Here is a 144,179-nt window from a genome sequence, read left to right on the forward strand (position 1 = left end):
TCTCTTAGAGTGTTTTGAGAACTAATTAACTATATTTTTGGGAGGATATCATACATATCTCATTCACACTTCATTGTGAAATGATTTCTACTTCCGTTGATTTAGAAATCAGTCATTTTTTTAATTACATTAACACTCACCTCCCTTAAATAAATAACGACAATCAGTTCTCAAACTTTAGAATTTAAGGATTAGATTACTTGCTATAACTGATTTTAGAATATAATCTCCATGATTTTAGCATTTGACATATTATTAATTTTTGGAAAACTAAAAGAGCAATATACTATTCCAAACAGTGAATATTCCATTTTGAATATGGAATATCCTAATCCAATTCAATATACCAGATTTTTTTTTTTATGGTTTACTGTGGGTTTTTTTTTCAATTATTTTAATACTCTAATATAGCGACACATCATCCTAAAATGAAAATTTGTGATGCTATGTCAGTTTTTTGGTAACTGCATTAAATAAGTATATGATATGATGATATGATGATTACTGAAAATGGATTCTCCTCAACTCTAAAGGTAGGTTTGTATTGAAGTCGTTCGCTTGTTCACCGACTAGTACCCCTACTCGTGTTAGGGAAAACTAAACATAAGGAAATACATAAGTCGCTAAATGATTCATTAACCAACGTCGCTAGGTCAATAGAGCGACTTGGTTTTAATTTTTTTTAATATATTTTTCTATTTATTTGCAAGTCATTACGTCGTTGAACTACCCAGCGACTTAAACCCTAAATTTGCAAGTTGCTAAATGGCGTACTCAGTTGCGCAATTTACATCTCTATCCTACGTGAACCCATTATTAATATTTTTTTGCTTTAAACACCATTTCTAAACTATCTAATACTCCATATGAAATACATGTGTTTCTTATCTTAGGACTTGACAAGCTTAAAAATGCCAACAAAAATTAGGTGGTGTTGTCTAAGATATACGTATTTCTCAAAACATTATAATTTCAAGATGACTTCGTTTTCGTAAATACCCTCTCAATTTTGTCATTTTTTACTCGATTTGCGACAAAGTAAGTGTACATCTAATACATCATATAACTACGCTGTTTACAAAGAAATTTTCAAATATTTGAAGTTTTATGTGATAATTGATATAATGTAATTTTAATTATATTAGATGATATTGATTGGGGTTATATTTTGAATTATAATCATACTGATTTTTTTTTCAATATTTATGTATTTAGCGAATTGCTTCTTTTTTCATTAGTGCACTATTTTATACTGGTGTAAAACTAGTAAGAACTACAATAAAGAGTAAAGTGTTGTTTTGGAGCCTCTTGTAAAACAAGAAAATTGAAAAATCTTGTGGATTACAAAATGAAGAGTTGTTTGATTGTCATTTTTTGGTAAAATGTTGACATTCAACATTCGTAGATATTTACAATGCCTACATAATCGGAAAATTGGATTACATACAAACCTTATGTAATTGACAATTCACATGGAATTCAGCACCTATGTTCGCAACCAAAATGTTTTGACCGGTTTCACGTGAATTTTCTATAGAAAGATAATTTACATAAATTGATTTCTTTTTGTGGCATTTCAATTTATTGATCAACCAAATAAACTTTATTTTGGATCGCAATGAATAATAAAATAAACGAAACAAACGGGATAGAACATATTGACTCTAACAAAATGAAAATACCCTTTCTCCTAGATGTTTTAAGCGTACTAGCAAGAGTTTCAAATGTCGTTTAATATTGGATCTAATACGAGTTTATTTCTTACGCAAATACTTGTTTAATACGAAGGTACCCGTCTTAATTTTTGATGGTTATACTTTTCGATTTAATCTAGATTCGAACGGTCAGACTATTGAAGCTGCAAAACTCTACCTCACAAATTTAAACAGTGCTGCATTTATTAGTAGAGGTGGAAAGTGGACCGGCGGACTTGGTTGGTGGGGAGTGACTAGTAAGCCCGAGCCCACGCCACGTGCTAGGAGTGTGCGGACAAGGTTGGTAGGGAGTGACTAGTGAGCCCGAGGCCAGACCACGAGCTAGGAGTGTGCGGGTTGGGGGCGTGATAACACTAAATCGACCAAGCCATACGTGAGGGGATGGTGGGACAAGCAGGCATGCAGGTTCAGTGTGTGGGTTGGAGTTTTTACGGATTGGGCTACCATTCACAACCCGAGCCCAGGGCGAGGGAAAACACGGGTTGAGCGGTATTAGGGGTACATGCTGCCGGGTTGAAGTTGAGTGAGGCTGGATGGGCGGACCGAGCTGGCCCGCGCATTTGTCCACTTTCTATTAATAATAGAGCATAAATGACCAATATCTTTTAAGATGTGCAATAAAATAATTTTAAAAGTATTTTCAATTCGACTTTAATATTGTAAATGTCTCTTGTATTTTGGTATACTTTACTAGTATGATGATGATATGCAGATGCAATCTACATAATATAAAAGCTAAGATTTTTTTTAACTTTTGATTGATGGTTGAGTTTTTACATGCAGGCCCCCATGTTTTGTTATTCTATTTAATTACCTCCCTATTCAACACAATTCTTATTCCTATCTCTTATTCTTATTTTAATTATTTATGTTAAAATATAAGTTAGAATGTCATAATTTACATACATCAAACGAGTCTAACATGTGAAATAGCTTTAATATAATTCGAATAAAATACGGTTGTATATTATCTAATATTCAAATCTAATATTTATCAAATATTTGAATCTTCAAATATGAACTATTTATATTGTCACAGTATTGAATATTTAATCACGCTTAATTATATGTTCATGTATATAATAATAGCGTCTGCTATTATGACCCGTGCATTTTTTGCACGGGTATAAAACTAGTCGAAATTACGAAAGAGACCGTGACGGCACAAGTTATTATAATCATAAATAATACTCCCTCCGTCCCGGTCAATTGTTGTCCTTTGGTTTTGACACAAAGACCAAGGAAAGATGAGAGGGCCAATAACTAATGACAAGTGGAATAAATTGAATGAGAATGATCAAATTACTCATCAAATTCATTCTTAAAATAGAAAGGACAACAAATGACTGAGAGACCCTAATATAAAAAAAGACAACAAATGACCGGAATAGAGGGAGTAGACAAATAAAGGAAATGAAATATTTTTGTAAATTTACCGAAAATGTGGAAGATGTAATAGAATAAGTACGAACATTATTTTTTTATTTTATAATATAAAAATAACCAAATTGTCCGCATAAAAAACCGACAATAGGATTAAAATAATAAAAAAAAACAAGGAAGATTGATTAATTAGTGGGAAGATCGGTTGTTGATGAGTAAAGATTGGAAGCTTATAAAAGAAGAAAGATATTCGAGCCACGTGGAGATATGTTTAATGCCACGATGGGGTACCACTCCCCACTCACAATACTCTATCCAACGCCTTAGATCTGTCCAACTCAGCAACCACCAATCTCCACCGTCCGATCAATCTCACAACCAACGGCCACGATTAAAAACGTACGGGAGCAGATAGATCCAGGCCCTCTATGACTGTCTAGGGGTGGGTTAGGCAGTAGCAGCAGAGTTAAAAAGTTGAAAGAGAAATAAGAAAAGGGTACTACTACTCTCTCCCTCTCTCTCTTCCTCCTTCCTCACATAATCATATCATTCTCAGAGATAGTTTAGAGAGAGAAAGAAAGTCAGATCTTTTAAGTTTACTGATTTTCTGAAAAATCTTAATATTTTTATTATTATTTTAAAAGGATTTAATTTAATTATTAGGGTTAATCTGTAGAGATGAGAGTAGATGAATGAATGATGGATAGGAATAGAGAAGCTAGAAGAGCGGTTGCTATGGCTAATGGTTTACATCGTCGTCGTCCTCTTCATCAACATCGGAGTTCTACTACTAATCCCGCCAGTTTACGTGATTCTCCAGGTATAGATCTATCTACCCTAAACGACGCCGTTTTTGTGTGTTGTTGTATATGTAACTGATGTGTGTTTTGTTGATGATGTACAGAGGATGATGGAGGAATAGGATTGCAGGAGGCGGCGAGGTTAAGAGATCGGACGGTGAAGGATAGAGATCGTGAGATTCGTGATAGAGAGAGAGATAGAGATAGGATGATTCGGAGTAATAATAAAAGGAGAAAAAGTGATGAGAGTTCTGATGATAGTGTTAATGATGATGAAGATTACGATGATGGCGGCGCCGGTGTGTCGACGTCGAATCACGTTCATGTGTCGTCACCTCCGGCGGCGGTTACTTTGAGTAGTCAACGGAAGAGTTATCCGCCACCGTCTAAGGTTTACCGGGTGGCTCCCACGTGGAAGGCGCCTGATGAAATGATCGGTGTTTCTATCCCTAGAAAAGCTCGTTCTGGTTAGTTCATCGGAAAATTAATTACTTTCTCAATTAGTTATTTTATTATTATTATTTTCGATTTTAATGACCGGTTTTTTTATTGGATGAACAGCATCGGCGAAGCGGTCGCAGGAGTATTGGAATTCGGGCGGATTATTAGAGTCTTCGTCATCACCGATGAGGTCAGACATGGTGGCGGCTTCAACAACAGCGAGAGTACCATCACCGTCGTCAGCTCCGATGTCGCCGTCGTCTTCAAATGTTTCAATGAAGAAGAAAATCGTCAGTCTCTATAACAAATTTAACAATTTCATCAACTATAGTACACTATATTTGATGTTCTGATTATTAACCAAGTTTTCTTTTGCTGTAGAAACCAAACGGACAGAAACACAGACCGCCAAAACCAACATTAAAATCATCACCGTCGATACAAGACGAGATTGAAATCGAAGTCGCCGAGGTTTTATACGGTCTAATGAGACAAACCCAAGCACCAGCGTCATCTTCAAAGCCAGAATCCGTGTCTAATGATTCACCTGCTGCAGCTTCTCTTTTTACAGCACCAAAGCGAAAGCGGCCACGGCAACATCCAGATGAAGTCCAACGAAGCACCACCATTTTGAAGCCGGACCCAAATCAGGCTCCAAAGCTCGAAACAGAGAAAATATTAGAGAATGGCGGGTTATCAAAACCAAACGACGTCGTAAAATCATCACCAGAACCAGCACCGGTGCCGAAAAACGGTATCGTATCAGAGAAGATGACTGAAGATACAGTTAGGAGAAGAGAAAATGAAATGGTGTGGTCAGCAGCAAAAGTAGAAGAAGTTTCATCGTCATCACCAAAGTTGGAATCTTCACTTAATCTTGATCGTGTCAATTCTTCCTCCACATCTACTAAACCGTATGTCACCCTACTTTTTCTTTTTTTCACTTTTTTATTAATTTATATTTTTCAAAAAATTTAATCTTTTTTTTTTTTTTGGTTGTTATCATGCAGAAATTCAACCCCTGTTGAGCAAGAAAATCGAAGGGGAGATAAATTCGAGATAGATCTCATGGTAGGATTTACTCTTTTTTTTTTTAATTAATTTTGGTGATGTGACAATAATTAATTATTTTTAAATTAATAAATTTAATAATAAAAACAGGCACCAGCTTCGCCGGAGAAAGAGGAGGAAGTGGGAAAGTACGGCGGAAGAGAAGTAAGAGATGAGAAGTCTATGGTCACAGATAGGGATAGGGAAACGGTGAGGGTCCCACCTCTTTCATCTTCTTTTTATTATTCTCATATTTTAATATTTTAATTTATTTTAATAAAGAAAAGAATATCAATTCTTTATAAAGTTTTGGATTTGTTGAATTGTGGTGGTTTGTCCAAATTTTAGTATTATAAATAGTATTGTTGGATGTGGTTGTGGAGTTGTAATGCACATTACTAGAAGTAAAGTTTAATTTTTTGACCCGGTCAATTAATTCCGGGTACTATTTAACAAATTGACAGGATACTAAATCCAAGCAAAATGAGGTGGAAGAAGATCACAAGTCAGTGAAAATCGACAGTGGTAGCGGTGGTGGTCGCGCGGAATTGAATAGAGGACCACAAGGTGGTGATGAATCCAAGGTGGTCCACCATAAGACGAAAATGTTGTCGTCGTCGTCACCGCCACCTCAGCAAGAGATAAAGCCAAATGGGAATGGGAAAGAAAGGAACTTGAGTCTCCAGCTTGATTTGGAGAAAACGGGTGTGAACAATGACAGGCAAAAGCAACAGCAACAGCAACAGCTTCCGAAAAACTCGATTAAAGATGATTGTAATTTAAACATTAAGGCTGCTGGTAAGATATTTGTTTAATCACGACTTTAATTGATTATTTTTTTTTCTTTTTATGGTTCCGAGGTTATTTCCAGGAATTAAGCAAGGTCATTTAATGGAGTGTTGTTTTATTTTGAAATTTTCAAGGAGGGCAGCAAAGTTCGGTGCCGTTTCCAATGTCAGTGCCTGCTGGATGGCATGGAGGGCTTTCTCCGATGGGGTACGACATCTTATCGTATTTATTCTCTTCCTTTTTTTTCGTTTGACCTTGTGTACGATCGTTGCATTCATGCAGTGTATTTACCAATTACCTTAATTATGATTGGATCCATTAAGGAAGTGCGTAACATAAAATGGAGGCCTTATATGAGCACTTAATCGAGTTTTTGTACTAATTTCATAGTATATTCATCCCCTCTTCTTTAGTCAAGTTGAAGTTTTCCATGATTCAATCACCAATGAGTAAAATAATGGAGTATATAGAAAAGGCGCAATTGTATAATTAAAAAATTAGCGGAAAAAATAACGCAATTATTGTATTGATGAACAGATATGTGGGACCATTGCAAGGAGTTGTATCAATGGATGGCACCACCACAATGGCACCTCCACCCATTCAGGTTTGTTTGCTTACTTTATTAATTAGTTAATATAGTATTAATAATGACTCGTTACTTTATTAATTAACTACTCTGTTATTGTCGTCATCATTAGTTTAATCTTTCCTTAATTGGAGGATTACTTAAACTTTGGACTTTGAATTTTGAATTGGTGTCATTAATAATTGCAGCCTACACCTCCGCATTTTCTATTATCTCAGCCAAAACCCAAGAGATGCGCCACTCACTGCCACGTTGCAAGAAGCATTTTGGTGCACCAGCAGATGATGAAGATGAGCCCTTTCTGGCCTCCAGTAGCTGCAGCTCCTCTATTTGGTGCGAAGTCATCAGCTGAGCTGCATTCTGGGAAAGGCGGTGTGACGAGCTCAGCTCAAGAGAGCAAAGCTCAGCCTTTGGCTTTCTTCCCTGGTCAGCCTCTGGTTAACAAGTCTGGCCAGGCTGCCAGTGTCCCCGAGTCTGCCCATAAAAAGCAGTTGTTGCTTCATCCCGGTTTACCTCCTGGAGCTGCCACTAACATGATGGTATGTTTTAAGTTTTTAACACAATTAAACTGTATATTGTTCCAGCTTTTTGTCAAAAATGGTAACCAAGTGTTCAAACTTTTTTTGTTACACAAACTCTTGGAGTGTGTGACGTCTCAATGTGTAACCAACCGTCACCCGTATAATATGTTGGGAAAATATAATGAATGTTCTCAAAACGTAGGCTCACTGTTTTTCTATTAACGAGTTGGATTTTGAATATATTTCGATTGGGGTCTCACATCTCTTCTTAATACGAGGCTCATGGACTTGTCCATCTGTCTACTACTTTTTCTCTACTGTCCTTATATTCAATTAGGATTAACCTTATCGTATGTGCGCATTTTTCAGAATGCCCCTGCTTTGTTCTTCCCAATGGGTCAACAACAGGCTGCTGCTTCTGCCCGTCCTGGTTCTGAGAAGTCTCCGCCAACGGCTAGTGGCGCAGCTTCAGCAAGTATGGCTACTTCGGCTCCAACGGGGGCTGCTGTTTCCAGTGCTGCTCCTGCAATGAGTTTCAGTTATCCGAATATGAATGGGAACGAGACTCAGTTTATGGCTATTCTAGGGAATGGTGCATATCCCTTCCCCATCCCTGCACATGTTGCGGCAGCTCCACCTTATAGAGGATCCCATCCTCAAGCCATGCCTTTCTTTAACGGCTCCTTCTACCCTTCTCAAATGCTACACCCTTCACAGTTGCAACAAAATCATCAGAATGCTACTATGTCTACTGCTGCCTCCTCGTCCTCTCACAAGCATTTGCAAAACCAACAGCACCGGTCCCAAGGAAGCAGCCCAACTGTTGGAAACCAAAATCCAAATCCGAGCATGCAGAGTTTTCAAGCGAATAAATCGCGAGATATGGGCGGCGAGGACAGTCCTTCAACAACAGCTGATAGTCGTAACAGATCCAACATGAATGTCTACGGTCAAAACTTTGTCATGCCCTTCAATTCACCCAACTTTGCTTTGATGCCATCATCTCTTAGTGCTGGTATCCCTAACAGTAATCATGGTGACAAGAAGCATCAGCAACAGCAGCAGCAGCAACAACAACAACAACAGCAGCAACAATCCATACAAGCAGCCTTTAGCACTCCGTTTCCAATGTCTTTCACAACTTTAAATGGTGCTACGACTCCTGGCCTTGATATTTCTACAATGTCACACAACCATGCCTTTCTTCAGAGCCTTCCAGAGGCTGCTAAATATGGCTATCAGATGATGGCTGCCGCACAAGCAGCTCAACAGGGCAAGTCCGATTACCGTGGCTCTGAAAACGGGAAACATGGTGTGGGACCAGCCACTGACCCCACCAATTTAGATGAAGAAAGAAGGGCCACGGCTTCAAGAGCTTCTGTGTCTTCAGTTGGGCAGTCCATTGCTTTCTCTAGAGATTCGGCCGAGAATGCCGTTGCTGACAGTTCAGCACGGAGTCTTAACCTAAAGCAGCAGCAACAGCAGCAGCAATCACAAATGCTCTTTTCTAAACAGCAACAATATACACCACCCACTGCTTCTAATGCTCGTAGCAAGACTCCGTCCGCAAGCAACGGGAATGTATATCCTGATCATTTCACTTCCTCGACCACTATGACTGCTAAGTTCCCGAGTAATTTATCTGGGTTTCCAAACGGGGTTCCCACTCAGTCCCAGTGGAAGAATTCTGTCCGGCCAAACACATCTCAAATGTCCTCTCCTTGTATTACCTCTACTTCTACTCCTTCGAATGTCAAGAACATTCCTCAGCAGCAGGGGAGGTCCCAACAAAGTCAAACCCACATCTCTTTTGGAGCATCGCAAGGGCTGCAAACACACAATAGCAGCCAAGCCCCGGTGGGTTCACCCTCAAATTCATCAATTTCTAAGTCGGCTGGTGGAAGCCCAAGGACAAGTGCTTGTGCATCTGCGAGCAACAAGTCTTTGGGTCAGCAGAGCAAGAACTCGCCCTCCCCATCGCTAAGCGCCCAAAAACCATCTATCCTGGGTAGTCCTAATATGATGTCAAGTCCAAGCACAGCAGGGAAGGCCCAGTCGCAGCAGCCACAGCAGCAACCTCAATTGTCGAAGCAAAGTATACAGCAAGCTCAACTTTACTTTTCCAATTATATGCAAGCCAACACATCTGCTGCAATGGCTGGAACTGGGTATTATCTTCAGAGGCAACAGCAGCAGCAACAACAACAACAACTACAACAGCAGGGTTCAAAATCACGAGGATCAACTCCCCCGACTTCATCTAGTGGGATGTTGTCATTAAGCACCCCAATTAGTTTTGCGAACACAGCCACATCTGATTCTTCAAAAGCTAAAGGTGGTTTGCACTCTCAGGGGATGTTCAATGCTGCTCAGTCTGGCCAGCTATTGCCTGCATCGTTCCCTTACTTAAATTCTGTTTCCCCGACAGTCCCAGCAAAACCTGCTGAGCAGAAGCAACCTGCAGGTGAGTGATAGCGGGAGCCTTTGGTCATCAATTTCCGATAACAAATTTTGGGGCCCAGGAGAGAGCAGTTCAAATGCGTCGTGGCAGAGCATGAGAAGATGCCTCCAGGAAATATTTTGGGCAAAGTGATGACGATGATTTGCTAGATCTGTACTAGCAGCATCGGACTTGGATAAACCCGCACGAAAGATGATGTACTGAATCGTCACTGTCACGACAGGTTGTGGTTATCAATGTGAACTGCTTCAATGGAAGAACAATGGTCGTCCCTCATTTTGCAACGGCGGGAAGGGTATGAAATTCCTATTTTCTGATGAACTAATGAACTGATCTAAAGGACACTTTCTTCCATCTTGACGAAAAGCAAGTTTCGGGTAGATTTGCCCTGTTTGTCTTTATTCTTTTATATTGTTACGTAGATGAGATATCGCGGACATATTATGACTAGAGTTCTTAAATTAAGATAGTGCAGACATATTCAGAATTAGAAGATCTTACCTTGAAAATTAAAATGATTCCTATGCTGATTCTTGGTGACTTGAGAAAAATCTTCGTATTTTTTTTTGCCGTGATAACCCTTTTCTACTGCTATGTGACTACGTTCTACTTGCTCCTGCTCACTGGTCCTAGTTATTTAGGACCATTGCGCCCAAAATGCCCAATAAATGTAACCCTTTCGAGCTTTAATGCTGCTCGAGACTTGACACGACCAGAAGGTACCTAATACGAGAGGGAACTCTCTTTTAATGTTACCAAACCTCCAACTATAGATTTAAATCTATATATCCTGTAAATCTGATACTCGTAACAACTCCACTGTTGCTACGTTCTCCGTAATTTTTATTTGCCTTCTTTTGGTAATGGCATGGACGAGTAGGTATTTTTTTTGGTTAATCCGCAACATGTACTGAATTGGTCGCTCATTTGCATGAACCAGATCCTCTCCGTTTCTTTAGTCCATTTCCATTCTCTATTTTTTTAGGGTGCAATTATATTTGGAAAAAAAAACTTGAGGTAATGGAGAGATGAAATGAAGACCTCGATTTCCCTGCCACTCTGTAGCACGGCGTTTCCCTTTCTCCTCGCTCCATTCACCCGCAACTCTATGGCATGGCAACACCATCATGGCTACGGTGTTGTAATGTGAGATCCTTGCTAAGCTACCCACTGATCCGCCCTTGTCCTCGTTGCATGCCATTGTTGCGTTCGCTCTTCCTTTAGCCCCTACTAATCCTTCGATGATATGGTTTTGTCGTCTCCTAGTTGTTTCGGGAGTATTTAGCTTGGATCTCGATCGTTCTGGTTGTTTTCGGTTAACTTGGGTCTGGGTTTCCTTATGGTAGTGCGAGTTGTTTCCTGTTTTTTTTGTTGGCAGTGGCGGTGGTCGTACTCTCGTTGAATCCTGTTATGGTTTCTCTTTTTCTGTTTCTTATTGCTATAATCACATTTCTGTTTTATGAGACTCCGAATAAAGGCTAACTAACACCATTTCGACTTCTTGGTATGCTGAGTGGCAATTAACACCTTCACGGTTTGGTTACTTGTTAACTAGCGTTTATGAAACGTTACTTGTTAGCTAGCATTCCACCAATTATTTTTGTCGTCATGACTAAGTACATCTTATTCTTGTCTCTTGTTTCCCTAAAATTCTCGATGGTCTTTGGAAATTGTTAGCATTCTAAATGTTGATGATGACGTTCGTGTCTAGCTGAGAATTACGACATTAAAATATTTTTTTTAATGGTTTGCAATGTTTTAATGTAACACAGTTTTTTTTAGCCATTACTAAATCTTCCTGTGAAGAATCTCTTTCCAACCCTTTTTCTCTAAAACAGAAACCCTAAAAAATTCTCCTAATTGTCCCGCCGCCTCCACCTTCCACATATAGCCCACCCTTCTTCCCCTACCAAATCGTCGGAGATAGGTCCATTTCATGGTCTATCTCCAGCGACCGTCACATCTCTAGTCTTTTTTTGCTCCTTTCTTTTTTGACCTCACTTCTTTGAAGGATTTGTGTTCGGTGTACCACGTTACTTCATCGCCTGTTTGTTCGGTTGCGACGGTGGTCGCCTCGTCGTGTTTCTTTGTTCTTGTCCCTCCGTCTCCTCGTCCTGTCACCGATGGTGCTGCATGCAACCCAGGGGTGTTCCCCCCTTTTCCTCCACCCCTGGTATGGCTTCTTTTTTCTACTGTTGTCCGTGTCGATGAGCATAACTCATCTGGTTGCGTCGATGTTGTTCTATGTGGTGGTGATCTGGGGCTGATATGGTGATCCCCCTATTTCCCCACCTATCGACCCATTTCCTTTGTCACCTGTGTTCGTCAGTGTCGTCGTTGTTGTTCTTTGTGGTAGCGGTCTTGGACTGATGTGGTGATCCCCCAATTTCCCCCACCCATCGGTCTTTTTCCTATGTCACTAGTGTCCTCTCGGCTAGTCTTATTACATGTAGGTGGTGGTCTTGGAAGGTTTCGTTTGATGAAATGGGATCTTTTGTTAGTTTTTGATGTGTTTTGGGCCAGATGAGCCATGCATGAAGTGTTCGTTGTGTCCGTCGTTTTGGTCCATTGTATCCGTCGCCTTTTCGGTTGCAGTGAGGTCATGGTTGTTAGGGCTCTTACCGTGTGTTTGAGATGTGCTTGGTAGGGTGGAGTCGGGGTTTGGCTATGATATTGGTTGAGTACGATGCGGTGGTTTTCACTTCTTGTTTGATGTTTAATCTTTGCTTATTTTGTTCTCGAGTATTCCGAATAATAATCTTTGGGTTTTCCATTGTTGCCCATTCATGGATGTTTTTGGTGTCCTGTCTCATTATCCTTAGGGTATGCGTAGGTGTCAGTGCCCTTTCCACCATTTCGTTTCTAAATAAAGGACTATGGTTTGGCTATGTTGTGAGCTATGTCGGATTTACCACAAAGTGGAGTTTTGTGGTCTTAGACAAGGGATTTGGTAAAGGGGTATTCTTTACTTGTACTTGTCGTTTGGCACGACTGCCTGGATTGTTGATCATCTCGCTGGTGTGTTGAATCACCTAGATGTAGTTGTTAGAGTTTTCTCTTGTCTGGATACAGGTACTCTTTTCATCGTCATGTGAAACAGGAAAGGAGAATTAACGTTTCCAAGGAAAATCATAGCCTAGAGGATGAATCTCCAAGACATAATTTGTCTACTTTCCTCGAAAGTAGATCCTTCCCCCAAAAATTTCTACATCCTTGTGACGTAACTGTGTCTTGTTGCAGGTACTTCTTTGAAGCTCAGTTTATTAAGAAGAGAAAAGAAATGTTCGTGAAATTGGCCTGATCCGATCGTCCCTTCAAGAAGCGTGCTTTGCTTGTCAATACACGCCATGGTTTAAGCTCTTATTGTAATAATAAATGTAATTTGTTGTTTTATGTTGTAGTTTGGGTAAGTATGGTATAGTGAGTCATATGAGCATAATGTAAAATTCAAATCTTTCTGGCTGTCCAAAAAAAAAATATATATATCACAATTTTAAAACATTCCTAATGATAAGCTACTCTCTACAACACTACTAGCTTAACTTTTATCTACTATTAACACATTTTTAAGCTACAAACTCTGCAAATGATTAAAACGATAAAAGTTATACTCCTAGTAGCATACTAGAGTTTATAGCTTAAAAATTGGCGGATTCTCCCCTCATTGATTATTTGAGCTGGTAACTCAAATTTAGAAGTACTCTAATGGTTAAATAACTAATTAGTAACTTTTTAAAATTTGAAAGTCATTTTATCTAGAACCATTAGAGATATTTTACAAGAGACTTATTCAAAGTCCTTATTTTATGCCGTTTATATTACTTTTTATTATTATTTCTCCTTCAAATTGTAAAATTAACTGACGATAAACATATTTGAAAACTGTCTCTTAAATACTTTATTTTATAATCGTTCATATTTCCACGTAGGAAAATGATGGTCTGTATGTGTAGCGACATTTACTTCAGCCACGTGTTAAAAACAATCGACAGAGTGGACCCGTCATAATTTCGTTTCACAAATTCTCATTATAGACGGACACTATTCGTCTATACGTATAGACGGATACCATTTCCCCTCACAAAATACCCATTTGCCATAAAGTGGGAAGCACATGGGGGTGCCCCATCTTGTCCCCCCCTATCCATTTTATTAGAGGTCTTTACCCGTCTATACGCCCCACCCGTCTATACCAAGACCTATTGTTTCGTTTTCTCTTGTCTTCATAAAAAAAAGGTTTTTGACAACCAGCACTTTGCCAAAAGTCCCACACGGTTCAGCCAAAGCAAAGCACATATCCAACTACATTCCAACTTCACATGTAAATTAATGGTTGGGATGGACCATGCCAATATACCAACCTTTTATTTTTAATAATGGATTATCCTATATATTAACACAAATTCTAATTTCAAATGGATAATACTATCCATCTTAGTTTAAAAAAGTCAAATACATACCAAAATACATGACAAATGTCCTAAAAATTGTCTAAAATTTTGTTTTTATTACCCATTATGAGAGTATTTGACCCATTTTAAGATTTAATCAAGACTTACTGATATATTAATAAAGATAAGTTTATTTGCGGGACTTTTCTCAATTTTAACACTACTACATTTTTTTCATTAATTTTAACTATATTCTTAATTCTCTCCACACACTAATGATTTTCCCCTTTTAAGGACATTAGCAATAGAGATTCATCAAGAGGTTTGTAGGATGACATGTCCACCATTTTAGAGGTTTGTTTACAAACTTTCTATTGTTAGTGATGAGTGTTGAAGTTCATGGATGAGAGGGGTTACAAATTAGTATTCAGGTTTGTGGAAAGAGAATGTGCGAGGAGAAAAAGTTTAGTGGGTCATGATATAAACCTTAAAGAAGTTTATTTGTTGTTGCACAAATTCTCATTATAGACGGACACTATCCGTCTATATGTATAGACGGATATCATTTCCCCTCACAAAATACCCATTTGCCATCAAGTGGGAAGCACATGAGGGGTGTCCCACCTTGTCCCCCCTATCCATTTTATTAGAGGTCTTTACCCGTTTATACGCTCACCCGTCTATACCAAGACCTATTGTTGTTGTTGGTAGGAGGTTTGTAGGTAAATGAGTTTGTATATTAGCTTATGGCATGAGAACAAAGCTCTTAGACCCTGTTCTTTTGGACTTAAAGTCACTTAATTTAAGTTTGCTTCAGATCCTATAAGCTCAGTTCAGTTCAGATCCGATCCTATAAGTTCAGTCCAGTTCAGATCCTATAAATTCAGTTTAGAAAAGTTATATATAGAGTATTATTTTTAAAACCAACGCAAAAACATTTGACATTATTAATTATTCGATACATATATACATTATTATTTTTAAAACAAAATTATCACTCTTCTCATTATTTTTTATCCTAATGTAACTGTAGTATAATGTATGAACAAACCAATTTATATAAAGCGGAAAAATGTTATTATCTTACCTTGTGTTCAAGACTATATTCTCTTATCAGTGTTCTATTTTGGTTGCCCACTACTTTCTTGTAAATTTTTTGTTTAATTTTTTGTTTCACAGGATGCAGGGGCTCGCACGGCCGCTTACATTTTTACTAGACTTAGCTTTGTTATCGCTAAGAAAGTGGGGGCCCAGATTGTATCTCGGCTGCCCACTAATTTCTTGTAAAATTTTTGATTATTTTTATTAAAAGTTCTGGTTTATAAAAAAATAAAAAATAATACTAATGATAATAAAAAAATTGTGGTTTTATAAAATAATAATAATAATAATAATAATAATAATAATAATAATAATAATAATAATAATAATAATAATAATAATAATAATAATAATAATAATAACAAGAACAAGAACAATAGTAACAATAAAAATAACAATAACAATAACAATAATAATAATAATAATAATAATAATAATATTTAAGTTAAATTAATTTAAGTTAATTTAAATTCGGACCGTGTAAGTTAAGTTCAGATCCTATAAGCTTAGTTTAGATCCTGTAAGTTCAGTTCAGTTCAGATCCTATAAGTTCAGCTCAGATCCAATAAATTCAGTTCAGTTCAGATCTTATAAGTTCGGTTCAGTTCATATCAGATCCACAATCCAAAAGAATAGAGCCTTAGAGGTTCATCTATTACTAGTGCCCTAATAAAATACTTCTTACATACGGAGTATATTAGAGAAATAAGAAGTTCACTGGTGTAATATGGAAGGAGTATATAATTATTAGATTCAACTCAGATTCATCTTAAGTTTTACCTCTTTCATTTTTTATATTATCTTTTCATTTATTTTTTGAAAGTCAAAAGTTATGAAACTTTGACCGAAAATATATAAGAGAAATTTTTTTTATCAATAAATAAAACTAAAATATTTACATTTGTCATCAAACCATCTGACCGAAAAGATATAAGAGAAAATTTTTTTATCAATAAATAAAACTAAAATATTTACATTTGTCATCAAACCATCTTTTAGAAAACATTACTTCCCGCTAAACAAAAGGTACATTTATATTTCGGAAATTACGATCAAAGTCCCGTCTTTAAAACTATAAAAAAAACAAAGGGGGAGAAAACAAAAAAAAAAATAGAAGAAGTATATTTATCTTTTAAAATCATTTCATATTTTACCTGTTCACTTAGTTTATACAAAAATGAATAAGACACTATTCTTTTGAACTGAAACGAATCTGATCTGAACAAAACTGAACGAACTGAACTTATAAGTAGGGATGGCAGTGGGTCGAGGACCCGACCCAAACCCTGAGGGTCGGACCCTAATGGGTCGGGTATGGGTCTCATTTTTTCAGACCCAATGGGTATGGGCAGGTATAGGTCTTAAGAAAATATTTCGAGTCCGGGTCCGGGTCTAAGTTATGAGACTCATACCCGACCCTTAGACCCTTTATTAAAAAAAAAAAAAGACAAAATCACAACTTTTCTGAATTCATACTGGCAGACCGTAGAAACAAAGTAACTAAAGTCTCTTTCTCTTCCCTCATCCCATAAAGTGATAAAACCCAACCAAACTCTTTTGACAATACCACCACGTACTCCACCACTTACACAAGGAAACCACCGCGACAACACTGATACGCGACTGGCAACCATCTCTCTAATTAATTTAGGTCTTCTTTTGTCTTTCTTAATCTCTTTGGTATGTATATTAGATTTGGTAGTATACAATATAGATTAATAAATTCATAATGTTAAAGTAGTATGATTTTTTTTTTTTTAATATTATAGACCCCATAGTTGTTAATCCTATTATTAAAGTGGCTGAAACTCGGACCCGTGGGTAGACCCAGACCCGACCCTTACCCATAGGGTCCGGGCATGGGTCCTCAAATTTTAGACCCTTGCGGGTCTGGGTCGGGTACGGGTGTAATACTACGGTTTTATGAGCCTCTGGGTACTCTATCGAGTAGGCCTTACTCTGTCGAGTAAGGGTGTTTTGTTTTTTTTTAAATAGTTTCTGACCTGTAGGGTACTCTATCGAGTAGCCTTAGGTACTCGATAGAGTAGCAGGGTACTCTATCGAGTAGCCTTAGGTACTCGATAGAGTAGCAGGCTACTCTATCGAGTACCTCCGACACTCGATCGAGTACCTCAGCTACTCGATCGAGTAGCCGGTTTACGGGGTAATAAATTGTCGGGTTTTGTTAATAGTGCGATTTGGTATATAATTACTTCCGTCACTTTCTTTAAACACTTTTATAAACCTAATTGCTTTCAAAAGAGAAAACAAACTACGTTCTTCGCATCAATCGCATTGTTGGCAAATTCCGGAGCTTGGAAGGTCGGATTTTATCTTTCTTTATACCTTTGTGATCCTTGCGTCGAGGGTAAGATCTACATACCAATTTTATAGTATTTCGTTAAGTTTCGTTAAACCCTAATTTTGGGATTGGGGGTTTTTGTTATGTTTCTTGATTGGTAGCAATTGCATGATTATATGTTAGGAGGAGGATTCGTAGGAGAGGAATTTTGATACAAATTTGTTGAGACCGTCCGATTGTGTTCTTTGTTCCGGTAGGGTTTCCCTACTCGATGATTACTTACATAATGTGTGGTGATTGTGCTGTAATTAGTGTGATTGATTGATTCAGACGGTTGTGCTTATACATTGTTGATTGGTTCAGACGGTTGTTGATATTGTGATTGTGATTGTTTGTCTGTGGTTCTCAAGATGCGTTCTCGGAGGGAGTGGAGTCACTTGCGGGAGTGGCTTCACGCCCTAATTTCGCCCTTCGTGGAACCCGCCACGGAAGGGGATGTGCACATTAATGGGACGGGGTTATCGCTCGGTATGATGAGCGGGGCTTAGGTGGGAACGATTGCGGTCCCCCCATGGCGTGGGGCTAGTCCGGTGGACGGTCGGTGACGGAGATGGAGTGGAGTGTCGATTGTGTAAGATTGCTTGAGAAATTTGTGTTGGTTGCTATCTTTGTTGATATATAACTTGTGTAAATAGTATCTCGACCCCGTTTAAATGTTTTAAAAGCGTGGTGATCCATTCGGGGTGGTGAGCGATTATTGAGCGAGGTATGATATGATGCGTACGGGATAGTGGGATGAGTCATCACGTTGCGGTTAGAAGTCTTTCGTGTGTCGACGATGTCTAGTAGCTTGATAGTTTTATCAGTAGACGGTTTGAGTACTTTGTAATTCCTTTGACAGTTTTGGTTTGAGATATGTAATCGCTTAAATTATATTTACTATTTAAATATGTTTCTTTATTGTCTTATGATTATCATTGCCTCGGGTAACCGAGATGGTAACATCCTTATACCTGGGTGGTCCTGGTAAGGCACTTGGAGTATGGGGGTGTTACAACGGGTCCAAAGGGAAAATCTCGGGTGCGGGTCTTGGTGGACCCTACCCAGACCCTACCCATTGTCATCCCTACTTATAAGATTTGAACTGAACTTATAAGATCTGAACTGAACTGAACTTATTGGATCTGAACTGAGCTTATAGGATCTGAAGTGAACTGAACTTATAGGATCTGAACTGAACTGAACTTATAAGATCTGAACTGAACTTATACGATCTGAACTGAAGTTACACGATCCGAATTTAAACTAATTTAAGTTAAATATTATTATTATTGTTGTTGTTGTTATTATTTATTATAAAAAAGCGCAAAATTTTATTGATATTAAACAAATTTTTTACAAGAAATTAGTGGCAGCCAAGGGAGAACATTAATAAGAAAATATACTCTAAAACACAAGGTAAGATAATAACATTTTTCCGTTTTATATACATTGGTTTGTTCATATATTATACTACGGTTACATTACGATAAAAAATAATGAGAAGAGTGATAATTTTGTTTTAAAAATAATAATACATATATGTATCGAATAATTAATAATGTCAAATATTTTTGCGTCGGTTTTTAAAAATAATATTCTGCATATAATTTTTCTAAACTGAATTTATAGGATCTGAACTGAACTGAACTTATAGGATCTGATATGATATGAACTGAACTGAACATATAGGATCTGATATGAACTAAACTGAACTTATAGGATCTGAAGTGAACTTAAATTAAGTGATTTTAAGTCCAAAAAAACAGGACCTAAATATACATAATATCCAATTATTGGATGACATGCCAAAAAAAAAACATTATTTGACAAGACTCAAACAAAGTTTTGACTTTTGAGGTTAGTCTTGAATTTTAATAAATTGGCCAAAGTTCTAAATTGGTAAAAAAATAGAGAGTCTTGGACAAATTGGTAAAAAAAGTAGAGATTCTTGGAAAAATTGGTAAAAAAAAGTAGTATGTTAGATAAATTGGTAAAAAAAATAGCATATTTGACAAATTGGTAAAAAAAAATGTTGATTAAGTGATAAATTGGTAAAAATTGTTTAACTAAGTGATATTTAGGCCAAAATCTATAAATAATATTATAAAAAAAAAAGTAATTTTATTAATGAACATATAGTAAGTAATATATGAGGACAATATTTTGACCCTTAATATATTCTCTATTTCAATTTATTTTGACTTGAAATTACATTAACGATTCATTTGGGTTAATTAGGTCAAGTTCGGATTGGGCCATTTTCGGGTTTACTAGAACTCAGATAAGTTCGAGTCGTGTCGGATCATTTCTAACTTGGTTATTTTCGGGTGAGTATTATAAATTTTATTAAGGCAATGCGGGTTAGTTTACAACGATAAACATTCGTGTCGGGTCATATTGGTTATATCAATTCGAGTTACGGGTTATCTTGGCTCCTCAGTTTAGATGGTGTGTCAATTCGGGTTTTGTCTTTCGAGTCGAGCCAATTATTTTGATATTAACCAAAGACTATAAAAATAGTATAAAAAATCATTAGTTATTTTCTCTATCCAAAATTTATATTAACCAGAGACTATAATAAAAAAAACTGAGCCAAACTAACTGGACCGAAGCATTTAATCAAACTGACGTGACATCTGAGGATCCCATCATGACCCGTTATCCGAATGGATGCGAACCAATATGACTCGACACGAAGGTTTATTATTGTAAACTAACCATTGCCCTAATAAACTTGATAATAATGGTTCGACCCAAATCCGACATGGTTCGACCCAACCCGACTCGAAATATATTATTTACCATTAAAACATCATGAAAAGATATTTAAGATTATATTTTGGCCTAAATATCACTTAATCAACTTTTTTTTACCAATTTGTCCAATATTTTGGCCTATATTATTTACCATTAAAACATCTGAGTATTTTTTTTTTACGAATTTCTCCAACATGCTATTTTTTTTTACTAATTTGTCTAACGTGCTAGTTTTTTTACCAATTTGTCCAAAACTCTCTAATTCATTTACCAATTTAGGAGTTTGGCCATTTTAATTATATCAACTTAAGATTTTCACAAAAGTAGATATTGATTCCAATTATTGAGACGTGACTCAAATAAATCTTAGACAAGAGTTCTTTCAAAGACTTGTTAAAATGGATTTCACGAACTGCCATTGACTTGTTCGCATTTTTGACATCAATTGGCCGGATCAGTTCATGTAATAATTTTGTTTTTCAATAGTATTCGTCTCGTTGAGATAAACGAATCGAAAAAATATCGTCGAAATCGGACACTCGAGTATAAAGTTATAGCCGTTTTAAGTTTTTTCTTCTAAATAGTCATTTTTTTGTCCCTAATCATCGTTGTCCGCTCAAAAAAGTTAAAATCGTTTTTAATACTGTCATTTAAAAAAACATGTTTATTTGCTAATTCAATACTATTTTTTTAGTAGATCGGTAACTAATACTCCCTCTCATCCACACTAAAGGTTACATTGACTTTATCACAGTTGTCGAGGCGCGTTTTGCAACGTGCTTATCTTTAGTTACACATTATTAAAAATTATAAAAACTTGATATTCTTATAGCATTCATTACGATAAATCAAACAAGATCTCACATGACTATATTTTCTCTTATATATCACAAATAATACCAAATATTCTCTACAGTCATGAATAATGTCAAAAAGTCAATGTAACCGTTGGTCTGGATGAGAGGGAGTATGTTAATATTGCTAATTAGCATTCCTAATTTAAGTTATTTTTCATTTTTTTTCCAATAAGTCGTTGATAATTAGCGGAGTATGGGGAGTCCATTTTTTTTTGTGCGTAGACAATTCAGTTTAATTCGGATTCAATTGGGGTAGGACCATTATAGGACTAAATGTCTAAATGTTCCTCTCATGAGTTTTAACTTTTAACACTACTGCATTTTTAGAATAAAACCCAAAATCTCTGATTAAGTTAGAACAACCATTTACCAGTTGATCCAAGTGACATGGGTTGGAAATTGAAGAGTATTATAGAGAACAATTAAAAAGAAGGCATAATATTACATAACAAGAAAAGTAGGGGCGTAATTTAGCAATCCTGTTAATTAAGAGTGACTAACTGCTTTGCAAAATGGAATGTTCACAAGGATCACATATAGACTGAAGAGACTTAATACGGGTCAAATATAGTAAATAAGACAATTTAAAATGCTCGGAGAATAACAAGATATCTGTTCGATTGTACAAATAAATTTTTTATTTGAGCAATTTTAATTTTAAAACATATATATCCATTATAAAAAAAAGACTAATTGAGAAAGAATAGCAATGAAGTGTATGAGAATTCTCTGTCCCATTTGATGTTCTGTTTTGTTACTTTGTGTCTTATTCCATACACATGATGACACATCAACACCTTAGCATATTTGTTGTATATTTTTTTATTTTCAACAGGTGATGTCTCAAAAGAAAAGTGGGTTTGGACACAGAATGGAACACAAGAATGGAACAGATAATCCTTATTGGCTCTTACCGTTTAAAAAATCAGTTAAATCTCTCTTAAGACTATCCATCTTAACATTAAAGTAGATCAACTATCACCCTACTTGAGCATATAAGACAAATAAGTTGTTTTCCATATACCTAATGTTTCTGTCTTATCCCTACCATGTGACCCGTTTTAAGATTAAGATGGATACACCCGTCTAAAGAAGAATTTGGGTTAAAAAAAATAGGTGGACCACTTAAAATAAAGGTAAAAGGCACAATTTTTTTGGTAAAGATAAAAAGCACTAAAAAAAGTCCACTAAGTTGATATTGTTCGGCTAGATATTTCCTAGGGAATACTCTTACAACAAGTCTTGCTATAGACGGATATATCCGTCTATAGCAAGAGACGGGTCAAATACCTTTAAAGTGATGACATTTTTGGGCCCTACAACGCAAGTTGTTATTTGTCTTATGCGTAATGTGGTATGTTACTTGGCCCGTCTTTAGTTATGGACGAATATTTGCCGTCAAAATTTACTATTTAACAAAAAGAAAAATAATATATGGAGGGAGGTGGGTCACCATATAAAGTCCAAGAAAATAAAAATAATATATGGAGGGAGGTGGGTCACCGTATAAAGTCCAAGAAATGAATTTGTTTGTGGATGTCATGTGAAGTATTTGTGGAGATGCATTCACCAAACATGAAACCCGCCACTCCCTTTCATTCCCCACCCACCACCACAACTCCACGACACACACACTTTCACATACAAACAAACTAAGGAAACACAATTATGAGTGTTATACATTTATATTATTATATTATATTACTATGTCCCACATTTGTCATTTCATCTTCACCAACATTATAAAAGAATCAAGACAAAACTACCCAAAACTTGCTTTTTCTTACATCAACAGGTGATGGGAGTATATGTTCCTACATCAGATTTGTTAGTTTGCTCACTTTCATACCCTTTCCAATTACCATCATCCCAATTACCGTCACCGACCTGCGCGGTCTGCCCATCCAAGTCCCATGCTGCCCGAGCTCAATGGAGCCATTGATCTCCTGAGCGAAAATGGATCATCCAAGTCACCCTTGAAATTTCGATGATCCCTTCAAGTCTCCAAGCTTGTTACCTGAAAATCCTTCCTTTTCAGTTCTTGCAAAGTGTTAGCTGATCACTAGGCACATGAGTTTAGTCACCAGGAGGCTGCTTCTGGTCAGCAGGTTTTACTGGGACGGCCGGGGATGCAGCAGCATTCATGTATGGGAATGATGCAGGTGTTAGCTGATGGGCCCCACCTGAAGACTGAGGGGTATGATACATCCCAAGAGAATGCAAACCACCTTTACTGTTACTAGCTGCAGTATTCATTTGACCAGCAGCAGCGCCTACAGCTTTAGCGGGATCAGATGTAGTGACTGGGCTGCATGTTGTTGAAGAAATGGGAGGAGCTGATCCTTTAGACTTTGAGCCTTGTAGTTGTTGCTGCATGTGTTGTTGTAGCTGCTGTTGTTGCATATGTTGTTGTAGTTGCTGCTGTTGTTGAAGATAATACCCAGTTCCGACCATTGCAGCAGACGTATTGGCTTGCATATAATTGTTGAAGTAAAGTTGAGCTTGCTGTATACTTTGCTTTGACAATTGAGGCTGCTGATGAGGCTGTTGCTGTTGCTGTTGCGACTGGGGCTTCCCAGCCGAGCCTTGACTCGATACCATATGAGGACTACCCAGAATAGATGGTTTTTGGGTACTTTGAGTTTGGGAAGGTGAGTTCTTACCCTGCTGACCCAAAGACTTGTTGCTTGCACTTGTCCTTGGGCTTCCACCATTTGACTTGGATACTGATGAGTTTGAGGGTGAACCCACCGGAGCATGGCTACTACTGTGGGTTTGCTGCCCTTGTGATGCTCCGAAAGAAATATGGGTCTGACTTTGAGACCTCCCTTGCTGCTGAGAAAGATTCTTCACATTTGAAGGACTCGAAGTAGTGGTTATAGAAGGGGAAGACATTTGAGATGTGTGTGGCCTTACAGAGTTCTTCCACTGTGCCTGAGTGGGTCCCCCGATTGGGAACCCAGATAAATTACTTGGGAACTTAGCACCCATGATGGTCGAGGAAGTCAGATTATCAGGATATACATTCCTGTTGCTGGTTGACGGAGTCTTGCTATGGGCATTACCAGAGGTGGGCGGTGTATATAGGTGCTGTTTAGAAAAGAGTAGTTGGGATTGTTGTTGTTGTTGTTGTTGCTGCTGCTGTTGTTGCTGTTGTTGTTGCTGCTGCTGTTGTTGCTTAAGACTCCTTGCTGAGCTGTCAACAACCGTATTCTCAGCAGTATCCCTTGAGAAAGCAATGGACTGCCCAACAGAAGACGCAGAAGCTCTAGAAGCCATGCCCCTTCTTTCTTCATCCAAATTGGAAGGGTCGGCGGCCACAGGTTTCCCGTTTTCAGGACCACGGTGTTCAGTCTTCCCTTGTTGAGCAGCTTGTGCAGCAGCAGCCATCATCTGGTAACTATATTTGGCGGCCTCTGGCATGCTCATTGAAGAAACATCAAGGCCAGGGGCGGTAGCACCATTAATAGTTGCAAAGGACATTGGAAAGGGAGAATTTAAAGCTGCTTGTTGGGATTGTTGTTGTTGTTGATGATGCTTCTGATTACCACCACCAAGCGATGAAGGCATCAAAGCAAAGTTAGGTGAATGGAAGGGCATGACAAAGTTTTGGCCATAGACACTCATGTTAGGTCGGTTACGACTATCAGCTGTTGTTGAAGGGCTGTCCTCACCACCCATATCTCGAGACTTGGTTGTCTGAAGATTCTGCATGCTCGAATTTTGATTTAGGTTCCCAAGATTTGGACTGTTTCCTTGGGGGCGTTGTTGTTGTTGTTGTTGTTGACTCTGCACATGCTTGTGAGATGACGCGGAGGGAGCAGTAGACATACTAGGATTTTGATGATTTTGCTGCAACTGTGAAGGGTGTAGCATTTGAGAAGGGTAAAAAGAGCCATTGAAGAAAGGCATGCCTTGAGGATGAGGTCCTCTATAAGGTGGTGGTGCCCCAACATGTGCAGGAATGGGGAAGGGATACGAACCATTTCCTAGAATCGCCATAAATTGAGCCTCATTCCCATTCATATTCGGATAACTGAAGCTCATTGCAGGAGAAGCATTTGACGCAGCAGCCCCCATTGGAGCTGAGGTCAACGTGCTTGTTGAAGCAGCACCACTGGCCGTTGAAGGAGACTTTCCGGAACCAGGACGAGTAGAAGCAGTAGCTTGTTGTTGACCCATTGGGAAGAATAGGGCCGGTGCGTGCTGAAATTGCAATACAGAATCGTTACTCCCAACTGAATAGCTTACAACTATAGATCCCTAATCCCAAAATAATCTTGAAGAGGTAAATTATTGGGAGAAATAAAAAAAATTAATATACAAATAAAGCTATGATAGTCGAGTAAGGGTGGGAACTTCTTAAAAAATAGTAAAATATTTTAAAAATTTTATAGTCGGTGATAATAGGTAAATCAGTAAAAAATTACTCGTAGTAAAAAGATGGTTGAGTCAATTAAAAACATACCATCATGTTAGTGGCAGCACCAGGAGGTAATCCCGGCTGAAGCAACAGCTGCTTTTTCTGGGCAGACTCGGGGACACTGGTAGCCTGACAATTCTTATCCTTGGTAGCAACAGGAGAAGGCTGACCGGGGAAGAACGCCAAGGGCTGGGCTTTGCTATCTTGAGGCAAGCTCACGACACCACCTCTCCCAGCATGCAGGTCAGCTGACGGTACCAAGTTCATATTCGACGGCTTAGCACCAAAGAGAGGAGCTGCAGCTACTGGGGGCCAGAAAGGGCTCATCTTCATCATCTGCTGATGCACTGAGATGCTCCTTGCAATGTGGCAGTGAGTAGCGCATCTCTTGGGCTTTGGCTGAGACAATAGGAAATGCGGAGGCGTAGGCGTAGGCTGCAATATTTAATAACGACAGTCAAGTCAAAATTCAAAGTTCATAATTTAAGTAATCCTCTAATTAAAGAAATCCTAAACTAATGACGACGACAATTACAGCGTAGTTAATAAATAAAGTAGGGCGTAGTATTAATAATTAACTACGATAATTAATAAAGTAAGCATATAAACCTGAATGGGTGGAGATGCCATTGTGGTGCCCTCCATTGATACAACTCCTTGCAATGGCCCTACGTATCTGTTCATCCATTCAATTATTGCGTTAGTTTTTCCCCACTTATTTATTATATTGCCCCTTTTCGATACTTCATTATTTAATTCATCGGCGATTAAACCACGGGAAACTTCTACTTGAAAAAGAGGTTAAATTGAGTGAAAATATTAAGGAAGAAATGAAATGAAGACGGTGCCGTACCCCATTGAACCAATCCCTCCATGCCACCCAGCAGCTACTGACATTGGCAGCGGCAGCGCTCCTACAAATTTTCAAAAACACCGCATTAGAATCATCCTCAGCGGAAATATACAACCACCTTACCCCAGTGCGTAACTTACCAGGCTTGTCTAAACTAGAATCATCCCTGGACGAAGTTTCGGGGAGCTGCGGTTTTTGCTGCTGGAAATTCAACTTATTGTCATTGCTTTTCTCCAAATCAAAATGGAGATCAAAATCTCTCTTTTTCACACTTGGAAGCTGCTGCTGTTGCTGCTGATGCTGAGGTGGTGGTGACGACAGTGATAGTGTCATCCTATTGTGAGGCTCACTCCTAGTCGACAGTGCCGCCTTGGAATCATCGCCAGCTTCATTAACTTTATTTCCTTCCACACTAGCACCGATATCACTACCGCCGATGCCGATACGGAATCCGAGACCACAGCTGCTGTTTTCTACTGGCTTCTTCTGATCTTCTACCTCATTAAACTTGGATTTTATATCCTCCTACAAAAGATTTAAATAATAGCGAATAAATTGACCGGGTCTAAAATAATAGAGACGACAAATTATAGTGAGAGTGACGTGTACTTGTACAACTCCGCAACCACAACCACGTCGGCACATCCCGCATTAATTAATTACTAGTAATAATTGTAAATTGTAATCAACAAGACAACAAACAATAATAGAATGGAATTTCAAACAAACAAAACACCAAATTTCAACACCTCAAAAAGTTGATTTTAAAAAAGAAAAAAGAAATGATATTCTCGAGAGAGAAATATATAGAGATTGACAAAAGAGCAATAAAAGTGTGGGTCCTACTTACCGGTTCCCTATCCGTGACCATAGACTTCTCATCTCTTACTTCTCTTCCCTTGTACTCTCCCCTTTCTTCCTCCTCCTCCTCCTTCTCCGGCGACGCCGGTGCCTTTTTTAATTATTAAAAAAATAATTAATTAAAAATATTTTAAAAATAATATTTAATTGGAAAAAAATGAAGAGATCCTGACCATGAGATCTATCTCGATTTTATCTCCTCTGCGATTCTCCTTCTCAACCGGGGGTGTTGAATTTCTGCATCATTTTAACAAAAATGGAGAAAAAAATTTAATAACCCAGAAAAATGAAAAATTGAAAAAAAAAATTAGAGCAAGAATATGGTGACATACGGTTTAATGGATGTAGATGTGGACGGGAATTGAAGACGATCATGATTATGTGAAGATTCCAACTTGGGAGACGATGATGCTGAAACTTCCTCTAATTTTGGGGTATAGACGATACCAATACCATTATTCGTCACCGGAGGCGGTAGTTCAGATGACGATGGTACGACGTCGTGCGAGAGCGAGCTTTGTACCCCGCCATTGTCTGTGCTTGGTGATGGAGATTCTAGTTTTAGAGACTGATTGGATTCGGGTTTTGGATTGGTTGAAATGAGTGGTAATCCAGCTGGGACTGGGGCTGGTGCTTCTTCTGGGTATAACCGAGGCCGCTTTCGCTTTGGAGCTGCACAATTAGACAATTAGTGGTGTTAGACTGTTGTTTAAATGGTTTTTGGTAGGTTACAGGTCAAAAAAACATGAACTTACCAGTGAATGTTAATGGAGCTGGAGCAGGTGAATCATTGGATACGGTTTCGGGTTTTGAAGTTGATGGTGCTTGTGTTTGTGTTTGTCTCATTAAACCGTATAAAACCTCGGCGACTTCAATTTCAATCTCGTCTTGTATCGACGGTGATGATTTCGATGCCGGCTTCGGTGGTCTGTGTTTCTGTCCGTTTGGCTTCTACACCGGAACAAAACTCAGTCAATCAATAATCAGAACATCAAATTCAAGTATATACTACTCAAGTTGATGAAATTGAGATTTTTTTTGTAGAGACTGACGATTTTCTTCTTCATTGAAACATTTGAAGACGACGGCGACATCGGAGCTGATGACGGTGATGGTGATGGTACTCTCGTTGTTGTCGCTCCGGCCTGCGTATCTGATCGCATCGGTGACGACGATGATTCCAACAACCCGCCTGAATTCCAATACTCCTGCGACCGCTTCGCCGATGCTGTTCATCCAATAAAAAAACCGGTCATTAAAATCGAAAATAATAATAATAAAATAACTAATTGAGAAAGTAATTAATTTTCCGATGAACTAACCAGAACGAGCTTTTCTAGGGATAGAAACACCGATCATTTCATCAGGCGCCTTCCACGTGGGAGCCACCCGGTAAACCTTAGACGGTGGCGGATAACTCTTCCGTTGACTACTCAAAGTAACCGCCGCCGGAGGTGACGACACATGAACGTGATTCGACGTCGACACACCGGCGCCGCCATCATCGTAATCTTCATCATCATTAACACTATCATCAGAACTCTCATCACTTTTTCTCCTTTTATTATTACTCCGAATCATCCTATCTCTATCTCTCTCTCTATCACGAATCTCACGATCTCTATCCTTCACCGTCCGATCTCTTAACCTCGCCGCCTCCTGCAATCCTATTCCTCCATCATCCTCTGTACATCATCAACAAAACACACATCAGTTACATATACAACAACACACAAAAACGGCGTCGTTTAGGGTAGATAGATCTATACCTGGAGAATCACGTAAACTGGCGGGATTAGTAGTAGAACTCCGATGTTGATGAAGAGGACGACGACGATGTAAACCATTAGCCATAGCAACCGCTCTTCTAGCTTCTCTATTCCTATCCATCATTCATTTCTATAAATTCAACATAAATAATAAATATATTCAGATCTTTCGAATATATTTATTTCAAAAATAAACTCGAAAGATCTGACCTTACTTTTTTTCACTCTCACAAACACAAACTTTTGCTTTTAGTCTGCTCTTCTCTTCTTCCTCTCTATGACTATGAAATGAATGAATGAAATTTTCTCTCTCTATTTTTTTTGTCTCTCTAAGTTTGGAGCATTTTTTTGAGTTATAACTATCTAATAATCTGCTCTGCTTGCCTAACTTGTAGACTAATAGAGGGACTGGATTAATGCATGCATCTGTATCTATAAATCTGGACCGTTGATTGAGTGGTGTGATCGGATGGTTGAGAGTGTGTTTAGTCGACATGGCGAAATCTGGAACGTTAGATGGAGAGTTAGTAGTGGGGGAATAATATCCATCGTGTATTAAGCCTATCTCCACGTGGCTCCAATATCTTTCTTTTTTTTACTGGCCTTTCAATCTCCCTTTCTTCATCAACAAAAATCACGGTCAAGTTATCATTAGTATTATTTAAATTTTTAATAAATGTTGAATTTTCTATTACGGTTTTTCTAACCTATGCCCACTAGGTACAGGATAAGAAATTCAAAAAGGAAAGTAATAAATGATATTTTTATGGGAAATTGTAATATCAACTTATTTTACTTTTATTTATAAGAAAATGCATTTATTTCTTTCTATTTTTGATTTCTTATCTTATGCCCAGTGGGCATAGGTTAGAAAAACTCTTTCTATAAAAATGTTTTTTTTCATTTCTCTATTATATGTAAGTAGTATTATAATGAAATGAAAAAAACATTAAAATGTGGAGGGAGTACTATATATAAGGATGAAAGTGGGAATGCAGGTTGTTGGGCTGGCACGGTTCAGTACAGCCAAAGGTCCATTTTAGTATGAGACAAAATTGGCACGGTCTAACACGGTATGGCAGGCTGTGAATTGTGCTTGGGCCGAAATTTGAGAAAGAAGAGCATGTCTAACTCAAGCACGGCACGACCCACCTGGACATCACACGCCCAAAATATAAAAAAATAAGATTGAAGTGAATGAATAATATTATTGTTTCGGAAAATTCACGTGGTACCCTCGAACTTTGCCATTTTTCACGTGGTATCCAACTTTTTCAGTTTGTGCATATGATATCCTTGAAATTTGATTTCCAAGCACAACGTGCCCTTTTTATCGTTTTTAAAATTTTTAATTGAGCATAAATTATAGACCAAAAAACGGAATTGACTATTTTTTTTTCAAATTGATTAACTCTTTGAGATTTATAAATTGATGAAACGAAAATGGCAATTCGGAAAGTTAAGTTCGAATATACGTTTAACTTGATATTTTCTTTAAAACAAAACCCTATAAAATGTTGGTCGACAATTTTTTTTTCTCAAATCGTAGATTATGACGAGATAATCATTTAACGAGAAAAAATTGGCCGATTCTGATTCCGATCTAGGAGTTATGTGCAACTAAGTTTTTTTAGAGCGACAAAAAGGATATGTTGTGCATGAAAATAAAACATGGATGGTATAATGTACACAAACTTAAAAAGTTGGGTACCATGTACAAAATGACAAAGTTCGAGGGTACCACATGAATTTTCCAATGTTATTTTGTTGTTTGGTAAACAGTAGTATACTAGCGAAATTAGTAGATTTCAGCGTAATTAGTAGACTGACCAATCAATCTACTATTTTCATGAGTGCTAATCAGCAACAGAGTTTATGGGACTTAGGGTTTACGAAGGAAGGGATGTGAGTCACGTGATTCAGTGGTTGTTGCAACCCCGATTGGTGGCATGAAAGGAGAGTGAGAGGATGGGGAAGATAGTATTCGATGAAGTTCGTAACCGGTGAATCGAAGAGGAAAGAGTAGTGGAGGTGGTTTTTTTGGGTTAGAGGTGTTAGGTTTAGCCAGGTGGTTGGTTGGGTTCAGAGTGGTGGTTAATGGGTTGGAACCATATGGTACTACATAGAGAAGAAAGAAGATTGAAATCACACACAGTAGTCCCACCACCCTTACCAGTTACCACCATGCCTCCTTGGCCACCCAACGGCGGCCCCGCCCCGACCTCTTACTCGCCCACTACCAGAACCTCTCGAATACCCTGTAATCCCCCTCTCTCTGTTGCCAATCATTTCGTCCCTTATATCCTTCACTATCCTAAACACTCCCTCCACCGACGACCCCCACCAACACCACTAAACCTGTCCTCGGACCCAACATCATTGTCTATCAATGGCAACATAAGCCGCCTTTCGTTAGCTCTCCCTTCAGCAATGAAACAACCCTCCCTAGCCAGCGACACAACACTCGACGAACCCACCAATGCCCATCTCCCTCTCCATTGATGGCAATCCTTCAATGCCTGCCCACGCAACCCCATACCGACGTCCACCAAAGACGACACAAGCCACCCTCGATGCTAACGATTACCCCTATCGCATACCCCGCCATGGACCATCGCCCAACAACCCCCTATAAATTTCAAAACCTTAACTAAATAACAAAAATCTTTAAAAAAAATACACATTAATTTTAAAAAAAATTGTGATTGACAAATCAATTTTGATATGCTGCACATTCAAATTTTCATTATAATTGGGGAAATTCAATTTATTTAATACGTTGTGTGGTTAGATTTTTAGAAAATTAAGTGTAACACTCTCATTTATTCAGGAGCCTTTGACAAGTCATTCCCAGATAAATAAAGGTGTTACCATCTCAGTTGTCTGAGGTAGCGAGTATAAAGACAAATATAACATAAGGTACTTTAAGATAAATACGGTTTAACTGGATAACTCAAGAGGTTTTATTACAACTCAACTGAACTGAACTGTTTAAATAATTTAAATTACAAAGCAGCGGAAATAAAATATGTAGTGTTTGAATATAAACTAGCTGATCTATAGACTCCGACGAAGGTCATACGTCCCAAGCTCCCTCCAAGCATACATCATATCTCAAAAGTTAACCTGTCAGTCAATCTGCTCCCCAATAATTGGTTCATCACAGGTGTTTACAGAATACACGGTCAACCCAACGGTTGAGTAGGATAACTAAACAACAAGATAAATAGATATAATGAAACCTGCAAAATAAAAGACAACAACAGAAATCTTGCGCCTCAAGTCGTTATACACGGCACAACCAAACTCCACAAACACCGCTCAGGTCCACGGTCACTCCAACACCACCGTGCCTGGCCGACCACAATCGCGCAAGTCCACGACACTTCCACATCCCGTGCCTGGCCGACCAATAATCACAATTGCAATACCAATCCTCTTCCAAATATGCCGATAATCAGAGAACCAACCAGCAGTGACAGTAATATAATTATAAGAAGCTCATAAGACAATAATTGCAACAACAAGCTCATGGTGGAATAACTATCATAATAACAATGCAATAAAAATTCATCTCATGCCAACAATGCAATAATAATTAATCTTACGGCAACAATGCAACCATAATCCATCTTAAAAGAAATTCATTAATTCATTAATTTAACAAACAAGGAAGTTGAGTAGATATCCTACCTTTAGCAATTTTTCAAAATTCAATCAATAGTTCTACTAGAATTCTTCTTCCACAAATTCACCACCTAACAACAATTAGATTGTATATAATTATAAACTATTCTTTGTTGATTAAATTAAGATGTAAACTACCCATAACAATCACCCAAAATCGCCCAATCGACACCCCTCATACACGGCCAACCGTCGGCGGTCAACCCGCCGGTCAAACAGGCTGTGGCTAGTCAAGGTGAGGTCAACGGCAGCAGTCAAGGTCGGTCTTGGTCAAACGTAAACAATTGATGTAATGCGAGTAGATAACTTACCACAATTAATTTACTGCAAGGTGAAAACTCCGTCTTAGGCTCTGCTTGGTAAAACTAACTGAAAAGGTAGCTGAAACCTGAAAAGCTAGCTGAAAACTGAAAAACTAACTGAAACCTGAAAAATGTAACTGATAAGGTAGCTGAAAATTAAGAACTGATAAGGTAGCTGATTATAAAAAAAATGTTTGGCAAACTAACTGAAAAGGTAACTGATTTTGATGAAATGACGTAAAAGGATATGATAATTATTTAATAGCATAGATTTAAAAGGTAAAAACGAAAAATCAAACCAAATCAGGTACCTGGAATCTCAAATGTTAAATCTGATCTATGTAGCATTTCATTTCAGGTAGCTTATTTGGTTAAATAAGCTACTTGCCAAACGCTTACAAAAAAAATAAGGTACCTGAAATTTTGATCAAATAAGCTACTTTGATCAAATCAGATACCTGAAATGTCTTGCCAAACGGGGCCTTAAAGTTGTCTTACAAAAATTACTCTTTTCCTCACAAGTTATAAGTTTATGTTTTTGATGTGGAATAAAAAGTGATGGTGAGGCATGAGATTGGTTTATATATAAACATGGTAGGTGGTAGAAAGGTTCTAAGTAGTTGCCTAAATTAATTAAATAATCAAAACATCTAGGCAGTATAGATAATACTCAAACCAAATACACCTCTCCCCTTCTCTGCCACTCGGTCAACTGTGGTCTTCTACCCGGTTTTTATTTTTATTTTTCTTTTTACGACAACAATTATTATTTATTCACACCTTATAAATTATAAATTATATTTAAATTTACGGAGTATTACATTAAGATCGAAACCTTTTTAGGGATATGCAAACGGAAAGTGTAGCATAAAAAGTATTGCCATGAGAAAAAAAATATAATGTGAAAATCAATTACGATAACATGTATTGTGTAATTTAAAATAAAAATAATAATAATAATAATAAATTTTCATTATGCACTGCTCAAGCGGATTCAGAAATATTCTCTGTCTCAGGATGCCGAAGCGCGCTTTTATTTTCACTAGACTTAGCTTTGCTATTGTTAAGGGGGTGAGCGCCCAGATTGTATCTCGGCTCCCCACCAATTTCCTGTAAACTTTTAAATTTTTAATTGGTTAATAAAAGTTTACGTTTATAAAAAAAAAAAAAAAAAATAATAATAATAATAATAATAATAATAATTAAACAAGCTCCAACAAGGTTTTGATTCGAGCTTTATAAATTATGCAATGATTCCGACCTTTATAAATATTTGTCACAAGTTATGAATTGAGCAAGAAGTTGCGGAATATGATATTGCTATAAATTGTTCTTTATTTTTTATAAAATATACGTAAATGACATATGAAGTACTATTTTTGTTGGGTCATGCTCATTCATGGACATGATTTACTCGATCATGGACATGAATGACCATTATACCCTTGTCATTTTTACACCATCAATTCCCACCTTATTTTAATCCAATAGATTTCCTACTTACCAACCACCGCCCACCAGCCAAATTAGCCGCCGCACCACCAAACCACCGCACCATCCCCGCGTAACCCAGACCGTGCACCACCCCGGACCTCAGATCGCACCATCACCAAACCAAATACTCCTCCTCCCCTACTAACGTAAACCCACTACAACCCTTCTCCTGCAGCCTTACAGGACCACCCCTGCCACCATACCCGACCTCAGATTGGACCACCCATACCCGACCTCACGACACCTAGACTCCACAACCTCAGAACCACCCGCACCGCGCATCTCCGTCCTGCCGTCCTTCATCGCCTTCCTACAAGCCGGACAACCACTGACTTCATCGCCTCCTTGAACGCCGGCCACCATACGATCGTGACCTCTGACCTCCGCCCCCTCCCACCCTCCGTTAACAGTTTACCACTCAACCATCATTCCTTATATTTCTAATTTTCATTAACCCTATTTTTCAAAATTCCCAAATACATTAACCATAAATTAATTAAATCTTAATTTAATATAATTGATGCAAATTAACTATGTTATAATCATTATTTGATAAACCCCAATTTCAATGATTAATTTTTAGAAGAGAGGTAGAGAGAAGGTTGAGAAGAGAGATAGAAAGAAGTTTTTCTTTTGTTTTTTAGTAAAGGGTAAAAAATGGAAAAACAATGGAAAAAGTACATGAAAGAATAATATTTGTCTATGAAAGCCATATCTCTTAGCTCCGGATGAATTTTAAGGCCTATGATAGCTCATTGGAAAGATAATGAAGTTAACTTTCACCTCAAAAAAACAATCACCCTAAAATATGGAGTAAATCTTGAGTTATTCAACGTTTAGTTCACATAAGTCATGGGCTGTCTAATAATGCGTAGTCTGTTTGCATCGGCCATAACTCAAGTTATATACCTGATATGGAGGTGATTTAAAATCCATGATTTGTCTAAGATCCCAAGCTTTCTAATGACATAAGAATCATCGTATTTGCATGAGTAAACTTGAGATATAGAGCTTGGAAGTTAGGCTTGCTGTAATGACACTTCAAAAAGCGATGAAATGCATTCAATTGTGAACCGTTCCTTGGACTGTTTCTTTTGGCCTAAAAATGAATCACAATGCAACAAATTTTGTTGCAAACTCCCTTTCTTCAAAAGAATTTGCCCTCAAATTCTCGACATTGTCATCTTCAACCTCTTCACAACAAGACCACACACACCTCAAGAGATGGATTATCATGACTTCCTCCCGGATCATAGACCAGAATTGTGTATGAAAAGAGAGGTGTTGTTACTCTATTGTCACCAAAGTTCTTGGACAAAAAAGTCTCTAAGGATGTTTGAGGTTGCTCCTTACTCGGTTGGCATGCTCCCAAGATGTAGCTTTTGAAGCAAGAACCATGGTTGATGTAGGAGGTCGGATTTGGTACACTCGAGTATGGAACAACCCAAGACTCTCTTCTTGCTTTACCCTTGCTTGAATCCGAACAAGTTCCACCATTGAACATGACCATGGACTTTCCAAACTCCATGGTTTGAAGGCTAAGTAGTCCTTGGTCAACAATCACTTCTCTAGGCCCCAAATCAGTAGCTTGGTCATTGATGGCTTCATGGGTAAGGGTATGGCTACTCTCCTCCTCACTAGTAGGCTCATGTAATGAGTTGAAAGGAGTTTTTGTTTCAAGACATGGGTTCTCAAAGATAGCACTACATGAGCTATTCATTTTAGTATAAGTTCTCATGACCTTTGGCTCAAGGGACTTAGACTTAGGACAAGCAATGTTTAAGCATGGCATGACAATTCCTTGGTCTAAACTCTCCTCTATCCCAACTGTTTTGGTTACACCTAAACATTCCCTTTTAGCTAAAACCTCATGGTTTTCAGGCCTTGCTAAGCTCTTCTCCACACACAAAGCCAACTCAAGCAATTCACCATATGAATGCATCATTTCTAATTTAATCCTCCTAACAATTTCAGATTTAAAGCCATTGTAAAATCTGATTCCCTTTAGAAAAGAACTTACTTCATTGTCACACACAAAGTGTAATTCCTCAAATAATCTAGCATACTCATGAACACTCAAGGAATTTTGTTTAAGGGTCTTAAGTTCAGCCAACAAATTATCCATGGTAGAAGAAGGTAGAAACTTTAATCTCATGTTCTTTTCAAGTTTAAACCAAGAACATAGTCTACCCTTCCCTTCCATCTTCCTTGAAATGTAAGAGTATTATGCCACATTAAAGCAACACCCTTTAAAGAAGACATAGCCAGTTTACACTTCTCTTTATCAGAAAAACACTTGTTCTCGAAATAGCATTCAACATCAAACAACCAAGACACAAATGCTCTACTGTTTTCACCATTAAAGGAAGGAAGTAATGGTGTGTTACCTTTGCTTCTAAGGGTAGGAGAGGAATTGGAACACTCATAGGGCAGGAGGTGTTCTCCTTGGTACAAATCAAGAGGTTTTGGTTCCCTTGGAACCCCATGGGTGCTTGTTTCACTCCTTGTATGCACATCACCTTCATACCTTTTTGTTAGAGCTTGCAATTTCATCATAGCTGCTTCTAATGACTTGGAAATGAAACCAAGATCACAAGGCTTCATCTTGAGCATGGAACATATGGTACAACACCAATAGCTACTGATTTTCCCATGAAAAATCAGATTGACAACAACTTAAGTAAAACTGATTTTTCAAGAAACAAACCAAAGCTTTGAAAACCTCTCTTCACTCATTGGGTTGTTTTTGTAGTTTTAGATGTAGTTAGGAAAGATGAACACTCAACCAAAACTATGATAACCAATTTGAATTAAACTACAAGGACTTGGTTTTGGACAGAATTGGACTCGAAGACAGGTTGTGTTGTGACTGAAATGGACACAAAAACAATGCAAGTAACCAAGGATATGACTTGAGCTAGATCACTAAGCAGGCTCAAGACTCGGAATCTCGTTCAAGATCACTAAGCATGAACTAAATTCCTTCTCAAACACTAAGTAATGAGGGGTTTTCCGCACTAAGTAAGAAGAAAAGAAGTAGAAAACTCAGTTTTCAAACTCATAATTCTAACTCAACATAATCTGATTTTCTCATTAGATTTGCTTGGTTTATATAGACCAAGCAATACAATCTTGTCCATCCATCATACATACATCTAAGGGCCACGAAAGGGCCTTATAAAAGCACAAAATAACAGCTATTTTATCTTACACAAACTGAATATAAAGACTAGAAAACAATAAAGCATAAAGCATAAAGTAATAAAGCTAAATTCAGTTTTGTTTGCTTGCATAAGGTCAATTTAGATGTGTAAGACCTTGGTGAAGGGACCTTGGCAGTTGCAAATATTCAAGCATAAGAGGTTAGGAGGAGTCCCAAGTCGTGCCCAACCCTTGTTTACCCAAAAGAAGGAAGTTGAAAGCGACATTTCACCCATTCTCTTAAACAGCCCAATTTCTGATGGACAAAATGTGTTCTTAAGCTACTTCTTTAATCCTGCATTTTTAGGACCAATGACCCTATATAAAGTTGCTCCAAACTCTCTAAATTATCCATTCTAGGCTTTGGTTTCATGACTTTGGCATTTGCAAAGCTCCTGGACCTCAAAAAAGAAGACGGACCAAAACCGGGTTGGAGAACAACTCAGGAATTTAGACGCATCTTTTAGAAGCCATATCTCTTAGCTCCGGATGAATTTTAAGGCCTATGATAGCTCATTAGAAAGCTAATTAAGTTAACTTTCACCTAAAAAAAGAATCACCCTAAAATATGGAGTAAATATTTAGTTATTCAACGTTTAGTTCACATAGGTCATGGGCTGTCCAATAATGCGTAGTCTGTTTGCATCGGCCATAACTCAAGCTATAGACCTGATATGGAGGTGATTCAAAATCCATGGTTTGTCTAAGATCCCAAGCTTTCCAATGACATAAGAATCATCGTATTTGCATGAGTAAAACTTGAGATATAGAGCTTGGAAGTTAGGCTTGCTGTAATGACACTTCAAAAAAGCGATGAAATGCATTTAATTGTGAACCGTTCCTTGGACTGTTTCTTTTGGCTTTAAAATGAATCACAATGCAACAAATTTTGTTGCAGTTTTGATAGGTCATTAGAATATAAATTGATTGTATAAATTTGACAAATTATTTTTTTTATACCACCTAAATAAATTTGAATAAGTTAATTACCAATGTAAAGTAAAGTATTAGTTTTGCTCTTAGATTAAATGTGTGAGATGGAAAAATAATGATTTTTGAAAAATATTTTGCAAGTTCAGTGTAGGTAATTTGTTCATGGCCCGATCAACTTGAAAGTACATGACACGTGATAACTATAGAGAAAAAAATGTATTTTAAGAATTTATTATACTCACCATCTATTTTTGTTTCTTTTTATTCAAACTAGTTTAGATCCCGTGCTAAAGCACGGCATTTGTGAGGGACATTAGAGAATTTAATAAATTTAACTTATTTTAACTCCATTTGAAATTTTAGTATAGAATAAAACTTAATATTAGTAAGGAAAAATGCACATGGTGCCCTTGAGGTTTGCCCTTTTGCACGATATACCCAAAATTTTGATCCGGAAAACTTTAAGAGATTATAACTCGTGTTTAAGAAATCGAAATGTGACGAGGTTTTTTTTCAAATCGATCGTCTTTTCGAGAACTACGATTTGAAAAAAAAATCAAGTTTGGAATTCGTTACCAAGAGATATGGTTACTCAAAGTTAGTTCGGTCAAAAAAAAACTTTGACATACTAAAACTCCTAGCCACGGGATCCAAATACGACTATTTTTTTTTCCAAATCGTAGTTCTCGAAAAGACGATCGATATGAAAAAAAAACCCGTAACATTCCAATTTCTTAAACACGAGTTATGACCTCTTAAAGTATTCCGGATCAAAATTTTGGGTATATTGTGCAAAATGGCAAACCTCAAGGGCACCATGTGCATTCTCCCTATTAGTAATGGTTTGTATTAAGAGATAGAAAAAAAAGAAGGTTCAGCACGGTTACTATATACTTCCTCCATTCAACTCCACTCTACCTATTACACTATTGTGCACTATTCACGATTGTGTATTCAATTTCGATTTTCTCTCGATACGTAAGTAGAAATATATTCATGTGGGATCTTGTTTGATTCGTCTTTACGAGTACATTAAAAATATCTAACTTTTATAATTTTTGCAAATACGTAGCTAACGATATTTAGCGCGTAAAACACGCGTTGGCAAACGTGAAAAAAGAAAGTGGTAGAGTGGAGTTGAATGGAGGAAGTATAAAATTGCTAAAACTATTTTGTGTGTATATGTGTTGTAATAAATATACTTATGTATATATTAAATCAAAAAACATTAAAAAATTAACCAAAATTTAAATGCTCGTGTTGTATAGAGTAGAAATAGATATTAAATTAAAGTGTGAGAAAAATATATATTATTGACAATTTTTTTCGTTTTAGGAGTAAAAAGAATATATGAATGCTCTTATCTTGTAGTAGGTTAGTTGTTGTATGTAATTAATTAGTATTGGCCCAGTTGTAGGTATATAAATGTGTAAATGAAATAAAATTATATGGAATTAAGTAGTTTGACCCAATTGTAAATAGAATATAATGAAGCCTAAATATGGAATATTTATTTAGGCGGGAAAATATTAGAGCTTTCTTATTTTTTTAGTTTAGTGGGGATGGACGTGTTATAATGTAGAAAAAAGCGAACTATTCACTATATAACCTTACAGTTAAAGTAAGAGAGTTTTGATCGTTTAAATTAACTCTTGTTCTTTTATACTCACCATTTGTAGTGAAATCTATTAGCTATTGAGCTCTACCATAAATATAAACTACTCCCTCCGTCCCGGTCATTTGTTGTCCTTTTTCATTTTGGGGTGTCTCAGTCATTTGTTGTCCTTTCTATTTTAAGAATGAACTTGATGAGTAATTTGATCATTCTCATTCAATTTGTTCCACTTGTCATTTAGTTATTGGCATTTTCCTCATTCCTTGATCTTTGTGCCAAAACGAAAGGATAACAATTGACCGGGACGGAGGGAGTATTATCCAAATTATGCATGTATTGAGACGAATTTAAGTTAGATCCTAGATCAAGTGTGATGGCTATACATATAGAGAAGATCGGAGAAGTTGGGACCCACGGGGTGAGCACTTTGCCGATTAAAGAAGAATAATTTCCACTTTCACTCTACTGTGTTGTTTTTACTAATAACTCTAGACTAGCGTTGTCTTTTTGTCACTTTTGTGCCATGTCGCCGCTTTCATATGACGTCCTTATTTTTGTCCTACCGACTTCTTTTCTTTGGCACAAATTTTCCGTATTTGTCTTAAATTTAAAACCGTTAAATAATGGAGTAACCCATTTTTATAGATAAGATAAATATTTTATTATTTACTAAATATTTTACTTTTATCTTATTTAACAAGGGGTTATTATTTCACTCTTCTCAACCTTGATACGGATATAACCGTTGACTTGTTCTTTTGGAAATACCCTTGTAGGCACGGAAAATTTATTAATGTGTCGAATGAATAAAATAAATTAATTATTTTGAGTTAATACCAAATTTTAACTTAAGTAATTATTTTGTCCCGATTAAATAAAATATGAGTCGATTCGGATTACAACAAGAGCTATTCGAATCACTAAACCCAGAAAGAAGTAAACTTGGGCCAAGTTCACAAGTAAACCCACAAATGGGCATGTGACTACCAAAGTTCAACAAGGAGAATTGAAACTCTATAAATAGAGCTCTCCTCATTCATTTGAAGGGTTGAAAATTCATAATTGCAAAGGAGCTAGAGAGAACAAGGTACAAATTCCTACAAATTCTTTCTATCAAAATCATTGCAAGCAGTTAACAAGCACATCAAATCGTGCCGCCTGTATTAAGATTCAATCACAAATTCAAACATTCAAGAGAGATTCAAGTCATCGCAACCCTCTCAAGAAATCAAATCTACATCGCGCGTAGAGTAATTAAAGTTATCTACAGCGCACCCCTCACGTGTACCGCGTACACGTACCGCTTACGACATATTAGAATTAGAGGATACATTAGATATTGTACACGTACTTTTGATGTTTATTAATAAAACTTATAGGCTGTTTTGATCAAAGTGTGGGAATGGAATGGATTGGGATGAGAATCCAGGGTGGAATGGAGTTAGAACCCCATACCTTTTAACACTTGTTTGGTTCAATTTTGTAATGGATTGTAATTCAATCAACAGACGGAATGTAACTGGTCATAGACAATGAACTCTACTATTCAATCCTGCGGAAATAATTCAATCATGTGCATATTTCAATATTACTTATACAACAACACAATTTTTTAAGGCAATTGTCATACGAGTCGTCATACAACCCGTAAATATTGTTTAAAGCAATAGACACATGTATTATTGCAACGAATCATGTATACCTATGAACAATCACAAGCAAATTTTTTATAAAAGCAAAAAAAAATATTATGAAAGTAGAAGATGAAGACTTACGTAGAGTAGAACAACAACAATTTGGGTTTTTTTTTTTTCCTTTCTTAATTTTAGGTTTTGTATCCAGGAGGGATTGGATTTAGAAACTTGGGGGAGGAGTAGCGTATGGGATTCCAAGGGATTGAGGTGGATTGAGAAACCCTTGGGTTTCTAAATCCATTCCAAAAGTGGTCAACCAAACACTTGAATCAGTGATATCCATTTCAATCCATTCCACCCCCAACCAAACACCCCCTTATTTGTTTCCTTATTTTGTATTTCAGTTATCGCAATACAAAATTTGTTGTTACAACTTTCTCCTTCCCGATCATTTGTTTACCTTTAATTTTGACAGAAAGCAAGAAAAAAAAAGAAGTGAACCAACTATTGGATGACAAATGGACTAAATTGAGTGTGGAGATCAAGTTATCCATCAAAATATTCCTAAAATAGAAAAGGTAAACAATTGACCGAGACAACCAAAATAGAATAACAGAATAGGTAAACGGATAACCGGAACAGATGGAGTAGTAGATATTGTGTGCGATCCTTGTATAGTGCAATGGATAAAAAGTGATTAGTTTAGGATAAGTAGTTATCATTTTATGTTAAAAAATCATCATTTTTAAAATGTGTTAGTTTCATAATAATAGAAAGTGGACACATTTTAACATAAAATGATCCATTTTTACTATAAAATGGTCACCTTTGAATTAATTGTATATAACGGTGTTATAGTATAATTTGTACTTTTTGAAATGTTACGATTTTACTTATTTGTAAAGTATTCCTAATACCAAAATTACTCACGAAACATTTATCGAGTATAATGTACGGAGTAGTCTTTAATATGTTTGCAAATATGAATATCAAATTATTAAAAGAAGATCGAAATTAAATGAGTAGGTTTTTCAAGAGACCGTTTTTTAATAAACTTATTAGAAGATCCAACTACAATTTAGTATGTGGTATAAAAGTAAATAAAATGAGTAATCCATCTTTGTCCGGACATGTACTAATCGGTCTAACCCAAATCAAAATAATGAATCAAACTATAACTACTACGGAGTATTTTGAAATGATGACCGAAATAACTCGTACTTAAATAATCTCAAACAAGTAACTAATGTATATTCAAATCGCTAGACCAAAAAAAGCTAAATATATAAATATATATACTCCATAGTATATAAAACAAAGTCTTAACATATTTAACGAAGGGATACAAAGCCAAACAACGGAAGCTAAACATAATTAATCCGATTAAAAAAAACTAAAAATAATAAGAGTGTCATATAAAATTACCTATCTATATATTTATCTATTGGGAGCAATTTATCAATTATTATAATTACATTACACATTTATCTAACTTTTCCTTTACCGATAATTTAGGCAAATTCCTACTGATAAAAACACTTTAATAAATAGATCTTTTTCAAGTTTGATTTTTCATTCGCAACTGTCACATTCATAAATCGAACCCCTCAACCCCTTACTTTAAAAGATGAGAGTTCTCATTATTCAAAGTTGATTTTTTTATCTAGCTAGAGTCCAACCTCCATGACCAATTTGTCTGAGTATTATTATTACTTTATTTCTTGTGGTGTTTAATCTGTTTATTACTTAGTAGATTAGATCGAAGTACTATTTTGAGTATTTTCTATATCCTAGACTTGTAGAGCAGAGAACATAATGCACAAATTCTTATTTAAAACGGATATTATTTATTTTAAGTTTGAGATTAGTTAAATATTTATCAAATTACATGATAAGTTGCCTAAAAAATGCCAAAAGTTTTATCTGCAGTAACGCCATGTGGTAGTTTTGGACCGTTCTAAAATTTAAGACAAATACTCTATCTTAAATAAGACTTATTAAACATAAAGAACAGAAAAATAGGAGGAGAAAAAGGGAGGAACACGCATCTACTTTTATAGTTTTACTCCCATCCATTTTTTAATTTTTTTTATAGTCACAGATAGAAAAAGCTCGGAGGGAAATGTGCCCTTTTCAATCTAAGTCAAAAATTTACGGCATGCTTGTAGAATTAAGTCAATTCATTACTCATTTTGTTTTATTTTTCTTGAGAGAAAATGCAAGTATTGTACTTGTAGTAAGACTAATCACTCTTATGCTAATAATTTGAATGTGACTATATGACCATTTATGTTGTACTCCAAATTCCAATTATCTCCTTTTCTTTTACCGTAATACATTTCCCAGTTAGTTTTGCTGAAGACGGATCTGAGCAAATAACAGGTAATGCCACTCATAAAACGGATAGGAGGACAAGGTGGGGCACCCCCATGTGCTTCCCTCTCTTCTCTATTTGGGTCATTTGTGAGAGGAAATGGTATCCGTCACTCCAAAGTGACGGATACGTGCCGTCTTCAATGAGATTTTGTGTACATTTCCAAGTATAAAATTATGACCACGTTTATTAATTATAAGTTTGATGTATAGTAGGAAAAAATATAACAGAGTATATATATAAGACGATATATAAAGTTAGACCCAGGATTTCAAATCATGTACTCCCTTGTTCCCTCCTAATCGCTTATTTCTTTCCCCCTTCTTTTTTTTATGTTAGTCGGATTTTCTTCTCTCTTTTATTTTATGGAAAGGTTTGTGTGGTCCAAATTGATTTGCATGTGAGGTAGAATAGTTTGTGTGGTCCAAAATCATTTCTTTATTGCTTATGCAAAATGGAAGGGGAAAGAAATGAGTGACTAGGAGGGAGTATGTTATTAGATACTTTACTTCGTACACTTTTTTTTATTAGCAAAAAGGGATAAAATCTCAGAGACTTACAAATAGTAGGGTCCCAGAAAGTTCACAAGAAATAGAAAAATAATAAAAACGAATATAAAAACAATGTTCTTTCCAACGCGAAAAACTTGCGTACTAGGAGAGCCCTCCTTTGCATAGTCATTTTCTTCTTCCATGATCTTAATGTTTTCCAATTGTTTAACCATTCTGCCAAAATGTAGGGTAAAGTGTCTTTCCATAATTAGCACTAAAACCCAACTCTCATAAGCAATTTATCATTGTAGAGGACCAATAAGATATCTTGTTCTCGAAAATATCTTCCAACCAGTTACGATAAAAGTTACGGGTCATTCCCTCCCAAGTCATCTCATTCCACTTCATATCATATCCCTTGTGTTTACTCTTTTCCATAGTGTTATCCATAAAAGTATTTCATAACTTGGTGGTGTCAGCCCTTTCCAAATCCGTCTAAATAAACCAAAGCTAAAAATGCATCCCACATAAGACTCAGTCACGATAATTTAATATCAGTAAAACTTACCTCTGCTACCAGCTCCTCTACCAGTCTAGGCCACACACCAGATTTTGATGAGCAAAACTACTTAAGCAAATCGTCGAGGTCCAAACTTTCACCAACCCTAAATCCCAACAGCCTTCCTAAATTTTTGGTCTTTCTTTCTTCCACAATTCTATCATTATCGAAGTCATCGTCAGACCAAGGTTCAATGTTGTCATCCGAATTTATTTCCGCCCTATTTGTAATTTCGTCTCTTAATAATTGGTCTGCAGCTTTCCTGGCCGACTTATTTTTTGAAACTTCAGTGCTCTTACGATTAAACTCCTTTGCCGAAAACTTGGAGTTCCTCTTGAACTTTTTGGCATTTAAAATATTTTGGAAGTCAGGGGGACAATCATCATCATAAGACGAAGTATTTGATGAAATTTCTACATGTGCATCTACTCTCCGCCTCATTGAAATTAAGTCCATTTCCTCATTAATATCATAATTGACATTTCCAATCACGCTTACCGTTTTTTCACTTTTATTTGATTGTTCACCATCCTCAGGTGTTCCAGCAACCGTAGCCATGTTCTGAGAGAGCTTGCCCCCCTCACATTCTTGGACACCAAACTGGGCATGGTTATTGGCAGATAGTGTATCATCCCATTGTTGGGAAGACAAATTCAAGTTGAGCAATGGTTGTTTGATGTAACACGTAGTCAAGTTTGACCTCTCCCTAACAAAAATTGACTTTCCAATAGATTGCTCATCGATGCTCAAGTACACTACCTCATGAATATACGACATAATATTGGTATCAATCATCATTCTACAGGTAACAAAGCTATCAAGGCTTTCAGAGTTCGAATCACAACATACTATGATTCTAAATTTATCTGTATTCTTTTCATATGTATCCCTAGACCATACTTGTGAAAGAATTCCCATTACCTCTAACCAAATCCTCCTGGTATCTCCTTGTTGGTATATATCCCATGGGTATATGTATACATGACTAAAGTATTGCATTAGGAGGGGATTTTTGGTCTCAATAGCATGCTCCATGTCTTCCTTTTCCATGAAAGTAACTATGAACTTGTACGGGCCTAAGTCACGTACCTTAGTGATTGAATTCCATTGGTTTGTTAGTGTTTGAGAGAGGATCTCCACTGATCTTGGATCATCACTTTCTCGAATTAAACTTCTTTCCAATTCTTCTACCATAGTTGAATTAACATTAACCTTTACTATTTTTTCTTCATCAATTGGTTTCATTTTGTCCACTGATGGTGCTAGAGATATTCTTCTAGGCAATGCCTTATGTCTTGGTACCCACTCTTTGCTTTTGACCATCAGACCTTTGCCATTACTAAACTCAGATTTATTAAATTGCTTCTTGAATCTGGCTTCTTTCACATTAAGTCTTGAGTTATCAATCCATCGACCCCTAATTCCCTTAATTGCCCTATATGTATTCCATGGACCTTTCATTTTCACAAAGGCAAAACGTCTTGAGTTGTTTACCCTTCTTTTCCTGGAAATGAATGCATCACAAACTTCTCCAAATTCTTCAAATTGTGTCCTAATCATTGCATTGTATCTGTTGTCCTTAATTCGATATTATCCACAAAGGTTGAGATGATTTCATCTTTTCTTCTCCATTCTCTAATTCTTCTTCTGAATCCCGCCCCTTGTCTCCATTGATAATTTCTTCTTTTTTCCCGATTGCGTTTGAAATGGGAAGGTCTGCTCCAGTAGTGTTTGATTCCGTCATTGGCGCACGATTCCATGTAGCCTGCTGTAGTAGCCCCCGGAGACCAGACCACCCTAGGGTATAGTGATGCCCTTTGTACTTAGAATATGATTTTTTACAGTATGACGTATGTAAGAAAATAATTTTAGAAATAGTTTGAAATCCAATGTATATGTATATATTAATCAATCAAATGTAAATGAGCGGTAATGTCATTAGTTGATTACTTTAAAAGGTAATTAGGCAAACTATTATTTGTATACTTTATTATATAATTGTGTATTGTCTAGAGCTTTTTCTTCTTTTGATGGATAGTAACATATAAACTAAATTTGGTTTTGTTTGGTTTTTGTTCATGCATTCATTTTAAAAAAAACATCACGCAAAATTTAGGTTATTAAACGCACTTAATCAAAATGTATTTTTAAATTTCAATTTAAGATAGAATCATCTAGGGAGAGTCTTCTTAAGTTGATTTCTTTCCGTCATACTTCAAAAAAAGAGCCTATATGATTGTTCAGAATTATTAGTATTTGATAATTTCACCCAAAAACATTAGTTAGAAAAAAATGTTGAATATTCAATTCCAAGGAAAATAAGGGATCGATATCCAATACTGCCATGTCAACATTATAAATAATTATAGGCATAAAAAAGTCCAATAATAAATTAAATTTAAACATAGTCTTACAAACATATTATAATGCAATAAAAAAGAATATTTTTGCTGACACTTTATTATGTTCCATATTACCTTGTCTCATGGTAGTGTACTCACAATTGTGCCTTTGTGATTGCCTTTAAATATTTTATCATAGCGTCTACTTCTCCTCAAATTAATAAAAGATCATTGGATTCCCAATTTAATATGTTTTCATGTAGTATGGGGTTGCTCATTGCTGCCATAAGCACTTTTTTTTCTCTCCTTTATTAAAATATATGAGAAAATGTTTTGGTGACCTCTGTTTTTCTCGAAAGACATTTTTCCAAAGTAATAACCAAATTTGTATTAAAAATGAGATTGAACACAATTATCCTATAAGACTGTTATATGGTAAACGACTTTATAATAGTGTCGATGGCTTGTATAGAATAATAAGTTAGTAACTATGAAGTCAGCAAACACCTTGTTTCTTTCGTTAGTGAATGACACAACTTTTTCAACTTTGATGCACAAAGCACCCAATGACAAAACCAACTAAATGTCAAAATGCCGCGGAAAAATATATACTCGCTCAGTTCCAATAATTTGTTTACTTTTTATATTCTTGTGAGCCGTATTTTATTCAAAGGTAAACAAATGATTGGGACGGAGGAAGTATTTGTCTAAATAGAGTCAAAATGCAGATAATGAGACTGGCAAATTTGGTGCAGCACATAGCATGTATGAATCTCGAGAATCAACGACTAAACAGAAAATGAGAAAATGTAACTTGAGTCGGAACATAACAGTAGAAATATCTTGTCCATTAAATTCTGATAGAATCATGCAATTCCAATATTCATAGGAAAATTGTGTTACAAAACATTAGCTTAAGTTCCCAAGCCATGTTTGGAAAAAAAAAGGCAGCGTCTCCGAGTAGTAACTTGTTAAGTCTCCTTGTCCGGCCTCCATTCTAATCCTATGTCTATACAAAGCAACTAAAAGGGCCAGCTCCTGGAGAATGAATTTTCCGGTATGGTTATGGTAGAAAATGTGAGACTCATTGGCGGACTGACGTAACTTAATCTTGCCATGAGGATAACAGAATAAAAATGAGTTCTGTAGAGTAATTCATTCAGGTTTCACCAAGGTCAATCGACAACATCAACGGGTTTTGATACCTCGGAATTCTTTGTTAGTGTAGTCAGCTCCTTTTCTTGTTGGGTTTTAAGGAAACCCTGAGCAGTTGCATTCACAATCTTGAAGAAGAAATTTAGAAGGACAAGCCACACGACGGTATTCCATATTGAAGCAAACGAAACACCCCAGTTTTTCCCCTGAAACATACATAATCAACCAGCTTGAGGTATACTTATTAAGGAGTTAAAAAGTGGGACAATGGTATCAAATCCAGGCCGTCATTAGGGCTATTGGGTACGGATTTTGATGTTGCCACTGTCACGGTGTCACCATATTTTTGCCGTCAACGACTGAGATTTTGATGCAACAATCTAAAAACAAAATTATAAGATTTATAATTTTTGAAGTAGCCTCATTCTACTAATTTATAAATTTTGAAGTAGGCTAATGGTACTACATTCGGATCACAGCCCATTTTAAGATATATTTTTATATAACCACAATCTTTTTCTGAGACGGTATCGGCTGCATTTGTGATAATGGTTTGAGCAGTTATCACCGATTCCATGGTCACGGCAAGAAATGAGATTAATAATCACGACTAGGGGTCTGTCTGAAAGTATTTTACCGGAAATGCGCAAGAGAGGAATGCAAAAACAATTACCATGAGGAGGGATATGAGGGTAGTTTACCTGGACATTTGCGGCTACTGGTGGAGCAGCTACAAGGTATTTGTCTTTGGCAGCATGCAGTGTGGCAATCAACTTAGGCAATACAGAGGCAACTCCAGGTATATGGCTAAGCACCCAAATCAATTCATTCTCAACCCAATCTAGAAGCTGATTGTTGCATACTGAGATGATTAAAACAGTCTGGAACAACAAAAGACGACATCAGCAAAAGAGGGACGTGATTAGCGTGAAAAAAAATACATGAAAGCCAAGAGTCAAAGAATCTAAAGTAGATGAGTGATCGACCAACCTGAATGTGCGTTTTTATAATTGCCTTTCCGAATAATGTTGCAAGGAAAAATTGCCAAAAAGGTATCCCAAATTGACCACACATGATACCAGCTAGATCAAACAAGGGATTTGGAATCTGAGAATATAAGAAAGTTATCATCAAAATTATTTTGCACAAAATAATTAGACTCTGACCTCAACTGATATGGATCGATATAGAAGCAACCAGGTCAGAATGTTGCTGCAACAAAGAGACCTAGGGCAATGAAAAACCCGTGGCTAATACTCTTCCCAGCTGAATTTGTTACGGCAGCTAGAGTGGTTGTTTTTTTAACTCAATTAGAGTAGGTCTCCTGAGGGTCTCTTAATAACTTATTGAAAGACCGTCTCTCCCAAGTTTTAGTGAACTTGTTTGAAGATTTCCCATTTGTGATCACCCTTATTGTTCTTGCTAATGGAAAGACAAAGCACTAGTAAGTTTTAACTGTCACGTTTTGAGAACAGGCAGTTAATATTTCTTTGACCGACCTCGAAGACATCTCACCAGTCTATGCTGACTGATGACCACAAGCTGAAATCTTATCCTAAAGCAGAGCTTTTCAAATTTCTGATTGGAAAAGAAGTTGCTAAAAATATGTCATCGCTTAAAACAGGAATATGTAAAGTATCCACAATTTTTACAGATGTTCGGGAAGATTTAAGTCATTTTAATATTTAATTATAAATTATAATTAGCTTTTGTTGATGATCATCAAGGCAGTCAAAGGTCCATTGCCTAACTAGTACTATCAGCCTGTAAGGATTTTTGATACTATCATTGAAAACCACCGACTTGACTCGGGACACAAAAAAAAATTCCATAAAGAATTAGATGCAGAGGACGACTAAAGAATATAACGGAAAGTTATGCACACTCACTGAAGCAAGCAGCAAAATAGTCCAGAAGTTCAAATACTGTGAATGTGATAAGAGCCATGACTTCATTTGCTTCAAACGCCTCCCAACAATTCCATTATCTTCCGCAGAAGAAGCATCCAGATCTTCCATTGGGTCCAATTTACTTCCAGATAAGCTTGCTGCAAGTTGTTAAATTAAATTATGATTTAAGTATGCATCTATCAATATTCAATATGCATCTTGAAAATGAATAAGCATAATTAGCTGCAAGTTGTTAAAAATTTATGATTCACCATGCATTTACCGAAGAAGCCCTAGCCTACTGGGTAAGACCGAGGTACTGTGAACATTAGGTCGCGGGTTTGAATCCCCCCCTCCCTCGGAATACTATCCTTGTGGACCATTTGACACCAGAAAACAAAAAGAACAAAAGTAACTTTGAAGCACTGTACCAATACACATGGCTTTTTATAAGAGAACATTAATACAGGAAGAAAGCAAAAATTAAGGGCAGACAAAATAGGAAAAAAACTTAAATGGAGAATAAAAAAGCAAAGGGCAGACAGTCATCACATTTCAATCAGCTTTCTATTCTTGCAACATTCAAGAGCAACATTCCCACTACTCACCCACAAATTCTGTTCAATTGAGAGATAAAATAGGAACCAAAAGTTGATAAGTGATACACGAGCCCTTCATTCCAACATATCAAATCAACCAAATAGTAGACTCATAGAAGTTGAGTGTACCAACTGACAGCAAATAACATGCATCAAATGTTGGAAATTCAGGGCAATGAAATTACGTCATGAATCACGATAGAATTGCAATGACACATTTTAAAGGTTTCTAAGGTTACTATGAATGTAGATTGAGAGTTAATAGGCAGCAATTTGGCCGCAACAAGAATATTAGGCCACAACAAATGGTCTTACGGTTGCAGATGATATTCTGGTAGAATCTATAACGGGGAAATAAAATTTAAAATAAAGAGGCGGTCAACTGATGGAGGTGGTTGGGGCTGTAAACGAGCCGGTCTGAGGTCGAGCTCTAATAAGTTAGATGGGCTAGTTTAGGCCCGTCTTTATATTTGTATCGTATTAGTCGTATGGGATGAAACCCTTGTTTGTGAAGTATTATAAATACCGTACTAAATATCGATGAAAGGCAGATTGTTTTTCCGTATCTATGTTGTAATTCTAGCAAGCTCGGGTGGGCTCGAATTCGAATTCGAATCGAGCTCGGCTCGAGCTCCAATCGAACTCGTTTTATCATTATATTATTTTTACCTTCTCACCTATTGAATTTAACTAAATATAAATATTTTTATAAAATTATAACTAAAAAATATTATATTATAATATACTTACAAATGCCTAAATAACACATAATTTGAAATAAAATTAATATTATATAAAAAAAATTATACAAAAAAAAATGATAATCGAGCCCAAACCAGCTTCCGAGCCTTGCTGAGCTCGACGAGCAAGCTCATATAATTTACAGCCGTAGAGGTGGTGCTGGGAATTGGTGGAGGGAAAAAAAGGAAGACATGGACAAGTAATCATGTACTTCATTTTCACAGATATTCCACCCTAGGTTGATTAATGTCAATCCAAGCATACCATAAGAAAAGTAGCAGAAAAAACGAAAACCTGATGCAGGCAGCTTTTTTTTTTTCAGGACCATTAGGAAAGCATTAAATCACATTTCAAATTAAAATACAAGGGTGATTGATGTTTGGGGCCAACGTGTCTTTGACTTTGTTTTAAGTGTAACTAATTGCGTTGCCTACCATAGTCCATATATATTTACGGAGTATATATTAAGAAAGAGACAAAAAAGAAAACAAATGGGTTGTTGCAGAAAACACAAAAACAAGAAGGTCGAGGATAAAACTTCGGTCTAATCTATTTTACTTCGACTTACTTCGACTCTTTACTTCTGGTGCAATATTTGTGTCCAACACGACACACAAAAGTTTTAAGTATGGAATTCGTCTTGACCTTTACCGATACAGCACTTCTCCAAACAAAGATAGAAAGGGAGAACGAGTATGAGCTTGTGAATCGAAAGTGCTATAACCGAGTCTCGCTATCTTTTATTGCCCGATCAAATTGCGACAACCATTGCCAACCCCTTGAATTGAGGAATGCCTTACCGCGAGAACGAGTATGAGCTTGTGAATCGAAAGTGGAAAAAGATAGTCTATGAGGGGGAGGCGGGATTTATTTTGTATGGACCGGGGCATAGGGAACCAATTCAACAAGTTCCCATTGTACCCCAACAGGTTTTCCGAGATGATTTAGGGGGAGGGGGCAACCAAACACAACCCGAGGTTCATGAGCAAGAACCTAATGTGGAAGAGACGGGAGGGGTTTACCACTCTACTCTACTTATGATGTTTGGGGGTCTTCTAACTCCATGGAGACCGACCAACAACCAAACACCTCCCAACCCACACAAAATCCCACCTTTGACTTCTTTTCCTCTTTTGACTTTGCAAACCCCATGAACCAAGATGCCGAGTTTAAATACTAACCGCAACCACAACCTCAACAACCTAGCCGAGCATCTTTCCATGTACCCTCCTCTAATCAATGGGAGGATATGTTTGGCATGATGAGGGAGACTAGAGATTTTGCTAGGGAGGCTAGGGACATTGGGACTAGTAACCGAACCTATAGTGAGGAAACCCGGAGAATCATTGTTGAGAACCAAAGACTTTTTGAGGAGAGTCGTGGCTATGCTAGGGACACTAGGAATATGACCATGACTTCCCTCCTTTATGGTAGACGGAACGCAAACTGTCTAAATGTTATCTCCGGGGTACAAAGAGACAATTAGAGGAGCTAAGATCAAGAAGCTTTGCCGTCCGCCAAAACCCTTCTAACCAACCACCACCCGGCTCGCCAAAACCCTTCTAACCAACCACCACCCAGCTCGCAATAGGTGGTGTGTCATGCGGGAAAGCTATCTAGTTGTCCTTCCGTGTCGGTTCCTCCTAGTCTCTCTCTTTTGTGGTAATGGTTGTGTTGGTTTAGTTAGCTTTTATTCTTGGTTATCTCTTGAATTTTTGCCCTTGATGTCCTTTACCTTATTTGGTTTTGACTTGATTCGGTGTGTTTCACCTAGCACCAACACCCTTGATGGAGCCGGGTGTCTTTTATTGCTCCTCTTTGAAAAATCCAAAACCGTCGGCTTGTTCCCCAAAATCAATCCAATTTTTTTTATATCTCCCTCATATCCAAATTTAGCATATTAGTAGTTGCATTTAGATTACTTGTGATATATTAGCGTTAATTTTCATATGGTTTGCATTCATATAGGTTGCATTAGACTTTAAATTTTGTAATATATTGTCACATGTAGTTGCATTCATTAAAAAAAAAAAAAAAAAAATTGAAAAATTCTAAAAACACGTCTTTAAATTCCGAATTTCCTCCACACATCTATGTAAATAAATAAGTGTGGGGAGTAACTTCACTTATTCAAAAATTTCACAAAAAATATGCATTTCCTTTCAAAATATAAAAACCCAAAAATATGTTCTTTTATTTTGAATAAAATTTGCCTCTTTCCCACACTTTATTCTTTGAATATTGTAAATACTAAGTGTGGGGAGGAGGCCAAAAAAAATTAAGAAAAACAAGTTATTTCCTTTCAAGAAAATCACAAAAACAACAAAAATATGTTTTTCTTTTGAAAAAATTTCAAAAAACCAAAAATACGTAATTTATTTTTCCAATTCTCTCCCTATACTTTGTTCCATTGAGGACAATGTAAATCTTAAGTGTGGGGAGGGAAATATCCACTTTGTGCAAATTACTAATAATTGTATATATCCACTTGCATATATTGGAATTTTTTTTTTTTCAAAAATGACTAAAAATTTTAAAAAATTCAAAAATTCAAAAATATTGCATTATATATGTGTGTTTGGCTAACAAAGTGGCATAGGTACATTGACTATCCAAGGCAAAAAGGAGACTAGAAGACCGCTTGGTATAGACGTTCTCATCTCTTTCTCCTTTTCCGTTCTTTCTCTTTTTATATTATTGTATGATATGGAGGAGGATGGGATTTTGTGCCTTGGATGTTCCCTTGGGGAACTTGTGGATTCTTAATGTTGATGTGTTGTTAGGATTAGTCAAACTTGTTGCACGTTTCAACTCATGTTTGCTTAATTTCCGCATGCATTTGTCCCATGTACATATGTGTCAGTTTTTAACTATAGTCTTGCACTTAGTTTGTACATAAATGTTTTGCATAAAATGTGGTCAAGGTAGGGAAGTAAATACCCCAAGGATGAGCATTTCCAATTGTGTCTTCTCCCTCCCAATGGCTCGCACCCGTGACCACTTGGTTATTCATGGGAAAATGAGTTTGTCCAACGAGTCTACACCGCCTTGTGAGACTAAAGACCGTAGGCTAGACCTACGTCTCGACCTAGCTACTCATATGTGAGGATTAGAGCCTCCTAGGGTTGGTGCATTCATACTCGACCCCCGTTTAGGATTGTGAGTAGGTCTCCTCGCGAGATGTGTTATGTCTAGATGCATAAGTGTGTCATTCCGTCCTTAGACCGTGAGTTGATTTCTTTTTATGCACATCTTATGAAACAAATTTGTTTACATATACTTGAACCTCACATAGCCTAAATAAGCCTTGTTTTGACCATTGCATTAGTTACCCTTTTGATTCACCCCTTTGAGACTTAGCCTATTTCGTTTGGCATAACCACAATACAAACTACATTCCATAAATGACCTTCCTTGATCAAGAATGAGTCATGTTTGTAATAGTGAGCTAGGAGGTGTCTTGGGTCCTAGTTAGTGGATGACATATCCATTCACTTGTGTCGAAATATTGGTTTTTATTTGGCATTTGCACATAAATAAGAAGTTTTGAAAAAAAAAATGAAAAACTAGAGAAAATTAGAAAAGTTTTGAAAAATACCAAAAAGAGATAGTTTGTGATTGTAAATACTTGTTTTAGAAATATAGAAAGAGCAAGCAACACCCTTATTCATCATTTAAGGGGTAGAAAAAACCGTTGCTAGAATAAAGGGCATATGATGTTTTTCCAAAGTGAGTCGGGTTTACACAATTTTTGCTAGATTTTGGGAAGCCAAATTCTTGTTAGGGTGTAGACGTCACTCATTTGTTGAGATAAGGGGAGAATTTCATATTTTTCCAATTTGAGTCGGGTTTATGCAATTTTTGCATAGTTTTTGGTAATCAAATCTATGTTACGGTATAAACGTGTCTCATGTGTTGTAATAAGAAGTATGTGTTGTAATAAGAAGTGGGAAAGCGGTATTTTGACTATTCTTGATTTAAACCGCACATATCCAAACGATGCTTGCATCAATCCCGGTTTGTCCTTCCCCCTAGCCCCGTTACAACCCTTGTTTCATATTATGTGTATTGTCCCATTTTTGCATCTCACTTGGTCATAGGATGGTCTTACACATTAGATTGCGGACACGTTCACACGAGTCGTAGTAGGAGAGTGTTTCGGCTACTTTTTGTACACAAAACACCCGTTCTTTAAATGAATGACGAGTGAAAACCGTGAGGATGTCGTTGACCTAGGCCCTTTTAGTCATGGGTCTTCGGTTGAATCTTGTGTCAGTCTCGTAAATCTCGGAGGACTAGCTCCATTTCCCCTTTCCCCGCTTTTAAATTTGTTTCTTGAGTTTTAGTGGTCACATTAGGGTTGCTTGGGCCACCCTTAGGGGGTTGGCACCTCCGTTGGAATTCTGAGACTGTATTTCCCGACCAAGACCATGTTTTTGAGATGAAAACTCGGCCACTTAGATGAGGAAAGTGGACCATTTTTGTTAGATGCGTTCTATCACTTGCTTAAGGGGCGTTGCGCTAATACTCATTCGATTATTACTAGTAGAATAAGTTTAAGCGGTGCTTATATTGTGCATACCACTTCTCTATGCTAAGGGGGGGTGTGTCCTAAATCTAATGTCTCGAGAACGAGTAAAGGTCACCTATCCAAACACACCCTTAACGAACACTTTAAGGCTTTTTTGGACAACAAAATAGGAGGGAAAGGGAGGGGAGTGGGAAGGAGGGAAGGGAAAGGGAGGGAGGATAGGCTGAAGGTGTTGGATACAATTTCCCTCCAAATCTTTCCCTCCCTTTCCTTTTCCTTCAAATCCCTCTATCCAAACACACCCTAAGGCCTCGTTTGGTTCATATGGGAATCAAATGCATGTGTTAATTTGCAATGCACGGGAGTTTAATTCCAACACTAAAATTCACATGAATTACAAGAATCTGTTTGGTTGCCATGTTGGAGTTATATTCTCCCAGGAGTTTCCAATGACCATGAGGGGGGTAGGTAGTCAAATTCCCCCATCATGCAGGAGTTGGAAACTCCTTGGAGTTTGAAACTCCCCCATTTTACAAAAAATGGGGTAACCAAACAACCTCCAAAAACCACAATTCATGGGAATTTAGAATTCCCATGAATTTGGTGGGCAACCAAACGAGGCCTAAGTCTTTCAAATTTATCAATGGGGTGTTTGGTTGAAACTTTTGGAATGGATAGTGTTTGTTTGGAGGGTTTTGGAATAGAGTTAGATACCCAATGGATTCTAACTTCATGCCAACCCCTTGAAATCTCATACCCATGTATATACCCAATTTCTAAATCCACTATTACTGTACTCAATCCATTCCAAGATAGAACCAAACACTTCTGAGCAGGTATGGGGTTCTAACTCCATACCTCTATGGTATGATAAACCATTTCAATCCATTCCGATATTTTGAACCAAACGACCCCCAAGTGTTTTTGTTATCGGACGACGTGTCCCCACACCCAAACTAGTGTCATAAAAAATCCGTTACTCTGATATGTAAATGTATCTGGCACTCGTGCTTGAGTTAGAGACAGAAAATAGATTATAGTTTACAAAAAAAGGCTCCACAGTTCTACAGAAGTAGTTCGTGTTACTGTTTCACAAACTGGCTAGTTATTCCATATATAGAACTATAGACTGACTAGACTAAAATAAATAATCTAGCCATGCCATATAAATGAATAGATGGTAGTCACATGATTACTGGAACTCTGGAAGTATTGTAGTATTGATAAGTTACACATAAATGACCTACCAAATTTAAACTGACTTAACATCTGGAGAACTTACTAAATAAAACCACCAGACCTGAAACTAGAATTGGCCAGCGCAAGCAGCCAAAACATTGACTAATAGCGGATGGCTGTTCTGTTTCCATTAAAGGTAAATAGGATGCAGCCACTCTCTTAATGCACGGGGAGGAAATTGTGTACGTCAAAGTATCTAACATAGTAAAGCATTCGAGTGGTAAAAACTATGCTACCCCAACTTTTCTTTATCACTTTCCTTACAAGTGCCCAAACACCAGACGCTCGGCGCTCCGACATGGAGTATATGACACTTGACTCTCCATTTAAAGCCCAGAAAAAAAGAGTATTTTTCACAAAATTAAGCCGAGTCCGGCCCTTTTACAGGCAGTGTGTTGTACACTTCTAACCAAGTTGGTGTAACATAGGGTAAAGATAATGGCTCGACTGAAGAAACATTAAATCAGAATAAGCTCAAAAGCACACCAAAGTGAGAGGGGCTGAAGCGCAAGGCGAAGGCACACACCTTTTAGACACGAGGCGCACTGATTTTTCAAATGAACATCCATATTTCACAATCAAATTTTGTGCGAGAATAGTCTCTTTTTTGTTTTAAAAGGGCCAACATGTATTTAAGAGTGAATATTAAGGATAAGGGGGGAGAAAAGAAGGGTAAAATAAAAGAATTTGGTCATTTGGAAACAAAATATGGAATTGCACACTAATGCGTCTCGAGTGCGCCTTGGGTGCGCCTCACTAGTTGCGCCTATTGTATTCCATGCGCCTCAGACACTGATGCGATCTAGTTTGCGCCTCACTGCGCCTTGCGCCTAGGCACGATTTTTAAAACTAAGAAGTTGACGGATACTAACATTTGCCAGGTTTCTTCACACCAACCGATTTAATACTAAGTAACATTTCGCCTGGTTGTTTCTCAGAAAAGTGATTGTCTTGGTGGTTACCAAGGCTGTATTAAACTGAATGATAGTAGGTCACGTGGTTGACTCCAAAGACAACCGTTTCCACTTTTTGTACAACTTTGTTTTTCTTACATTTTGCCCCGCAATTCAAATCTTACTATTTTTGTTCCTCCAAGACCAAGTTCTTGGCTCTTGATGTGCATCATTTTACTTGGAATGTATGTTAAGAGGGGTAAGTAAACACTATCCAAAAGCTTTTAGCGCCTCTAAGACAACTAAACTCTCATAAGGACCAGCATATATTCATCTTAAAACGACAAACTGCCAGCAAACTATTAGGATAGGACTCCTAAATAGATCCCCAGTAACTAAATTGAAGCTGGCTAGCATGCATGCAGATATATATGCTCGTAAGAATAACTAGCACTTAAAAGCAGCTTACCTGCCCTTGAAATAAAGTATGGCGGAAGTTCACCCAATGCAGTACCGATACCCCACAAAACAGCTTCCATCTGGACTTGAGCCAATATGCTGCTAAGTGGAACCCTTGAACCAGAACTAGACATAAATAATGGGGGTCCAAATTCAGAACAGTCCTTATCTAGCCATGAAGGGCCTTGTTTCAGTCGGATTGTATCATAAGGAGCGCTCTTCAAGTCAACTCGGCCACATTGCATTGCCTTTATTGTGAAGAGGGCTATATGAGGGCCCAAGTAGAGGACAAATGTATGTAGTCCAGATCCTGATAATAGCCATGAGAAGAACTTAGTCAAGGCATACGACAAAGGAAAAAAAAAACGATCAATGTGATGGTGAAGCAGGACAAGGACAAATATACGGTGTAATGAAACAATTATAATCCATACCATGCAGAAAGCAAAGCATGAAAGTTGCAAGGTTAACACCATCTAATTCTTATCTAATCGAGGAAGTCAGAACTAGAACGATTTTGTGAAGGAGCCATGTTGTCAAATTTCTGAAAGTTTAAAGTAATGCATTAGACTGACTCTGAGCCGGGATGGCATTGACGGTGAGCTAGTGATTCAAGTTGAATTCGTCACAATGCAACATGTCCTATGACATCATTAGTGTTTATTGACTCAAATTATAATTTAAAGACCTACCAAGACCAATGGAGGATGCAACACCAAGAGCAGTCCACCATAATACGAACTGAAGGTACCGAAGAACTTCTTCAAAATGCTGCAAAATAGGGAAACACCAAATCTAATCAAGTAACCTCTAACGATTGTGGATAATGAACCATTACCTCCCCATGATAGACCTAAACAATACTAAAATTAATCTAGAATACAACTAAAAGCATTAACGAATGGCATAGCGTAATTGAAAGGGAGTGCCCATTCCCATACCCTCTTTTGTCTATTCCTACACCCTTGTCAGAATCCTACCCAAAAAAATCACATTTTTATAACGTTCAAACTTCAAATGTGAATGCATGCACAGCATCGCAGGGGGAAATTTTCTGCAATCTGTAATATTTTGAAACGGATGAGAATAAACAAAAGAAACATAGATTCTTTTAGAACTATGAGGTATGAACTATGAATACAGTATTGCTGCATACTTTAGCTGATCCTATCCTGGTATACTAGCATGCAAATTCTACTCAAAAAGACTAAATCTCCAAAGTGCACGAAACATAAGTAGAAAGTAGAGATTACCTTCTCATGAGAACCTTCAGAGGTAGCCAAGAAAACTCCACATGTTGCTACCAAAGTACCCAAAACCAACAGCCAGCCACCTTTTGCCAAAATATATCTTACTGATTGCTTCACATAAACATGTATAGCAAAAGCAAAAAACTTTAATGTTCTGAAAGGTCGTGTAGTTAACGTCAAACTCTCAAGCTCCTGCTGATGCTTCTCCCGAATTCCTGAATGCACCATATCAGAGTCATGACCACTAGAGATGTATATAAAGGCTAACATCATAACTAAAAGAAGCAAAGTCAGCTTCATAATAATTAATCACCGGCAATAAAAGTTAGCCTAACACCCTAGAAAGTCCTTTCAACTACAAGATTAGAAGTTGCTTAATTTCCATAGGAGATAGGTGACTGACATTCCCACACCACAAGTCATTACACTCATAAGAGAGGTAAAATTACGGGGAGCAAAAATATTCCATTGGAAGACCATCAAGCTTCATATCTGGGAATTTATCCCATTCAATTACACCAGCACATGGCTACAGCATGTTAATTCAGAGTGCCTTTAGTTCTTAGACGTCCAACTCTCATGCGGCAGAACTCGGCACAAAAAATGTACGCACGCTTAACGAAAAAGATGTTTATCGGATTCACTAATTCACCAACTCACCAAGCTGATACCATCATCCAGATACAGGGCAGTATAAGATTATATAGTCTTCCATTTTACACCACCAATCAGAGCCAACAACCCCCAGTCACATCTAAAAGGAAACTCTAAACTTCCGAACATCTCATCAGTCAATATCGAGCTTAGAGAAGAGGCCTCATAAGAGATATCGAAGTATCTAAAAAAAACTTGCTCACAATCCCGTAAACTTTATAAAAGAGTGAAATACATATCCAACTCATTTTCGATTCTTGGCAAGTAAACATCCTGGGGCGTTGCATGAATGTAAAAATATAGATCATGCTATGAAGATAAGATGATGATCTATTGTTGTAATTTAGAAGTAAAAGACACAATATAATAATACAATCTAAAAACCAGATATCTCCTAATAAAGAGACCTTGGTATAACTTTAAGCTGGCAGCTGGCTGGTGTTTCGGACTAAAAGACAATTGAAAAAGAAAATGTCGTGATGCCTGCTTAAAATAAGCATGGAGATACCATTCAGATATCTCCCTATATTATCCCTGCTTCAACATCGCGAAGATACAACGGATCTAAATTGAGATATATGAGATACCAAACTATCAGAATAACATTGCGCCAGAGTGCAGAACTCACACAGCTTATTTACCTCCCCACAACATTATATGCTATAACTCAAGAGCAGGATTTGTCAGAGACATCATTCTTTATCCAACAATAGGAGAGATATTTTTACGTCAATTGAAAATTAAGCACACCAAGGCAGAATGATACCTCCGAAGAGGTTCGATGGTTTAGATGGTGTGCAATCACACTTCATACCATTCCATAAAATATTAAATAACGAATTATCATTGAAGAACCAAGGAGTAGTTTACTATACCCTCAATCTTCATGAAAGTTAGCTCTACTAATCAAATAAGTTTCCCTATCCTAATTCATCCCCAAGCATCCAAACTGATTTGTTAAAGTAGCATAGTGGTTAGACAAATGGACAGAGCCATTGCTATAGGCTTCCCATGGTTTTAACATTAAGCATGCCATAAGACTCATAACTCAAATATGAGAGCAATAATAGACTTCATAGGTCACACAAGCTTCAAGAGAAGATCTTTCATTTTTTATATCGCTTAAATTCTAGTCCTTCTCCACAACAAAATCACATTGCAAAGGCATTACCAGTATCAAACACACAAGGTTGATCAATCTACGAAGATTCCAACACCTTTTACAGCAACCTGCGAAAATATCTCCTACAAGGCTACGAAACATCCCTCTTCAATACCTAATCCTATCTTACTTCGACACTTCCCTTTGGCTGTGTGTCGTCTGCCCAACGTTCCAATACCACTCTTCAACACTTCATTTCAGCTGAAAACATAACCTTTTTCACAAAATACAGCACCTAACATCCTGACACTACGTCACGTCTTTGACACTAGAATCCGAATCTCAATAACATAATCTTAACTAGTTATCCATTGTCTTACAATGCAATACGTCAACTACCCACACCCCCATTTCCGATAACACCAATAACAAAACCCACAAGATAACATTTTTTCCATTGGCATAACTTAAAAATTTAATCTCTACATCTTCATATAGTAAACCAAAATACTTCATATTTTCCTCCCACACAATCAAAACTTAAAAAGGACCATATTTATCTCACAGCTTCTCATAAACATCTGAATTAGAGCTAAAATTAGCAGAATTTATCCAAACCCATTTCCACATCAAACACAAATCAACCATAAATCCCATAACAAAAAACAAAATACCCAATTTAGTTAACAATTAGTACTTCATACCTTCAAAACCAACCAACCAACCAACCATTTGCTTTTTGGCGGACAAAGTTTCGGTATATTGTTAAATAAAAATATCAAATATTATCAAGAAATAGTTAAAATGTCGTCAAAGTAGCGTCTTCGATATCGCGTAATAATGTAAATAAAAACAAACAAAAGTGTGAATGAAAAGAAGAAGAAGAGTAGAGTGTAACCTGAGATTGAAGAATTGGGGAGTGTAGATTGTGACGAAACAGGAGACGCCATTATTTGGAAACAAACAAAAAAAATTGGCAAACAAAATTAAAGAGAGTGCATTAAAGTGTACTCCATAAAAAAGAGATTCGACCAAAAAGATGGGAATGAACGATTGAACGCAGATCTATGAATATTTATTAAAATGATGTGTGTGTTCAAGAAATTATGTTTAAATTTAAATATGATTTATGTTTAAATATGATGATGAATTGATGATGGACTGCTTAAATTCATGTGGGTATTGACGCTTTTGAATTAGGTTGGATCACTTTAATTAACTTTAGATAATCAACGCGATGGGTGAGAACTGAGAAGTGTGAGAGATGAACACATGAGGTTAAACTTGAATAAAATTGTAAAAAAAAAAAAAAAAAAAAAAAATTAAAAAAAAAAACAAGTTGATGAATTTGGTTCCACAACATACAAATCTATACAAAATTCTAATAATTAAAAAAAAAAAAAATTAATAGATTACATAAATCAAAGTTTATACAAAATTAATAACTAAAACAACAAATTTTAACTACAAAGGATAATCACAAATTTATGTATCAACAACTATGGTGCTGTTTGGCCTTGCTTGTATAAAATAACTTTTCATTTTTAAAATGAGTTTATTCACAAGCTACTTTTTGGAAAAGTTTTGATTGTTTGGCTAAACTTTTATAAAAGCGGTTTCTTATAAAATTTATATGTTTGGCCTAACTACTTCCCGCTCTTTTTTTTTTGCTTTTTTCATTAACCATATTATTTCTAAATTCATCATTTGAATAAAAATCGTCGTTTAAATGTTTTATGTAATCACTCGTCAATTATACTAAAATTATAATTACCTTTCAATTTATTCCGTATAATTTTACGCACCCTTATCAAATCAAAATTATGCCAATCAATATGTGTGAGAAGAGAAGCAAATGAAAACTATAATTTTACACACTCGGTACGAGGAAAGAAACGAATATTGTACAGAGAAGAGAAAACGTGGAGGTATAACATATATAAAGAAGTAATGGTTTTCCGGAGAGAAAAAAAAACGTATAAGTAATGAATTTTTGGCACTTTATGTGAAAAGTAGAAGTAGAAGTAGAAAATACCTACTTCTACTTTTGGGGGTAAGTTATTAGTTTTTAACTTTTTTAAAGTACTTTTTAAGCTTGGCCAAACAGCACCTATAATTCAAACTATACTAATAATTTCTGGAAAAGAAACTGGGTTTGGACGTAGATCTTCCAAATCTCAATTTTAGATTTGGATACGAGAGGTCCATGTTCGACAAAATTTATCGTTTTTTTTTAAAATAAAATAGTGTGTTATAATAGATTTCAAATCAACAATAACGATTTCGGTTTTTGATAATTGTAATTGTGATTTTTTATTTTTTACTTTCACAAATTGTTCTATAAGACCAATATTTAGGTAGGACTAACCCAATAGCATAAGGCCCAAAAAAATTACTTAATAAAAATATAAAATAATACTTTTATTTTTATAACCTAATATTTTAAATTAATAACTTACCTATTTAAATATGTTAGTTTTTATTATAAAGTATAAAGTTATCAAAATAAAATCAAAAACTTAATATATCAATGTTTTTGCTTGGGCTTTTCTCCTATTTGGCCAGTCCTATAGAAAAGTTGTTGATTAGTTTCTTGTAAGTTCTCGGATTAAAACATCAAATTGATGTTATTTATTGTTGGTAATTTGTTGTTTCGATTTGTTTAATTTTTTTTTTTTTTTTTTTTTTTTACAATTTCACGAATCAAATCAGTGTTATCGATTGTTAGTAATTACTAGTTGTTTCGATTATTTTAATTACGTTGTTGTGAGATTACATTATTTTTAGTGTTTTGGGGGTCTAATTAAAAGGAATAGTGACAAGGGTGTATTTTGAGTAATCTTCTATATATAAAAGCTGAGTTTTTTAAACTCTTCTGATTGACTCCTTAAAACTAGGAAGCCAAAAGACTTTTTTTTTACCCCCTACCCCACCACTAAAAAACTCCATCAATTTCTTATTTTATTTTAGAAAGTTTACAATATAAAATCTCTTTTTATATTACCTTAAACTTTATATTATGTATATTTTATATATAACCAATTTCATATTTTGGAAAGTTTACAATACCCATTTGTGATTAATAATAATTAATATATTAATATTCCCTTAAAAGAAAAAAATAATTAATATTAATATAGCTAATTTCATATGTGAACACATAATATAGATTTTAATACTAATCTATTTTTTTTATTTTTTATTTTATAATTAACTATATTTTTTTTTTTTGTAAAATGTAAGTAATATTATAAACCATTGAACCAACCAATTACAACATCATCGTTTTAAAGAACTTGAAGGAAAACCGTACATCAATGCTAATGAAATAGCTGCCTATACCGTTCCTTCTCTCTGCCCGTACACATCCTCTGCAACCTCATCATTATAGCCCCCTTAACTAATTTGACAATCTTTTCAGGCCGAGGGACCACATGCTCAATCCTACATCTGTTCCTTGCATCCCAAATATAGTAAACAAGGCCTTGTAAACAAGCTGCAACAACCTGCTTTCTGAACAAACTTTGAAACCGTTTATGAGTCCACCATTCAACATAGCCTGTATCAGGCACCTGAATTCCCAACATATTGTTCAATTGCTGCAGACATAATCTGCTGAATGTACATCCAAAAAAGAGATGAGCGTGGTCTTCTCCATCATTACCACAAAGTACACACACAGAATCCTGGCAAATTTGCATTTTCATCAGCCTATCCTTTGTTAATAACCTCCCCTGAACTGCAACCCAACCCATAAAACAGTGTTTAGGTAAACTATACCTATTCCACACAAAATGAAACCATGGAACCTGTTGCCCATTAAGGCCCCCCAACCAAGAGTAGCCTTGCTGAATAGTATAGTGATTATCCTGCTTCAACCACCAAGAATCAACATAACCTTGTTTCAATTTATCCTTCACTCCACAAATCTTCCTCCACGACCAGCTAGCAGTGCTTTTAGGATGATAGGAAAACCAGTCATCATGTTTCATATAGATGGCATGAATCCATTTCACCCAAAGGTGATCCTCCTTGTGGACAATCCACCACACATATTTACCAAGAGCTGCCACATTCATCTTCTCAAATCAACAATGCCCAATCCACCCATCTTCTGAGTCTGACAACAAGTATCCCAGGCAATAAGGAGGGGGGGGGGGGGAGAATGAGCCACCTCTTTACCCTGCCACAGAAAACTCCTGCACAAAGCTTCAACTCTTTTTAGAACAGTAGCAGGCAATATAAAGATTCTTGCCCAATTACAGTGTAAAGAACTAAGCACTGCTTTGACCAACACCAGACGACCAGCATAAGAGAGCTTTCTGGTGCCCAAAGCTCTTATTCTCTCAACCACTCTATCCACAAGTTTACCACAATCCAGTGATGAAAGACGTTTAGCAGCAATGGGAACTCCCAAATATCTAAAGGGGAGTTTCCCCTCAGTCATTCCAGCAAGCTCCCTAATCTCAGCAACCAAGCCACTGGACACACCATTACTATAAAAACAAGACTTCCCTTTATTCATACATAAACCAGATGCACTAGAGAAGGTCTCAAAGGCTCTCAATAAGATCTCAACAGACTTCACATCTCCTCTACTGAACATCAAAAGGTCATCCGCAAAGCAAAGGTGAGTGAGTTTAAGAGGCTTACACAGTGGGTGGAATTTGAAGCCATCATAATCCTGAACTTCACTCAGTATTCTACTCAAATATTCCATACAAATGGTAAAAAGTAAGGGGGACATAGGATCCCCTTGCCTAATACCCCTTTGAGCTTTGAAGAAACCAAAATTCTCACTATTTAAGGCAATAGTGAAGGAAGGTGTTGTCACACACTCCATAATAAGCTTAGTAAATTGTTCTGGGAAACCTAAAGCTCCCAGCATACCTTCCAAAAAACACCATTCAATGCTATCATATGTTTTTTGCAAATCCACTTTGAACATCACCCTAGGAGAGCAGGATTTCCTACTATACAACTTCACCAAATCCTGGCACACCAGAATATTTTCAACAATATCCCTTCCCTTGACAAAGGCACTTTGGTTAGGGCTAATGATGAAAGGCAACACCTCACTCAGTCTGTTACACATCAACTTGGCAATACACTTGTAGATAGTATTGCAACAAGCAATAGGACGGAATTGAGTCACAGACTGAGGCATATCAACTTTAGGAATCAAGGTAAGCACCGTATTATTAATCTGTTTCAGAAGTCTGCCATGAGTAAAAAAATCCTTGACAGCATCAATAACACTAGGACCAGTAACACCCCATGTGTCCTTAAAGAACTGACTGTTGTAACCATCGGGGCCAGGGGCCTTAGTCCCTGGAATGGAAAACATAGCCCTTCTAATCTCCTCCCCAGTAACAGGTTTCATGAGTTTTTGCCTTAGGTCATCAGTTAAAACTCTTCCTTTCTGTACAGTGGGGACATGAACAGAGACAACACTCTTCTTAGTACCCAAAATAACTTTATAGTAATTTTCAAACGCTTCATTAATATCCTGAGCAGAAGAGTGACAATTGCCATGCATATCAATAATATTCACCACTTTACTCCTATCTATTCCTGTGAGCTCTAATACTAGCATGGAAGTATGCTGTATTGTCATCACCATCAGCTACCCACTCAGCCTTAGCCTTTTGAGCTAAAAACTGATGCTTAGCCTCCATCATAATAGCATACTCCTTAGACAAAGCCCGTTCAGTAGCAACCTAGGATCCATAGGTTGGTCTCTCAACTCTTTTTGTACATTATGAAGAGCCATAAGCACTATGTCAGAGTTATTCTCAATATCATTAAAAGAATCCTTATTCAACATTTTTAGATTATATTTAAGCATTTTCAACTTAGAAGTAAGCTGAAACATCAAAGTGCCTTCAATAGAACTTTGCCAGTGATTCCTGATGACAGACTCAAAATCAGGATGCAAAGACCACATGTTAAAGTATTTAAAAGACCCCTTTCTCCTCTGCACCTGCTCAGTAAACTGGACCACACAAGGACAATGGTCAAAAATCCCTTCTGGCGTGAAGTTTGCATATGCATCAGGGAACAAATGCATCCATTCATCATTAATAAAAAACATATCAATTCTACTGTAGACTCTTGTATCCACCTCTTGTTTGTTGTTCCAGGTGAAAAAAGAGCCAATAGCATTAATGTCCTTAACTTGACAAACATCAAGACAATCCTGGAATGGTTGGATTTCATTCACACTAATATCCGAGCCAATCCTCTCATGAAAAGATAAAACTATATTTAAATGGTAAATCCGTGCATTTTTTTGCATGGATATAAAACTAGTTTACGTGAAAGTGTTGTGCATAATTTGGTGATTTGTTGACGACGAATAACTAAATGGACAAGTTCATTATGAGCCCCGGGCAAGAAAAGACCGGCTGCTTAAAAAGCTCATACAAGATGAGAATCGGGTCCAAGAAGGATATTAAAGACTACTTCAATTTAAGAGGCCATCTGTGTCTCCTGTTGGTCACGTGGGCTTTGTCTTCATGGGCCACACTCAAAATATAAAAGTACTCATAACTAATCTCAATTTGTTATTCGTGGTCGACAAATTACAAATCCCTTTTATTATTACTAAGATAATAAAAAATTTCAAAAAAATTTCATCCAAACTCATCTACTTATATAAGAAAAGGAATGAGATTTTCCCATTAAAATATTTTTTTTAAAGCATGATTAGGCATAAAATTATAAAATACAAAATTGCAATTTTTTCTTAGAAAATGAGTTGATGCATACTTACACTATATAAAAGTATAAAATAATAAAATAAACTAATATTATTAACTTCGTGAAAAAAATTCATTAAGATAATTTAAGAAAAGTTATAAATTGAAATCATTAACTTTGTGATTAAAAAAAATGATTTCATGATATACTCAATTTTTATTATTATTTTTACAGTTAATTTTTTTTTTTCTCATATCAAAATATAATGAGATGAAATATGAAAATATTAAGGTATAAATTTGGAATGATTAAGTAATAAAATAAAAAGTAAAAACTCTATAAATACCGTGCATTTATTTTGCGGGAATGCGGGATCTATACTAGTTATATAGTCAACAATATAAATGAGCTACTTATGTAATTATGTTGCCCCTTCTTAGGTAATAAAATAGGTACAAATCATGATTAGTGATAAAGTGGGTACATTTATTATGTAAATAGGTACGAAATACAAATAAAAGGGTACGAAAGATTGGTCTCTCAATACCTTAGTGAAAGACCGTCTCTCCCAAGGTTTAGTGATTTCCTTTTCATTAATCTATATAAGTGTGCTCATTTGAACCGGAAAAAAAAAAATTAAGTCCAACACAAAATCAAAACTGGTTTTTAAAATGCTGATTTTTCCGTCTACAACCAAAAAAACGCTTTCACAGTTTCGAATTTTCTTAATCGAAGGCCTCAAGTTGAAATCTGGCACCACCAACTACTCCCTCCGTTCCAGTGAGATGTTTACACTTCCTTTATTTTGTGAGGGGGAAATAAAGGAAGTGTAAACATATGACTGGAACGGAGGGAGTATAAAGTACCAGTGTAAGTGATCTAATTTTACACTTTTTTCATTAATTATTTCATAAAACTTTCGTAAATTAGCAATTAGAATTAGCGATTTAGAAAGGATTAGAGTGCGAATCAAAACCAACTCCCTATCCCAAAAACAAGCCCACTAGGTTGGGCATGAGCGTTCCACATGACAACGTCCGAACCTAGACTCAGACGTATAACGTATAACCTTCACGCATCAGGGTTCAGACGTGGGTGTTCCACGTCTGAGTCCGACCTCAGACGTGATGAGAGTTGGCACGTCCAAGTCCAGGTTGTACAACGTAAATCTTCATGCATGTTTTGGTGTCCCACCAACACTTTAAAATTGTCCGTGGGTGTCTTTGCGTTACTTTAATTTAAGTTGCTTAATCACCCTTATCCGAACTTTCTACCAACGTAAAGCCTTCATATTGAAGGCTTTTGCATTTTAAAATTTTTAAAGTACAAAGATTTTCCAACAAAATGGTACTCTGTATGTAGTTAATTCCGGTCATGATCCATCGACTTTCAAATGTTCATCGTCAAATTAAACTTCAATAACTCTTGCAAGTGGTGGGATTATTGTATACTCCCTTCTATTCGGGGTTTTCTTCCCCTTTGATGTGAGCACAACATTTTAGGAGATGATTAAAGAATGAATAAAGAAAGATGGTGGGGTTTGTGAATTGGAGAGAGGAATGAATAATTAGGAATTAAATAAGGAATTGTGAGTTAGGTGAGGTTTGGTAATAGGAGAGAGATATGAATAAAATAAGAGTAAAAGTTGGGTGGGGTTTGGTAATAGGAGAGAGAGATGAATAAAATAAGAGTAGAAGTTTCCAAAATAAGAAAGGGGAATAAAACCTGAATAATCCGTTTAAGGAAATAGGGAAGAAAATAGTGAATAGGAGGGAGTATTTGTATAGGATATATGTTACGGAGAACAAAAGTTAGTTCAAGTGTTAAGAACTCTCTTACTCAACCATGAAATTGGGGGTTTGATTTTCACCCGCGGCATAGGGTAAATTAAGGAGTATATCTTACGGAATAATTCTTAATCATATTGTTCGATCAATTTACCAAATTAAGTGTGGAGAATCAAATTGTTCATCAACGACATTCCTAAAATAGAAAGGTAAACAATTGATCGCGACACCCAAAAATGAAATAGGTAAACAAATGATCAGGATGTTAAAGTATAAAATCGATAGATCTTTAACATTCAATCTCTTATATCTATTTTTTTTTGTTTCACAATAGCATCCCTTATATCTATAATACAAGAATAATAATAATCATTATCATTATTGTTTAGAAGTCAAAACATTATGTAATTTTTTTCTACATAAGTTTTTTATTATTGACTTCTTGTTGTTTATAATAAAAGCGTTTTTCTAACCTGTGCGGCTGTGCCTATTGGGCACATGTTAAGGTGCTAATTAGAGAAATATTTGAATGAATATATCATGAGAAATTGAAATATGTTCTCAGATTTGCCATACTTAGATAATTATGGATTTAAATCTTTCTCTAATTAACACCTTAACATAGCCCATTGAGCATAAATTAGAAAAACCCTTAATAAAAATACAAGTGGAGCGTTTTCTACTTCGTACAATTTATAACATTATCTTTAAAAGTAATTACTTTTCTACGAAATTGTATCACGTCAAGTAAAATAGTCAAAAAAGTTAATGTTAAAACGTTACCATGTATTGTGAATAACGATTCCAAATAGTAAGTCGTCGGTATATTACGCGTATACTATATATTAATCACAAGCAAATATCTTATAATTCTTTTTTTTTTTTTTGGTGCTTAAATATCTTATAATTCTATACATACTAATATACTATGTATGTTCTCCTAATTGAGTCTGATTCTATAACATATTTGCGTTTTCAATTTAAAGTGGACGTCATTCTACTTAGATTAATCAAGTTGTGGCAAACGTTAAAAGTTAAAAAAATTCATTTGATAAGTTTCCGTATGATCCAATTAGAACCGTAAAAGTTGACCTAATTTTAAAACAAATTTAATATATAGTGTGGACGTCATTATTTACATAAATTTATCATGGTATGCCAAACGATCGATAATAAAAATTCGTTTTGACTGTCAACTTACATCTTGTAAAAATTGACTTATTTGAGAAATTTAATTAAAATTGGCCAAAATCCTATGAAAAAAAATTTGAAACTTGGTTTTCTCTAGATATATAGTGAATTATAATAAGGGTAAATTTGATGTCGATGAGTTTTAAATCTAGTTTATATGTACTTTCATAATTGTACCAATTAAATTAGTTGATATTTGTAACAGAACAACTACCAAACTAATACTCCCTTGTCACAGCGAATAATTTACACTTGTTTTATTTTGTGACGGAGAAAATAAAGCAAATGTAAATTATTGACTGGAACGAAGGGAGTAATTGATATAAGTGATATTTTTTGTTTGTCCCAAACTGATCATAATCGACTCAAGGTCACCATAACATCATACTGACTCATATGAATAGATGACCTAATAACAAAATTACTTAATTATTTCAAATAACATCAATTTGAAAATGTACACCAATTATTTTTACTAAAAACTAAAATGATTGGCTCTAAACTAACTTAAACACAAATTTATTAATCCATAAAATGTACGCTACTAACTTAACTTTTTCAACGATCCATGCTAGACTCATCCCGAGTTGTTATTTGTTCTGTAATGACTCGACTCCAAGGTTATTCAATATGAACCAACTAATAGTCATCACAAAAAATATGAACCAACTAAACTTGAACAATAGTAATAATGATCAAACCAAACATAAACCAAATAGTATAGAACCATCTATTTTAATTTAGTCCGACCCATAATCACCTTATTAAGACTATCTTTATTACAGTTCGAAACACAATTTGAGTTTTAATTAAGATCCGACATTTCATTTTTAAAGCTCTTATATTTTTTTTTTCATGTATCACATAAGACTAAACACACAAAATACTATTCTAGAGTTTCCAAACGAGCTTTGATAATTTTCCAACTCAAATTAAAACCTAAAAAAACCAACCCAACTTCATTGCAAGTCTTTCAAGCTAAGACCAAATCTTACCCTCAAGATTCAGTCTTAAAATTAGCTATAATAAAATAAACAAATTGAAATAAGAAGTCATAATCTAAGATAAATTAAACAAATTGAAATAAGAAAACTTAAAAATAACGAAGTATTCTAAGATAAACAAATTGAATTAAAAATTGTTCATATTAACATTCATGCACGTTATAAGATGAGCTGGGCTTTCACATCAGATAAGTTCATCGTGTGTAGCATGCCTATAATATACTATAGGAGTAGCTATTACTCCCTCGGTCATTTGTTGTCCTTTTCTATTTTCGGGTGTCTCAGTCACTTGTTGTCCTTTCTATTTTAAGAATGGACTTGATAAGTAATTTGATCATTCTCATTTAATTTGTTCCACTTATCATTTAGTTATTGGTCTTTTCCTCATTCCTTGGTCTTTGTGGCAAAACAAAAGGACAACAATTGACCGGGACTGAGGGAGTATATTGAACTAAACTTATAGAGTAGGATGTAATTCTAAATTTCTACGGAGTAATAGGCAGGTAACACGTACATTCCTCAGATTCTGCTTCTTACCAAAATCAGAACTATTCAGAAGTAGTATACCTAAATTAAGAGACAACATAAAGAGCAGTAATCACCAAACATTCAATCAAGGACGACAATTGGTCTTTCCCGTTCTGGGCTTCCGACTTGTTACGGTGCACCCACCATGTCACCCTAATTACATTGCCAACTTACTCCTTTCGTCCCGGTCAATTGCTGTCATTTTATTTTGGCACAAAGACCAAGGAAAGAGGAGTGAGCCAATTACTAAATGACAAGTGGAACAATTTGAATGTAAATGATCAAATAGCTCATCAAATTCATTCTTAAAATAGAAAGAACAACAATTGACTGAGACACCCAAAAATGGAAAAGAACAACAAATGACCGGGACATAGGGAGTATTAATTAACTGAGCGTGTTTTTGGGTTCTCATATAATTATCGAATTTTTGGATTCTTAATCATCTTGAGCTAAAAGTACCCTCTTATGTTTTTATTTACGGGGTTATAAGAGACTACCATTTCAAACATAAAATTATTTTGAACATGTGTACCCGAACTCACTTCTAAATAACATGTGTACCCGAACTTACTTCTATCTAAGTAAATGATTTTGTAAGTTTATTCAATTTCACAATTAAATTATATCAATAAAACAAAAATATGTATAGATTTTAATATCTGCATTATTTTACGTGTATATCATCATTTCCAGCTTTTAACCACACTACTCTTCCGATCTTTCATACAATACTAATACAATGACTTTTATGATAGCTTATGCACTTCAATAATTAATAATCGCAATATATATGATACTTGTATACAAAACCGTTATCTCCCGTACAACCTATTCAAAAATATTATTGGTGAGATGGACTTTGAAAAAGTGAAAAAATAAAAATAAGAAGATTAGAACATAAAGAATAATAAGAGATAACAGAAAAAGATTCCGAAATACAATGGTTTAGGTGTCACTAAAAATAAGAAGATTAGAAGATTTAGAACATAATTATGTTTTCGAAAACCTTTTTGTAACAAGGATCAGAAATTTCTCTTGATACCTCGTATGAGGTTCTAAAGGCTCGTAACCTTTCTTTCATAAAGGCTCTTGCAAATTTTCTTCCATTGTTATACCGAGAATTTATATGTATAATATGGATTTAGTTGGATTTCGGTGAAATTCAATTTCAAATTTGAACATTTACCGAACAACAAATCGGTGCTAAATATGGATTTGTAAATGAAATACTCCATTAATTGCCAAATAACTTTAGAAACTTTATAGAAAGGATTGAACAACTCAACAAAGTGTAAATCGAACGTGACAATTGGCATAAAGCAGATTGATCACAAAATGTTCTTACATTATGTCCAAGATGGAATCTGGTACTTTAATTTTCACCCAATAAAGACACATTCAATACCCTAATCCTTTTCTGTCCCTACTTATCAACTACCACAACATTTTTAATTACATTATATTCCCATACATATTAATGCCACAATTTGACCCTAATCCTTCCTTAGTCCACACCAAAATCATACACAAAAAAACAAGCAAAACGTGATTAACGAATTACTCCCTCTGCCCGGTCAATTATTTATCTATTTTTTTATTTTAAAGTGTCTCAGTTAATTATTTATCTTTCTATTTTTGGAATGACGTTGATGGATAACTTAAATGTCTTCATTCAATTTGGTCCATTTATCGTTGAATAATTGATCTACTCCTGATTTTTTTGCTAAAACCAAATGACCGAAGTAACAAGAATAGGTAATTAGGTTACTCTAAGGATCTTTCATTCTCACATTATATATATATATATTCAAACTTATATTCTCTACCTCCATAAATCTTCTTTCCTCTTATTTCTCTTCCTCTTATTGTCTTCTTGACTAAAATCTCCGAAATGGGTTATTTCCAATGTATGGAATTCGTCGATAAGGCCGCAGAAAAAATAATAGTCTGCGGTCGAAGAAACACGTACAAGGTTGCATATGGAGAACATAATAATCACGCCATTAACAGTAATGGCGACGATAATGGAGAAGAGAATTACAAACATGGTGCCAAGAAAATTAGAGGAACAGTCACTTTAATGAAGAAGAATGCATTAGACCTTACTGATGTACCTGCTTCGTTTCTTGATCGTATTCATGAACTTGTGGGTCGAGGCGTCTCGATACAACTTATTAGTGCCGATCAACTTCATCCAGGTAACTAACTATTCTTGTCTTCTTTTAATTTTGGATAAATAACGAAATTATGATAAACAATATTGAACTGTTTGTTATTTTTAACTGTTATTATTGGGTTTTGGGTTGTAAGACGTTTTTTCCTTTTTTTTTTTTTTTTTTTTTTTTTTTTTTATATATTTATCGTGAGACGGTCTCATAATATAAGCGATAAACAATATGAACGGTTTGTTATTCCAATGTCGTTTTAACATTGGAATCAAGATTTTCATTTTCTTTCTCTATAAAGCGATAAACAATATGAACGGTTTGTTATTCCAATGTCGTTTTAACATTGGAATCAAGATTTTCATTTTCTTCCTCTATTTTTATAACCGGTGGAAAGTAGAGCCACTATATTTTTTGGCGATCGACACTAGATAAACCGTTAAATATATGCAATACTCTGCAAACCACCCTTCACAAATTAGTCAACCTTTTAATTACGGTCGAATTTTGACTAATGAATTGTTCAGTAATTCGTTAACCTATAGATGTTATTTTCATATTTATTTGGCCTCTCCTAAATGAGTTTTGGCGGGGGTACTTAGCCCGCATGTTTTGACGTTAGATAATTTCTTGGGTAAAGTGAGTTATAAGGGCGAATATAATGTTGCTGTCTTCGAAATTAAGGCATGACTTTAATAGTTAAGCTAGCTGACATATGCCATGTTCTATAGCTGAATTCTGAATTTAAAGTTTAACACCCTATTTATCAATTTTTCTAACTTCGCCATGATTTTATATGTGAAAATAAAAGGGCGCCACCCTCTCACATGGGTGAGTGGAAACCCTTCAATTAAGAATGTATGTGAGAGGGTGACACCCAATTTGAATGCCACCCGATGACGCCTTATCACTGTCCATTTTATGAGACCGGAATTAAGTTGATCAGCTTAAATAATTTGCATTGGGACTAAAGCTAGGTTGTTCAGGTTAGCCATCCGGCCCATCGAGTCGAAATCATTTCGATACAATAGATAATATAATTGTTGCAAGAAATTGAGATATAAAAAGGACAGTTTGCAGTTTAGACCTGTTAAACATTACCTTCATGCTACATATTGGAGTATAATACTAATTTATTATGGATGTGAAAGCAAGTTAAAATAAAATAATGCAATTAGATTTTGCTCCAGCAGACTAGGTTAATGGTATTGGTACGTCTCAAGCATTGACTTGGCCTAAATACTGCTGTCAAAAAAAAAAAAAAAAAAAAAAGACACGGCCTAAATACATAAGAAATAACAAAAGGGTGCTACAAGGTGGTATCGGGACTCGGCATCACCCTGTAGGCCCCTCATTCTACAAGATGGTCCCGAGATGTTGTACTACCTGGTGGTGCCATCTCATTTTCCAATTAGTACATACGGTACTAAATTACCAATGTATAATCTGAAACCTGTAGCATTTCTATTGCAGGAAAAGAGCTGCAGGGGAGACTGGGTAAACCAGCATACCTGGAGAAATGGGTGACATCAAATACACCAGTAGCTGCTGGTGAAACTGCATTTAATATCACATTTGACTGGCATGAAACCTTGGGAATTCCTGGTGCTTTTATTATTAAAAACTTTCATCACAGTCAGTTCTACCTCAAAACTGTTACATTAGAAGTTCCTAAGCATGGTCGCGTTCATTTCGTCTGCAACTCCTGGGTTTATCCTACTCATCGCTACAAATACAACCGCGTCTTCTTCTCTAATCAGGTATCAGCTACTCAATACTAACTTCTGTCTAATATTTACCCTTGTTATACTCCACTGCATGATTAGAAGTGAAAAAAATTTAGGGATATTCTCTCGTGTACCCCTTAACTTTTTCATTTTCTACGATATACCCCTCTTTTCATGCAAAAAAACTTTGACCGTCAATAACTCTTGCCTACAAGTTTAGAATACGATAAATTTTGTTTCCACATTGACCGTCTTTAAGAGGTCTTCAGTTTGAGAAAAAATTCACCGACGTCTCAACTCGTAGTCGGGAATTATGGTCGGTCAAAGTTTATTCGTTAAAAAATGTTTGACCAACCATAACTACTGGCTACGAGCTCAAAATGCGGTGATTTTTTTTTTTTCAAATTCAAGGCCTTGACGAGATAATTTGTTTGAAAAAAAAAATTACCATTTTCTGAACTTCAGTAAGAATTGTGTCGGTCAAAGTTTTTTTGTGAAAAGCAGTGCGCTTTAAAACGAAAAGTTGAGCATACTTAATATCCCAAAAATTTATAAAGCGGTCGAATTAAAACAATGATTAGAAGTGAAAAAATTTCTTAAAAGTTATGAACTGTGAAAATTCTGGTTGTTTAAAGACAAGTTAGAATGCTCCAAAGTTAGCAAAGTTGTGTGCTGATTAAAGTAGGGCCAAGCTGAAAGTTACAACCTGAAATAAAGTTGGCAATTAATTATCAAGATTTATATGTCTGGCAAATCATTATAAAATCAATAATACAAGATTACAATCCATCTTTTTTATACAAATTGCATTTCACTTTCATATGGACCATTTCTTGATGGGTTGTATCGTGCATTCGTGCCTCACGACTTTGGACGGTATGTCACTGTTTCGTGATTTTGTCACTGTAAAGACAGAAGAATACAGGAAATCGACATTTCATGTTAGCCGATCCCAAAAATAAAGCATTATGGGACCAAAGCATTATTTTTTTATTTATAAATATTTTTACTGAAGTGAAAATTTGACTATCCTGTAACAGACTTATCTTCCACATGAGACACCAGAGGCACTACGAAAATACAGGGAAGAAGAACTCGTGAATTTACGAGGAGATGGGAAAGGTATGCTTAAAGAATGGGACAGGGTTTATGACTATGACTACTACAATGACTTAGGTCTTCCCGACAAGGGCAAAGCGTATGAGCGTCCTGTCCTTGGAGGCTCGAGTCAGTATCCATACCCTCGCAGAGGACGAACTGGTCGCAAACCTACAAAAACTGGTAAGCTTGTGTACTTGCAGAGTTGCAGTCTGTTACATCATGTTATTTACCGAAGTTCTCTTGTAAAAGACGGTTTTTGTGCTGATAAAGTTGGTACATTTCTTCTTAACAGATCCAAACACAGAATCGCGGCTATTTCTTCTAAGCCTGGACATATATGTACCAAGAGACGAGCGATTTGGACATGTGAAATTCTCGGATTTCTTAGCTTATGCTCTAAAATCCCTTTCTCAAATATTAGTTCCAGAGCTCAAACACTTATTTGACAAAGAATTCGACTCGTTTGAAGATGTACTGAAACTGTATGAAGGAGGTCTTAATGTCCCTGAAGGGGTGTTAGCTAAACTGAGAGCCCATGTCCCTTGGGAAATGCTTAAGGAGCTACTTCGTAGCGATGGTGCAAAATTTCTCAAATTACCTCTACCTGATGTCATCAAAGGTTTAACTGCGCCTAATTTAACTGAAAGATGGTTTTTCACGAGACTTACTGTTTGCCAGATAGCTAGATTATATACTTGACGATTACAATGAAAACTGTCTTTTTTTTTTTCCCTGATAATGCTATATGTTTCTGAATTTGGGTTTCAGAGGATAAATCTGCCTGGAGAACTGATGAAGAATTCGGACGAGAAATGCTAGCAGGAGTCAATCCCGTCATGATCTGTCGTTTACAGGAATTTCCGCCTAAGAGCAGGTTAGACAGAAAGGTCTTTGGCAATCAGGACAGTACAATTACAAAAGAGCATATCGAAAAAAATATGGATGGCTATTCTGTCGAAAAAGTAAGTCCTCCTCATCTTCGCTTCCCAAATTAACGACTGTTGGTTTCACATGAAAGATTTTGTGCAGGCAATGAAGAGCAACAGGTTATATATATTAAATCACCATGATGCATTAATGCCATACCTAAGGAGAGTGAATTCCACTACCACCAAGACATATGCCAGCAGGACAATCCTTTTTAAAAAGTATGACGGAACACTGAAGCCATTAGCCATTGAGCTTAGCTTGCCTCATCCACAAGGGGATAGTCATGGTGCTATAAGTCATGTTTATACTCCTGCTGAAGAAGGTGTTGAAGCATCAGTGTGGCAACTAGCCAAAGCTTATGCGGCTGTCAACGATTCTGGTTATCATCAGCTAGTCAGTCACTGGTATGATTATGTAATGCGGTTTTACATAAATATTTTCTGAAGACTATAAAATTATTTCAATGATCTTGTATGTAATTGCAGGTTGAACACACACGCTGTAATTGAACCATTTGTAATAGCGACCAATCGACAGCTGAGTGTACTTCACCCAATCTTCAAGCTTTTGCAACCACATTTCCGCGACACAATGAACATAAATGCCTTGGCTAGGCAAATCCTAATCAATGCTGGTGGAGTCTTAGAAATAACAGTCTATCCCGGAAAATTTGCTATGGAAATGTCTTCTGTAGTCTACAAGGACTGGGTTCTGACCGACCATGCGCTTCCAACAGATCTCCTTAAGAGGTACTACCCTCATTCAATTTAATGAATATACTTAATACTCGTGATAAATCATCGTAGCCTAATCGTCATATTTGGCATCAATTTCAGAGGAGTAGCAGTCGAAGACTCCAGCTACCCGCATGGGCTAAACCTTTTGATAGAGGATTACCCATTTGCAGTGGACGGGCTTGATATCTGGCATGCAATCGAAACTTGGGTTGACGATTATTGCTCCTTTTACTACTCCAGAGATGACCTAGTCGAAGGTGACACCGAACTCCAAGCATGGTGGTATGAGATACGCAATGTAGGCCATGGTGATAAGAAAGATGAACCATGGTGGTCTGAAATGAAGACAAAAGAGGAACTCGTAAAGATGTGCACCATTATCATATGGGTTGCATCTGCGCTCCATGCTGCCGTGAATTTTGGGCAGTACCCTTATGCAGGATTTCTTCCAAACCGTCCTACTGTGAGTCGACGATTCATGCCACAGCCTGGTACTCCTGAATATGAAGAACTTGAATCCAATCCTGAAAAAGCATTTCTGAGAACAATAACAGCGCAATTTCAGACACTACTAGGCGTATCCCTGATAGAAATACTGTCTCGTCATTCTTCAGATGAAGTTTATCTCGGACAAAGAGATACTCCCGAGTGGACTACAGACGCTGAACCTCTAGCTGCATTTGAGAGATTTCGGAATAAACTCATGGATATAGAAAAGAATATCATAGAGAGGAATAATGATAAGAGTTTGAAAAATCGACAGGGACCAGTCAAGGTGCCATATACTTTACTGTATCCAAGTACATCTGATTACTCCGGCGTTGGGGGACTTACAGGAAAGGGAATCCCGAACAGCGTCTCAATATAAACTACTCTGTATTAAAACTAGGTATTCATTTGTAAAGCATTATTGTGTCGAGTATTGTTTAGCGTATGTCATCTGAACCTGGAGGGATTGTTCTTACTAAAAGGTCGAATGTAATCAATTGTGCAGGTGCTCCGTTTGTGAACTGTTATGTCTCTCGTGTCTGTAATCTATCTGCTTGGTACTTTCTTAGTTCTGTGCATAAATTCTTACTAAACCGGTTGATGTTAGCTCTTTGTTGATGAATGATTTAGACTTTCTGTAAGAGACGATGAGAAAGTACCGCGTTTTTGATCTTATTTTGCAAACAAATGTAAACTTTGTTATCACGAAAGTGCAGTAACAATGAAAGGAGAATAGAAAAATTACAACTGATTTGCAGCGACGAGGTATGAAGGCCTCTGCCGGCGCGACCGTGGTGGCGATCAGCAAACACCGGTAGTTTCCCAAGGTTTAACACTGCAGCACCCAGACTCAGCCACTCGAGGTCAGGAGCTTTGGAACGAGAGCAAATACTTAACCCAGAAATGAAGAGAGAATAAGAGGGTTTCTGATTGTTGTATGTTTAAAGTGCAGAGGAAGCTTTTATTTATAGCAAAGCGAGAGTAGCTAGAGGAGCCTAAACAACGTCCTAAAACTAAGCCGTCAAGGACTGAAAGTGGGGAGAGAAAACCGCACCCACTAACAGTCACAAAGACGGACTAATTCCGCACAAGCCAAAGTGAACTTAGACAGTTCAAAAACACACAGGACCAAAAAGAAAGGATAAAAGTGGGCCAAGGCCCGTACTGCAGGTGCCCAAGACACAACAAAAAGCCCCTTTGGTCCACCCACTTAACCATACAAGTGATGGAAGATATATAAACAAGAGAAACAAGTTGTTAGTACTAGGGCTGGCAATGATATGAGCCGGCTCGTTGAGCCCTCGGAATCGGCTCGGTCAAAGCTCGGCTCGTGCTCAAACCGAGCTTGGCTAAATATGAGCCGAGCCCGAGCCTCAGCAAGGCTCGGCTCGGAAGCTCGTTTGAGCTCGTTTAATTTTTTTTTTTTGTATAATCTTTATATTGTAGTATTATGTTTATTTCAATTTATATGTTATTTAGACATTTATATAAGTATATTATGATATTAATATTTTTTAGTATTTTATAATTTTGTTTTTTTTTTCAAAAATATTTATATTTAATTAGATTTAAAGGTGGGAAAGTGAAAATATATAATGACAAAACAAGCTCGATTCGAACTCGGGCCGAGCTCAAGCCTCAATTTTTTAAGCTCGACGAACTTCGAGCCGAGCCCGAACTCGAGCTAAAACATTCGAGCTGAGCCCGAACCCACTCGAGCTCAGCTCGGCTCATTTACACCCCTAGTTGTTACCCACCGATGTGGGACAAACAACAAAACTTGTTTTTGCATTTTCTCAAGGCATTAGACCATCCCCAAGCAAAAGGTCGACTAAATCGGGTCAATTAGAATTTTATTCTTAATCACTCCTTATTAACTTGACCCATGTTCACCCTTCCAAGCAAAAGGTCACGACCTGGATCAATTAATCCAATCATTTTCCACTTTCTAACATTTTCAATCATTTTCTACACTCTACCCCACTAAAACGTCTCTCTTACTTTTTTCAATTATTATTTACTAACTAAATTATACACAAGTTTTTATTGTAGTTTTAAAAAAATAAAAGTATTCCAATATATTAAACATTAATTTAATGACGCACACTTCGGAAAAAATTTATTAAATAACAAAGTTAAAATTTAATAATCGAAAAGCCGATTTCATTGACAATAAAAAAACCGCATACATAATTAAAAAAACCACATACATTAAAAAAAACCGTATACATAATTAAAAAATCGCATACATAATTAAAAAAGCCGCATACATTAAAAAAAACCCCATACTCTTTGTACTTTAATGTTAATATATTAGTTTTTTTTTATTGGATTTTAAATATTGTAACCAATTACAATTTGACACATGTAAGGTCAATTCTTGGGTCAATTTGAGTAAGTGAAGGTCACCAATTGACCTCTTCTCACATTTTCAACCCTTGAGTCATCCTAATCTTTTGCTTAAATGTGGATTAAGGTGACATTTCACCAATTGACCCCCCCAATTAACCTTGCTTGGAGGTGGTCTTACATCCAACAAACCTATCAAGAAATGTTTTGAGAGGCGCATTAAGGGCGTCAACCATAGAGGTTTGTCAATAAAGGTTTGTGTACTTTTTAGAGGTTTGTTGACAAACCTCTTTATAGGTCTCTATTTTTGGTTGTGAGTGATAGGAGACCCCATGTAGTATACTTTTATGAGGTTTGTATATATTTAAGAGGTTTGTCTATTACTGTATAGATAGAATAGAGAGAGCTCTGGGAAAGGTTTCATAATATTAAGAATTGCATAATTACATAATAGATCAAGATGGATAATGATACGGCGCCAACCTCTCACATGCACCCCTTGTTATTGCGGTCCCCACTTATTCTATGGGATATATCCATTATTTTGGAGATCCCCATTTATTGCATGTGAGAGGGTGGCGTCCAATATGGGCGTCACTCGGTGACGCTAACTCATTTTCCAAATAGCTAACCTAATACACTGTTCTAGCCGTAAACTATGTTTACAATAAGGAAATAATCATCTTATGATAATACAAAAAGATATGCAAATATTACGTGCTAAAATAGTAAAATATGAAGATTATGTGCTAAGATATACGGAGTAATATATATGAGATTATTTACGTAATTTTCCTAATAGTATTGAAGTTTGTTGTTAGAGAGGGTTTGTGTGTTGAATGATGTGGCATTAGACAACCTCATTTGGGATTTGTCTATTGCTAATGCACTAAAAACGCCGAACATGTCGTTCTTCTCATATTTCCTACTTCACTAATATTTTAACGGATTTTTTTAACATGTATTATGTGAGCACACATTAAGAACCAAATAAAGAAAAATTCTCAAGATTGCGAAATAAGCTGGATGGATATATCCTTTATTATTGGTAAGATAAGACTACATACACATAATTTACAGATGTACAAGACAAACATTAAAGAGAGCGAATATGTGCAAAGTTTACATTTGTACACGATAATATACCCGTCTTAAGATATACACGCTATGTCAGACCACTCTCATAATATCTTCTTGCAACAGTTTATTAGGTGTTGTTGATCAAGGTAAAGTATGAACAACCGTAGCAAGATTATGCCCCAACAGTCATCAAAAGAGTCTCAACGTCGCTCCTGGACCGTCCGATCATGTTTTGATCATTCTCCATTGCTCCATCCATCATCCATATCTCTGGGATTGCTTGCACTAAATTATTTACATTCTCCACTGCATAATCTGCCTCATTAGTCTTTGTGCTTCTTCCAACCTTCACAAGTTCGACGATTACTCACAAGTTAGTTTTCCCGAGTTTTCAACCTTCACAAGTTTCGTATTTACTTGATTTGTAAAAAACAATAGATAACTATTAATCGGAACGGATAAATATAGTGATTACCCTGCCACGAAAGCAGAGCAAGTTATGACAAAAGTGGATAAGGTTCTTATCCAGGTACGATGGCAGATAAAAGCAATAGTCAACACGTGGAATAAGAATTTATGGTATGAATAAACTCGTACGCGTACGGTGGCTAATTAATCACGTGGTAATATATGTGATATTTGTGTTACACGACGCAGATGATAAGATATTTGGCAAATTCTCATTTGTGACGGCGATGTCCGTCACAAACTTGTGACGGATACTGTTTTCCCTCACAAAATACCCATTGAAGGGTGAGTGGGAAGCACATGGGGGTGCCCCATCTTGTCTCCTCTCCCTTTTTGTGAGAGGTCACAAGCTTGTAACGGGATTAACCCATCACAAGCAAGACTAGCTGAAGATATTTATTTTACTATGAAAATTGACGGTGAATATATAATCCAATATATCTTATTGTAGATGACACTATTTGTTTAAAATTGTAAACGGATAGTGACCTCTCACAAAATGCAAGTCGAAGGGTAAGTGGGATATCCATTTCTCACCCATTTATACTAATAACCATATTCATTTAGTGAGAGGAACAATATCCGTCTACAGTTTTAGACGAATAGTGTCCGTATAAAGTGAGAATTTGTATATATAATCAGCCAAAAGAACAAAGAACAAACTAACTTACCAAGGCTGTCTTCAGACCCATCGCTTTGCCAGCCGCTATGTTTCGTACGCTGTCGTCCAAGAACAACTGCATTTACCCTTGTTTTTATTAGATGTACATTCGACGGGGCGATTGATAAGACACGGTTCATCTAGTCCGCAAAACATAATGAACTACTCCGTATGTATTTTTAGAGCACCTAATAATTCTATTTTAACCGGAAGTCTTGTAAATTGTAATTGAACCATGAGAAGAGAATGCTACGGTGTTTAAACTTGAGCCCACCCATAAAGGTCGGGACTTACATCTTGATCCGCGAGCTAAGATTTTAGAAGGAAACATGAAAATTAATTAAAAGTAAATAATTGGGAAACGACTTACAGTGCGATGAGGATTAACATTAGCGGCAGTAAGAGCAATTTGCATAGCATCAAGGGAAGGTTTCAAGAGAACACGAAATTCATTAGGACGAGTTGCCTTAGGAAGGTTTGGGTTAATTGTCTCAAAGCATATAATTTGCTCAAAACAATCTTCTAATCCGAGCAAGGCTAACACCTTATTAGCATGAATCCAATCGGAATTCGTAAATATCTGCAATTTCATTTTTAATTTGTTAATATATCAATTAGTTTTCTCGACAAAAAATTAATCACAAATTTGTAATGATTTCTTGATTTCACGATTAATTTGTCACTTACTATTTTTCTTTGAGTGATGCTAAGTAAAATGTTTCGTAATTGAGGGTTTGGCTTGATTCGCTCGTAAGGCAATCTCCCGTGCACGAAACTGGTCCATAATAAACACAATAATTTAGGATTTCAATAAATTGGGGATCACATGTAAACTTTTTACCGTTTATGGCAGGTAAATTTTGCTAAAACAAAGTATTCATATGAGCTAACAGCTTAATCTTGTATCGTAAATAAAAATCGTCAGGCGCACCTGTGGTAGTCGTCAGCGCTAATATCGTATCCAAGAGCCTGAAAATTTTCAACATTAATGTAACTTCAGGTTAAAACCAGAGATTAGTTATTGTGTTAGAACCTAGCGGATTTTAGGGGTTAATGATATCAATTACGCAAACTCTAGTCCATGTTAATTATTATTGAGATGGTTTAAACTTTAAAATAAGAAATTGTACGCTTAACAATTCATTGGTAAGTAATCGGACTTTGTCGAAATGCGGTCAAAATTTCATAAGACCGTGCAAAAGTAAACGTGAAAAAATTAGAAAAATGGAGAGAGAATAATTAAATGAATGAGAATATAAAATCAACAAATTGCATAGTTAGGTACTCGTATTCTATTAATTAAATTGAACAAAGATTAGAATTAAATCATTTCAAATAGGTGGCATTTAGCGGTGGAGTGAGAGGGATTAGCAAGTAAACAAAGATTAGAATTAAATAATTTCAAATAGATCTTAAAGTTTTTTTGCATGTATGCTATAGCTAATTTGTGATACTAGTAAAGAGCTAGGTTAAGATCGGCCTTGTCGACTTTATATGTTACTCCCTCTGTCCCGGGCAATTGTTGTCCTTTGGTTTTGGTACAAAGACCAAGGAAAGAGGAGATGACCAATAACTAAATGACAAGTGGAACAAATTGAATGAGAATGATTAAATTACTCATTAAGTTCATTATTAAAATAGGAACTAAAACAAATGACCGGGACGAAGGGAGTACATATTTACCCGGGCTAGCGTAACTATACTCACGTTGTAACCGTTCTAGATAAGAATTAATGTACTAATTAATGTTTATTATTGACCGAAACTATAAATTGTTTTAGATTAGATTCTTTTCACGTCGACAGTTTCAGATAAGATTTCTAATAAATTACTCGTAATGGTTAGGATTAATGTATCTTGACCTAGCAAACCAAATAGGAACCATAAATTTCAGATGAACTTATCAAGGCTAAACAAATAATTGGAACTGGAGGAATACTTCTGAACCGAGTTGAACCTAGTTGTTATACGTATTAGACACCTTATTAAGGAACTTATTATAAAATTATTGTAGCGTCTAATATAAATTGACTCTAATCGTATCCAAATAAGGAGTACTTATTATATTGCATTAATCAAATAAATTATTTTCAAAAACAAATATGATTTGATATTATTGAATGATGTCGTATCATGATTTGTTTGATGTCGTAAAATACTCAATTATACACGCGTTGAGACAACGAACTTGACATGTAAAGTAATGACAGTTAGAAAATAAAGAATAGAAGTGACACGCACGTCACAATTATTTAAGCATTAATAATTTAGGTAATTAGATATATCAATCTTATTAAAATATTGCGTCTTCCTATTAATATGTCACAAACCATTAACAAACAACAAGATGATGCGTACAAGTTTACATGTAGATGATGATTTGATGATGTTGATTACTCTTTTCGTCCTAGTTAATTGTTTACCCCATTTACATTAACGAGGCATATTTTAATTAAAAATAAAAAAATGATTGGGACGTAAAGAATACTCGATAACGATAGAAACTAGAAAAATGAATTACCCGTAATCCGGCAAGAGTGCTACCATATGTTTTGAATAGCTCAACGCGGAGAATGGCAGCCTGGTCACGTCCAAATCCACATTTCTCCACTAAAAATTCTACACAAACCAATTATTTTGTGTTAGGTTATGAAGTTATATACGTTAATCATAAACGAAACAATAATTATTGTATAAGAATATTAGATGTTCATATCTTTTATATTGAGTCACGATAAGCTTACAAATTAATAATTAATGATTAATGATTAATGATTAATGATTAATACTGGATGGCAAGAATGATTGTTAGATTTCTCCGACAAACTACGTGACTGTACACCCTAACTAATGATCATACTCTGTATAATTTTTAATATTACCAAAATGAATGACATAAAATTGGCAACGTCCATCTTATTCAGATATTTTAATATTACGAAGTTGTCTCTTACTTTGTGATGGTTTAACAACAAAGTTAAAAATAACAAACCTTCAATGTTTTTCTTGACCGCCTGATCAATTCCAGTGTGAGATGAGTACAGAGTATCATCCAAGTCTATGCATTCATAATCACATACCAAATTAATTCAATCGAAATTTACCTATGATTAAAATAAGTCTTAAAATGAATAAAACAGGTAAATAAATGATTGAGTTAGAAAGAGTATAATAGTCGTAATAATTTTAAAAAAGGTTTACCAAACAAGAGGCAATCAAAGGGGGAGGTTGATGCAAGAGATAATTTTCCGAAATCCATTGGCCAAAGAAAATGAAGAAAATGAAGGAAATTTTAGAGGAAAGAATAGAGAGATGATTATATGATAATTCAAAGAGAATTAAGATGATTTGATAAGAGTGATTAATAGAAGAGAAAATGAGGGAGCGAGTTTTGGGTGTGAGGATAGACGTATTTATAATACAAGGTGGGAATGAGAGGGAGACACAAATTAGATAAACGACATTATTATAATGTCAAGAACTCAAGATGATGTTGATCACCATTATATTGATTGCTGACTAGACCTATCATTTTTTCTAATCATCTACACTTGATCATACTTTTTTATTCATCTCTCTATTGCTTTCTTTTTCACGTTTCTTAATTATTGTGATGTTTAATGTTGTACGGAGTAACTTGTAAGAGAATATGTACCGTGTTTTATTTGGGCTATTCTTATTCACAACTTCTCATTTGTGACGGCGATATTCGTCACAAGCTTGTGAAGGGTACGGTTAACTCTCACAAAATGCCTATTGAGAGATGAGTGAGAAGCACATGAGAGGTGCCCCACCTTGTCCTCTTTTCCTTTTTGTGAGAACTTACAAGTTTGTGACGGAATTAGCCCGTCACAAGTAAGACTAGCTGATTCTTATTTTACTTTCTTCATTCATGTAATGTGAAAGAAGAGGTGTAAAACAATCATCATCACCATTAGGTGATCCGGAAAGGGTGTAAAAGTGTAGAACCACCAAATCTATAATATATGCCTTATTCTTTATGATTTAAAAGTTATTGTCTTTTCTTTAAGTTAAGTTAAATTGTTATAAGTTAAGTTAAATCACAAAATCTCATTTGTGACGGCACGTATCCGTCACTTTAGAATGACGGATACCATTTTTCCTCACAAATAATTCATACAGAGGAGAGAGGGAAGCACATGGGGGTGCCCCCACCTTGTTCCCCTATTCGTTTTGTGAGTGACATTATCCGCCACTTACTCCGACCCGTCTTCAGCAAGATTAACTGAAGTTAAATTCAGTTTAACTTTTATAATTCAGTTTAATTCCTATAACTCTAACTCAATTCAGTTCAACTTAGCTTCTATAAATTCAGTTTAGAAAAATTTAGTTCAATTCATTCTCATTTTTTTTATATAAGTTACTCTTATAAGCTCAGTTGAACTCATATAAGTTCAGTTTCGTTCAGTTAAACTCCTATAAAGCTATGTTCTTTATGGCTTATTTACAACTCATTTCAGTTCAATTCAGCCTAGCTCAGTTCAGTTTTAAACTCCTATAAGTTTAGTTCAGCTCAGCTCTTATAAGTTAAGTTTAGTTCAACAAAATTAAGTCAGAGAACATGACAAGGGCTAGTTTTTTTTTTAAAGAATTAAGTTACTCTTATAAGCCCAGTCTATTTTTTTTAAGAATAATGTATATAGGATTATTTGAATATTGGATTTTTTTGCATTGATTTTAATGAAAATGGTACTATTTTTTTCAATTCGTCAATACTAAAAAACGGGCATGAATTTATAGTTAATATAAGATGTATGAACTTGTCTAAACTGAACTTATAGGAGCTGAACTTAACTTATAGGAACTGAACTAAACTGAACTTATAGGAACTGAACTGAACTTATAAGAGCTGAACTGAACTGAAATTATAGGAACTAAACTGAACTTATAAGAACTAAACTGTACCTATAGGAACTGAACTGAACTTAAAAAGACAAATAGAAGTCCAAAAGAACAAGGCCTTAGTCATAAATCTACGAGATATTAACTCAAGAGCTACAGTGTAACCGTTTAGTGAACACCTACCATTAGCTTTCGGTACAGCAAAATCAATGCATGAACAAGAATTAAGACATGATTTGGTTGGGTGGTATAGAATGGAATCGAATGGAATGGAATGGAATGAATTTAATCTATTTCAATATTTGTTTGAGGTGTTTTGGAATTAAGTTCTATACTGGATGAATTCTAACTTCATTCTAACCCCTTGGAATTTCATACCCACCACTATCTCTAAGGATTCAAACTCCATATCTATTTTTTATTATTATTATCCATTCCAATAATGCTTGAACCTAGAGGTGTACAACATAGCAGGTCAGCCCAATTCGGCACGGCCTAGCATTGCTTCATGGGCTGACTTCTAGTAGCCAGGCCAGCACTAAGCCCGGCCCAACACAACCCATATATCCCCTTGGGACAGGCTATTGCCAGACCAACCCAGACCAGCACTAACCCGGCCTAGCACGATCATATGTTAGTGTCGTGCTCGGCCTGCTTGACCCACAACCCAGTCCGCCCTTGGTCCGACACGGCCCGCACTGGCATGGCCCACTGAGCACCTCTACTTGAACCAAACACCTACAATCCGAGCAACTGCAACTGCACCAGTATTGTCGCTCCATATCCCAGCCTTGTCCTTCTTCCTCGCATCAAAGGACAATAAAGCTGTATGTGCTTGCTCCATCGTGATGGTGTCCTTCCCGCGCAGAATAGTATCCACATAAGTCTCATATGTGTCCGGGAGAGAATTGAGGAGTAATAACTCCTTATCTTCCTCCTCAAGCTTTACTTCGATCTTCTTCAACTCGTCTAACAGTCCATTGAACAAATTCACATGTCCAATTAAATTTTCATCCTCTTCCATCCTTAACCGATATATATATAACCGTCGCTTCAATAACAACTTATTAGTCAAACTTTTTGCCATATAGAGCTTCTCCAACTTTTCCCATATCACTGATGGAGAGTCGTCATCAAGAACACAATTGATGACGGAATCTGAGATGCACAACCTCATGGTACTTGCACACTTAGTGCAAACCTCTTCCCAGTTGTCATCACTCATCTTTTCCGGCTTACCATCATCTCCTTTCAAGGCTCTAGCCAAGCCAAGATGAACCAGGAGATCCTTCATCCTTCTTTGCCAAAGGGTGAAACCACTTTTACCGTCAAATTTTGGTACTGCAAATTGAGACCCCATATTTGACATCCTTGCCAATTAAACCAGCCACCAGACCGAGCCTAGTGGCTCTGATACCACTGTTGGGAAATTAATGTCAATCTCCCACGCGCAATGGAAGCAACCAATCGACAATTAAACCGTAAAAGTAAAAAATGTAAGCAATAATAAGATGAGACGATATTTAGGGTCAAACCTAGGGCAAAACCTTCCAAACCGGAAGTAAAACCCACTAGCCGAATCGACTAGAATCCACTATAATAATATAGTACCAGTACAACGTAACCGTCCTGAATTAAATATTAATCCGAAACCCACAATAATATAAGATAACAACCTCTAAACCTCCAGTAATATTAGTCAATGCCACTAACATCACCCCTAGAGTAACCTCCTAAATTATTGTATAAAAACACTCGTTGTACTGTCTCTCACCCTCAAACCCGACTTGCTATTTTCTACCAAGCTAAGTCACCTTGTTTGATATTTGTTGTGAGATATCTTTTCCAAAGGAGTTGTCATCCTTTATATAGCTACGTAAAATGACGTTAGATTTTGAAATCATAAAATCATTCTACGTTATTTAAATGAATTAATAATAATCCATATGTTTTCACGTAATTGTGAAATACACATGAATCTACATTCATTTCCACCTAATGTTACATGTTACCATCAATACATGTAACACATAGATAATTATAACCTTCTTTGTGTTGGATAAGTTGCATTTACGCAACAGTGTGGAACAGAAATACAAAGATGGAGTTGGAAAATTGACATCAACTTCGCAAAGTAGCACCGCATTATGTAGTAGAATAATTGAGCTCTACCAAAAGATAATAGAGAAATATGATCATTTGCCTTCAAAAATTAGCTATCATTTGATCATCACTTAACATCCACATTATTCATAATTGAGATCTTCTTATTGGTATCCCAGAATTGTTAAGTTTTTCAACTTGTACTGGTTATATGTAATAAAATTGATTGAACATTTTTTTATTGCGATTTCAGAAAATGATAACGTTTGTTGTTTATCAAACACACCGTTGTTACGAGATCTTTGGTTTGGAAACCAAAAAGTTGTTGCATTTTAAACGTGTGGGTAATTATTACGGTCAGTTAAACTTTGGTAGATCATAACTCATAGCAGGGGTGAGCATAGGCTCAAAACCAGACCGAAGACCAAAAAAAATAAGAGATGTATACCGAAGACCGGACCTTAAACTTTTGGTCGTGGACTGATAAGATTTGAATGGGATGAATATATGATTTATTGCTTTCTTCAATCGGGGTTTATACATTGGTACAACATCCTATATATACATGAATGTAATCGAATTATTTACGGAAGCAAAATAAACCTAACAGCTATAAAACGTATATACGGAAATAATCACAAATTGCCTTTGATAGGAATATGGAGCCTAATGGCTCTTTGTCAGAAAATGAATAGAGGAGCTAGAGGCTTGCTAACACCCCCCCTCAAGTTGGAGCGTGGAGAGTCGAGACGCCCAACTTGGATATAAGTTCATTAAAAGAGGCACGACCAAGGGCTTTGGTAAAGATATCTACGAGTTGAGCTCTTGTGTGAATGTAGCTAGGATTGATGGTGCCTCGTTGGATTTCATCACGAACGAAGTGGCAGTCCACTTCGATGTGCTTTGTTCGTTCATGAAAGACCGGATTTTTGGCAATGTGTAGCGGGGATTGGCTATCGCACATTAATTGGATGGGTTGCTTGTGTTGAATGCCGAGAAAACAAAGTAACCCTTTAAGTCATTTAAGTTCACATGTGGTATCGGCCATAGCGCGGTATTCAGCTTCAGCAGATGAAAGAGAAACCGTTGGTTGTTTTTTAGTTTTCCATGAGATAGGAGATGAGCCCAAGAAAACCAAGTAGGCGCTGAGGGAACGACGAGTTGTTGGACAACTAGCATAATCGGCATCGCAGTAAGCGTTGAGGCAAAGGTCGCTATCTGACCGAAGTAAAAGACCTTGGCCAGGTGCTTGTTTGAGATAACGAACGACAGTAAGAGCTGCTTTCCAATGTTCGGTTGTTGGAGCGTGCATAAATTGGGCTAAGATATGAACCGAGTAGAGTAGTTCTGGCCGCGTAATTGTGAGGTAAACCAGCCGGCCCACTAGTCTTCGATATGGTTGTGGGTCAGTCATGAGAGCTGCTTTACAGATGCCGAGACGATGATTTGGTTCCATCGGAGTCGAGGCGGGTTTAGACCCAATTAAACCGGATTCGGAAAAGATGCCGAGGGCATATTTCCTTTGAGAAATGAAGATGCCAGGCTCGTGTCGAGCAATTTCGAGGCCGAGAAAGTATTTTAGAGGGCCAAAGTCTTTCATGTGGAAGCACGTACTGAGATATTGTTTGAACTTTGTGATCATGTCAAAATTGTTGCCACAAATAATGAGATCGTCGACATAAACAAGAACGTTTACCTCCGTGTCGTTGGTGAAGATAGAGAATAACGAATGGTCATAGGGGCATTGATGAAAGCCGTATTTTTTGAGTGCGGAAGCAAGTTTAACATACCAGCAACGTGGTTCTTATCGTAACCCGTATAGCGATTTTTGTAAGCGACAAACTCGTCCATCATTAGGTGGAAAAAAACCGGGAGGAGGCTTCATGTAGACTTCCTCATTAAGATCGCCATGGAGGAAGGCATTATGAACGTCCATTTGGTGAAGAATTCATTTCCTGGCATTATGAACGTCCATTTAAAGAAGAGTGACAAGAGAACGCACCACTGCTATTATGTGAACTATTACCAGCTTCCATATTCACTCTTGGTGGAGGACCTGCGGTCTGAGTTTTGGTGCGCTCATACAGTGCTCTGCCTCGCACATCTGGCACGAAGGTTATCGTGCTCAAGTCTGTATCATTCGAGTTAACGTAAACGCGACCAATAGGGAAAGGTACCAGCGACCCGATAACGAGTTTTGAAAAAATAACCTGGGTTCTCGACATGAACTAACGAATATGAGGAATTGTTTTTCGATTCGATAATTTGATTACGATCAGTATTTGTCATGATTGAAAAAAAAGGCAGCAAAGAGAAGATGAAGAAGATTGCGATTGGTTTTAACCTAGCGTTGATACCATGATAAGATTTGAATGGGATGAATATATGATTTATTGCTTTGTTCAATTGATGCCTGTCTTTTATATGATGTTTTACATCCCATTTTACACGCATTTCAAAGCTCATTTGCTAGTTTATGCTACATTTTCCCCTATTTCCGTCTACTTTCGTGTTTTTGTGCTTTATTGCAGAAATGTGAAGAATTTAACGTAAATTAAGCTAAATCCGTCCCCGAGTATCCTGCATTGCATATGACGTGAAGTATTCACCTGAGGAACGAGTTTGGTGCGCATTCCAAGGCCCAAAAGACAAATCCACGAGAAATATGAAGTCAAGTAGCAGCTAAAGTAGTCGATCGACCAGTAACCTTAGTCGATCGACCAACTCACGGGATCCAGAAGCTACTGTACACTGAGGAGCAGTCGATCGACTGCCATGATTAGTCAATCGACCAAGATGCTATTCCAGACGAGAATTAAAAGACTGAGGAAGCGCAAGCCCATTGAGTTTAGGTTTTGATAATAAGTGTTACGTATGTTTGCTATATAACGTAACTGAGAACACTAGTTTTAGGGATCCGATTTCCATCTAAGTTTTAGACAGTAACATTCAGTTTATTTTCATTCGAGTAATTAGGGTTTGGAACATCGTTTTAGCATTGGAATTTTCGTTCTTATTCTTAAGCATTGCCCTGCGATTTCGGTATTCTTTCTGCCCTATTTCAGTCCATCTTTATTTCATCGTTAGTATAGAATTGCTAGTTAGTTCCCAAAACCATAACTATCGTCTTATGCTAGCCTTTTGTTCCATAGTTTTCATTATGAATCCTCCTGTTTATTTCATTAGTTTTATTGTTGTTATCACCCTTAGCATGAGTAGCTAAATTAATTGTGCTAGGATGTAGGGGAATTATAGTTAGGTGGCAAAAGAATGAACACGGCCTGAATCGCGTGTCAGTCGATCGACTGAAATACCTGGTCGATCGACTGACCTCGTGGGGTTTTATTTTCGTTTTAATTGTTTTAATTCTTTATTCGACGAATCGAGTGCACACGACTAGTTGAATGTTTAGGATACGACTGACCCATTAGATCGAAAGATAGGGACAGTTGTTAGATCACCAATTAAAATGACTAAACTATGCTGAGATCGAAAGATAGGTAAAGTTTAGACCGTTAGTCACTTTTCAGGACGAAAGTTAGTATTAGTGATATTAGGGACTTATAGCGAGATCGAAAGATGCTATTTGTTAGGAGTGGACCGAGAGGACCTCTTTATTTCCCGCCTCACATGTGTTTGATTTAGATTTGTTTAGTATGCGGCCGCCGAAACTATAACGAACCGACCATCCTAGTACCCCTTTTAATATCTATTTCTTCCGTTTATTTAGTTTACATTTCTTTTATTGTTAATTAGCTATAGATCAAATCCAATCAAACTCCCATCTTATTGTTACCTTAGACCGAAATTAAACAACTAGAAATTACGTCTGCCTCTCTGTGGTTCGACCTGACTGCCGCTAGCTATAGTTGTAGTTGGAGATTATAAATTTATTTTTGACACCTCACGACGGGTATCAAATTTTGGCGCCGTTGCCGGGGAGGCAATAGTTCTAATTTTTAGTTATTTTTATTTTAGTCTTTTTTTAGTTTAAGGGACATCCGTTCCTTAAACTTTTCTTATATTCTTTTTGTAGTTGCTTCTTATGCGCAGGTCACAGGGTGGTGAACTATTACCGTTCGACCCTGAGTTAGAGAAATCTTTGCGCGAGTTGAGACGATCACAAAGGGTATTACCGACAGAGGAAGAGCTGAGTACTCTGTCAAGCTTTTACGAGAACGAACTATTCGAGGAGGATCCACCTTCTTCTCCTGTTTCTCACTCATCAGCTGAAACAGTCACCTTTCCAGATTTCATAGAGATGGATGAAGAAGCAACTATAGCAAGTCATTCTGAGCCGACAGCTGCAAATCTATACAAGGGGTTCGAATTACCTGGAGCTGATAGGAAATTCGAACCAAAGCCTTCTTATATCAGTTTGGTTGAGAAGAACCAATTCGGGGGAGCTGCAACTGAAGATGCAGCCTAGCATATGAAGATCTTTATTGATTATTGCTGCTCTATACCTCCGCCGAACGGTGTGACCCAGGACTAGATAAAAGAAACCATGTTTATATTCTCACTCCGCGATGCTGCAAGGGAGTGGTACAGAGATCTGGACCGAGCTGCTCACGGGATCACCGACTGGAATTCCTTGGCCTTGGCATTCTACAAAAAGTACTTCTCCGCTTCAAAGACGAATGCTATCCGAGCTCAAATCACGAGTTTCAAACAAGGGCCAGATGAGAACTTTCATGAAGCATGGGTTCGTTTTAAGAAGCTAGTGTGCACCATACCGCACCATGGGTTCGAAAAATGGAGTTTGTGCAATCAGTTCTATAATGGACTTTATGATGATCAGAGGGCTATTTTGGATGCTGCAGCCAATAGCCGATTTGCTGAGAATATGGGAGAGACTAAGGGGTGGAAGATAATTGATGACTTAGCCACCCACAAGGCTGAGTATGGGAATTCCAGAGGGAATCAAAGAAGGAGTGATGAATCCCCTTCTGTGGCTGTAATTGAAGCTCTCACTGCGAGGTTTGACAAGTATGAGCTAGGAGGATTTTCAAAAGGGGGGATGTACAATGTTAATGCTGTTTCAGACGGTCCTTTCATCTGTAGAAGGTGTGGAGCTGAGGCACATGTCTCTGAGAATTGTCCTAGTCCGTTCGAGTCTTGTGCTGCCTTTCAACATTATAGGCAGACAAACACGTACTACGAGCCAAATGTCCACCCAAACTTGAGGTGGAGTAGCCAGAATGTACTGAATCCGACTCAACCTCCACAACAGCAGCAGCAGCAGCAGCAACAACCTTATGTGCCCCCTCATCAAAAGCAACAACAATATCAAAAACCTCCCTATGTGCCGCAGCAGCAACAAACCCAAAATTCTGATTTTACCGAGTTTAAAAAATTATTGCTGAAGGAGTCCCAAGCTAGGGAGGCCGGGATGAAGCTACTAGAGAGGCAAATTGCTCAATTGGCTAGTAAGAATACCACTAGAGCTCCCGGACACCTACCGACTCAAACCGATCAAAAGGAGACCCTAAATGCCATTACATTGAGGAGTGGGTCCAACCTGGAGGGGCCTGCCATGGTCGAGGATACCCCTGCAAAAAATGAGGCGGAACCGAGTCCAAGCAAAGCAAAGAAAAAGGTGTCTACCAGGTATATTCGTCGATCGACTGATATACCCGGTCGATCGACTGAAGCGCGGGTTACAGGAGCTTCTGGAACTGTTCACCTCAGTCGATCGACTGAGGAAGGTGGTCGATCGACTGAGATCGCTGCTGATGTTGAGGAATTTCGTCCTCCAATGCCCAACAATCTGAGAGACCACTTGTTTCGGGGTACCACAGTCCCGAAAATTTTGGGGCAAGACCCGAGTGCTGATGGGTCCGTCCCGGCTACGAAGTACGACCCAATGTCAACCAATGGTTCACATTTGAGACGGTCTGAAGAGGGGTCAAGTTTCAACAAAGATAAGGTCGTGGACTTCCAGCCTAAGTCCACGGATGCCGGCACGCGAGATTTAGAAGAGAGGGCTAAGCTACTTCTTACAGCCCCTTATTCGGAGAGACTAGTGCCGACAAAAGAACAGGTATCTTTCAATAAATTTGAAAAGGTTATTCGTAGTTTGAATGTACAAGTTCATTTCCTTGAGTTGGTCAATCCAGTGCCTGCCTACACTAAATTCATAAAACAACTCCTGTCTAAGAAAAAGTCACTTGAAACAGTGCATACTGTTGCACTCACTGAGGAAACTTGTTCTTATCTGTCTCACACTGCACCCCTTAAGTTAGCTGACCCAGGCAGTTTTTCTGTTCCTTGCAATATAGGTACCTTCTCTATTGAGAAGGCATTATGTGACCTAGGAGCTAGTATTAGCGTCATGCCATTGAGTCTAGCTAGGAAGCTAAAATTGACCAGGTTTGCAGTTACAGACATGACAGTCCAGATGGCTGATCGCTCCGCGGTCGATCCCATAGGAATCCTAGAGGACATACCTGTCCAAATAAGGAAGTTTTCTTCCCTGTAGACTTTGTGGTCCTAGACATGCCTGAGGATGCACACATACCTATCATTCTAGGTAGGCCATTTCTGCACACCGCTGGTGCAGTTATCGATGTAGGTTCTGGTACTTTGACCTTCAAAGTGGGGAAACACTCCATTGTTTTCGCCCAAACAGCTAGGAAGAAGGACCCCATGTGGCATGTCACCTGTAATACGGTTTCTGAAAAGAAATCGTACTTTGTGCTTCCTGAATTACCTGTCTCTATTACTACTCCTGTGTTAACACCTCCGCCCCAGGCTGGGAGAAAAAAGGAGGAGGATTCTGTTGTTTTAGACATTGCAGGAGCTGGTTTGGGGAAGGAAGAGCCGCTGGTTGCTCCAGCTGTGAAGGAGCAGATTATTTCGAGAGGCGGTATAGGGTGCTTGAGCTATGGCACGGACGAGGAAGTTGAAGATGAGCCAGCCAAGGTGAGACGGTCTGACTTGGATTTTGATGAGCCGGAGGAAGTCCTTGAGTGAGGAGATGACGAAGTTGTTGGTCCGCCGAGCTCTCCGAATGCTGAAGTTGAGAAGGGTGCAGCTGCGAAAATGAGCACCGTTGAGGCTACTTCTTGTAGCCAGAAGCCGACGAAGTGGGCCATACCGTGGCCGTTCTTGATCAACTACTAGTTGATCGAGTGCTTTTTCAAAAACATTTACATTTCATTGATTTCAAACTATTTTTATTGCATTTGTGTGCGCGAGACTTCACATTTATTTGTTTTGTTTAGGATTTTTAAGCACTTTAGACTTTGCTTTGGGTTTTTGCGCAATTTTGGGCGCATATTATTGTGCACTTGCAGGTTTTTAGAGCTCATTAGCTCAAATTATTGAGCAAATGTGAAGAAATACGGAGTTCAGCAGTATTTTCAGTCGATCGACTGGCTTCATTGGTCGATCGACTGAGTTGCACTTTCCAGGAGCTACTGTTCCTGACTTATTGGTCGATCGACTGCCATACTTAGTCGATCGACCGAGGACGCTGCTGTACCTGTTCACGACCTCTCACCTACTGTGTTTGGTCGATATGCGGACTTAAGGGAGTTTTCTACTCCACTTTACTTTCCGTCAAATTATTTATTTCTTTCAATTTCCTCATTAGTGCACATATTTACCACTTCAAAATTGTTCTTCTCAGTCTTATGCGTGGTAATTTTTGTCTTTCAGGTACTTATTAGTAGTACTGTTGGCTGCTGAAACCTCCTAGCTCACGCTGGTTTGGGGAGGTTTCCTTTGCTGCGCCTAAAGTCTTGTGAGTTCCCAAGTTTTTACTTCATGTCTTATTTACTTAATTTTTTTACGCAAATTCCCGTTTTCCATTTTTTCTTCATTACATGATTTTGCACAATGGGGACATTGTGCGATTTGGTTTGGGGAAGGGTTTTGCGTCGCATATCATTTGTTTGCATTCACGTTTACATTTTGTTTTGCATTGTTTATTTCTTTATATATATATCAAAAAAATTGAAAAATTTCAAAAATTTCACAAAAATACACGTTTATTTCAGCATATAGGTCGAGTCGGAACGATAGTATTTCAAGGTTGGTATTGCATTTGCAACTGTTTTTGCCTAAGCCTTGCTTAATTGACATGTTATTAGTAGAATCGTATATGCATATCTACGAGTTTTCGTTAAATTATTTGCTGGACTTGAGACTTGACTTTGATTTTTGGCAAACTACATCATATTTCTGAGTTTTAGAGCCTATAACTGGTGACATTCATGACCAGTTTATTTAGGAATGTGAATAGTACTCCTTATGAGACATGTTTCATAAATGTGCATAAATATGAATTTGATCTACTTAATACCTGTATGCATTCGGTCTGTGGTTAGTTGACACATGTGGTAGAGGTTTCGTTTTCTCGTTTTACCCATAAGCTCCACACTGCCAAAAATATCCTTTTTTGTCATATTTACTACATCCTACACATAGCCTGCCTTTGTCAAGCTAGTAGTCTAGTTTTTGGGATTGTTACTCGTTTTTGGTAACCCTTGCTCTTTGGAGATGATGTTGGGAAAGTGAAAAAGGAATGAAAAATTGAAAGAAAAAAAAAAGAAAAAAAAAAGAAGAAAAAGAAAAATAAAATGATTCGAAAAAGAAGAGAAAGAAAAGAAAAGGGGTTTTGTACTGTTCAAAGCGGTCGATCGACTTCCTTTTCTGGTCGATCGACTGTGTTTCAAAGGAAAATCAATTCGCATGATTCAAGTCTTTACTATTTGGCGATTTTTGCTCCCATGATACCTTTCTATTTTATGGGGAGTTAGTTGATTTAATTTTATGGAGATTTGTGAGTTTTGTGCTTGCTATAGCACCGTTTCATTTGATTATGAGCAAGAAGTTGGATGTTGCCATATGGTCCCGTTTGGTACTAGCTTGATCACTTGTACCTCCACTTTACCATAAAACGTTTTGCCTCTTCTTACCCATACCTCACATTTCCATATTCATACCTCGGCATGTGTCATGGTCTTTTGTTGGTTGGAATGCATATGTATGGTCATAGAGATTGCTTTCATATTATATTGCAGGCATGTTCTTATAGGTCGTAGTTAGGTGAGAGTCTTTACAATATTACTTCTTTCTATCTTACATATACTCACCTTGTTCTTATGAGTGATATGAGCGACCCGTGAGAGTCCAATTTGATAAGTCTCTATAGGCAAAAGTTCAGCAGTTTTTAACGATTCCATAACTCGTTTGCATGATTCACATTTGCTAATTGATTGTTGGTTATTGCATTGAAATGGTTTAGGCTTTACAGTTTGCATTTCGCTCTGAGATTGAACTCGTTCCATTAGGTCATTAGACCGAGTTTAGTTCTTGCTTGGGGACAAGCAAGGATTTGGTTTGGGGAAGTTTGATGCGTGTCTTTTATATGATGTTTTACATCCCATTTTACACGCATTTCAGAGCTCATTTGCTAGTTTATGCTACATTTTCCCCTATTTTCGTCTACTTTCGTGTTTTTGTGCTTTATTGCAGAAATGTGAAGAATTTAACGGAAATTAAGCTAAATCCGTCCCCGAGTATCCTGCATTGCATATGACGTGATGTATTCACCCGAGAAACGAGCTTGGTGCGCATTCCAAGGCCCAAAAGACAAATCCACGAGAAATATGAAGTCAAGTAGCAGCTAAAGTAGTCGATCGACCAGTAACCTTAGTCGATCGACCAACTCACGGGATCCAGAAGCCACTGTACACTGAGGAGCAGTCGATCGACTGCCATGATTAGTCGATCGACCAAGATGCTATTCCAGACGAGAATTAAAAGACTGAGGAAGCGCAAGCCCATTGAGTTTAGGTTTTGATAATAAGTGTTACCTATGTTTGCTATATAACGTAACTGAGAACACTAGTTTTAGGGATCCGATTTCTATCTAAGTTTTAGACCGTAACATTCAGTTTATTTTCATTCGAGTAATTAGGGTTTGGAACATCGTTTTAGCATTGGAATTTTCGTTCTTATTCTTAAGCATTCCCCTGCGATTTCGGTATTCTTTCTGCCCTATTTCAGTTCATCTTTATTTCATCGTTAGTATAGAATTGCTAGTTAGTTACCAAAACCATAACTATCGTCTTATGCTAGCCTTTTGTTCCGTAGTTTTCATTATGAATCCTCCTGTTTATTTCATTAGTTTTATTGTTGTTATCACCCCTAGCATGAGTAGCTAAATTAATTGTGCTAGGATGTAGGGAATTATAGTTAGGCGGCAAAAGAATGAACACGGCCTGAATCGCGTCTCAGTCGATCGACTGAAATACCTGGTCGATCGACTGACCTCGTGGGGTTTTATTTTCGTTTTAATTGTTTTAATTCTTTATTCGACGAATCGAGTGCACACGACTAGTTGAATGTTTAGGATACGACTGACCCATTAGATCGAAAGATAGGGACAGTTGTTAGATCACCAATTAAAATGACTAAACTATGCTGAGATCGAAAGATAGGTAAAGTTTAGACCGTTAGTCACTTTTCAGGACGAAAGTTAGTATTAGTGATATTAGGGACTTATAGCGAGATCGAAAGATGCTATTTGTTAGGAGTGGACCGAGAGGACCTCTTTATTTCCCGCCTCACATGTGTTTGATTTAGACCTGTTTAGTATGCTGCCGCTGAAACTATAACGAACCGACCATCCTAGTACCCCTTTTAATATCTATTTCTTCCGTTTATTTAGTTTACATTTCTTTTATTGTTAATTAGCTATAGATCAAATCCAATCAAACTCCCATCTTATTGTTACCTTAGACCGAAATTAAACAACTAGAAATTACGTATGCCTCTCTGTGGTTCGACCCGACTGCCGCTAGCTATTGTTGTAGTTGGAGATTATAAATTTATTTTAGACACCTCACGACGGGTATCATCAATCGTGGTTTATACATTGGTACAACATCCTATATATACATGAATGTAATCGAACTATTTACGGAAGCAAAATAAACCTAACAGCTATAAAACGTATATACGGAAATAATCACAAATTTCCTTTGATAGGAATATGGAGCCTAACGGCTCTTTGTCAGAAAATGGATAGAGGAGCTAGAGGCTTGCTAACATGGACCAGACCATACCCGAAAGTTTTGGTCATGTCCGGTCTTAGATTAAAATGGACCGAAGTGTTTGAAGCAGATTTTTAATTTCATTAAATTAAAAGCAAATTTTAACTTAATAATCGTTATAATCGATATTATCAAGTTTATAATACGGAGTAGTTTTTGGTGTAAAATATTAAATTTTTTACATAATTTTCAGATAGTAATCTTTAAAACCGTAAAATACGGTCTATTTGGTCTGGAGTTAAACCTATCAGTCTTGGATTGGACCGGACTGAAGAACGAATTATCAAAAAAAAAGATCGAGGATAGACTTAAAAGAATTCGATTCGGGTTTGGTCCAGCCAAATACTATCGTCCGGGATCCGGAAGACCGGAAGATGACACACAGTTCCAAATCGGTGATTTTTTTTTTCAAATTCTCCGCTTCATGAGATTTTAGTTCGAAAAAAAGCCGCCACGTTCTAAAATTGTAGCCAAAATTTATCGTCAATCGGAGTTTTTTTAACCAAAAAATGAAGTATAGGTAAACAACCAAAAAATTGTTTAGAGGTATTGTGATAACTTATACACAAGGGATGAAATCCCATTGAAATTTGTGACCTAAAAATAATATAAAACTGAGAAAGTCAAGTGTAAAATCGACTATAAAATAGGAATTTAGATGATCTTCATTACTTAATTTCTCTCTAATTCGGACCGTTCGAAAGTAATGGAGCCTATGGAGGTCCATTTCTTTCAAGTAATGGAGAGAATCCAAGACCGATAAAATAGTGCTAGAGCATAACATAAAGATAGTTGCATCCATCGAATTTATAAGAATACTAGATTTCATGCCCGTGCGTTGCACGGATTGCTAAATTGTTTTTTTGCTTTTGAATGAGCTTATGATAAATGTAAATTCTTCTACGAAAAAATGTAAATTTATCATCGTAAAATAACTCATGAAAAAATAAATGTCCTAAAATCAATTTACAATGGAGATAGAATAACTCATTTGTTTATATGTATTTTGTAGGATTTAAACTCTAATCCCTATTTTTATTTTTTAACCGCAAGCAAAGTCCATGACGAAGGAGGAATTAGTGTAAAACTAATTAAAAATAAGAGTATAACATTAATATTTTTAATATTTTTGCAAGAAAAGAAAGAAGCAAAGCGTATCTCATAAAATCAACTACCAATTACTCGTACCTTTTGTGTACTTTTTCATGTTAATTAACATGGCTATATATAGTCAATGTATACGTGAATGGTGTCATGGTGATGAACAACGTTTGATATCAAATTAAAGAGTATAATGTATAGTAGAGTTCTACTCAAAGACTTCACGAATGTTTCTAAATAGTTTTGCATATAATGCCGCTTCTACGTGTGTTACCTGTTCATTATTATCCTTGCATGCTACATCGGATTTAATTTATAAATTAAATTACACAAATTTCATTAATGCATACAAATTAACTTAAATATAGAAATCAGCAGTGTTATACATAAAAATCTTGACTTCATTGTAATCTCTCGTATCTTAGTAAAATCATCCTTGACAAAGTTGGCTCTCACAAAGAAAGTTTATAATCTCCTACGTTTATGTTGGCTATACGGCTCAAGGAGATTGTCAAATTGAGAATTTGGCCAATATAAAGTTAATCAATATTCAATACAATAAAAGACTACTCATATGTCGTATTCTCAACCTATAGTTATTGAGTGAGACAATTTTATATTGTAAGACGGTTTATTTTTGTAAAACTATTTAATAGTGTTATAAATGAGTTGTTTTTATATAAAATGATCGATCGTGTCACATCAAACCTTCTTTCTATAATTTGTAATCGTGAATAAAGACGTTTATAATTTGTATAGTGTAATAATATTAGAGGAAACTTTAAAATGTAGTATATTACAAAACTACTGGAAAAGATAATTTATCATACCGTAAAAATATTAATAAACTCACACAAAACCATACAAACAAACTGATAACTTAAAATAATAAATATAAATATGAATTTTAGCATAATTAGAATTTTTTGAGAAATTGAGAGAGAAAATCACATTAAATTAGGAGGAGATCAGCTAGGATTTGAATGCTGCATGGACAATGCACTTGGTCTTGGGATCTTGAGTATGAAATTTGCTCTCTTTCGTATTAATACCTATATATCATGTAAAACAAAGATGACTCATTAAAAAATTATTAGAAGAAATTAAAGTCGATAAAAAGTGGCATAAAGAGCATGATATAAGCAAACGCCTATGATCAAACTATGCAATAGACAATATACTAATATATACATAACAATTACATGAATATTGTGAATCAAACACGGAACAAAATCAAAATATTAATAAACTAAAGTAGATATATACTCCTTCTAATATGTATACTTTTATGTAAATAGTTGGTAAATTTCTTATTACCTTTTTAATGATTTAAAACATATGAATAGTATGGGACAATAAAATTCAGCTACGATCAACTGATAGTTTCTACGAATGGCAACCTGATCACCTGATTATCAAGGAAAAACAAAAAAAACATGATCAAATTCACACACAAAAGAAATGTAAATAACATATTTATCAACTAACAAAATAAGATTACAAAATAGTAGTAGTGTTTAATAACATTCATAGATACGTCAAATAGCTTTGCACGATTTTGGCATGGATCAATGTTTATATAGCTTGCGTGGTTTTAATTGGTCAAGGAGTCCTATTTTGGCGTACACAAATTCTTGTTTGTGACGGCACCTATCCGTCACAAACAAGAGACGGATACCATTTTACCTCATAAAGTACCCAATTTTTCTCTCTCTGCAACACTATTCATGTGGTCCCCTTTCTCCACTAACCCATTTTGTTACCATTTTATCTCACAAAATATCTGTCACAAATGGTAACCCGTCACAAGGGAGACCAATTGTTTGGCGTAACACAAGCAATTATCAAAATATATTTCTATCTAAGGTATATTATTCGGTGGTTATTCCGTATTTATCTTTTTTATAAGTAATTATTATTTTAATCATTTTCTAAGTTTATGTATTTAAATAATGAAGTAGTTTATGATTTAACATTTAATAAATAATTTAATAATTTAGGTAGTTCAGAAAACTTGGAGTCTCTCATGGTGCCTGAAAAAGCCTCTTTTTTATATATACATTGATTGATTGATTTGATCAAATAAGAAACAAGATGCCTAATGAATGCCTCATGGTTGTTATAAAAATCGCATTTATAAGAATATTTGATCAAATAAGAAACAAGATGCCTAATGAATGCTATATGAATTGATTTAAACCACCTTCGCGCAATTTATACTTGTAATGTTCTCCGGTGACTTAACAGATAAAACCGGATTGCTTTCGAAAAAATTAGCAGGACGGAGTTCGAACGAACTGCTAATTGTTGGCATCAAGGGAAAGTCTTCTTGATAAGTTACATGATGAAATCCCATTGTGTACCATAACACTATATCTTTGTTCTCAATCTCTCTATCCCTGCAAATTTCAATACACGATAAAATTAGCACGACATAGTAAAGTGTAGAAGTAAGTACTAGAGCTGGCAAGCCTGACCCGACCCGAGTGACCCGATCCGAACCGAACCGACCCGACCCGAAGACGACCCGTAACCCGACACGACCAGATTATCAGTGACCCGAACCCGACCCAGACCCGGCCCGATATTGACCCGACCCGATACTGACCCGATTAAATTGATGATCCGACAATTATTAAGCTTAATTTTGATCAAAATGAAAGTGATTTTGTGTTTAGATTGATATGTTTGACTTAGTAATGGATTAATTAAACCAAATAATAGGTTAAAAACTAAATTTAATGGTAAAAAATTACAGTAATGCGATTAAGTTACCGGACCCGATAATGACCCGACCCGACACATCATTTGACCCGAAATGACCCGACCCGATAACGACCCGAACCCGATCCGACTCGACCCGAAAGGGTATGCTGACCCGATATGACCCGAACCCGATATGACCCGACCCAAACCCGATCCGACTGACCCGATTGCCACCTCTAGAAGTAACATCAATCATCAATCAATCAATACTATATATTAATTTCAGAAATCAAGGGACTTATATGTAATTAAATAAATCTATAGAAATTAATTATATTATATAGTTTTTTTTTGTAAGCGCGGTGTGATGAACCTGAATAAGTGACTTCAATTTAAATATTATATAGTTTTGGTTAAAAGTATAAATTTAGAGAATACTAAGATATACTCCGTAGTGAGTTTCCTTAAGAAACATAAGATATGAAAATTAAGAAACATAAGATATACATATACCTGCTGCTCCAGGTCTTCAACGTATCGTCTCCGCGACTCTGGTCAGTAAACAAGCCACTAGCCCATTTCTCAGACACATTATACGGCGTGACCCAAATATTTCTCTCAGTGAACGCAGCTCGTATCTGTGGGTAATCGTCTTCTGACAATAACGGGCTTATCGGGGGTGCAGGTATTAAACGATAACCAGCTAAGTTCCCCATTTTAGTCTTCTTATTCGGGTTCACAACTAACAACTCAGCCACTGGTGTTTTTCCAACCTTAATTTGAGCTTCGGACTCTGTCTTCGCGACCTCGGTTTCAACAGTCCAGTAGCTCTTCCTCGGAGATTGATTATGATGGGTTTTAACGGATTTCAGGAACGTTTTCATGAATGAGTTATTTTGTCCGTCAATGTCAAGGTCGAGATGGTACGTGATGAAGTGATCGTGAAAAGCTCCTATCGTGTTTTCCGATAATAAATTGCCGTAAACTTCCTCGTGTATTTGATCTTTGTGAGTGTAGTTTGTTCCCCTGATTTCAAGTAGGCCTGTTAATCCCACCTGTTTATAAATATGTCATGTAATTTGTTAGATATACTCGCGTTAACAATACAAATAGGCTGTTTTCGTATGACATAATGGAAATTATATAAAGAATTGTCGAACTTTTATTGGTAGCCGGACAAATTATACCTTAACTTTTATTGAGCCGCTTTGGAAGAATTCCCAATCGAAAATATAATCGTAGTTACCTACAGCTGATACCATTCTCACCACTAATGTCACCTCTGATCTGGACTCCGTTATCTGGAATATATAACATAAAAAATAGCCATGTGAGATTGTGAGATATTGTTTAAAATTGTTTTACCGAGCCCATTCTGAATATCAAACTTTTATAATTTTTATTAATATATAGCTAAAGATATGAACAAAATAAAACGAATGGAGGAAGTAGACAGTATTACGTACCACTCGACCTGGAATTCCAAATTCAGTATGACGCCACATGACATCTCCAGCATTACGCTCGAAAATGCAGAAAACATTGGACATAAGGACAGGCTTACCATCTTGTCCGGCAAAATAGCCATCCATGAGAATACCATTGGCAGGGCAATCTGTACCGGGCTGAAGTGGTACGGCACACAAACCAAGGCCGTACTCACCAGCATCGAAGTATGTCCGATAGTACCATTCCTCTGTAAGGTCCATGTACGGTACAAATAATTCTGATATGAATCCTCTGTATAGTATGGTACGTCGTGCATTCTTTTGATGATCAAATATTGATGCTGTTGATATAATTAAGCCTGCTCGAGCATCGAATGCAACGTGAAATTCCCAGTTTGCCCACCTACATTTCCAGTTTTTAGAGTCTAAAATCAAAATTTACTAGCAAGGACGCAGAGACTTATAAGTCGATGGGTCTCAAGACTCCGCAACTTTCATATGGAAATTCTAACGTATTTTAAAATACGAGTACTCCTGAAATTAATTGTCGCCTCACTAGTCAGTACTCAGTAGTAGTCACTGTTGGAATTAATGCCTTGAGAAGTAGAAGGCAACTTTTTTTTTTTTTTTTTTTTTGAAAGGAGAAGGCAACTTGTTTTGTTGACCCACATCGGTGGGAAACAACAAGTTTCTTACCTTTATTTATCCTCCCTCTCTTGTATGGTTAAGTGAGTGGACTAAGGAGGTTTTTGTTGTGTGACTTGGGCCTGTGGGGTTGGGTCCGAACACACACGCGTTGGCCCGGCCCGAGCTTGGGTTTGGATTTGGGTAGAGCACTTGCGGTGTGGGCCAAAGGCCCCCCTTTTGTCCTTTCTTTTTGGTTTTGTGTGTTTCTGAACTGTCTAAATTCAATTGGCATGTGCGGTTTTAATCAGTCTTTGTGACTGTTAGTGGGTCGATTTTCTCTCCCAACTTTCAGTCCTTGACTGCTCGGTTTTAGGAAGCTGTTTAGGCTCCTCTAACTGCGCTTATTTTTGCTATAAATAAGAGCCCTATCGTCACAGTAAACACACAACACCAATCAGAAATCTTCATCTTTTTCTCTCTTCTGTAATTCTGGGTAAAGTATTTGCTCTCGTTCCAAAGCTCCTGGCCTCGAGTAGGCGAGTCTGGGTGCTGCAGTGTAAAACCTTGGGGAACTACCGGTATTTGCTGATCGCGACCACGGTCGTGCCGAAATAGTTTTCAAGGCAGAGGCCTTCTTACCTCGTCGCTGCAAATTGATTCTATTTTCTTATCTCTTTCTTTCATTGTTACTGCAAATTCAGTACAACAATTTGAAAACTATTTTTCTTGCTGTAACAATGTCGTCTGTTCTGTCCAAAACTCTTCCCGATTTGACTAAACTGGAAAAACTAGACGGTCATAACTATAAGCGTTGGTCACAGAAACTGCTGATGTTTTTCGAACAACTTGAAATTGATTATGTGTTGTTTAGTGATCCGCATGCTCCTGTTAAAGAGGCGGCTGCTACTGAGACTGTAGAGAACACCCCCCTTGCTAAGTCACTTGTTAAGTCAAATGAAGAGGATATTAAAAAATTTGATAAGGACAATAAGACTGTTAGATGCCAGCTGCTAAGCAACATGACTGGCACCCTGTTTGACCTGTTTATGGTTCATAAGTCTTCCAAACTGATATGGGAATCTTTAGAGGCTAAGTATGGGGTTGATGATGCGAGGAAAAAGAAATATGTTGTGGAAAAGTGGCTGGAATTTCAGATGGCTGACGAGAAACCTATTATGGAACAAGTGCATATCTATGAGAATTTATGTGCTGATGTCGTTAATGAGGGTATGAAATTAGATGACACTTTCGTGGCTAATGTACTGCTAGACAAATTTCCTCCCTCCTGGTCAGACTATAGGAACCACCTCAAGCATAAGAAAAAAAGACCTGTCTCTCCAAGAACTAGTAGGACACATGAGGACCGAAGAGGCAAATCGCCTTAAAGACTAACCTGTTAGTCTTTCTGTGAATGCTTCTACTGCTGTTGTTAAAGTTAATCTGATTGAGTCTGGTGGTCCGTCCAATGCTGAGAAGTTCAAGGGTAAGGGTAAGGGCAAGGTTGGTCAGGGTAAGAACCAGGGTCCGGCTAAGAAGAATGGTTGAGGGAAGTATACCAAACCAGTTGCTAAGATTCAGAAACCAAAGGGTCCCATTGTTTGCTACGTCTGTGGGAAAACTGGTCACAAAGCCTACTAGTGCACTGAAAAGAAAACTGCTGAAACCAATGTTGATATGACTGATGACGTCATTGCTGCTGCGGTTGTGGAAGTTAATCTGGTGGTTAATGTTGCTGAATGGGTTTTGGATACTGGCGCTTTCAGACATCTCTGTGCTGATAAGGGATTATTTGCTAAGTTCGGGGAGGTAGCTGATGGGGAATGCGTCTACATGGGTAATTCTTCATCTGCAATGATCACGGGCAAAGGCAAGATCTTTCTCAAACTCACCTCGGGGAAAACACTTGCTCTCACCAATGTTTTATTTGTACCCTCATTGCGTTGAAATCTCGTGTCTGGTGCCTTATTGAACAAAGCTGGTTTGAAACTTGTTTTTGAGGCTGCCAAGGTTGAAATGTCGCGTAATGGGGAATTTGTGGGCAAGGGTTATCTTTCTGGGGGTCTTTTTGTATTGAACATCGATTCAGTTTTTAATAATATTGCATCTACTTCTGCTTATATCGTTGAGTCTATTGATGTTTGGCATGGTAGATTAGGTCATGTGAATGTTGACTATATTAAAAAACTTAGAACTATGAATTTAATTCCAAGTTTATCGAGTCAAGAATTCTCTAAATGTGCTAGCTGTGTTGAGGCTAAATTTACAAAGAAACCTAGTAAACCTGTCACAACTAGGAATACGAGTCTTCTTGAGTTAATTCACACCGACCTAGCTGACTTCAAAAATGTTGCAAGTAGAGGTACTGTTCAAGGTATACCCGTGTTTATTTGCTTAAGACTAAAGATGAAGCAGAACAATCGTTTATAAACTTTAAAAATGAAGTCGAAAATCAACTCGACAGAAAAATTAAAAGGGTAAGGTCTGATAGAGGTGGTGAGTATAAGTCTAGTTATCTAGCCAACTTTTGTGCTTCTAACGGTCTAATACATGACACTAGTCCACCTTACTTACCTCAGTCTAACGGTGTAGCTGAACGCAAAAATAGAACCTTAAAAGAGATGATGAATGCTATGCTTTTAAGTTCTGGCCTGTCTGACGACGTGTGGGGGGAAGCTATACTTTCTGTTTGTCACATTCTTATCGTGTACCTTATAAGAAAATTGACAAGACACCCTACGAGATTTGGAAGGGCTATCCTCCTAACCTGAGTTACCTTAGGGTATGGGGGTGTTTGGCTAAAGTGGGTTTACCTAACTTTAGGAGACCTACCGTTGGACCAAAGACCTATGATTGTGTTTTTATAGGTTACGCTCAAAATAGCTCTGCTTATAGATTCATTTCTTTGAGTGATCGTTCTATATCTGAGGCTAGGGATGCTGTGTTTTTTTAGCATGTTTTTCCATTACAGAAGAATGTTGATTCACCTCCTAGTTTACCTGTCACATCTAATGATATCTCTTCACATGCTAGTAGTAGCACTTCTTTTGATCATATTGCTGAACCTAGAAAGATTAAGAGACCTAGATGTCCAAAGAACTTTGGAGCTGATTTTGTTTTAACTTTGCTGTCTGAACATGGATACACTGTTTGTACTAGTGATGAATTTGTTTCAACTTTTTTAATAGAAGATAACCCAAAAACGTATAGTGAGGCAATGAAATCCATTGATGCTAACTTTTGGAAAGATGCTATTAAAAGTGAACTTGATTCTATTGTGTCTAATCAGACTTGGGAGTTGACTGATTTACCTAAAGGTAGTAAACCTATTACGAGTAAATGGATCTTTAAAAAGAAAATGAGACCTGACGGTACAATAGAAAGGTTCAAAGTTAGACTTGTGGTTAGAGGTTTTACACAAAAGAAAGATATTGATTATTTTGATACTTATTCACCTGTGAACAAAATTTCGACTATTAGAACTCTTGTCGCCTTAGCTGTTATTCATAACTTTTTTATGCATCAGATGGATGTCAAAACTGCCTTTTTGAATGGTGAGCTAAGGGAAGAGATTTATATGTCGCAACCTGAAGGGTTTGTGGTAAAGGGTCAAGAGAATAAGGTGTGTAAACAGAATAAATCACTATATGGTTTAAAACAAGCACCTAAACAGTGGTATGAGAAATTTAACAACACTTTGGTAAGTAATGACTATATGGTTAACAATTCTGATTCATGTGTTTATTCAAAAGTAATAGAATCTGGTTGTGTGCTTATGCCTTTATGTTGATGACATGTTAATACTTGGTAATAATTTGGAGGTAATAATTAAAACCAAACAATTTTTGTCATCACAATTTGAGATGAAGGACTTAGGAGAAGCTGATGTAATCCCAGGAGTCAAGATTATTCGAAACTCTAAAGGAATTTCTTTAAGTCAATCTCATTATGTGGAAAAAGTGTTGAAAAAGTTTAACTGCTTTGACGATGTGCCTGCTAGGACACCCTACGATGCCATCATACATTTATGTAAAAACTTGGGTAAGAGTGTATCCCAAGAAGAGTATGCTAAAATCCTAGGTAGTGTGATGTTTCTTATGAACTGTACTCGACCCGATATTGCATATGCAGTTAGTAGACTGGGTCGTTATACACATAACCCTAGTAGTGAACATTGGAATGCTCTTCGTCGTTTACTAAAATACCTAAAACGAACAGTTAACCTTTGTTTGCATTATAGTAGATTTCCTGCTGTGTTAGAAGGATATTGTGATACAAATTGGGTTGCAGGTAACGATGAGATCTGTTCTACTAGTGGTTATGTCTTCACCATGGGTGGAGGTGCTATATCGTGGAAGTCTACTAAACAGACTTGTATTGCACGCTCTACCATGGAGTCGGAGTTCATAGCTCTTGAGTTGGCAGGACAAGAGGCTGATTGGTTGAAAAACCTATTGGCAGATGTACCAGTGTGGGGAGGTCGACAAACACCGGGCTCCTTACATTGTGACTCACAAGCAGCTATTGGTGTTGCTAAGAATAGTGTCTATAATGCGAAGAAACGACACATTCGAATCAGGCACGCTGCAGTTAGACAACTCCTTGATAATGGAGTAATCACTTTGGACTATGTGAAGTCCGAAAGCAATTTGGCTGACCCCTTTACTAAAGGGTTGACTAGGAGACTAGTCGTTGAAACGTCGAGGGAAATGGGGCTTAAGTCCTTAAGTCAAGAGTGACTAGGTCACAAGCTTCATTCCTATGGCGTTGTATGATTCATAGCCTTAAACGGTGGTGCTTTTGAGACGCACTTGATGAATTATACACCAGGTTGGACTTATGTCCTTAATGGCTCGTGTAAGAAGTTCTATTGAGAAGCACTTGAGCCACCTACGTAGGTGTAATAATCATAAGACTATGAGAAGTCTTGTGAATACACCTATTAGAACCAAGGTAAACGCAAGGCTTTAAAGAGCGCGTTGCACTTTGAAATCGCGGAACGATCAATTTTTGAAGGTATGATATGTGTTGTGGGGGGTATCAACTGAAGCTCAATTAGGAATTCAAATCGCAAGATATTCTCTTGCTGTAAGTAAGTTGTTTCCTCATTTCACTAAAGTGTCAATTCAAATCGAAAGATATTGATACCTAAGTATCCAATCCTTCCTTTACCCAGTTTTCTTTCCTTCTGTTTTCTCTTAGCCATTAGTGGGGGATTGTTGGAATTAATGCCTTGAGAAGTAGAAGGCAACTTGTTTTGTTGTCCCACATCGGTGGGAAACAACAAGTTTCTTACTTTTATTTATCCTCCCTCTCTTGTATGGTTAAGTGAGTGGACCAAGGAGGTTTTTGTTGTGTGACTTGGGCCTGTGGGTTTGGGTCCAAACACACACGCGCGCGCGCCGGCCAGGGCCCGGGTTTGGGTTTGGGTATAGCACCTGCGGTGCGGGCCAAAGGCCCCCTTTTGTCCTTTCTGGTTTTGTGTGTTTCTGAATTGTCTAAGTTCAATTGGCATGTGCGGTTTTAATCAGTCTTTGTGACTGTTAGTGGGTGCGATTTTCTCTCCCCACTTTCAGTCCTTGACTGCTCGGTTTTAGGAAGCTGTTTAGGCTCCTCTAACTGCGCTTATTTTTGCTATAAATAAGAGCCCTATCGTCACAGTAAACACACAACAACAATCAGAAATCTTTTTCTCTCTTCTGTAATTCTGGGTAAAGTATTTGCTCTCGTTCCAAAGCTCCTGGCCTCGAGTGGGCGAGTCTGGGTGCTGCAGTGTCAAACCTTGGGGAACTACCGGTATTTGCTGATCGCCACCACGGTCGTGCCGAAATAGTTTTCAAGGCAGATGCCTTCTTACCTCGTCGCTGTAAATTGGTTCTATTTTCTTATCTCTTTCTTTCATTGTTACTGCAAATTCAATACAACAGTCACCATCTGTTACACATCGGACCCGACCAAAGTAGCGACTTTGACCACTAGTAGAGTACTAGGTGTCCCATGCTTGACCATCCTCGCCCTACAACTCTACGAGTAAATTTCTCATCGTTGACAGTTAATTGATAGATTACTAGAAATGATAATGAGACGAGACAGCTAGCGAGCAACTAGAGCTCGGCTTGGTCAATACTCCGTAGAATTTATACGTACGTAGACTCCATTAAGAAAATGAGATTTCATTGGCTGTAACATTAAAAAAATGCATCACATTGTTTAATCACAAAATCTCATTGAAGACGGCGATATCCGTCACAAGCTTGTGACGGATACCGTATCCTCTCACAAAATACCCATGAGAGGTGAGTGGGGAAGCACATGGGGGGTGCCCCACCTTGTCCCCTCTCCTTTTTTTGTAAGAGGTCTTCAACTTGTGACGGGTTGTTTAATTTGTTTCGTGTTACATATGTACCTTTTAACAAATATTTTGTTTATCACACTAATAATAATAATAATAATAATAATTAATAATAATAAGGTTTAAAAATACTACCTGTCCCATTATATGATTCCTGCCAAAAAGATTACGATTTTTTCCTTTAATATTAATAATCAATATGTCTCATTTATGACGGGTATATTATCTATCATAAGTTTAAGACAGGTTAAGTATCTTTTACTTGTTTAGATAAGACAAGTTTAAAGAATCACAAAATCTTTATCTTTACCTACTCAAATACTCCGTAAGAATTTGGTGATTAACAATCATATAAAGGAAACCACGTGAAATACGGAGTATATGATAAGGCATTGTTAATTCATAAATTCTCATTATAGACGTCCGTCTATACGTATAGACGGATACCATTTTCCCTCACAAAATACCCATTTGTCATAAAGTGAAAAGTACATGGGGTACCCCACCTTGTCCCCCCTACCCATTTTATTAGAGGTCTTTACCCGTCTGTTTGCCCCACCCGTCTATACCAAGACCTATTGTTGTTAATTTATCATCAATAATACGAAGTAGAAATCTGAGTTACGTCACGTCTAATTATTTTACCCTGATTACTTAGGTGATAAGTTTTACGAACGAGATTTGTAACTTGGATTATTATCTCATTAGCTTAAAACCCGGGCAAATTGCACAGACATGCATAAAAAAAATATATAAATAAATAGCGTTTGAATTTTTATAATTATATATTATTATTCAATAAGATAAAATATAGGGATTCTGATAACCTAACCCGGCACTGGCCCATTATTGACCCAATCGGACTTGTCACCCGTTGGTGACCCGATCCGAAAATGAACCGAACAGACTGGACATAACCCGAACCCGATATGACCCAACTCGCAACCAACCCGAGTGACCCGATTGTCACCTCTAACGCCCTATCACTTCCCTTTAGAAAATTCAATTATAAGCCATGACCCACATTGCGAACAAAAACAAATAGATATTTCATACTCCACTACAATTCATATGGGACTATTTCAACTGTAAGATCAATCCAATGAGATAGGACAGCAATTTAATGTGTAAGCAAGTCAATTCAATTTGAATACCTCGTTTATGAATAAGACCAATCCAATGAGAATATGTCAAATTGCAAATTTTTATTTCAATTGAGATTTTGTGATTATTTTATTCGGAAGTCAAATATAACCAATATAGCTAATAAAGCTTAATATTGGTCTCCCTTGTGACGGGTTACCATTTGTGGCGGATATTTTGTGAGTTAAAATGGTAACAAAATGGGTTAGTGGAGAAAGGGGACCACATGAATAATGTGACAGAGAGAGAAAAAGTGGATACTTTGTGAGGTAAAATGGTATCCGCCATTCAAGAATGACGGATATGTGCCGTCACAAACAAGAATTTGTGTAAAGCTTATTGGTAACATTTTTTTCAAACACAGTTGACCGTAAAATAATCTTAAAACCCTTGTATTATTATAAAAAAAGAAAAATAATCCATCTTAAACGAGACTAACTCATAAAAAATTCGGATAATGCACGCGATGCTCTTGAGGTTTGAGATTTTGCCCGAAATACCCAATTTTTTTATCCGGAAAACTTTAAGAGACCATAACTCGTGTTTACACGCTCAGAAAGTGACGGACTTTTTTTTGAAATTGATCATCTTTTTTAGATCTACGATTGAAAAAAAAATTGTCGAGTTTGGAATTCGTGACCAAGAGATATGGTCACTCAAAGTTTGTTCGGTCAAAAAAACTTTGACATACAAAAACTCATAGCCAGAGGATCCAAATACGATAATTTTTTTTTTCAAATCGTATTCTCGGAAAGATGATCGATTTGAAAAAAAAAATTATCACTTTCTGAACTCATAAACACGAGTTATTGCCTCTTAAAGTTTTCCGGTTAAAAAGTTTAGGTATATCGGGCAAAATCTCAAACCTCAAGGGCACCGCGTGCATTTTCCCTAAAAAAAATTAGCTTAGGATTTACCTTACAATATGTCCATTAATGGTGAAACCCGGCCCACCAGGTTGACCCACAGAAACACCCTCCAACTTACGTCGATCAGAAGACGACGTCGCACTATCATTCTGCATGCATTCTCTATAATCAGTCCCATCACCCTTAGGAACAGGGACCACAACACGATCTCTAAACCCTACGATCTTCATCTCATCTAAATCAACGGTCACGGTAATTCCCTCAATTGGTCGCATGTAAAAATTTACCGTTCCATCCATATAGTAACATTGCACTTTTACAATTCTACCTTCTCTCTTTTTCACCCCAAACCATCCAACGATAAAACTTAAGCATACCGTTTCCTCTGACTTAAGCCCTCTTTTACTAACCGACGCTGCAAACGGGGCGTATTTTAGCACCAACTCGTTTGCAGCCGTTTGTTCAGCGCCGGTTAGCATTGGGTACCCGTACCCGTTGTAGATTTTGTCTGATATTATTTTCGGGTTCTGTCGGGTTGTGGATAAGTCAACGGTGATTTCGTGGGTGGTCTTGTTGACCCGGGCTAATACGAAGGCTTGACGGATAATTGAGGTGGTTGTGTGCTTGTGTGCGTCGTCGACGCCCATGTAATGGATAGTAAGGTTGTGGGATGGCGGTGAGTAGAGTTGTAAGATGGTGGAGTAGACATGGTTGATCTCTAATGGTGTAAGAGGATCAAGAGGATGGGCCGAGCAATATGTGGTTAAGATTAATAAAATGATTGCAAATAATGAAAGTGGCTTGTAATGGGGATTTGGAAATGTCATTTTTTGGTTGGAATAGTATCGACTCATTTTTAATTTATAAAACTTCCGGGTGTATTATTTAGAGTTGTAGAACTGGCCACGAGTCGGGTTAGGATCGGCTGGGCCAGGCTCAATCCATGTATGGAAGTGGCTTAGACTTGATCTTAAACTAGATGTGGTAATAGGGCAAGTCAGGTCGAGTGGTATTGGGTTCGGGTCAAGTCGGGATATCAAGCCAACCTACCTTTTGAAGTCGGGTCGTTATCGGGTCAGGTTATTTTGAGTCAAATGATATTGGGTTGGGCCGAGTCATTATCAGGTCAAATACTTTATCGCATGTTATTTTCGGTTGAACTTGACTTAATGGAGTTGAATTTAACTGTAAACTTAATAGAGTAAAGCTGAACTAAGTTGAACTGAAATAAATTGAAATTAAGTCCAAACGAACAGGCCTAAATTTATTTTTCAACTATTATTTATTAAGTCAAACATACGGAGTCTTAATCTAGACATTTTAATCACTTTCATTTTAACTAATATTAAACATAATAATTATGGGGTCAATACTCAATATTGAGTCGGGTTAATATCATTATATCAGGTCAGATCAGGTCGGGTCATTGATTTTGTACTAGAGCCCTGTAGTGTCCAGTATCTCAAACGAGCCATTAAATGTTGGGCCTGACAACGTGGGTTCCTACCCGGCCTGTGCTGTGGGTCAAGTTTTAAAACAATGGACTTGGAGTAGTTGTCGTTATAATTTACCAATTAGCGTGGAAATTTAGCTAATCTTTATTCCAAAACGCTTTTCCCCTCTTCTTGACAATCTTTTTTCCCCTATACTTGACAATCTTGATTGTCTTGAGAAATTAACGGGTCAAGTCGAGTTAATATTGACTCGGGTTGAATAGCTCGTGGAGCGACTTGAATTTGTGTGATTATATAAGATATTACTCATATTTTATAAAAATATTTTATCATGATTATATATTTATATAACACATATCAAATGTCACATTTATTTGGCAAATAGTTGTATATATAACCTTGGATGCATGTTATTTAAAATATTGAAAAAAAAAATTAACAATTATGTGTAGGTTTGAGTTGAGCTCGAGTTTATGACTCGAGCTTGCGTTAAATCTCGCAAGCTAAGCTTAATAATGAACACATTTTTTCAAGCCAGAGATTGAGTTTTGCCTCATGATCACAACCCGAGCAAGGGCAAACTTGTACTCGGCTCAACTCGTTAACACCCTTCACATATGTGATATGGATTTATGGTGTCACTATCTAAAAAGGAAATCTACTATTAATATTTACAATAGGTCTTGGTATAGACGGGTGGGGCGAACAAACGGGTAAAAACCTCTAATGAAATGAGTAGGGGGGACAAGGTGGGGCACCCCCATGTGTTTCCCACTTTATGACAAATGAATATTTTGTGAGGGGAAATGGTATCCGTCTATACGTATAGACGGATATTATCCATCTATAATGAGAATTTGTGCAATATTTATACAAAGGGGTTTTCACGTGAATAATTTTATTAAAAATCATATTGTCAATGACCATAATTTAAAATAGAAGCTATGTTAATTAAGTAATTAATAATTTAGTAAAATCGTTTATATCTCTCATGAAAACATGTTTTCGGATAACGACAAATGGTATGAAATATTCGTACTCCCTTCACACCACACCAATGATAACATTGACTTTTTCACACTTGTCGAGACATGTTTTGTAACGTGAATATTTTTTGTTACACATTATTAAAAGTTATAAAAATTTGATATTTTTATAGCATTAATGACGATAAATCAAATAAGATCTCACATGACTATATTTTGTCTTATAGATTAAGAATAATATTGAAGATTCCTTATGACCATAAATAGTGGCAAAATTCCCAATGTTACCACTAATCTATCTAGTATAAAAGATGGGTTCTTTAAAGGATTTCTATTGGCTGCTACAATTTTTTTTTCTTATGTGGGGGCCGCCATGATCTCTACATAATTAATTACCCTCTTCTTTACCATCTTAATCTTATTTAATTAAGATTACATTTACACAAAATCATACATTATACAACTACACATTAATAAATTACAATTACGATAAATTAATAAAATTTTCAAATAATCGTCCTCCTACTTCTAACATGAACAAATAAAATGTGAACAATGCATATTGATTAATCATCCGAAATTAGTAGTTAAATTCATTGTGTAAATAAAAAAAAAATCAGCATGACTATTATATTCCAACATCACAAATACAGAATATATTAGTTCCGAAAATTTTAACAACAAAATATATTGATACGACATTTTTTAAATTTTCGTAAACATATATGATGGGGCATATTCTGCACCCGCTGACCAGTCAACATATTGAGCAAGGTCAAAGATATCCACAGCAAGTCAACGCCTTAGGCGACCCTAACAAGCGAGGCACAGTCGGCTGTCAAATAGGTCCGGCCGGGGCAACCTTGACCAGCCGGGGCACGCATCCGCGAACTCATATCCAAGACCCCTCGGCGGTGAGCCAACCGGGCCCGTCGGCCTGCCATGGGTCCCTCGGCCGAGGGTAGATCAGTCTTTCCACCCGCTAGCCACTTGGCCACTTGGCCACTTGGCCACTACGTGACAAAAGGTGAAAGTCTATAAATACTCCTCTACTCTCATTGAGTAAAGGATCCACAATTTAACCTAAGAATCACTATTCATCTGGTAATATCTTCCTTATCTCTCTACAATACGCACTTTGCTAAGTAACAACTTACCTCTCTAAGTTACTGACTTGAGCGTCGGAGTGAGTTCACTCGGCCCAAAGCCGAGCCCTCAGTTTGTTCATCGTTTCAGGAGACCGCAAGGAGGATTCAACTAAGGACGTCATTCTACAAGCACGGGTGGTGACAAATAATGCTCGGAATTACACCGGAACAATTGGCGCCGTCGTGGGGAAAGATACTAGAAGCTAGTCACATTCATTCCCAAAAAAAAAAAAAAAAAAAAAAAAAAAAAAAAACAAAAACCCACCCAAAAAGCTAAGAAGATGTCGAAACAACCAGAGAAGGTGTTGGTGGAAAACAAATTCTACCAAGACGACACATTCCACAACTCGAAATCGGCGGTCCCCACGGCCGTATCACTGATACGACGAACGGGACGCCAAAGGAACAAGATACGCCGCTGCCCGCCGACCAGGTCACCATCATGGGACATGTGGTTGATGCAGCAAAGCTGAAGCTACTCCTGGACATAATTGCTAGCACGCCGGCTCACACTGTCACACCGACAAGAGCGGCAGAACCCGTCCAGGAGACCAGGGCCGAAAATGTGACTCCAAGAGACTTGAATGGAGCACTGGAAGAAGCCGGCCCTGTCAAGACGCCGGGGGAGCCCAGAGCGCTAGTGGTAGACCTTAGTCCTCCCCGCACTCGCGGGAGGAAGGCGTCGCCGCAGCGCCGACGAGGCACCCCCCAGAGGAGTGAAAGAAGTCCGACTCGCCAGAGTCGGAGAAGAAGCCCTTCCCGCCACGGGGAGAGGAGCCGGACTAGGGATGCGAGGAGCCGATCGCCGCGTGGCATTCGACACGTGGTCAGACAGCCCCTCAGCGCCTACGTCCTAGATACCCCGGTGCCGACTAAGCTGAAATTGCCACCTATAGCATACAAAGGAGAAGGCGACCCAACTGACCACGTCGAGGCTTACGAGTCTCACATGTCAGTATGGGAGCAACCCGATGAGGTTTGGTGCCGAATCTTCCCAACGACACTACATAGGATGGCACAAAGTTGGTACAAGGGGCTACCCGACGGGTCGGTATACTGTTACGCCGACCTAAAGGACACGTTCCTAGCCCAGTATTCCTGCAACAAGAGGGAGGCCGTGGAGACCTCGGACCTTCTGACTATCAGACAGGAAGGAGGCGAATCTCTCCGAAGTTATGTGAAGAGGTTCGACGCCAGGGTCCAGCAGATTCGTGAGCTGAACAGCGAACTGGCAGCCTTCGCGCTGATGAAAGGCCTCCCGAGAGGAGACCTAAAGAATGAGCTCATCAAGTGCGGCGGCCAGAGATTAGACTCCGCCAGGAAAATGGCCGATCAAGCCATTAAGGTGGAGGACTACCACAAAACCTGGGCAGGCCCCAGCGAGGCCGAGCACTCGGAAAGAAAAAGCCGCCGGGAGGACAACTCGGATGAAAGACGCCGTGACGATAATAGGTCACGGTCTGACAGGCCCACCAGGAAGCAGAACTCGGCGGACGCCGTGTAACACTACTGATTTTGTTAAGTTGTATACTCGACCGAGTAGAGCCTACTCGGCCGAGTAGTGTTAATTGTGGAGTCTGTTTTGGTTCTGCCGAGTAATACTCGGCCGAGTATGGAGAATACTCGACCGAGTAGATGATACTCGGCCGAGTATAGCTTTACTCGACCGAGTATCCGTCTCGCGAATGTTATTTTATCGGTTTGATTAGGGAATGTTAGGGTTATTTTATATTCGACGTCAGTTTCTAAAACATCACTTCCAACCCTAATCATTCTACGATCTCTCCCTAATCACTCCCTAATCATCCTCATATCTCGTTGTGTGTGCAAATCGTCGTGATCCTTGCGTGTAGTCTCTTATTCTACTGTTGGTAAGTTTCATTCCCTTGTCATTTGTATTCTTTTGGGGTTACTGTATATATGGAATTGGGGAAAATGGGATTGTGCAATGTGTAATTGTATTATGTGATTATTGTTGTAGGTGACGATGTGATATTTGTTATGCATTTGTATGGTTGATTGCAGCATAGCGGATTGCGAAAAGGTAGGGTTTCCCCCTACTCAGTACTGTTAATTGATTGAGATTACTATTGTATTGTAATTGTTGTTATCTGCTGATCATCGGAGTATGGGTGTTGTGGTGACGGTGGTGAGGTGATTGTGTTGTGACGGTTGTGGTGTTGTGACAATTTGTGATCTTTGTGGTTTGTGTGATTGAGGTGGAGTCACTTGCGGGAGTGGCTTCACACCCTAGTTCGCCCTCCGTGGAACCCGCCATGGGAGGGGATGTGCACATTAAGGGACAGGGATGGTTAGTCGCTCGTTGATGAGCTGGACTAGGTGGGGATGGGCTGCGGTCACCCACTGGCGGCGAGGATTACCTGTTGCGATGGGTAATGCGCGGGGCTACACACTTCGGTGCGTAGTCGGTTCTTGTGCGTGAGATTGATGATCAGTTTGGTGGTAATGTTTGTTGTCTTATATTGATTGAGTAATCTTGACCCCGTGTTGTTGTTTTGTAAACCTGCGGTGATCCATTCGGGGATGGTGAGCAGATTGTGACAGGTGATACATTCATTGAGCTTGGGGGCAGTCATGGGAGAGTCACCACGCTGGATTAGATGACACCATCACGAGCTTTAGTTATTGTTTTGGTAGTTGTTGCCATTTGGATAATTCGTTTACTAGATTTTGGAGACTATGTAACTTTTATAATTACCGTACATTAATAAATGTGTTTGATTTGTTGCTTTTGATATATATACTAACCTCGGGCAACCGAGATGGTAACAACCTTTCATCTTTGGGGTAGTCCTGGTAAGGTACCTTGGTATGAGGGGTGTTACAAAGTGGTATCAGAGCCGACGATTGCGGCACCTAAAACAAATGAACCCAATGAACTTAGGGAGTCTAAATAAAATGAACCCGGGAGAGTTGTTTGGAGTCGCCGCAAAGACTTGGGAGACGTCCCGAAGTCGCATTAAGGCCCTTACGATCTCAAGCCGGTCACATGGGGGGAAATTGTTGTATGTTGAGTCATGTGTGTTTGATACCTATAGTTGGAATCTTGTGCATGGTTGGATTAAATGATGAAAGAAGTGGAATGTGATAGTTGTTGAAAGATGTATCGAGGATTGTTGACGGTAAACTTTGAGCAGGAATATTTTGGCATGTTAAGTGTTGGACATGGTAAAATATGAAAGGTGAATTGTGAAATTGTATCTGGTTGATATTGAGCATAAAGAATGTGATCATGTTAGCTGTTTAATACAATGTTGAACATGAAGTATGGTAGTGGTACATGTGCATATGAACATGATGATTTTAATGCTTGATTGTTGGTAGAAGCATGTGATTAAGGTCATGCGTCTATATATGTGAATGTCGTGTTAATTTTAATGTGAGTATGATAAATGTGCCTATATGTACTGGTTTCTTGAAGTATTGAGTTGTTGTTGTTGCCTTATGCATGTTCAAATTGTTTTGGTTGAGAAAACTTGATTTGTAGAAAGAATGATTACGGAAGGGTTGTCTTAAATCTGTCATAAGTCGAGTTCTAGAAATGATATTGCTGTAATTCCAAGTTTAGGTGATAGCTTGTCCTCTTACGATTCTAACGATAGGTCACACGCCCAAAATGACCAAGTAACGAGTGAGATATGACTGTTTTACGAAAACTGGACGGTCTTTGAGAGCTCGCCGATACTCGACCGAGTAGTCCCTACTCGGCCGAGTATCTTTTATACTCGACCGAGTATTCCATATTCGGCCGAGTAATCTCTCGTGATAATATCTTGTTTAGCGTATGGAGTCGTGAACTCGGCCGAGTAGTCTCATACTCGACCGAGTAAGGTCTACTCGGCCGAGTATTCCCAATACTCGACCGAGTAATCCTTCTTCGACAATTGAGTTTGCTTCTGGAGTCAAAAACTCGACCGAGTAATATAGTTACTCGACCGAGTACCCTGTACTCGGCCTAGTATGCCACGTACTCGACCGAGTACCTCAGTGGGCGGCCGTTTTGAGACGGTGGCTATGTTTTACCATAATTTTTAATCGGTGATTATGTTCTTACATTGTTTTGAGTCGTAGGGTATGTGTACATGTATGTTTTGGGTCTTAAATTATTCTTTTATATATGCGACGATCTTGATACGTAAGTTACCAAATGCTATGTTAGGGAGAATACCGGCTTATGAAGGGACAGGTGTTGGATATAAAGGACATGAGTTATATGTGGTTGTGAGCGTTAGTGGAACAAGAAAAGAGTAGATTGATGAGCTCATTGAGACAAGGAGCATGTTTTGTGAGATATGATGAGTGATATAGTCATGGGTTGAGTAATATAAAAGTAAATGCATATGGGCAAGGGTGATGTAAGTGTAAAGAAATGTGAGAATGAAAGATTGAGATGAGTGATACGAATAGTGGCGTATCGGGATGTGTAAGGATTTATGGAGGGAGACGGTTTGGATTGAGTTGCTTAAGGACATATGTGATAAAAGGTCGCTATAGAGAGATGGAAATGAATAGTGTATAGTGAGGTCAAGTTATGCCGCGATGAGTATATAGTAGTTGATTTGGGAATTTGGAATATCACGATGTGAGCCTAGTGGGTAATTCCTTGGGCAATTAACGATATGAGATGAATTTTTGGTTTTCTAGTGATGTAAAAAGGAAGATGCAATTGTTTGAACATTAAAACGTTGATTTTATGGATAGATTAGTGACAATTGGGAGTTATAGTATAATGATAGAAGACCCATGGTAAGAAAGAATGAGATGATATCGACATAAAAATAATGGGATTTGAGTTTGGAGTAAGGTGAAGGTAACCGGAGCACTAGAGAGTTAGATAGAAATAACGAAGAGTTGAATTATTAAGGGAGTTTGTCGAGGGTAAAAGAAAAGAACAAGGGGAGTAAAACTAAGAAAATATTCACAGGAGTTATGTGATATAAAGTAAAGAATCGTCGAGATGTATGATACTAGCATGAGGATTTGAATTAATGGTTATATAGGAGTTTCAGAACAACATGATTAGTCAGGCGTTTCGAGGAATTAAGTAAAGTAAAAGTTGGGTAGAGAATTTGCACGATATGAAATCTTGGTGGTGAGTCGGGTAATAATACAACTAAGAATAGTATTGGGAAGAACGTTGAGGTAATTTTGTTGATGGATTTGATGTTCGTTATTAGGGATGTTGACCAAAGTTAGGAAAGGAATCGTGATGTTTAGAGATGAGTGTAAGAGGCTGATGTCCGGACAATGGTAGTATTATCGTTTGTGACTAGTGGTTAAGGGTGAGGGTCTATTAGAAAGGTAGCAATTCTAAAGAGGTTGATTTTGTAGAGACCAGGTTGATGAGTATAGTTGTGAGAGAGCATAAGATGTGGTTATATGAGGCGGTTGTTAGTGGTTGAGTATTAATGGTATGGTTACATTTGGCATGGGGTGATGGATATGCGAATAGGAGAATGTGTTATGAGGGGCATACGAGTTAAACTCAAGCGAGAGGTAACCTTTATCGGGGGGTAACTTACGTGATCAGGATTGACTAGTTGGATGTGGTTATGGGTCTATGATGTGTATAAATGTTTGTGTGTGGTTCTGACCTCACGAGAAGCGGTATGGTGTGATAGTCATAAAGTTGTTATATGAATGTTTGTGATATATGTTGGGTACGACAATCTAATGGAATAAGGTTCAAAAAGTAATAATTTGATTGATCTGGCATGGATAGTTAAAATCGTATGTGTATTGATGATACATATTTTATTCCGTGAAAAGGTATGGATGATATGCATGAGATTCTTGTATGTTTATTCCGTATAAAATGTTGTGTTATGATCGAGTAAAGCGGTTTTGAGTAAGTTTTCTTGTCCAGGAGAGTTATCTTGAGTCGGTGTTTGTGGAAATTATATGTGGGTGTAATGTTTATCGATGTGGTTGTTGTGCCTCGGGTGGTGATCCGGGCACGGTACTTCGTGTTGTGATGCGGGCATTTTCGCGGCTGCGGTGCGGTGTTGGTGGCGGTGTTGCGATGCCGTCACCGGTTGTGGTGGAGTATACGAGGTGGTTACGATTTGATTTTGAAAATCTGAGACCGATTATGCATAGATTGTTGTTTTGTTCTTTGTTGTTTCTTGTGAGTTTTGGTTAGACATGTATTTGTTGTTTTGTTTGTTGATGTGTCTTATCGGTTTGAGTTTGGGAATGAGGGTAGAGTATGATATGAAAGAGAGTTGTATATGTTTTCGTTGTTGTCATGGTATAGTGATATTCTGTTGATGGGAACATAGTTGTGATAGGTTATTCTGATAATTTTGATCTTGTTCTAGATGAGGCTTTGGTAGACATGGTAATAGCAAGTGATTCGTAGAACATGTGTGGTAATGATCTGATATATGCAGGTGGTTCATAATCCTTTGTTGAGACAGTGAGAGTAGGGTGTTGGGTAATTAGTGTCGTGTTAGGCTATGTATGAGTCTTGCGGTAATGAAAGAAAGGAACTTGAAGATCTAGTGTGAGTGTACGTAACAAGTGTGGATCGTGAGTTATGCTTTTGGCGATAAGAGTTTTATATAGTTTATATAGAGAGGTATGTCGTGTTGCGGTAATGTGGAAGAGTTAGAGTGTTTGTTATGATCAGGATTTTGTGGTATTGGCTAGATGGAGTGCAGAATGAGTTGAGGTATGAGAACTGTTTAAGTAAGAGAGCCTTGGAAATAGGAATGGTTATAGGTGTGAGGGTATAGGAGGTTATCTTTGATATGTGGTGGTGATGAAGATAATGAGAGGATATAGCTGAGAATCTAGTATTAGTGAGTTACGAGGACGTAACATATGTTTTAAGAGGAGTAGAATACGACAAAGAGCGTTTGAGGGTTGTGCATGTCGTAGTATATTTGGAAGTAGAGTGTTGGTGTAGCATAAAGGATGGATCTTTGTTGTGATTGATTTTGTTAAAAGGGCATGGCCGTGCTTGTAGTAGTGTGAAGCTTAGGAGTGTGAGAATATTTCGATGGTGTTCACAGTTGGATGATGATGTTTATAAGTTCTATAATGCTGACAGTTGGATGATGATGTTATGAGTGTGAGTAAACTTCGAGGACGAAGTTCCTTTTAAGGGTGGTAGAATGTAACATTCCGTTTGATGTTATGAGTATCTTGATATTGGATTTTCTAGTGGATGATATGTTAGTAGAGCTAGCAGCGTTGGTGTTGGTAGTGTATGGAGTTAGTGTCTCTCGAGTTATAATGTAGTTGACACGATATCGTGAGCAATGTGTGAAGGTAGGAATAGTTGGTGGAGTTGGTGTTAAGAGTTCATGGTTTCATGTTTTATAGGTTGGGGTTTTGTTTTGAGTTCTTAGTAGCATTGTTGTGTCTTGACCGAGTTAGTATGTTCGTTTTTATGTATGGGTTGAACTTCGGGGACGAAGTTCTTTTTAAGGGGGGAAGATTGTAACACTACGGATTTTGTTAAGTTGTATACTCGACCGAGTAGAGCCTACTCGGCCGAGTAGTGTTAATTGTGGAGTCTGTTTTGGTTCTGCCGAGTAATACTCGGCCGAGTATGGAGAATACTCGACCGAGTAGATGATACTCGGCCGAGTATAGCTTTACTCGACCGAGTATCCGTCAGCGAATGTTATTTTATCGGTTTGATTAGGGAATGTTAGGGTTATTTTATATTCGACGTCAGTTTCTAAAACATCACTTCCAACCCTAATCATTCTACGATCTCTCCCTAATCACTCCCTAATCATCCTCATATCTCGTTGTGTGTGCAAATCGTCGTGATCCTTGCGTGTAGTCTCTTATTCTCTTTTGTTGGTAAGTTTCATTCCCTTGTCATTTGTATTCTTTTGGGGTTACTGTATATATGGAATTGGGGAAAATGGGATTGTGCAATGTGTAATTGTATTATGTGATTATTGTTGTAGGTGACGATGTGATATTTGTTATGCATTTGTATGGTTGATTGCAGCATAGCGGATTGCGAAAAGGTAGGGTTTCCCCTACTCGAGATTGTTAATTGATTGAGATTACTATTGTATTGTAATTGTTGTTATCTGCTGATCATCGGAGTATGGGTGTTGTGGTGACGGTGGTGAGGTGATTGTGTTGTGACGGTTGTGGTGTTGTGACAGCTGTGATGCTGTGATTTGTGTGATTGAGGTGGAGTCACTTGCGGGAGTGGTTTCACACCCTAGTTCGCCCTCCGTGGAACCCGCCATGGGAGGGGATGTGCACATTAAGGGACAGGGATTAGTCGCTCGTTGATGAGCTGGACTAGGTGGGGATGGGCTGCGGTCACCCATTGGCGGCGAGGATTACATTGTTGCGATGGGTAATGGCGGGGCTACACACTTCGGTGCGTAGTCGGTTCTTGTGCGTGAGATTGATGATCGGTGGTGGTAATGTTTGTTGTCTTATATTGATTGAGTAATCTTGACCCGTGTTGTTGTTTTGTAAAACTGCGGTGATCCATTCGGGGATGGTGAGCGATTGTGACAGTGATACATTCATTGAGCTTGGGGGCGATCATGGGAGAGTCACCATTTGGATTAGATGACACCATCACGAGCTTTAGTTATTGTTTTGGTAGTTGTTGCCATTTGGATAATTCGTTTACTAGATTTTGGAGACTATGTAACTTTTATAATTACCGTACATTAATAAATGTGTTTGGACTGTTGCTTTTGATATATATACTAACATCGGGCAACCGAGATGGTAACAACCTTTAATGCTGGGGTAGTCCTGGTAAGGTACCTTGGTATGAGGGGGTGTTACACGCCGGGGGGAGTTCGGGAACGAACCGCCAGAGGCGGTACAATGATCACACCCCCCTGGCCGTGTCTGCCGCCGAGGTTTTCGCCCTGAGCAAGAGCGAGGGTCAGAAGTGGGAGAGGCCTCCCAGGCCGAGGAGTGACGGTGACACAAGCCAGTACTTTGAGTACCACGGCCACACCGGTCACCTTACTGACAACTGTCGGCATCTGAAGAATGCCATTGAAGAACTGATCCGGAAAGGGAGCCTCGGCAAATATGTTGCCAAAGGCCAAAAGGCTGATGCCGACGGTTCAGAAAAGAAATCCGTCTTCGAACGGATAGGAGTAATCCATGTCGTCATCGGGGACAACGAGAGCGCTGGGTCCGCTCATGGGCACAAACGGCACCTGAGCGAGCTGTATCAGGCCATCAACTTTGTGCCCAACACAGCGACTCCCGCTTCCAACATCCCCGATATAACTATTGGGAAGAAGGATTACGAGGGAGTCATCGCCCCTCACAGCGACCCACTCGTAGTCCACTTGGACATAGCCAACCACCTGGTGAAGAGGTGCCTGATTGACACAGGCGCCTACACAAACGTTATGTACAGCGAATGCTTTCTCAACCTTGGTCTGAAAGTTGAAGACTTGAGCCCCTGCACCAACCCGTTGTACAGCTTTTCTGGAGCGGGCCTGGTACCCCTTGGGTCAATCAGGCTGTCGGTGAGGTTCGACGAGGGAAGTGCAGCCAAAAATGTTATGTCTGAGTTCGTGGTCATCGACGGCTCGTCTGCCTACAACGTTCTCATACGCCGAGTCACCCTGAGCAAGGCCGATGCGGTGATGTCCATCCGGGCTCTGACATTGATGTATGTCTCGGACCGGGGGGAAGTGCATAAGCTTGTCTCAAAGAACGAAAAGAGCGAAGTGGTCAATGTCCAAGTGTCCGCCAGAGGGTGCAACATGCAATCCTTCAAAGTGGCGAAGGAGTCAGAGAAGGGGAAGAGCCCATCCTTGCAACAGGAGGGCAAGCACAGGAATACCACCGTCGGTATGGTAGAGGGAGCGGAGACCGAAGAGGTGGAGATTGACCCAGGCCGCACCGTAACCATCGGTGTTAACCTGGAGCCAAAGTTCAGAGCCGCCCTCCTAGATCTGCTGAGGAAAAACAAAGACGTCTTCGCCTACTCGGCGGCCGAGATGCGGGCGTGAGCGGGAGTTAATTGTTCACAAGTGAACGTACTCCCCACCACTCGCCCCTGTCAAGCAAAGGATGAGAAACTCCTCGGCCGAGAAGGATGACGCCATCAAAGCCGAGGTAGATAAATTCTTGGCGGCAGGTTTCATCATGCCTTGTACCTATCCTGAGTGGTTAGCTAATGTTGTAATGGTGAGGAAATCATCGGGGGCATGGAGGATGTGCGTGGATTTTACCAATCTTAATAAAGCATGCCCCAAAGATTGTTATCCCTTGCCTCGAATAGATAGTTTAATCGACGCGACGGCGAGGCTACACTATCTTTGAGCTCTTTGGACGCCTTCTCGGGTACCATCGGTGTTCATGGCCGAGGAAGACATGCCCAAATGCGCATTCATCACTGCTAACGGCACATACATGTACAAAATGATGCCGTTTGGTTTAAAGAACGCCGGTGCAACTTACACAAGACTGGTGGACAAAGTGTTCCAAAATCAAAAGGGCGAAACATTGAGGCTTACGTCGACGATGCTATTGTAAAAAGCAAGTCCGACAAACGAGCACCTAGCCGATTTGCACGAGACATTTTGTTCACTAAGGAAGTACAAGATGAAGCTCAACCCAATGAAATGCAACTTCGGTGTCCGAGCAGGTAAGTTCCTCGGCGTACTTGTCGGCGCCGGGGAATTGACGCCAATCCGGACAAAGTCCAGCGATCCTAGACTGCCGGAGCCGAGGAATCGAAAGGAGGTCATGATGTTGACCGGGAGGATGGCGGCTCTAGCCCGTTTCATCTCTCGGTCAGCCGACAAGAGCACCCCATTCTTCAAGGTGTTGAAGGGAAATAAAGACTTGGTGGGGGAGGAACAGGAGCGCGACTTTCAAACAATCGAAAGCTCACCTTCAGACTCTCCCAACACTGTCCGGCCGATCGGGGGAAACACTATATCGTACATAGCGATTACCTCGGCCACGGTCGGTGCCGTGATCGTCGAAGAAGAGGACAAGCAACAAAGACCCAATCTACTTTGTCAGCCATACATTGTTGCCCGCCTTGAGAAATTACCCGCTGATTGAAAAAGCAGCCTTTGCTGTCGTCATCGCTGCAAGGAAACTGAAACTCTAATTCGACGCACATCCCGTGACGGTCCTAACCGACCAGCCGTTGGAGAAAGCATTGGAAAAATTCGAGCAATCCGGAGCTCATCAAATGGGCGAGAGCTATCCGGCTTCGGCATTCAAAGACAAGCCGAGGCCCTCGATAAAAGGACGAGCACCGGCGATTTCTGGCAGAATGCACATACCAAGAAGAGCAAAACCCCGAAGTATGGGAGGTATACACCGACGGGTCCTCCACGACGAACAGCTCAGGAGCCGGCATACTTATCATCAGCCCAAACGGGGACGAGTTCGAGTACGCCTTGAAATTTACCTTCTCGGCCTCAAACAACGAATCCGAATACGAGGCGGTGATAACCGGAGTCGAGCTAGCTAGGGCCGCAGGAGCAGAGCATATCATTTTGAAAACGGATTCACTTTTGGTGGCTAATCAAATCAGAGGAGAGTACGAGACTCGAGACGACGGAATGGTAAGATACCTGGAAAGGGTAAAAGCGACACCTCAAAGTTGAAATCTTTTTCGGATACAATGCATTCCAGTGCGAGAACAACCGAGCCGACGCTCTCTCAAAACTCGCCTTGATTCGACCATCAAGAATGTCACCGAACCGTCTTTGGTGGACATCGAAATGCCAAGAGCATTGCGAGGCCGTCGGCATGGTGGGTAACGTAGAGACCGAGACAACGTGGATGACTCCGATAATGAAATACAAATTGACAAACGAACTACCGGAGGACCGCAGTCTCTCGAAGAAAATAAAGAGAATCGCAGCAAGGTACTTGGTGTTTGAAAGGGAATTGTACAGGAGGTCCGTGACGAGGCCACTCTTAAAGTGCGTCGGTCCAGCCGACGCGGAGCTATCTTACCGACGAGAGATCCACGAAGGCATCTGCGGCCATCACATGGGGGCAAGAACACTAGCCCACAAAGCTCTCCGAGCCGGCTACTTCTGGCCCACCATGCTTGCGGATTCCAGAGCCAAGACCAAAAAATGCAACAACTGTCAAATGCATGCTCCGGTGATACACGCGCCGTCCCGAGACTGCGGCCGGTACTTAATCCCCTTCCTTTCGCACAGTGGGGATGGATCTACTAGGGCCATTTCCAACGGCATCCGGCGGAAGAAAGTTCTTGATTGTCGCCGTTGATTACTTCACCAAATGGGTTGAAGCGTAGCGGTACTGCAAAGACGACGCAGCGGTAGTAAGAAAGGTAAACTGGGAAAATGTCATAACTCGTATTGGGTTACCCCAAGTCATGGTATTCGACCACGGCCGAGAGTTTTGGAGTGACACAATAATGAGCTGGCTGAAAGAGCTCGGTATCAAGTTTGCGTACTCCTCCGTCTGTCACCCACAGAGCAACGGACAGGCGGAGGCGGCCAATAAAACAATCCTTAATGGTTTGAAGAAGACAGTTGAAGACCTAAAGGGAAGATGGGCCGATGAACTACCCGGCGTCCTATGGTCCCTGCGAACCACGGAGAAAGAAGCAACGGGTACGATCCGTTCCACTTAGTCTACGGGTCCAAGCGATCCCGCAATTGAAGCAACGGTGCCAACATTCAGAACGGCCACCTTTAACCCGGTTGAAAATGAGGAAGGCTTAAGAACCTCCCTAGACCTAGTTGAAGAAAGCCGAGATACAGCACGCCTCAACTTGGCGGTATACCAAAACCGAATGAGAAGAGCTTACAACCGAAGAGTCCACAAAAGGGACTTGAAAGTAGAGGATCTAGTCCTAAGAAAGTCAGCCGCCACCAACAAGGGAAACATTCATGGTAAACTAATGGCCAACTGGGAGGGTCCCTACAAAGTGGTTGAAGAAATGAGACCGGGTACATACCGGCTGACCGACATGGAGGGCGTGCCTCTAATGAGCCATTGGAACACCGACAATCTCAGAAAATACTTTGTGTAGCGACGGAGGTGTCCAAAACAATTGTTGGCACCCCAACGCATGTTTACATCTAATGAAGAATCACCCAACTTTTCCATCAAAGTGTTAACCCCCTCCGCGGTCATATCGAGGCAGGCGCCCCGGCCCAAGCCGGCAAAATACCCCAAGAATGTCTTTGTCGCGCCGTAACCCTAGTCGCTCGGCCCGCCGAAGGACCGGGCGGGGGGGACACAACGGTCGATACGCCAACTTACGCTGTCGCGTCGTAACCCCTAGTCGCCTCGGCCAACCGAAGGCCTGGCAGGGGACAAAACGATCGATACGCCAACTTACGCTCTCGCGTCGTAACCCCTAGTCGCCTCGGCCAACCGAAGGCCTGGCAGGGGACACAACGATCGATACGCCAACTTACGCTGTCGCGTCGTAACCCCTAGTCGCCTCGGCCAACCGAAGGCCTGGCAGGGGACACAACGATCGATACGCCAACTTACGCTGTCGCGTCGTAACCCCTAGTCGCCTCGGCCAACCGAAGGCCTGGCAGGGGACACAACGATCGATACGCCAACGTACGTTGTCGCGCCGTAACCCCTAGTCACCTCGGCCAACCGAAGGCCTGGCAGGGGACACAACGGTCGATACGCTGACATGTCCAAGAAAAAGACGTTAAACGCAATTGATACGCATTCTAGCTGCCTCGGCTGAGCCGAAGGTAAAAATGAAAAAACGCTCAATTAATAACGCAAGAAGACAAGAAAAGACCTCGGCCAAGCCAGAGGCAAAACAAGCAAACTTTGATTAATGACAACAGATTACAAACGAGAAGAATGCAGACGACGGCCGTCCCCATAGGGATAAGCCAAAACACAACCTACCAGAGTTTTACATAAACAATGAAAAGAAAAGCAAAAGATTACAGACATGATATTTGAAGCGCCAAAAGATGGCAGGGAGGAAAGGCTCAGTAGTTGGCCCCCGAACAGCTAAAGCTATCCGAGACGCCGGGTGAGTCTGGTGACGACCGCCCGTCTCCCTACGCTTGATGCTGCCCTACATCGGCAGCAGCAGCGTCAACTTCGGTGGTCGGCCCAGAGGAAAGCTTGTCATCTCCACATGCTTTCAGCTTTTCAGCCTCCTCTTCGGCCTCCTTCACCTTTGCATCATAGGCCGCTTTGGCCTCGGCTATATGAGCCGCCTTCGCCGCCTCCTCTTTTTCCGCAACTGCTTTCTCCGCGGCATCGGCCATCTCATCTAGGAGCTGTTCAAATTTCTCCCACGGGAAGGAGTCCTCAGGAATGAGCCTCTTGATTGCCTCCCTGGTCGCTTCCTCGGCCCGATCCCGGAATTGAGCGCACAGGTTAGGGAGGATCTTGTCTTAAAGCACCTCAATATCCTTCTCCCTTTGGGCAAGAACAGCCCTAGTGTCCGCAAGCGCCACCGACTGAGCCTCATACAACCCCCTCCATTCTTCCCTTTTGGCAACAACGGCGTCGTAGCCACCCTTATACCTGTCCCGCTCCTCCAGCAACTGGGCAGAGGTGGCATCAGCAGCCTCAACTTTGGCCTTCTCGGCCAGCAGCTGCTTCTCAACTTCCTCCGCACGTTTCCGAGCAGCCAGGAGGTCAAGCTGAGCCTTCCCGGCTTCTCCCTTTGCAGCGGAGAGATCAAGCCTGAGCCGTTGGATCAGTGGCCTAGCCTGGGCCGTGGCCTGTTCTTGCTCCATAATGTAGGAGCCGGCCAGTTGAGTCCACTTCGCCAGCCTCTTGGATATTTTTGTACCCTCCGCCACAAGCTCGGCGGGGGGAACCTTCTGGAGTGCGGAGTCAACGGTGACACTCCTGTCACCCGCCTTCTCAGGCTGCTTCTCTAATTGCCGATCAGTAAGAACGGCGGCTGCCGACGGCGGATCTACAAAAAATTTACACAGCGCATCCTTGTCAACATTCATCGACACATCAGAGAGTCTGTCATCGGGAATGCACAATGAACCAGCTAAGTCTGAACCACAGGTTAGGTCCGTACCAGTCTGGACCCTCTTAGTTGGAGGACCGGGTGAATCAGCCTTTTCCCCGGCAGCGGCGGAAGCCGGCAATGGCTCTTTTCTCTTCTTGGGAGAAGGAGGGCCCTTCGCAACGGTCACCATCCCCTCGGAGACATCGACGACCTCCACACGCTCCTTCTGGACCGTTGGGGTTGAAGAGGGAGCTGGGATCGACAACGTCGCAGACCTGGACCTTGCCTTTGATGTTCTCTTCGGCACACCCCCGAGAACCCGTGCTTGAGCCGCCGCCTGATCCAGCGCCTTCAGCTGCTTGTCCATAAGTTCGTTGGGAGCCAACCTACGATCACGCGTGTCAGCCTGAGGGTGCTTCTCAACGACGTTCCCGTCCTTATCAAGCCCCAACCTCTTCAAGGTCTCCTCAGACAGATCTTGGCCAAACCGGTCTGCAAGAAACCAAACAAGAGTTACATAAAAGAAGTAAAACAAAGCTCTAAAAACAGGAGCGTAATAGGCAAAAAGATGGGCCTCACACCGACCCTACTCACCCTGGTTGAGGGCCGGTATGAGGCCGACGCGGCAAAGCAGCTCATCCTGAAGAATAATCTGAGTCGGGGGCACCCATCCCTTCTTCATCAAACATTTGCATCGCCCGCTCCTCGTCATCACTAAGAGCAACCCTGCTGGCATCCATCTTGTGCTTACTCTGGGAGACCCATTTTTCACGCTCCCTTTTACTCTCGCACCGTAAGTTGACTTGGTGCTGGAAGGACCGAGGCAACGGATAGTCATCCGGCACTTTGACATACACCCACCGCCCCTTCCAGTCCTTGCAAGAAGAAAGCTTATCAACGGAGAGGACGCCCGGCTCCATCTGCACGCTGTACCACCCCACCTTACCGGGGGTCGATGCCCGAAGATGATGAAGCCGGCGGAATAAATTAACTGTAGGTACCTCCCCCTTGAAAAGACAGAGCCATACGAAGCCAACTATCGTCCTAACAGCCAACGGATGCAGCTGAGCCACGGCAACGTTCATAGCTTTGACGATGGCCGCGACGTATTTATTCAAAGGAAACCGGAGGCCATACTCCAGATGCCTGATATATACGCCGATATGCCCCGGAGGAGGGCAACAGACCGCCTGACCCTTCCAGGGATAACAATTTTGTACCCCTCACCGAAGTAGAAATGACCCTCGAATAGAGTTCCACCGAACAATGGCGAATTTATTGGTCCAGCACGGTCGGGACCAGTCGCGCACGCCTCGCCGTGGTCCAGGATATGCGGCCTCTCCTCACTAGGAGGAATCCCTTCCTCACAGCCATCATCAACATCATCATCCTCCCCACCCTCCGGAGCTTTTGGATCGACTTCAGGAGACGGAGACCTAGGGCCCCCAAACCTTATCGGGATGGCGTTTAGTATCTCCTCCTCATCAAGACGCGACGGGGAACCCCCCGGCGCAGGCTTACTAGGTCCAGCACCAGCAGAAGACATATTACAACAAAACTTACGAGTTAAAGAGAGAATTTATTTGTTTACCTTGAAGAAAACTGCCACGCCGGAGTAATGATTCTGAAAGCTAGAAAGAGGTTTCGTCACAAGGGCTAGAAAGAAGAAAATTTTTGAGGAAATGAAATTGGTGGCCAATTTCAGGGACTAAGTACCCTATTTATAGAGGAAAGCCCATGAAGAGGGACCAATCAGGGCACAGCCCATGAAACGTCAGCCAATCAACAAACAGACACGTGTCGAACATGCAACCACGGAATGTCAATCGTTGCAACAGTTGAATGTCAATCAATGCAACAGTGACCAAGCGTCTCCAACACGCCCCTTCATGTCTCTCTGCCTGCTCATCTTCCTCAACAAATTCCTAAGTATCTGTCTCTCCGCCGGCCACATGATCAACCAAGCCAGAAAGCACCGGCCAGGGGGTAATCAGAAACAACCGGCACTCTCAACCCTGGTCTCAGCCAGCGTCATTGCCTTTTCCACATCGGATGTCCATTGCACAACCATGTGGAGGGGGGATATGGTACGGCCTAAGCAGAGCCACGCCGAGGTAGAAGAAGCCGGGGCAGAAAATTTTGAATTACGCAGAATATACGCTCAACGTACATCGGAGCCCATACCACGGCATAGACTACGCTGGGGGCAAATTGATGGGGCATATTCTGCACCCGCTGACCAGTCAACATATTGAGCAAGGTCAAAGATATCCACAGCAAGTCAACGGCTTAGGCGGCCCTAAGCAAGACGAGGCACAGTCGGCTGTCAAATGGGTCCCGGCCGGGGCAACCAGCCAGCCGGGGCACGCATCCGCGAACTCATATCCAAGACCCCTCGGCGGTGAGCCAACAGGGCCCGTCGGCCTGCCATGGGTCCCTCGGCCGAGGGTAGATCAGTCTTTCCACCCGCTAGCCACTTGGCCACTTGGCCACTACGTGACAAAAGGTGAAAGTCTATAAATACTCCTCTACTCTCATTGAGTAAAGGATCCACAATTTAACCTAAGAATCACTATTCATCTGGTAATATCTTCCTTATCTCTCTACAATACGCACTTTGCTAAGTAACAACAACTTACCTCTCTAAGTTACTGACTTGAGCGTCGGAGTGAGTTCGCTCGGCCCAAAGCCGAGCCCTCAGTTTGTTCATCGTTTCAGGAGACCGCAAGGAGGATTCAACTAAGGACGTCATTCTACAAGCACGGGTGGTGACAAATAACTGCTCTGGAATTACACCCGGAACAATAAACAATATAGTAGAGGTAGATCAAAAAAATTCGTAGAAAATAGATTACTCCGTAAGAGAGTTTTTTTTTTTATAAATTGAAAATATATACACTTTAAAATAAATGAAAGCAAATATAAAAAGAACTAAATATAACATAACCAGTATAATACAAGTAGATTTGAAAAAGTTCCTGTTCCAAATCGAAAAAATATAAACTTTAAAATAAATGCGAAAAAATATAAAAAGGAGGAACTATAAGTTTCGGATCATACTTACATGAAGTTCTTCTGATTATTCACTTTAATTAGCTTTAATGTTAAAAGTCAAATCCTTTAAATTTGCATGAGATGAGCATATTGAAAAATACTTAAAAAACAAAAATAATTAAAGACAACAATATTTAAATAACTTTTTAAAAAAAGGTCTGAAAGACATCATAATTATTAATAATAATTGAAGAATAGTGAAAAAAACGAAAAAAAAAGGAAAAACAGTGAAATACTGTACAAAAAAAAAAAACAATACTACGTGGAAGAAAAAAAATCAATTTTAAAAATATCAATAGTCGAAAATACATAAAGATCAATCTTTTTGTATCATACATATAATTTCGATAATTGACTGCAAATGTCGTTATATGAGATGTGAAGTAAATTTTGAGGGCAGATTTGACGCCATAAATTTTTCAATCGGAACTTGAAGGGATTAGAGAGAGGCCTCCAAGTGAGAATGAGGGTATAAGATGAAATTGAGAGTAGAAGGTTTTTCATTTTTATTTAATATTTGAAGGGAGTTCGAGAGATGATGGAGGTGACGGTGGTAGTGAGCCAGGGAGATATTAGACTATTGAACTATGAGAGAGTCTAAGGAGGAGCTAGGGTTAACTTTAACATCATTGTGTGGAATTTATATGATGGGTTATTAGATAAAATTGGGTTTCGATGAAAGCAAATGGATTGAATTTGCCCCTATTAAAAAAAAGAGTTTAAAACAATACGTGGGGTATATCATATATGTGGTCTTTAAATCGGGTTATATGAAAATGAGTTGGGTAAAAGTTTTATATATATACATATGGAGTAGGTCTTGTGTAAGGAAGTTTTACACTAATGTAATTGTAAAACCGGATGTAAATACAAACTTATTAGTGAGTAAAGGCGGTTTGATCATTTAATTTGTTGATAACATTAACAATTCTAAACTTAGAGGGGAGCTGTTGTTGGGGAACCTAATCGATAATTATAGAAAAGCTTAAGTGCCCCAAATTATATTAGTAACGGCCAACTATCAACTAATTAGATATATACTACGTATATACTCTCATGCTTTGGAAAAACACATTTTGAAAAAAAATACTACTCACATATACAACTTACATGCATTGTCCCCGAGCTCCAACCAGAGTGATATCCCTGTGATAGTGGTTCGAAGCAGCGCCTGATAGATTAAATCGATTATTTTAATTACATTAATGATGAAAACCATTGTCGTAGATGAAAACTGTTTTTTCTTTAAATTATACGTACGTTATATGTAGGTTAGTTACGTTAATGATGAAAAACCGTATTATGTCATCAGAATGAAGACAGTTACTGAAATTATGAAATCATATTACGTCAAATCTTGAATTATGGGCTTATTTATAATGTTACGGCATTGCACATTTAATAACACTCATTTATATGATCATGTATCTATAATAACACCTGTTATTACGATCCGTGCATTTTTTGCACGGGTTTAAAACTAGTGTGGTATAAAGGAAGTATAAAATAGTAGACATTCGATTCATTCCGGAAGATACCATCATAAAATACACAATCTAATACTACTTCGTAACATTATATACTAAATCCACGATTTTGCTATTTTTCTACTTTTGTTTTTATATTTAAAGCAGTCGTAATCGACAATCGACAATCGACTCTATTTGTTTTCTTTTGTGAGCCGTTGTTAAAATACTAAAGTTGATTAAACACTTTTATATTCTAAAGTCATCACGCATTGCAAATGATAATATAAATATGTAATAGTCCAATTGTTAAGTTTATTGGTTGGTTAGGTGATTACTCATTTGGTTGGTTAATCGTTGCTAACAGAACGGGTCTTTTTGGGACAAAACCATTTGCCATGTCCAGATATTAAAATCCGACACCTTCTTATCCTGTAATTTGCGCGAGTCTTTAAGATACTGAAAAATGAGAGGGGATCCTCTCCATTTCCTATTCTCTCAATTTCCTTCCATTTCCTCTAATAGAACAATATTTAATCATTATCCACTTTCAACCTTTTCATTCAACTGACCGTTAGATCGTTTTGAGACAGAATCTAGACCATTAATAGGAAATGGAAGAAAATGGAAAGAGGAATAAATGGAGAGAAACTCAATTGCTGAAAAATGTTCTATACTTCATAGATCTGTGATGAACAAACGTCCAAAAAAGTTCTTTAATTAGTGTCATAATCATCTAAGATTCATTTAAGTAGAAGACACAAACTGGTGTATGTGTCACTAACTCAGTGGACAGAAAACTAGAAGACACAAACTGCTTATCAACCGCTGAAAACTGACAAACTAACAACACCATTGAAATTGCAACCAACTCTTTCACAAGTTTGCTTAAGCAATGTTTTGCATTCATTCATACATTGACTTAAAAATTGATAAAACATTGATTACATTTCTGAATTTAAGTTCATATCGATATGACACCTTTACGAGTATTTACCATTTGTATTCAATTTACTCTTAAAATGATTTAGGTTGACCATGTTTAACTCAATAAAAAATGACTTGAGGCCGATTAGCATTTCAGGCCATTTGTCTATTTATCTAACTATAAAATGATCCGATAATGAAAAAATCTATAGCCGTTACCTTTTACCAAATGCATTAGTAGACCATGGGCATGGGCATAGGCATGATCTGCAAACTACGTCAATTGATGAAGAAACGTATATACTATCCACATCTGAGTGTCACACGTGGACAAAAGAGTAAAAAGTTTACCATTTTATGAACTAAGAGCTACTCCATCTAGGTGTAGAGCAAGCCTGTTTGCATGATTTAACAATTGACATGCCTACAGGCCAGCGCGATCCGACAACTACGATATCAAAATAAAACAATGTAGGATGAAACTATTCAAGCTATATAGAAAACTAAACATGTCTCAACATATTTTATTGAAAATTGCTAAAATGTGTAAACACAAAAGTAAAACTATAAGGAGTTATATATGTACCAAAAAGAAAAAAAAAGGCATGCATGCATAACTTTATGGATATGTACAAGGTTGGAATCGGAATCGAAATCGAAATCATCCTCTCTCATTTACTTGTTCAGGAGGTGGACATAAGAGCTTTGATTGTGTAAATGGCAAATTAGGCAATGTTGCTGGAGATTTGTGTGATTCCACCAAAATTGACCATAATACATGCACATCTTCATATTGGCAAGATTTAACATCTTCATACAAAATGTAAATCCCTCTACTACCTGTTAAAAAACACGACGACATTAGTTAGAAAATGATCGAGGAAAATCGATATTGGAAAGACGGGTTTTATAGAGAACTTACGTTTGTTTCGAGGTGAATTGAGACGGAGGAAGAGTTTTTTGAATGGAGAGAAGAGGGATTGTAGCCACCCCATTAGAGAGAAAGAATGGGTGTGTGCTACATTTTTTGGTGAGGGAGTTTACATGAAGTAATTGTAGAGGAATGAGAACAGGGGTTGCTTAGGAAAGGGTCAAGTACATTACTCTTTTTATCCTCAAATTCTTTTAGTCTTTATTTATATGTGTCCCCATTTCTGGTTATCCAAAGATGTAAAAAAGGAAAAGTGGAGATATCTTTGTGTTGAAAACAATTGGCTCAATCGGGATAAAGCCAATTGAGTTAAAGCGGTTTAGGTTATATCAGGTTTGTGTTCTGTACAGTCATTATCATCCTTCATATTGGGTTTGTTTGTTATCTAATCATCACTGTCTAAGGTCATGAACCGGGTTTGGTTATGTCATTATCTGGTCAAGATATCTTATATTTTCAAATCTATACTCATACGCTATTACAGCGGGAGTATTATTTATCGGGTTGAATTGATATCGCATTACAAGTCATATTTGGCAAGATTGGGTTGGATCAAACATGTTTAATATAGGGTTTGGACTTAGAACTTTGATCAAATATGATTGCTAGCAATATGGATTATCTTGATTACCAGTCCGCTCTATATCTTCTCAACGACTTAGATTACTTCATAGAACGATCTAAAGGTCATAGGCAGTAGTAATGCATGATGATGTGGGAGACAAATACAGAGGATCCTTATTACCCGATTAACAGTCACCTAATTTTCGGATTTTGTTAGATCTCAGTTCAAAAAGTTTAAAACGAATCGGATTAACTCATGTCAACTATATTTTAGTTATTTAATTACTAGTATGACATATCTTTCTAACAATTGTTGTGAGAGGAACGTTTGTTTTACAAGTTTTACTTGCAAAAGAATCATATAGTAGCATAGTTTAATACCACATTTTAATTTTTCAATCTTAATGGTTTAGGGTGAGAAGTCATTATCTTTGGCCCTTTCCTCTTTATAAAGAAACAGCAACCCGGCCAATGAGCAGGAATTTTGCTCACTTTCACACTTCCCACAACTCCTTTTGGTGCTTACTTGTCAAGTATCTTCTTCTTTAAGCTCTTGTTGTATTCCTATGTGTCAATAAATTGGGATTGAATTTTGAGAATTCTCTCCTTTTCCGTTACTATTTGGCCCATTTCTTGTGTGTTTTAAGTAAATAAAGTGTGTCTATGAAGCGTGTTGTTCAATTATTCTTGTACTTGGGGGATACTCCCATGTGTCCCATCACTAGTATGCTAATTAATGACATGTGATATTGCAAATATGGGGTAGGTAGTAGGCTAAACCGTTATATTATATTAATAAAAACTACTTGGCATGTGAAACAAAAAAGAGTTAGGCTCGGTTTTTTTCAACGAATTGAACTAAACTGAATTGAATTGAAGTGATAAGTGAGTTGAATGAAGCTAAATTGAATCGAAGTTTGCTAAAATAAATGAAGTTGAAATAAGCTGAACTAAACTGATGCGAGCTGGATTAAGCTGAATTGAACTAAAATGAGCTGAATGAGAGCTGAAATTAAGCCGAAAATAACAAGGCCTTAAAAGGTTATACTCCGTATTACCTGGTTTATCCATACGTGAGTGTCTTACAACGATAAAATACGGTGAGAGTTTGGTGTTTTATAAACCAACTAGTTTTGAAACCCGTGAAAAATCACGGGTCCTATACAAATTTTCTTTTTCGGTTAATACTACTTATATAAAACAGATCTTGATTTGAAAACATTGTATGCGATAAAATAGGATGGAAATTATTA

General features: G+C 38.0%; 8 protein-coding genes and 1 long non-coding RNA gene across 13 annotated transcripts; 2 read left to right on the plus strand and 7 right to left on the minus strand.

Moving 5' to 3' along the window:
* Window positions 1-3,526: 3,526 nt before the first annotated feature.
* Window positions 3,527-10,324, plus strand: LOC141642298 (protein TIME FOR COFFEE-like). Of its 2 annotated transcripts, none has more exons than XM_074451071.1 (11): window positions 3,527-3,900; window positions 4,003-4,365; window positions 4,460-4,629; window positions 4,721-5,253; window positions 5,350-5,410; window positions 5,501-5,599; window positions 5,854-6,187; window positions 6,313-6,385; window positions 6,716-6,785; window positions 6,956-7,306; window positions 7,658-10,324. In XM_074451071.1, exons 1-11 carry the CDS (start codon window positions 3,795-3,797, stop codon window positions 9,758-9,760), a joined length of 4,263 nt encoding a protein of 1,420 aa, XP_074307172.1. In that variant the 5' UTR covers window positions 3,527-3,794; the 3' UTR covers window positions 9,761-10,324. The 2 variants fall into 2 exon arrangements, with proteins under 2 accessions (XP_074307172.1, XP_074307171.1); XM_074451070.1 differs by having other exon boundaries at window positions 3,555-3,918.
* Window positions 10,325-22,853: 12,529 nt separating this feature from the next.
* On the minus strand, window positions 22,854-29,368 carry LOC141642300 (protein TIME FOR COFFEE-like). Of its 3 annotated transcripts, none has more exons than XM_074451074.1 (12): window positions 29,106-29,368; window positions 28,659-29,021; window positions 28,389-28,564; window positions 28,092-28,284; window positions 27,669-28,008; window positions 27,510-27,573; window positions 27,326-27,427; window positions 26,616-27,000; window positions 26,476-26,536; window positions 26,232-26,298; window positions 25,668-26,057; window positions 22,854-25,405 (listed from the first exon to the last, which is right to left on the minus strand). In XM_074451074.1, the coding sequence occupies exons 1-12, from the start codon at window positions 29,227-29,229 to the stop codon at window positions 23,276-23,278; spliced, it is 4,395 nt and encodes a 1,464-aa protein (XP_074307175.1). In that variant the 5' UTR covers window positions 29,230-29,368; the 3' UTR covers window positions 22,854-23,275. The 3 variants fall into 3 exon arrangements, with proteins under 3 accessions (XP_074307175.1, XP_074307174.1, XP_074307173.1); XM_074451073.1 differs by having other exon boundaries at window positions 26,616-26,997; window positions 28,092-28,287; XM_074451072.1 differs by having other exon boundaries at window positions 28,092-28,287.
* Window positions 29,369-48,564: 19,196 nt separating this feature from the next.
* LOC141642301 (vacuole membrane protein KMS1-like) lies at window positions 48,565-63,388 on the minus strand. 2 transcript variants are annotated; one of them, XM_074451077.1, is made up of 8 exons: window positions 63,148-63,388; window positions 60,497-60,708; window positions 59,936-60,014; window positions 59,254-59,553; window positions 50,782-50,939; window positions 49,883-49,999; window positions 49,594-49,773; window positions 48,565-49,098 (listed from the first exon to the last, which is right to left on the minus strand). In XM_074451077.1, exons 1-8 carry the CDS (start codon window positions 63,197-63,199, stop codon window positions 48,913-48,915), a joined length of 1,284 nt encoding a protein of 427 aa, XP_074307178.1. In that variant the 5' UTR covers window positions 63,200-63,388; the 3' UTR covers window positions 48,565-48,912. The 2 variants fall into 2 exon arrangements, with proteins under 2 accessions (XP_074307178.1, XP_074307176.1); XM_074451075.1 differs by lacking the exon at window positions 63,148-63,388 and having other exon boundaries at window positions 60,497-60,808.
* Window positions 63,389-65,569: 2,181 nt separating this feature from the next.
* Window positions 65,570-66,328, minus strand: LOC141634293 (uncharacterized). Its single transcript, XM_074446515.1, has one exon. The coding sequence runs from the start codon at window positions 66,326-66,328 to the stop codon at window positions 65,570-65,572; it is 759 nt and encodes a 252-aa protein (XP_074302616.1).
* A 1,598-nt stretch (window positions 66,329-67,926) lies between these two features.
* LOC141634307 (uncharacterized) lies at window positions 67,927-68,547 on the minus strand. Its single transcript, XM_074446536.1, has one exon. The coding sequence runs from the start codon at window positions 68,545-68,547 to the stop codon at window positions 67,927-67,929; it is 621 nt and encodes a 206-aa protein (XP_074302637.1).
* A 6,601-nt stretch (window positions 68,548-75,148) lies between these two features.
* Window positions 75,149-81,216, plus strand: LOC141642303 (putative linoleate 9S-lipoxygenase 5). Its single transcript, XM_074451078.1, has 8 exons — window positions 75,149-75,662; window positions 77,103-77,389; window positions 78,397-78,637; window positions 78,750-79,076; window positions 79,226-79,419; window positions 79,487-79,791; window positions 79,873-80,136; window positions 80,224-81,216. The coding sequence occupies exons 1-8, from the start codon at window positions 75,356-75,358 to the stop codon at window positions 80,990-80,992; spliced, it is 2,694 nt and encodes an 897-aa protein (XP_074307179.1). The 5' UTR covers window positions 75,149-75,355; the 3' UTR covers window positions 80,993-81,216.
* A 2,756-nt stretch (window positions 81,217-83,972) lies between these two features.
* LOC141642304 (uncharacterized protein C24B11.05) lies at window positions 83,973-88,799 on the minus strand. The gene is made up of 8 exons (XM_074451079.1): window positions 88,373-88,799; window positions 88,164-88,229; window positions 87,693-87,790; window positions 86,103-86,140; window positions 85,859-85,946; window positions 85,542-85,751; window positions 85,182-85,247; window positions 83,973-84,388 (listed from the first exon to the last, which is right to left on the minus strand). Exons 1-8 carry the CDS (start codon window positions 88,428-88,430, stop codon window positions 84,215-84,217), a joined length of 798 nt encoding a protein of 265 aa, XP_074307180.1. The 5' UTR covers window positions 88,431-88,799; the 3' UTR covers window positions 83,973-84,214.
* Window positions 88,800-105,142: 16,343 nt separating this feature from the next.
* On the minus strand, window positions 105,143-118,323 carry LOC141642305 (primary amine oxidase-like). The gene is made up of 7 exons (XM_074451080.1): window positions 117,495-118,323; window positions 108,477-108,861; window positions 108,198-108,311; window positions 107,524-108,065; window positions 106,508-106,703; window positions 105,622-105,712; window positions 105,143-105,356 (listed from the first exon to the last, which is right to left on the minus strand). The coding sequence occupies exons 1-6, from the start codon at window positions 118,298-118,300 to the stop codon at window positions 105,677-105,679; spliced, it is 2,079 nt and encodes a 692-aa protein (XP_074307181.1). The 5' UTR covers window positions 118,301-118,323; the 3' UTR covers window positions 105,143-105,356; window positions 105,622-105,676.
* Window positions 118,324-141,941: 23,618 nt separating this feature from the next.
* On the minus strand, window positions 141,942-142,460 carry LOC141628464 (uncharacterized). Its single transcript, XR_012537136.1, has 2 exons — window positions 142,354-142,460; window positions 141,942-142,271 (listed from the first exon to the last, which is right to left on the minus strand). It is a non-coding gene; the product is annotated as an uncharacterized LOC141628464 (long non-coding RNA).
* Between the last annotated feature and the right edge of the window lie 1,719 nt (window positions 142,461-144,179).

Source organism: Silene latifolia, chromosome 2 (assembly GCF_048544455.1).
Source record: "Silene latifolia isolate original U9 population chromosome 2, ASM4854445v1, whole genome shotgun sequence".
In the NCBI taxonomy this organism is placed as follows: domain Eukaryota; kingdom Viridiplantae; phylum Streptophyta; class Magnoliopsida; order Caryophyllales; family Caryophyllaceae; genus Silene; species Silene latifolia.

Coding starts and splice junctions, on each gene's coding strand:
- LOC141642303 (XM_074451078.1), top strand. CDS start 75,356: ATGGGTTATTTCCAATGTATGGAATTCGTCGATAAGGCCGCAGAAAAA. Junction 77,390..78,396: donor GCGTCTTCTTCTCTAATCAG/GTATCAGCTACT, acceptor ATCCTGTAACAG/ACTTATCTTCCACATGAGAC. Junction 79,792..79,872: donor CATCAGCTAGTCAGTCACTG/GTATGATTATGT, acceptor ATGTAATTGCAG/GTTGAACACACACGCTGTAA.
- LOC141642304 (XM_074451079.1), bottom strand. CDS start 88,430: ATGGATTTCGGAAAATTATCTCTTGCATCAACCTCCCCCTTTGATTGC. Junction 87,791..88,163: donor GGTCAAGAAAAACATTGAAG/GTTTGTTATTTT, acceptor TGGTTTGTGTAG/AATTTTTAGTGGAGAAATGT. Junction 85,248..85,541: donor ATGTTAATCCTCATCGCACT/GTAAGTCGTTTC, acceptor GGGTAAATGCAG/TTGTTCTTGGACGACAGCGT.
- LOC141634307 (XM_074446536.1), bottom strand. CDS start 68,547: ATGCAAAAAAATGCACGGATTTACCATTTAAATATAGTTTTATCTTTT.
- LOC141642298 (XM_074451070.1), top strand. CDS start 3,795: ATGATGGATAGGAATAGAGAAGCTAGAAGAGCGGTTGCTATGGCTAAT. Junction 3,919..4,002: donor CAGTTTACGTGATTCTCCAG/GTATAGATCTAT, acceptor GATGATGTACAG/AGGATGATGGAGGAATAGGA. Junction 5,600..5,853: donor CAGATAGGGATAGGGAAACG/GTGAGGGTCCCA, acceptor ACAAATTGACAG/GATACTAAATCCAAGCAAAA.
- LOC141642300 (XM_074451072.1), bottom strand. CDS start 29,229: ATGATGGATAGGAATAGAGAAGCTAGAAGAGCGGTTGCTATGGCTAAT. Junction 29,022..29,105: donor CAGTTTACGTGATTCTCCAG/GTATAGATCTAT, acceptor GATGATGTACAG/AGGATGATGGAGGAATAGGA. Junction 26,537..26,615: donor TTCTAGTTTAGACAAGCCTG/GTAAGTTACGCA, acceptor GAAAATTTGTAG/GAGCGCTGCCGCTGCCAATG.
- LOC141642301 (XM_074451075.1), bottom strand. CDS start 60,793: ATGAAGCTGACTTTGCTTCTTTTAGTTATGATGTTAGCCTTTATATAC. Junction 50,940..59,253: donor ATACTTTATTTCAAGGGCAG/GTAAGCTGCTTT, acceptor AACAACTTGCAG/CAAGCTTATCTGGAAGTAAA. Junction 50,000..50,781: donor CTATTTTGCTGCTTGCTTCA/GTGAGTGTGCAT, acceptor TTATATTCTCAG/ATTCCAAATCCCTTGTTTGA.
- LOC141642305 (XM_074451080.1), bottom strand. CDS start 118,300: ATGAGTCGATACTATTCCAACCAAAAAATGACATTTCCAAATCCCCAT. Junction 108,312..108,476: donor TTGGAATTCCAGGTCGAGTG/GTACGTAATACT, acceptor TATATATTCCAG/ATAACGGAGTCCAGATCAGA. Junction 106,704..107,523: donor TTGAAGACCTGGAGCAGCAG/GTATATGTATAT, acceptor TGAAATTTGCAG/GGATAGAGAGATTGAGAACA.
- LOC141634293 (XM_074446515.1), bottom strand. CDS start 66,328: ATGAATGTGGCAGCTCTTGGTAAATATGTGTGGTGGATTGTCCACAAG.